Source organism: Sorex araneus, chromosome 1 (assembly GCF_027595985.1).
Source record: "Sorex araneus isolate mSorAra2 chromosome 1, mSorAra2.pri, whole genome shotgun sequence".
Classification (NCBI taxonomy): Eukaryota; Metazoa; Chordata; class Mammalia; order Eulipotyphla; family Soricidae; genus Sorex; species Sorex araneus.
The window spans coordinates 152,731,548-152,847,280 of NC_073302.1; the positions used below are offsets into that span (position 1 = coordinate 152,731,548).

Below are 115,733 nucleotides of genomic sequence, written 5' to 3' on the forward strand. Positions count from 1 at the left end.
CCCGCCCAAAGTCGCTCAGAGGACGGTGACAAAGCAAACTCACCTCGGCGACTCCTGGCTTCCTCGCCGAGGCCGGGCGGGGCGACCCGGGAGTGACCGAGTCGCCAGGCACGCTCGCGGTCATTGCCCAGACGGGACCAGAGTCCCACGCAGCCTGGAGAAATAGCACCGGGGACCAGGCGTGGGAGGGTGCAGCCTCTTACCCCATCAATCGGTCCAAAGTTGTTTTAGCCTTCCCTGACTGCTTGTCAGACACTCCAGGGCTTCCTCTGAGCTGTAGGACCGGGGGCTCCGCGTCCAATCCCACTCACCTGCGAGCTGCAAAAAAGCCAGCAGCCCCTTGAGCGACCCGGCAGTAGCCTGGACGCGGTGTTTGTTCACAGAGGGGTCAGGTGTCCATGCTAACTCCGTGTGTTCCCCAGGGACGGTCATTCCCGCTCTTATGAGCCCCCTCCCTCCTCCCGCTCCCCACGGTGCCTACGTAACGGGGTGCCGCTCCGTTAGTTCCTTCTCTCCTTGCCAGCCCCTTGGCAGAGGCCGGTTGGTGGGAAGCTCGGAGGCCGGGTGGGTTCCGTCGGAACCCGGCTGGACCTGGGGTCCGTTGAATTACAAAACCCCGCACGGGACCCCACAATCTTGGGCCCAGTACCCAGAGCCTGCCTGCAGCAGCAGTAGAGATAATGAACCTATCGTGCCTTACAAAATATATGTTCCCTATGCTGCAAGGGCAAGATTTTTATTTGTGTGTTAATTTAGGCTTTTTGGCAGCACCCTGCTGGGCTTACTCCTGTGGTGCTCTGGGGATCAGAGGCAGTGGGCAAGGATCCCTCCACTTGCTTGTCTTGGGGACCGGGGATTTGAATACTCATTTTGCATTTTCCAATTGGCTGCTTTGGGTCCTCTCTGGGGCAGTGGAACTTCCCCTTCTCTGAAAAAGTCAATAATTCCCCCTGTATGCTGATGAAAATTAAGGCTTCAGAAGCCCAGCTTGGGTGCTATTCTAAAGCAGTTCTGGAGAGAATGCTCTCCAGTCGCAGAGGCCGTCTGAGGAAGGTCTATTTTAATTTTAGGGGGGAAAGGAGGCAAATGCAGTGAAATAGCGTGTAAGTGTGAGGGCAGGGAGGGCTGTCCTGCAGTTCCTGCTGGAATGGCTGAGGACACCGAGGTCCCAGGCCTGGAACTCAGAAGGCCCCTAGACAAACTCAGGCCTGTCCCACACTGGGGGCTTCTGGTTATCTCAAGTTAGGGGTGTTAGAAACTGGCCCCCTAAACTCCAGCCTCCTGCCCCCCTGCCCATCTTTACACAAACACATATGTACAACACCTCCCAACTTTATTAATTGTAGCCTTTTGTTTTGCGGTGCCAGGAATTGAACTCAGGACTTCACAAATGCTTGACCACTGAGCTATATCCCCAACTCACACTTTCTAGTTTTGAATAATATTGTTGTTTGGGTTTTTTTTGTTTGTTTGGTTGGTTGGTTGGTTGGTTTTTGGGCCAAACCCAGCAATGCTCAGGAGTTACTCCTGGCTCTGCACTCAGGAGTCACTCCTAGAAGTGCTTGGGGGAGCCTCTGGGATATCAGAGATGGGACCTGGGTCATCCGTGTGCAAGGCAAATGCTCTACCTGCAGAATAATACTGTCTTAAGGTAGTTTACTTTCATTTACTTGCTCCCCTGTCTCCCAATTCCCAAATCAACCTCATACAATTTTTTTTAACAGTGCTTTCCCCCAAGCACTGTTAGTTATGTCACACTAACACACACACACACCACCCACACACCACCCCAAATAAAGCAAATTGAAACAAGAACAACTTTCACATAGTTTGTAAGTTGTTCTCAATTGTTCTCTGTCACTGCTCCCAGTGACTCAATGTCCTTCTCTTAACACCCAGTGTCCATCACTGCCCCGCCCCCATCTTTAGAAAACCATTGCCCCAAAATTGAACAGTGATCCCCAAATGCGGATGCCATGCAGGCCCCTGCTCTAGCATCTCAGGATTTGTTTCCTGGTGGTGGTGGTGGGGGGGGGGCACTAAAAAAATAACGTGTGACTTGAGCAAGCAGAATGGATTCTTTCATAATACTGGAGGCCAGAAGCCTGAAATCAGGAAACGGGGAAAACCAAACTCCCTCAGAAGACTCAAGGCGAGTTTCCTTCCTTCGGACTCTGGTCAACTGTCGCTATCCTTTCAGGACCCCAGATGTGATTTGAGACACCTTCATCCTCTATGCCTTTACCTGGTTCTATCTACAAAGACTTGAGTTGGGACTGGGGCTGGACCACTGACTCGCCAGGCATTGTGGGAGTGAGGGGAGGATCATCAGGGAGACGAGTAGCTTAGCTGGTCATTTTAAATGTCCTCAGTGAAAAAGGTATCTGGTCAACAGATCATGGAATGACTGGGGGTGGAAATAGTGGGAGGTAAAAGGAATCTCTTTGCCACCTCTCCTCTGCCCACACACGAGAGATAGGAGAGGCCACAGGCATGCGGCCAGAGACCAAGGAAATGAGGGGACAGAGAGCTGCTGGAGTCCGGCTCTACAGAGGCCCAGGGACAGGTTAGAGAGCGGTAGGGACAGGTCCCCAGCAATGGGACAGGCTCAGAGGGTTCCACTGCAGATTTCAGACCAGGATTCAGGCACTCGTCAAAGAATAGCACAGGAACATGACCAGGTCACTGTATACCAGAGGTGAACAGATGGCGTAGGAGAGGATCAGGACATCATAAACAGGACTGACCACCAAGGGACAGGACAAGCAACATTGTACACAGGCAACGGGAAAGGTCTGGGCATTGGAGAGGGCCCTGGACACATTTATTTCAACTGCAGTAAACTGTAACTTAAACATCTGAGTTCTGTACGTAAACCTTCCGCATAATACTCAAGAACCCAAGAGCTCAGGAATAAATCCATCTTTGCAGTAATAGTAAAATCTTCAAAAGTCACTGTTAACGAACATATGCTGCTTGACCTGAGGAAGTAAAAAAAAATGTAAATAGGTCACAAAACAGGAGATTCTTCCAGCCAACCACCAGGGGTCAGTCGACAGTCCTTGGGCTAAATGGTTGCTCTGTTCAAGGAATTCTGCCAAGGTGGCCGGCAGTCCTTGTGAATACTACTAAGAAACTTGCCTCCAAGTAGTGGGAGAGCCAAGAGCCTCCTGGAAGGAAGAGTAGGAAGGGCAGAAATAGAGACTCAGCTCAGCTGGAGACGGAGGCTCAAAGGGGCAGAGTACACACTTGCATCCAGGGCTCTGGGAGCACCATGGGACCTTGTGGAACCCTGAGCACAGCCTCCCAGAACTGTCAGGACCACCCTGCCCATGCCTGGGGAGACCTTCCCCATAGTAAAAAACTTAGGAGATACATAATTTTTTTTTTTTTTTGCTTTTTGGGCCACACCCAGCGATGCACAGGGGTTACTCCTGGCTCTGCACTCAGGAACCATCCCTGGAAGTGCTCAGGGGACCATATGGGATGCTGGGAATTGAACCGAAGTCGGCCGCATGCAAGGCAAGTGCCCTACCCACTGTACTATTGCTCCAGCCCCAGGAGATACATAATTTTTAAAAAGTTAATTTTTTGATTTTGGGGCCAAACCTGGTGATGCTCGGGGCTTACTTTTGGCTCTGCACTCAGGAATCACTCCTGGCAGTTTTAGGGGACCATGTGGGATGCCAGGGATCAAACGTAGGTAAGCTGCATGCAGGGCAAGCACCCTACTGGCTGTACTATTGCTCCAGCTCAATAAATATTTTTATAAAGCACAACTTGCCCACAAAGGATGGCATATTGGGAAGGTTCTTTTTTCTGAGGTTGCACTGCTGAAACGAAGCTTCAAGAATACAAATATAAGCGAGCAAGCAATAGAATTTGTCCTGTTCCTCACAGATGGTGGATTTTTTTGATGGGGGTGGAGTGAGAGTTAGGGCCACATCCTGCGGTGTCCAGGAAATGCTTGTGGCTCTGTGCTCAGTGCGGGCTCCTAGAGGTGCCCTGGGATTAAACTGGGGTCAGGTTCTTGCAAAGCAGCGCCCCCACTCCTGTGTCCCCTCCTCATTCTCACCTCTCTCTTACAATTACATTTTCCCTTGACTCTTGTCCCGCCTTCCGGTCTTAAAAGGTACTCTCATGTGTTGTGTGTTTGATGCTGCCAGGTCCACTGAGGGACGGAGGGGAGACAGACAGTGTGAAGCTTCTCAGACTCCTTTCTCCTGCTCACCCACTTCCCGCTGTTTCCCCCTGACTCACTCTCACACCCAGCTCTCTATAAACCACTCATCCCAGCAAGAGAGTTTGTTGGGAAAGCAAGTTCACCATTTTCTCAGGGTGCTAGCACCTGAATAAACTTGCTTTTCTCCCACCAGTTCTTGAATTTTGGCCTTTGAGAGGCAAGCATCTGAACCACGGTGACACAAATAGCCACCATATCAAGTACAGGAACACAGTGAATTACTTGGGCTGCATTAATGATACGCGGCAATGGCACAGCAATGAACACGTGCATGAGCCAAAAGAGATGTGTTCTCACTTTGCATGAATTTTATTTTATCTTTATGATGACTTTTAAAATTTTTTATTTTATTTTAGGCACCCTGGTTTACAACACTGTTATTGACAGAGTCTCTTGCACAAATCATTCCAGCAACACCTCCTCCAGCGGAGTGTCCACTTCCTTCTAACTTTGGCCAGTGTTCCCCGATCCTATCCTCCCTTCCATTTCCCCCATAGTACACTCTGGGTGTCATCCAAGAATATCATAGTTTACGACTAAGACTTTCAGCTCAAAGGGGGCCAAGTACTTTCCCAGGTTAAATAAAAAAAAATGAATTGTAGAATTGGTCCTGATATTCCTCTTCCAGCAATTTCCCCACCAAATGCCATTTCTCCCAAGGTCAGCCTTCCAGAATGCTTGGCTGTACTGGGCCCAAGACAAGCATTTGAAGAGCTGAGTACCCTGCGAGAAGAGGAAGTCTGGGGCCACGGTTACAGATAGTACAGTGGGTAGGGCATTTGCTTTGCACTTGGCCAACCTGGGCTCAATCCCTGGCTTCTCATATGGCCTTCTAAGCACATGGTTGCCAGGAGTAACCCCTGAGCATTGCCAGGTGTGACCCCCAAACCAAAAAATAATAATAAAGTAGAGAAAGCCTTCCAAAGAAGCTAGGAGAACCCCAATAGAATTGTAATAAACCTTGCCAAGACATCTGAATCGGTTCATTAAATCCTCTGAGGATTTTCAAATATATTAAATCTCCTTGGGCCTTCAGAGACTTAATAAGATTCTGGGGCAATAAAATGTAGCTGACAATCTTAGGGAAATATGGATTGAGCTTGAAAGCACACAGATATGAGAAGCTGGAAGGACACTGAGTACAAATAACGTATAATGACACCCTCAGGTGGCAGCCTGGAAGAGATTATCAGCAAGTCTGTGGCTGAGCTTACCTGTGCCTAAAATGACGCCAAGTCACTCTCAAATGACCCAACTTTGGCAAGCTTTAAAGAATTTCTGATGGAAATCTGTAACTATACGTAGAATGGCATAAACTAATGCTATCTCAAGTAATAACAACTGTCACTGACACTGTCATCCCGTTGCTCATGGATTAGCTCAAGTGGGCACCAGTAACGTCTCCATTGTGAGACTTATTACTGTTTTTGGCATATCGAATACGCCACAGGTAGCTTGCCAGGCTCTGCTGTGCAGGCGAGATACTCTCCGTAGCTTGCCGAGCTCTCCGAGACGGGCGGAGGAATTAAACCTGGGTTGGCCACGTGTAAGGCAAACACCCTACCTGCTGCGCTATTGTTCCAGCCCAACAACAACAATAATAATAATATTCTGTAATAGCAGCTAGATATATGCATAGTAATATTATGTTACTAGCAGTTAGATATAAAAAATAAACCTAAGCATGAACAGCAGATCTAAATTTTCCTTAGATTTTTATTTATTTAACAATCAATAAACTTGCTAATTTCACTGTGGCAGAATCTTCAAAGTTATATTTAAGAATGAAATTCTTTTTGTCTGGGGGTCAGGGGTGCACATCCAGATGTGTTGGGATTGGAAGTTACTTCGGATTTTGTACTCAGGGGCTACTCCCAGCAGTGCTTGAGGGGGACCACGGGGTACCAGGAACTGAACTCAGGCCTCACACATGCCAGGCAAGTGCTGTGCCTCGAAACCATTTTTCTTGCCTGTGGATAAAATACTTTTGAGGCTAGTGTGAGTTACTGAATCTGGCTTGTGCAAAGTGTTGTTAGCCTGGCAGCTATGGGACATACAAAAATATGACGGTCCCTGACCTTGAGGAAAATGCAATATAACTTAGGAGATAAAGAATAAAGATTCTGAGCCTGCAATGGAATTCATAAGCAGTGTCTCATCACTCAACTTCTATTCAGATGTCCTGGGCATCCCATATTGTCCCCTGAGCATCACCGGGAGTAATTCCTGAGTGCAGAGCCAGTAATAACTCCTGAGCTGTGTGTGTGGCCCAAAGAGAAAAAAAAAAGAAGAACAAAGAAAGAAAAACCCAGAAATGTGTTTCCTATACCAAAAAAAAAAAAAAGAAGCCCTTTTTAAACACAATGGCTGCTGCACCTCCAGCTCATCATTCTAGTGATTTCTCCTGCTCCAAATTAGATTTTAAAGAGAATAATCTTTATGATATTTATCACAATCTAAAACTAAGTTGTTTGATTACACTAGACATCCTCTAGACAAAAAACACAAACTTAGTTTTAATCTTCACTGTATTCTAGCACCTAAAACAATACTGGGCATAACTAGGTGCTCATTACAAATTTGTTAGCAAAATGAATAAAGCATACATATAAGAAAATCAACTAAGAAAATTTGGTTAATGTAGTATTTCACATGTTCACCTGGAAGACTTTTCAAGGCACCTGCCAAGAATTTCCCTGGAGAGAATGGACACTGGTAGAGGATGGGGTGCTCGAACATTGTATGAGGGAAACACAAGTATGAAAATGTGTAAATCTGTTACTGTACCCTCATGGTGATTCACTAATTAATTAATTAATTAAAAAATTTCCCCTGGAGATTTTGATTCAGTAAACCTGGAATAGGGCCCAGGAATCCTTATTTTTTTAACAAATACTGCAGCTGATAATTTTTATTTATTTATTGGGGAGAGAGTATTTGGCCCATAGGTAGCAGTGCTCAGGAGCTACTCTGCACTCAGGGTCACTCCTGACAATATTCAGGGTTCATATGTGATGCCAGGGATTGAATCAGGATTGGCTACATGAAGGCAAGCTCCCTAAGCCTGGCGCTAGCTCCGTGATCCAGGTGATTCTTTTTAAAAGCTAATTGGGGGCCTAGAGAGATAATAGAGTGGGTAAGGCATTCATTCCCCTTGGCCACAAGCGACCCAGATTATCCCAGGTACCACATAGGGTCCCCTAAGCCCCGCCAGCAATGATCCTTGAGCACAGAGCCAGGAGTAAACCGGTAGCCCCCAAACCAAACCAAAAACCTGGGCTTCTCAAGTGATGCTTAGTGTGAGGGCTTAAGGATGTGAATGCTGGGGCCTGTGCTGCTGTGGACCACCAGGGTTGCCCTGGCAATGCACAGAAGCCTCTGGGCCTCCCTGCAGTGCTTAGGAGGCCACGTGGTGCTGTGCTTTGAACCTGATTGGATGCAGATAAGGAATTACCCTTAGCCACAGTGCTATTTCCCTGGCCCCATCACAGGGATTCTTTTGATGGGGCAGTTTGGGACCCCCAGGGCATGCTGCAGGGAGTGATGATGGGTGCAGAGAACAGTGCAGGAATAAGGACAGGTTCCAGAGGTCAGTGGCTACTCATGGAATCATCTTGGAGAAAGTTAAAAAGCATTTCTGACACGGACACTCCACACTCTGCATCCATGAAACTAGAATCTCTGGCAATAGGCTTATACTCGGGCCCCTTTTTAAAAGCTCAGTGGGTGATGTTTATGAACAGCCATGGCTGAAAATCCCCTAAGATTTGCAGGACCGTTTTATTAGCACTCCGATCACGTTGTCAGGTTATGCTCTAGTATCTAGCTTCCAGCTTCTTTTGTTTGGCTTTGGTTTTATTAAAATATTAGATTTATTTCACAAGCATATATGCATTTTTGTGGGTTTTTTTGTTTTGTTTTGTGGGGTTTTGGGTGGTGACGGGACAGTCATATCTGTCAGTGCTCAGGGCTTACTCCTGGCTCTGTGCTTGTGGATCACTCCTATTGGGGACAAGATATGCTGGGGATCAAACTGGTGCTGGCCACATGCAAGGCAAGTATCTTAACCTCTGTACTCCTGTACTATCCCTCTGGTGCTGCATAAGTACATTGTTGTTTCCCCACAAGTATATTGTGTTTCTTTTTATATTTTATACCACTACCATTTACCTAATATTTACTATGTTCCACCATAACATTTCTTACATGCTTTAAACCAAGCAAAGAGTGGAGTTCTATCTTTAAAAACTAAACAGGCATTTGGACAACACATTCTTGCCAGTGGAACTTGGACAACACTTATCAGACACAGTCAGAAAAGACTTCTCTTTGCATTATAAAAAGGACAGCCAGATAGCAACTATTAGAGAAATGAAGGAATTATTATTATTATCTCTTGGAGAGCCCGGCAAGCTACCGAGAGTATCCGGCCCGCACAGCAGAGCCTGGCAAGCTCCCCGTGGCATATTCTATATGCCAAAAACAGTAACAACAAGTCTCACAATGGAGATGTTATTGGTGCCCACTTGAGCAAATCAATTAACAACGGGACAACAGTGCTACAGTGCAAATTATTATTATTATCATTATTATTATTGTTTAGGCTGGGCCACCTGGTGATGCTCGGGGGTCACTCCTGGCTCTGTACTTAGGAATTACTCCTGGCAGTGCTCAGGGGACCATATGGGATACCAGGGTCAATCGCATGCAAGGCGATTACCCACTATACTATTGCTCCAGCTCCAAGAAGGCATTAAAAATATATATATTATAGGGGCTGGAGAGATAGCACAGCGGGTAGGGCATTTGCCTTGCACGCGGCCGACCCGGGTTCAAATCCCAGCATCCCATATGGTCCCCTGAGCATGGCCAGGGGTAATCCCTGAGTGCAGAGCCAGGAGTAACCCCTGTGCATTGCCAGGTGTGACCCAAAAAGCAAAAAAAAAAAAATATATATATATATATATGTATATATATATATATATATATTTTAAATTTATTTATTTTTAATTAGAGAATCACCGTGAGGGTACAGCTACAGATTTATACACTTTTGTGCTTATACTTCCCTCATACAAAGTTTGGGAACCCATCCCTTCACCAGTGCCCATTCTCCACCACCCGTAAACCCAGTGTCCCTCCCACCCTCCCCAATCCCATCTCCCCCCCACCCCACCCTGCCACTGTGGCAAGGCATTCCCTTCTGTTTTCTCTCTCTAATTAGCTGTTGTGGTTTGCAATAAAGGTGTTGAGTGGCCGCTGTGCTCAGTCTCTAGCCCTCATTCAGCCCGCAACTCCCTTCCCCCACATGGCCTTCGACTACAATGTAGTTGGTGATCGCTTCTCTGAGTTGACCTTTCCCCGGAACGTGAGGCCAGCCTCGAAGCCATGGAGTCAACCTCCTGGTACTTATTTCTACAGTTCTTGGGTGTTAGTCTCCCACTCTGTTATTCTATATACCATAGATGAGTGCAATCTTTCTATGTCTGTCTCTCTCTTTCTGACTCATTTCACTCAGCATGAAACTTTTCATGCCCATCCACTTAACTACAAAATTCTTGACCTCCTTTTTTCTAACAGCTGCATAATATTCCATTGTATAGATGTACCAAAGTTTCCTCAACCAGTCATCCGTTCTGGGGCATTCGGGTTTTTTCCAGATTCTGGCTATTGTAAACAGTGCTGCGATGAACATACATGTGCAGATGTTGTTTCGATTGTACTTTTTTGCCTCTCTGGGATATATTCCCAGCAGTGGTATTGCTGGGTCAAATGGGAATTCAATATCTAATTTTTTGAGAGTCCTCCAAATTGTTTTCCAGAAGGGCTGAACCAGTCGGCATTCCCACCAGCAGTGAAGAAGGGTCCCTTTCTCCCCACATCCTCTCCAACAGCGGTTGCTTTTGTTCTTTTGGATGTGTGCTAGTCTCTGTGGTGTGAGGTGGTATCTCATGGTTGTTTTGATCTGCATCTCTCTGATGATTAGTGATGTAGAGCACTTTTTCATGTGCCTTTTGGGCAACTTCTGGCTCTGTGCTCATGAGTCACTCTTTGGTCTTCTAGGGCTCTAACTGGGGTGGGCCACATGCAAGCACCTTACCCCTGTACTATCCCTCAGGCCCTGCTATTTTGCATTCAAGACTACTATAGAGCTCGGTTCTATTGGTGTTTGAGGAAGGTTTTGTTTGTTTGCTTTTCTGCGTTTACCTATTGAACTCAGTGCTGATGATTTTGTGTCTTTTTCATTCTATTTTGATTTCTCTAGTCAAGTTTTTATTTTTTTAGTTGCCTTAGCACTGTTGCACTGTCTTCCCGTTGTTCATCAATTTGCTCAAGTGGGCACCAGTAACGTCTCCATTGCGAGATTTCTTGTTACTGTTTTTGGCATATTGAATATGCCATGGGTAGCTTTCAAGGCTCTGCTGTGCGGGCGGGATACTCTTGGTAGCTTGCTGGGCTCTCCGAGAGGGACAGAGGAATCAAACCTGGGTTGGCTACATGCAAGGCAAAAGCCCTACCTGCTATGCTATCACTCAGTTGCCTTAGTCACCAAAATCATCATCATCATCATCATCATCATCATCGTCGTCATCTGTGTAATCACAAGAAGACTGGGGAAACCCCCAGTTTTCTCTTGCCACCTTCGTTTGGTGGCCTCGAGCCGCTCCCCACCCGGGATGGCCGATGCCATGGGCGGATGAAGGAGGAACCAAAGGCCAGGCTGGTTGGTGATCAGTTGCTGTTTATTCCATTCTTCCCACGCGCCTGCTCCAATCTCACTAAACTCCCCATTCTAGTTTCACACTGGCCCTTATTCCTGTCTCCTGCTGTCCCCCATGCTAGTCTCTGCGCTCCCTCTCACAGCCTTGGTCTCTCTCATCTCTCACCAACTCCCAACTCCCGAATTAGGGGAAGCAACCACACCCAGGTCCAATCAGCATATGAAAGCTCTTCTTCTGCTCAAGGGCAAAATACCACTTAAGGGGTGTTTCTCCTCTACTTAGTCTAATAACTTAATTAACATCTTAATTCTACTTCTTTATATTAGGTTTTTTTTTTTTTTTTTTGCTTTTTGGGTCACACCAGGCCATGCACAGGGGTTAATCCTGGCTCCGCACTCAGGAATTACCCCTGGTGGGCTCCCGGGACCATATAGGATACTGGGAATTGAACCCGGGTCAGCCACGTGCAAGGCAAATGCCCTACCTGCTGTACTATCACTCCACTCCAGCCCCAATATATTAGTTATTTTATGGATACAGTAAGAGATACATTGAGCTTGTAGGGTGGCTCTCCTGGGGACATCTTGCTATAGATCCCTGACCGCAGTGCTCAGGCCAGATTAATCTTTCCTAACCCTAGCAGGGTCCTAATCCAGCTGTTACTTTTTGGATCATGACAGAATGTGTCTATGACCATGCTCTTAACTTAAAGTATTATGGCACTTTGGCCTGGCCCATTTTGATGTCAGGGTAGCTCACAGCTTGCCCTGGGTCCATCCTTGTTGGGACCCTGCTTTTGGGATGTTAGGAAGTAAGAGCAACTGAGGTTTAAGTCCATAGAACAGATGCCCAGGAATGAATATTGTTCAGAGTCAATTAACTCCCAAGTTACAAAAGCATAGCATTAATTATCTTCTTGTGTTTATACAAAAAGGACATTACTCTGAATTAACTATGCAAAGAGTTAAGGAGAAGAAAAAAGCAATATTTACAAGTTAACAGAGTCTAGGAGATAAAAGTGACTGAAGCAGAGCACAAAGAAAGAATTTACAAATAAACACAGAGGTATGGAAGCACCAATAAAGCTAAGGTCCCTGTGGCAAGGCAGAAAGAACAAACCAATGTTATCCTACATCATCAATATCATCATCATTACCATCAATATCATCATCATCATCATCTTTATCATCATCGTCATCATTGTGGTCGTCACCTTCAGAGGCAGCATGTTTTGCTTCTCCCTAAAGAAGCTTGCTGCCTCTCCCAGAGGATGCTTTCCAGATAAACTTCAGAGTTTCCTGCTGTCCTCCTCTTCACCCCCCTTTGCAGCTACCAAGTACTGCCTGCTGAATAGTACAAGCCCGGGATCAGACTTCAATGTAAAGCCAAAGGGTTGTTATCAGAGCCCTCCAGTGAAACCACTGTCCCGGCAGACATTTCAGAGTGACCAGCAGGGTTTGTTGGCATTACCTTCATCACTCCTAACGTCTGTGTCACCAGTGTGCAACTCATCACTGACACAGTCCCTCGCTGGCCACTCATCAGGGCAGCTGTCCTCTGCCACTGGAAAGTGATTGTCTTTGCTGAAGACTCTCAAGACTCCTTTCTGTGCTCACTGACCCCTCCGTGGGAGAGGGCCCCACTCAGGTGGAAGAGAGATGCACCAAGACTCAGAATAAACAACCTACTACTGGAGGAGCTCTGTGCAGACAAAGTCACGGCAGGGACTTCTGGTTTCTGTTCTTAGGCCGCACTCAGAGGTGCCCAAAACTACTCCCAGCTCAGTGCTCAGTTATCAGCTCTGGTGGTGCTGGAGACCACAAGGTACCAGGGACTGAATCCCGGCCTACTGCATGCCAAGCATGTACTCCAGCAATTTGGCACTCACATAGCATCCTGCTTCTTAATGTTTGAGGTGTTTTCCCCCTTGTGTTTGGGGGCCGCACAAGGTAGTGCTTAGAGGCTGCTTCCAGCTCAGTGCTTGGGGGTTTCTCCCAGCAGTATTCAGGGGATCTTGCAGACCCAGGTTCCCTTCACGAAAACCAGGCTATGTGCTCGGCCCGTTGGTCTCCCTCTCTGGCCCCTCACTGGAGATTTAGTTTTATTTTGTGAGGTCACGCCTGTCTCTGCTCTGGTCTCACTCCTTGCTCTGCACCCAGGAATCACTCCTGGAGGACTGGGGGGCCACATGAGGTGCAGGGGATGGAACCCATGCCTGTTAGGTGCCAGGCTCCCTGGCAATGAAGAGAGGAAGAGGAACCTGAAACTCAGTCCTCTGGAGAAACACCAGCCCCTCTACGTCACTGTGCACAGTCCTGGGGACGCCTGCTTGGTGCCGATGATCTAACTTGAGCCTCACAAACACTGGAAAAAAGTCAGTGAGGAGGCAGCCGGCAGTTCTGTCTACAGACATGGATTAGGATCCAGGAGAGTCACAAGAGCGGGCAACTCGTAAGCGCAGGCTAGGAACACACACTTGCATTCTCTGCCCGGCTCTGCCAGGGTTGATCGAGAAACCCCGGGGCTTTCCTCCGGGAGAAAGTCCAGCAGCAGAGCTGGAACTGCTCCACAAGAGCCGGGGAAGTGCTTTCTGAGAAAACGACTGGGCGGGGTGACAGGCATGAAGTAGAAGGACATGGGAGATGGTGCTGTCCCTGAGCACTTTGGCCCAGGCACCAGGCTGAACATCAGGCTGATGGAGATGAACCAAAAAGTGTCCACAGAGGGAGGATGTTAATCCCTTCTTGGGAAAACGTACCCAAATTCATCCTTCTGTCCTCTGAGGCACTTGTGTCAGTCCATGAGGCTTCTGAAGGAAAAGTGGGTCTGAAGCAATAGTCAGCTTAGAAGCCCTCTGGGCTAGCCTGTCCACACACAAACTCAGTCGGGAGTCCCAACACTGACCATGTGTATCTTGGTTATCTTATGTTTTTGGCTGACAGTCAACATTCTTAAACCTTCAGTTTCATTATCAGATTTCATTATCAGAAACATCATTTTGGGCTTTAAAAAAAAAGTCATTTCATGAAGCTACTGAGGTGACAATAATAAAGAGAAAGGCTCTGCTAGGAGGAAGCTGAGACCACCGGGCACCCATCAACCAAGACGTCGCCCCTACCTGTGGAGGAACAGGACCCAAGTTCCTCTTTCAGCTCAAGAACCAAAGGTCTGTGAACTTCAAAGTGACTTGTGAGCTGCTGAAAACAGAAACACTTAGCTTCACTATGTAGCTCTTAAAAGCTACCATTTCCATTGTAGTTTCGGATGTTTACATCTGCTGTTCCTACTTTAAAGCAAACTAAACGAGTGGATAAGAACTTTACAAAGAGGTCCAAGAAGTTTTTAAAGGTTGACCACACTGCCTACACTAGGGGTTCCAGACATAAGTTGCTTTGATGAGGCCTTGTGTTTTGTTCCTCTTAAAAAGGCGGCAAAAGGAAGACCCCAAACCCCACATAATTAAAAAAAAACATACTACATTCCGGGGTTCCTATGTTTAAGAAGGCTAGGTCTCTGTTCCTTCTATTCATTGGGTTCAATGAGCATGGGATGAACAAAAATAGAAGGAAATGTGGGGGCTGGAGCGATAAGGCACTTGTCTTGCACACAACGGATCCAGATTTAATCCTTCAATCCCTAGTACCCCATAAAGTCCTCCAAGCTCAGCCAGGAGTGATCCCTAAGTGTAGAGCCAGGAGTAAGCCCTGAGAATTAGTAGGTGTGCCCCCTACTATCAAAACAGGGAAATATGTCAAGCCTGCATGAATCCTGATGAGCACCTTGGCAGACTGTATGACCAACACAACCAGTTGTGTGTGTGGTGTGTGTGACAGAGAAATGGAGGGAGTGTGGTATGTGTGTGTGTGGGACAGAGAGAGAAGAGAGAGAGAGAGAGAGAGAGAGAGAGAGACTTGTTATAACAATAGCAGCAGCAAAGGTGTGAAGGGATGCAGAATCAAGAAAACAATAGGCTAGTTCTTCCCCCCATCTGAGTTTAGGTATCTAGCCCATCCAGGTATGCCAGATGTGAGGAAAATGTATTTGCTGAGGGGTCCTTTGGTTCAATGTGTTTGGTGGCTGAGAGCCAGCTCTCCAGAGGAACAAAGAGACAGGGACTATGGACATTAAATGTCAGTGGACGTTTAATTCAGAACTGAATAGCCTATTATACAGGATCTAGGGCGATCAAGGTACAGAAATGCAGGTAGGTGTGATCGATCATTTATAGAGGTAAAGCATTTCGACAGAGGTAATTCTTTTGGGAGGTTTCATTCAAGGAGATCTTCTGTCTAGAGGCTTCTCTGAGAAATCAGGTGCAGGGGAGACATTCCATCTATATTGCTTTTTTCTTTTGCTGCTAGTACATATTAAACAATTAAGTTTATTTCTTATTAACATTTGCAGTTATTTGGATAAATACAGTAAGAAATATAGATTCCAAAACCTAGTTCTCTGGGCTTGGGGGCTAAGGTTAAAAGCTAGCTGGGCTTTTACCATAATCTCAGACTAAGTCCTTAGGCCAGTTTAGCTTTTCCTACCCCATGGGGTCCTGTCTTTTAGGTCACCACGGCTTGTATCGACCGTAATTTATGGCTTCTATACTGTCCCATATAGAAGCCAGGGTAGCATTGTTGCTTGCCCTGGGTCCATCCAGAGGTCTTTGGGTTGTTAGGAACTATGGCAACTGAACCCTGAGTCAAGTAATGATGAATGCTCAGGAGTAGATACATTTCAGAGTCAATTAACTCCCAAATATTAGGAGTTTGGCATAATGGTCTTCCTGTGTTGAAACAAAGAATATTTTTCTATAGTAAAATATGATAAAGTTGATAGGGGAAAGAGAAAAGCAAGCAATTCACTACCAATACAAAACCCAGAGTCACTAGAAGATTTGACTTTATAAGTAACTAAGCCTGACTTAGTGAATACAGTAGCTAACAAAAAGAGAGGTGAAGCACATAGATAAACTGCTGATATTAGGAATGATTGTAAGGGGGCTGGAGCGATAGCGCAGCAGGTAGGGCGTTTGCCTTGCATGTGGCCAACCCGGGATCGATTCCCAGCATCCCATATGGTCCCCTGAGCACCGCCAGGGGTAATTCCTGAGTGCAGAGCCAGGAGTGGCCCCTGTGCATTGCCAGGTGTGACCCAAAAAAGCCAAAAAAAAAAAAAAAAAAGGAATGATCGTAAGAATACTGTTAAACTTCTCTACAGGCAGGAAAAGTGGAGATTCATTGATGAAGACTTGGCGTTAATATCCAGCAGGTAGCAACTCAGATGATTTGTTCTTAGTAGCTTGAACTCTAAGCTGAAGTGAACAAGCCTCAGGAGCAGACACCATGTGTGTTCATACGGGACCATCCAGCAGGGCTCCTGGATTCCATTACCACTGCTGTCCGTTCCATCTGCCTTGCCCACCTGCCTGGCCATCACCGTCACCAGAGTGAACCAACTTGGCGACTCTGAGAATGTAGGTGGAGGGAGTCAGCAAGGGCACTATCTTCCAGAACGTGGATGCTGCATGAGATATTTAGCATCTGTGCTCAGGCAGATCCTGGCAGAGAGAGGGAACTCTATGGTATTGAACAACACAAGTGCTACCGCCAGGTGATCAGGTTTGAATCCTGCATGACTTTTGGCCAAGTTACTTCATCCTATGCCACAGTTTCCTCATCTATACTGGGGCAATATTTCCTGCCTGAAAAGGGAGTGATGAGATATTACAACAATTCCTGGTATGTATTAAGTGCTCAGTTAATGTCAGCTCTTTCCCTACTCCTCCCTCACAAGCACATAGTTTTTTGGGTTTGGAGCCACACCCAGGGGTGCTCAGGGCTTACTCCTGACTCTGTATTCAGGAAAGGATATGTAGTGCCTAAGGTAGAATCCCGGTCAGCTGCATGCAAGGTGAATCTATCTGCTGTGTCATCTCTCCAGCTCAACATATTTTCTACCTGGCAGTCTGGAAATCTCCAAAGTGGCCTCCTACAGAGGCGAATTTCCTTCTCTCAGCTAAAGCAAAGGAACCCTACTACCCTGGGCAGTGACTGAATTGGAAATAAAGATGGAATATTTCTTTCCAATTAGATACAAGTTCCTTGCAGGAGTGAGATATCAGAATATCAGAGGTTCTGAAAAGTGACTGGAAACAAAGTTTCTTCTAATGACACCATTTTTGGTGAGCACCTAATTTTTTTTCTTTTTAATATTTTATTAATGGATCACCATGAGGTACAGTTACAGACTTACAAACTTTTGTGCTTGTGTTTTAGTCATACAATGATCGAGTACCCATCCCTCCACCAGCAGCACCTAATTTCTGAACCATCTTATTACTGCCATGGGAGTTAGAAGAAAGCTGGAAATGATTTTGAGTTGAATTCTCCAAGCTTGAAACCCCTACTATCCCTGGTCTTTTGGTACGAAATACATTTTCTTACTGGTTTATTTTTGTTTGGGCCTCACCCAGCAGTTCTCAGGGCCTCTTCCTGGCTCAGTGCTTGGGGTTGCTCACCGTTTTGGTGGGGCGGGGGTGGCAGGTGGTATTAGGGACTGAACCTCCTGCATGTAGTCAATCTCCTGAATCATCTCTCTGGTCACCTCCTTATTGTTAAAGAAATTTTTTTGTGGCACACTCAGAGGCGCTCAGGGCTAATTCCTGGCTCTGTGTTTAGGAATCACTCCTGTTGGGGGAAGGGAGACCGTATGTGGTGCCAGCGATCGAACTCAGGGTTGACTGTGTGCAAGGCAAGTACCCTGCTCACTCTACTATCACTCTTACCCCATGTTAAAAGAAATTTTGAGTTGGGTGTGCTACTACAGTGGACACTTAAATAACAAGAAAAAAAAAGGATATTTCTTGAACATGTACTATTTTGAGATATTTAATAGGAAATACGAAGTATAAAACCCTGCACCTGGTTCAGACAAGTCTTCCAGCTAAGCCACAGAAAAGAAAGAACTGTCCAGTAGTCAATAATACCAAGTGCCCGGATGGGAGTGGTCTGATCAGCTGCCTGGGTGTCATCAGCCATCTATGAGGAAAGGGCTCCAAGAAGGAAAACATACGGGCAGAGAGGAGGGAACAGTCTAGAGGAGAGCATGACATGTAAAATGCAGACTGATGCAGGGGAGAGTTGGAGCTTGCATTAGTTTGCTGGGGATGTCACAATGAGTCCCCATGACCTGCATGGTTAGGCCAGAGAAAGGCAGATGCGGGGTTGTCAAAGCAAGAGCAGGGCAGCAAAGTGGATTTCCTGTTGAGGATCTTCCTTGGTTTGCAGGCCTTTGCCTTTCCACTGTGTCCTCACAGGGTCTTCAGCTGGGCATGTGCATCCCTGGGGTCCCTTTCTGGGTCCCAATTTCTTCATCTGAGGTCCAGTCAGACTGGTGAAGGTCCACTCTACAGCTTTGTCTGTGGTGACTGCCCTTTTCACAGTCTTTTTTTTATTTTAAGTTTTTTGGGTCACACCCGGCAATGCTCAGGGGTTACTCCTGGCTCTGCACTCAGGAATTCCTCCTGGCGGTGCTCAGGGGACCATATGGGATGCTGGGAATCGAACCTGGGTTGGCCACGTGCAAGGCAAATGCCCTACCCCCTGTGTTATTGCTCCAGCCCCTTCATAGTCTTTTAAATCATCACACTCAGGTTCTGGGAGATCAAGGCTTTAATATGTGAATTTTGAGGGGACACACTTCAGCACGCAGGAGCTTATAAGGGAGTCCAGGTTAGCAATGATGGACTGATAAGGCTAGAGTGACTAGGATGTGTGAGCAGGAGAACTTGGACATTAGGCCTTGATCTTATTATTACAGCAGTGGGGGAGTAATAGAGATCCTTAGTAAGTTTGGGGCTGAAGAGGTAGTACAGAGGTTAAGGCACTTTCCTTTCCACCCAGAACTGCCAGGAGTGATACTTGAGCAGTCAGAAGTACACTTTGAGCACAGCCAGGTGTGAGCTAAAACAGGAAAAGAGAAAAAAAGAGCATAGTAATTTAGGACGGTGTGTGACGTTGGCATAAGGGAAAAAAACTGGGTGAGAGAAATGGGGAAGGATTGCTGGTGCACATCTTAGATTTGCGCAGGTCAGGGACTTAACTCGGGAAGGGGCAGATTCAAAGAAATGGAAGACTCTCAGCACACTCCCAGCGCTCAGGCCAGCAGAAGCTTGTGCCATGATTAAAGGAAGATGTTGTCTCACAACATCTTTGCGGTCGCGTGATATCTTATAACCTACTTTTCCCTCTGGGAGAAATCGCAAGCTACTGAGAGCTATCCTGCCCACGAGACAGCCTCGAAAGCTTCCCATGGTGTATCTATATGCCAAGGCCAGTAACCAGCTGAATCTCATTCCCCTGACCCTGAAAGAGCCTCCAATGTCGCATCGTTGGGAAGGCCGACAAGAGAGCGGCTTCTAAAATCTCAGGGATAGGACGAATGTAGAGGTTACTGAGACCACTGGAGCCAATCAACGATCAACGGGATTTCGTGATCGTGATCGTTGTCTCACAATAATGTCCCTGCTTTCTAATATCTGGTGACCTGGCAGAGAGGGAGTGGGGTTTCCTTGCTGGGTATGGAAAATCCTGCAATTGTCCAATAAATTTTCTAGGAAGCAGGAAATTATCAAGTAGAAGACTGGGTTATTAGTCTTGGGAGTTCCTTATATGGCACAGGATCAAATGCTTGTTGTTTTCACCTAAAACCCAGAGCAGACCAAAAATTTCTTCCAAGTTGAAATCACCCCGTCCTTCAGGAGGGTGCTGGGTAAGAGAATCAGGGACTCATGGCTGGAGCAGACCCTCTGGTTGTTCAGTTTGAGTAATTCTCAGGGTGCCTTAGGCAATGGGTTGGTTCCATCAGTTATCAATCACTATATGAAATTTTAAATAGACTTGGAGAATGAACTTTAATAATCCAAGCAATGGGTCTGGAAGCTAGAACAGCACTAGGGACGCGCTGTTACACCCAACAAAGATTTGATGCCGGCACCACCTGGTCCTCAGCACCACAGGGTGCAATCCTGGAGGTCCCCCAAATACCACTGGCGTGGCCCAAGTAACCCCTGGCACAGCAGGTCTGAGCCTGCATCCTCAGTCCCTGCCATAGTTCTAGTTAACTGAGAACTTCAAGTGGGCTTCTTGGGCCTCCTGAGTACCATTTAGGTGTCTTCCTCCCAAATAAAAAAAAAAATCAATACATTAAAATTTGATTATAAAATATTTTGTACTATAGACTTACAATATATGCTGTTTGCAAATTAAATAGACTCCCTGATTTTTCAGTTAGCTGTTTTTCAGGACCTCACCAATGCAAAGTGGTGTTTCATCACTGACCTACACCCCAAAGCACTAAAGAGTCTTAAATGACAAAAGAAATACATGTTGTTTTGTAAAAAGTGATATCCATTTTCTTTCTTTTTTTTGTGCGAATGCTCATAAAGTCTGGGGGTTATTCCTGGTAATAGTTGGACAACCAGACAGGACAGTTCACTGCCAGCATCTAAAGATGTGTTACTGCACATGCCCTGCAGTCTTCATATGTACTTCACAGGAGCCACCCCCAGTAGTGCACAGGGGATATAAGGACCAGACTTTCATGAAAACATCTAGAACAAATTATTTTTATTTGTATCCTCATTTCCCTAAGGGAACACTGTAAATTACACAAAGTACAGATATGGCATTATTCATATGTGGAGGTTTGTAACGCTAAACCCCCAAATTTTATTATGAGTGAAACCAATAATAAGTCAGTGGTGAGAAAAGGAACAATTGTGGCTTTACAGTTTTCCATTATGTTGGTAAAAAAGAAGCCAGTGAGTCAATATGGCTTAATCTCTAAAATACACTTATTTAAATGACAAAAAAAATCATTAATACAGCAGCTGAAGTTACACTTTTTTCTTCCAAAATAAAACACACATAACAATAAGTTGGTGCTGGTACATACCCCCAGCGGCTTACACTTGTACGTCACATTGGACCGACTGCACCAGCAGAAATGGCTTCTGCTGCCAAAATTTCATATTAGACTTTAGTTCTGTGCAGTCCTGTGAGGCAGGGAGGCCTCTAATGCAGTGGCTGAGTGGCGAGAAACACAAACTGCGATGCTGGTGGCTACATATTGAGCAGTTGCCAGTAAGACTATGTTCAAGAGGGTCAGCAGACACACAAGAAAAAATATGAATGTTGGTCAACAACGCAGAAAAAAACCCAAATTACTCATTAAGAAAGCAGGACACTAGAATGCTAGTTCATCACATTCCGTATAGAACTTCCAGTGCTCATCCATTATATGGTGTGGGAGAAATTCTTGATCGTTGATTAATAATATTTCATTTATTTGCAGATAATGTGGAATGCTTTGCATGGACTCTCTGGAAACTCCTATTCAAAGAAATAAAACAAAACTGACTTACAATTTTTAAGATGACAATTTATATATTATACAACCATCCTGGCTTTTAATTACATCTAAAAGTATACATACAGGCTTTCTGACTAAGTCATTCCTCATTCACTCCTTTTAATACCTGAGATATTGCTATGAAACAGTATTAGCTGATTTTGAGAGAAAAAAGCCTCAATCCAGTCTAAAACAACAAGGTAAGAAAAGTATGATCAAGGCTTCTTTTTTCTTTTCTTTTCTTTTTTGTCACAGCCTTGTGGTGCTCAGAAGTTACTTTTGCCTCTGTGCCCAGGGACCACTCCTTGCAGGACATGGGGGATCATTTGGGTTGCTGGGGATAAAACCTGGGCCATCCTTACCTGCTATACTTTCATTCCAGTGCCCCGATCTGTGACTCAGTTTACAATGAGTTGAGAATGAAACAGCTGAGGATTACATGATACTGCATGCGAAATATTTAGCTCCTGACGAATACTTAGCAATCAATAAATATTAGCTGCTATCTACTGTCATTATTCATTACTGAAAAGACTATCAAGCTGGAAGATCGATGATTCATTTTCTAGCCACACAAATTTGGTGCAATCTCAAGCAAATCACATGGCTTCCTCAGATCATCTCTTCTGAGCAGTGAAAGAACTTATAATCAGTAGGGACCTTTCAACTCTGCGGTCTTAAAAGTCAATGATCCTAAAACTGGAGTCTCAGCACTTCCTTACTCAGAAACTATTTGAGCTACCTACCATTCAGCAAATTGAATCCTTTTCCACAGAAAATACCAAGATGGCTATGAGCTGGGCCAGGGAGTTTCAAATAGGTATACCTTATAGTCCAAGATCTAGGTGTACAAGTCTAAGCAAATGTAAATTATGTGAAGTATAGGTATGTGTGGTACTTATTAATATCCAGTATCCTTTCTGCTTTCCATTGGTGATCTTCCCTCCCCGCCGCCCCCTGCCCCCCGTCCCCTTGCTTGCCTCCTGAAGGCTATCCCTTTTTCTACTTTGCCTACATGCTTCTACTAAAATATGCCTATTTAGGTTTAACTAGTTGATGACAGGTTTTACTGATTAAATCAACGGATATTCATTCAGCATGTACTATATCCCAAACACAAGACTACAAGATGGCCCCGTGCTGGTCCAGACATACTTTTCACTTTATGACTCCTCAGCTTGATTCTGGAATGAGAACTAACAACTCATTCAGAGAGAAAGAGGGATGCAATAAAATATTTTTAGTTTTTTTGAAAAAGTTCACAGCCTATATGGAAATAACTCAAATGTCCAACGACAGATGAATGGATAATGATGTGGTGTATATATACATATATACATGCATACACTTACATACACATAGACATACACAAATATACACAATAGAGTACTATTCACCACCAGAAAAGATAAAATCATGCAGCTTGCTACAACTTTAATGGAACCGGAGTGTATTATGTTGGCAAAAGTTAGGTCAGAGACAGAAAGATCACTGGTTTATCTAACTTATCTATGTATATTGAGAAACAAAACAAGAAAACAGTATTAAACAATAATAAGTTCTTGGCCCTGGATTATAAAAATGAGATTATTATGCAGGGGTGGCGGAATGAAGACCAGCTAGAAGGAACACAGGGGCAGTAGGGAAGGTGTTGGGCACTCCGGTGGTGAGGAAGTGTGAAAACTGTACATCAAAACCATAAATGTTAACATGACCATAAATGTTACTTTAGCAACAATAACAAAAGTGATGAAAGAATTCTATCCTAATTCTTACCTGTGGACTTGAATTTAAAGACATGCATCTTTGGGACGATGAGAGGAGGTGCTATTGGAGGGGCTGAGAAACAGAATGTAAGAGAAACCAGGTGGCAATGTTTGAATATTGACTTCAAGGACTATTCCTGGTTTTCCTTACCAGAAATTAAAATTCTTTGTTGTGGACCAGAGAGATAGTACAGTGGGTAGGTCACCTGCCTTGCACATAGGTTAGATCTCCGGCATCCCATATGGTCCCCTGAGCACTGCCAGGAGTAATTCCTGAGTGCAGAGCCAGGAGTAAACCCTGAGCATCACCAAGTATGGCCTCCAAAACCAAAATAAATAAATAAATAAGTAAATAAATTTCCTTGTTGCACATGAACTTTTCAATACAGCATTCATGTGTAAACATAGTAACTCTCATTATCATTTTTGTTTTGTAGACTTTCTAAAAGTTGGGGCAAGCACATTCTTCTCTCAGGAAAACCCCAAAAGTAAGGTTTTAAAAATTAAGTTAAATTTGTCTTACTATGATGAGCTCAATTTCACCAGAGCAGGGGCCTATATGCACAACAATCTCTACTGCCCCTTTCTAAAGAATGAGTCTTCCCTCAAAGTCACAGGCCCAAGAAAAGGGATGATCAGCAGAGATCAGAAGCACCCACGCTGTAACGAGACTTCATCATTGCACAGAGATCGGACAAAATTACAGACCTAATGGCAGACAGGACCTCCACCTGGACACTAGCTGCCCATCTTCCCAGCTGGAATGTTAAAAATAAAGTGGCCTGGCTCTGTGCTCAGGGATCTCTCCTAGCGGGGCTTGCAGGGCACAATATGTGGTGCTGGGGATGGAACCTGGGTCACCTGTGTGCAAGGCAATTACCTAATCTATGTACTGCCTCTGATTTGAGGTTTCTTAAAAAGGGAAACATATATATAACACAAAAAACTTACTTAATTTTACTTTGGGGGGGAGGGACATCAGCAGTGCTCATGGGATACTTCTGGCTCTGTGCTGAGGAGGGGTATCACTGGTGTTTCTCAGGGGACCATGCAGCGCACCAGAGATTGAACCCAGATCTGCTGCATGCAAAACATTCACTCTAGCTCATCTAGCTACCTCTGACTCCTAAATTGTAGATTCTGGTATAAGTGCTCTGAGAAATAAATAATGATCTGTAAATACTGAGCTGAGGGACACAGTTTGAAAATTGAGACTCCACTGCAACAGAAGTCTGGGCTTTCCCCTCTGGCTTCAAGGCTTCTACAGCTGAATCTTGTGCCTTGTGCCACACCCTCCAGGATGTCCTGTCTGTAAGATCTATCCCTCCCTCTCTAAGCCTCCCTTCACCTCCTGCCCAGTGAACCAAGATAACAATTTAGAGTGACGTCCGGTAATCTGATTTTGTAGAACAGTATCATCACACATTAGCCCAGTCCTCTTTTTAAAATACTTTAATCCTCTTTCATTGGAGCTGGCAAGAAAGAAAAAGAATCTGTACACTATTTTCTTGGTTTCCTAATTATTGATTGTACTCATATACTCACTGAATTTAATAGGCTACAGAAAAATAAGTAGGTACATGTAAAAAAAAATGAAAAAATGTTTCCCTACTAATCCAATCTACTCTTCAACCCCTACTGCTCCCAACAATCTTTGGAGAAGTGAGGATAAATGGAAACAAATAAAGGGACTATGAGAAGGACACACATATTGCCTCACCAGGTCAATCCTCGGCACTACAAGATCCCCTGAGCAAAACAGGGAGTGTCCCACTGTACAGCTGGGTGTGGCCCTCAAAAGAAAAGAAGTTTTGCCTCTAAGTTTCAAGCCCACAAACCCGGGCGAGTTTTATTTCCACTTTGGCTCTAATGTAGGGAGCTGAGAGATATTGAAGCAACAATATTCACGAATTCCATGAAGTGCTGAAGTAGGATATCCTTTAGAACTGATCTTACTCTGGGTGGACTAGAGATTGTTAGTTTGTTGGGAAGATCAAAGAGGAACTAATCTGTTGTGATCTGGAACATAATGAACTTAGAGGGAAAACTGCAATACTGGGAAAACACAAACACACAGACTGTTCCTGGTTCTTTCACACACACACAGGCTGTACACACACTCCAGGTTCTCACTTTGGAGAGGATTAAAGCAGAAAGGACTGTAGCCCAGCTGACACATATTCCAGTTCTTACTGCTGTGGAGAGGATTAAAGCAGAGCAGGCTCTAGTACAGTTCACTCAGCTTAAGGTCCAGTTCAGTTTACCATGCTGACACCTCCAAGCTCCTGACCCAGAAAGAAGTGAAGAAGACCAGAAGGACTTAAAAAGTAGTTCTATTTTTGAAGAAATTTTTGTGACTAAGGAGGGGAAATATTAGAACCCTGAGATGTAGTAACCTAAGTCCTTCTTTGGTCAAGTAAACTGGATCTTTGCAATGTTAACCAAGGAACTCGACCTGCAGCTTTGTGGCAAAGAAATTCTCCATCAAAAACTGGAGACCAACAATCCACTTCACGGGTCGGGTGGAAAATTGAAAACCTTTTTTCAGTTTTACTTGAGGTAGACTCCCTAGGCAAAATCAGAGATTCATACTCTAATATATACAAGTAAAATTTCTATGAAGTCCAGGGCAACTAGGAAAATGGTTAATTATGTGGGTGGAGGTTTGATTCATTTCTGATAACAACTACAAAGGCAGAGAATCATTGTGCTCATGCATAAGGTAGAGAGAAATACATCTATAAGTAGTAACACAGTAGCACTGTTCATCGATATGCTAGAGCGGGCGCCAGTAATGTCTCCATGGTGAGACTTGTTGTTACTGCTTTAGGCATATCGAATATGCCACAGGTAGCTTGCCAGGCTCTGCCATGGGGCGAGCTACTCTCGGTAGCTTGCCAGGCTCTCCAAGAGGGACAGAGGAATCGAACCCCGAACCCAGGTCGGCCACGTGCAAGGCAAACTGAAATATTGCAATCTGTTCCAGGAAATGTTAATGTCAGTTGATTAAATAAGTCTGAGAAATGCCAGTTAACACACCTAAACAAATTTCTTTTACAATTTCTCTTAAGAGGGGAGAAAGGGGAACAGGAGAAGAGATACTCCTCTTTAAAATTTGTTGATGAAATATGAAACAGATGAAAATTCAGATAAAGGATGTATCAATTAAACCAAAACCCTGTTTCTACTGTTTGTTAAATTCTTCACCACAAATTCCATTATAGCCCATTAGGTTTGTCTGCCTATTAGGACTCCTTATCTTGGATTGTCAGCTTGTGAGAGTCACTTATTGGCTCTGAGATGGTCAAAGGGCTGGAGTGGATGCTTTGCATGCAGGAGTACTAAGTTCAGTCCCTGGCACAACAAAATCTCCTCAACACCAATGAAAATGCACCCCCTCGTCCCCACAAAGGAACAGTCAACTACCAGTAAGTATAGTATTAAAATAGTAGCATTTGGATAATATTCCTACTTTCATTCAATGACAGTACACTTTCTGGGAAACGTACTAAGCATTGGGAATATAATAGGAAGTAAAAGCCCATACAGGTCCCCACCATAAGTGATCCCTGAGTACAGAGCCAGGAGTAAGCCCTAAGCACGCTGGGTGTTGGCTAAATCCCCACACACATACACATACCACAAACAGCCAAAATGTCCTAAGATATGGATAAAGAAGTTGTTGTATATATACACACAATGGAGATACTATGCAGCTATATAAAAATTATAAAACCTTGTAGGTTACCACAGTATGAATTGAACTGAAAGGCATCATGTTAAATGAAACAAGTCAAAGGGAGAAAAACAAACTACTGGACACTCTCACTCATCTGTGGAGTACAGAGAGAAATAACAAAAGAATGACAAACATTTGGATCTTGAATTACAAAACCAATTACCAAGCAGGGCGATGGACAATGGAGGAGTAGTTTTTTATTTTATTTTATTTTATTTTGTGTGTGGAGGGGGTGGTCCCCAAACAAACAAACAGAATGAGGTGCTAATATGTATTACAATGTGAATTATCTTAAAAATTTTATACTAAGTGATGCCAAACACAAAAGTCACACACGATTTCATTTATATGATATATTCACAATAGGCACATCATTATGAAAAGCAGGGTGGCTCCCAGGGACTGAGCAGAATGAAAAATGGGGAGAAACTGATGAACAACTACACGGTTTCTTTGGAGGATGAAATATTTTGGAACTACATCAAAGTGGTATCCATCCAATACTACAGATGTAGCATTGGTCTTCTCCTGCCAATCCACTGACCTGCTTTAGAGCACAGGTGTAGAAAGGTTGGAAAATGCTGGTCTACCTCCCCTTGGGTCATAACTGTTAGTTCAGACTGGTATGCAGGTCAGGTGCCTGTGTGCAGGTGTGAAAAGGTGAACTAAATGCTATGGAATTATTCTCGTTAATGGGTAACTATATACTACGAGACAATGACAAAAGGAAGCCAAAAGCAGAGTGCTCCCTCCGTGAGTTTGGAGGCTCCCCCACTCTCGAGTGTTGCGCTGCACAAACCTGGGAGACAAAGCTGATGCTGCTGAGCCGCAGAGCTGGCTTCTGGAGGTGTGGGCACTTCCTCAGAGACGTACTTTAAAAGCTCCTTTCCCAAGTATGTTACCTGCACACAACGAAGCACAGAATTTAAAAATCATGCACTGGTGGAGGGGAGTTGACACCAGTGATGGGCGCAGTGCTGAAACATTGTAGATTTAAATCTCAACTATGAATAACTTTGTACATCATGGTGCTTTAGTAAAATTTAAAATTAAAAAAATCATACACTTTAAATCAAAGGTAGAATTTACTATGATTAAAAGAACAGATTTTATTTTTTGAGATGTTTTCAGGTTAAAGTAAAATTGCACATTAAGTACAAGAAAAGCACCTATTTTTTAAGCAAATACACCTGTCTCCTAAAAATTTGAATTTCTTCAGAGCAGTACTGATTATTACATATTACAAATTGGCAGATGGTCAAATCTGGCCTGTGACTGGTTTTTTTTTTATTGGAAATAAAGTTTCATTGGAGCACAGTGAAATTCATTTGTTTATTATCACTACTTCCATATATATCAGAACTGAACTGCTGAGCTAGCTTTGCATATCCAGGAAGTGCAAAATATTTGCAATGGTCTTTTATAGAAAACATACTGACACTTTTTATATACCATGAATTGTCCCATCCGTTTATTAAACAACCATCAATCTATTACAACCTACCTTCAAATTTAAAAAGATAAAAAGTTTCATTAAAATAATTAAGCTTTAAACAGTACTTTTCAAGAAGTCAGATAAGTGATCATATCAACACTATTTTAGGCATATGCACCCAATGGGTGTGCAGGTAAACCTTTTGGGGGGTTTATATGTGCTTATAAACTTAGTTATTATTTATCAATCTAAAAGGTTAGAGGTTGGAAATATTTACAATGAGTGGGTGGATACTAGAGTATTGCCAGAAATGTCCTGGGACCAAGTGTCTTTGAGTTTCTATTCTTAGTTCTAGGGCACAGTGGGTAGGGCGTTTGCCTTGCACATGGCTGAATCGGGTTTGATTCCTCCGTCCCTGTCGGAGAGCCTGGCAAGCTACCCGTGGCGTATTCGATATGCCAAAAACAGTAATAACAAGGAGATGTTACTGGTACCCGCTTGAGCAAATCAATGAACAATGGGACAACAGTGCTACAGTGCTACCCTTAGGAAATAGGTTCATTGTGGCTAAAGTCTGAGATTTCAACTTGAACATCCTTCCCTCCAGAATGTTTCCTGTGACCTCCAGGTTCAAGTATCTTCCTCTATGTCATTTCTGATAAAATTAAATGAGTTATGTGTTAATTTTTCTATTTCTACTAAACTATAAGCTCACTGAAATCAAGGTCTGGGTGATTCATTTTTGTACTGTACATTTTACATTGTGCACAGTAATGCTGGGAATATAGAAGTCATGACTCTTGAGTAAGATTCTTAAATTCCCTGTGCTTCAGTGTGTGTTTGTAAAACAGGTACAGCTTATTTAGTTGTTGTATTGAAAGATATAATATATGAAAGGGGTGCTGGAAAGATAGTACAGCTGGTAGGTGCTTGTCTTGCATGCTGGTGAACTGGATTCAATTCCTGGCATTATATATGGTCCCTTGAGCACTACCAAGAGGGCTCCCTGAGCACAGAGCCAGGATTGTTCTGAGCACCACTGGTGTGGACCCAAAATCTATTTATATGAAAAATTTGGCATATTATCTAGAGCATCCTGAGCATTCAATAAAATCTTATTAAACTGAATAAAATTGGAAAAGTCTAGGGGATATGAAAGATAGAGGCACTCTTTGGGCCAATTCTGTGACCAAATAAACCTTAATAATGGAAATAGAAGAGACGTGGCTTTCTGAGTTTGGTGACCTCTCATCATTTTCTGTGAAAGCAGAGGGAATCCTCTGAATGCCAGGTGTCAGTTCTCAGCCAAACAATGATTAGAAACAAAAGATTATGTCCCTGAAGACCGAACTGGGTCGGCTGTGTGCAGGGCAAGTGCTCAATCTCCTATACTATCTTTCCAGCCCCAGCCTCCAGGAACCTAGACAACTATTCCATCCCAAATCCATTCTGTTGAAGGGCAGCTGGAGACGATGCCTCTGCCCGTTGACACAAGTAGGAGATCTAGTGCTTACAGCAAGACAGGTTCTGTAATATCTGTAGCTGGCTTAGCTCTTGCTTTCCCTCAGGGTAGAACTGCAGGGGTGCTTCAACCCAAAGCCATCAATCAGTGCTTTTCCTGACACCATAAAATACAAAGCACTTAATTCTCAGAAACCAGTCTATGCTAATTTCTTAATGATCTATCCTTAAGAAAGAAGTGAGATGTGAAGGGGTGCATGTGCATAGATTTGGGGTAGATGATTTCAGTCAGTATTCTGAAAATGTAGTTCAAGAGCCCAGCCCAATTATTAAGTAAATTTTGGTAAGGTCTCTGAAGAAATTAATTATTAAGTATTAAATATCATAAAAATATTATAATTATTATCATCATAATAAATTATCTGTTAAGCACTAACATACAACAAGAAGTAAAACACAGAACCTGCCTTAGAATATAAAAGAAGTCCAAGACTCCCTGCTAGGGCTCCATTAGATTTGAAAGTATCAATCCACTTTCATAGTCTTCAAAAAAAACCATTTGCTGGTACTGTAAAATGGAAATCTGCTCATGGATAATCAGATGATCCATTTGATTCCATATAAAGTTTTAAGAAATTTTAAGAAACTTTTAGTACCCCAAGAGGAAGAAATAAGAAAGCATAATTGTTTTTCATTTTTCTTTTTTAATCTCAGGGAGGCAGAAAAAAAGTGGGGTGTGGATAACAAAAAGTTAACTGCAACACAAAAAACTCATTTTCTTTTGGCTAAAAAAATAAAAACATTTTTTAAATGCATTTCCAGTCATTTGAAAGACATGACAGAAGAATTCAGAAAGAATGTAATTATTATATAAATGTAAGGGGAACTAGAGACATGCTGAATCTAGGGACATGGGACTGACTGCAAGTGTAGTTCACCTTCATCCTACCCCTGCTCCCAATCTCCAGCCCAGAGTCTCTCCTTCCCTACTTGCCCCAGACCCTGTGAAGAAAAGAAAAAGGGCAGCTGCATCTTGTCTTGAGCACTCATCTCATTGATATTTGCATTTAGAAAGGGATCCTAGTTCCCAATCATCTCATCCTGAATAAAACCTGAACTCAAAGGATACATCTAGGCGGTGACTGCCTGAATAAGGCTGGCATCTGCCCAGAACAAGAAGTTCTACCACTTTCTATTATATTCTGACCCCAACCTTTTCATACCTCTGGCTGGAGAGAGTAATTTTCAAAAGTATATAGGGTGAAGATGGAATGGTAGAGAAAAGCCAATACTAAATCCAAAGGAATGAATTAGTTAACATGGGTGGAAATTCACAGTGGATTCAGACGAGAAATATGTTTACACAAGGCACCTGTCAGTTCTACTTTACACAAGGCACCTGTCAGTACTACTTGTGTCACTGCTCACAAGGGTAGTCTGCTTCTCATGTGCACTCACAAAATGACACAGTAACGAGCACTCACAAAAATGAAAAGCATTGTCATTCTTCTGATTTTTCACACTGCAGACAATCCAGAAAGACATTCCTTTCCTGTGGAAGTGGGAAAGTTTTTGCTACACAGGAATGAGATTGCCTAAAACTACAAAGGTCTGAAAAGATATGCTCTGTATCCTTTTGTAGTTCAAGGCAAACTGCTTCCACTGAAAGGAATGTGACCTCTCTTGGGTCATTGTTACAAACATAAAAAATAGCAAATAGGGAATCAGAAGATTAGGTTCTAAGCCATGTTCTAGAACACACTGGCCTTGATGACAAATAGGTCACTTAGCTGCCAGCAACCTGCTTTCACATCCACAGAGGTGACAGAAACCTTCCGTTCCAGGAGTGGTGCTCCACAGCACATGGAAGCAGCCTATGTGCTGTGGAAGTCCAGGAGTCTCCACTCTGGAGTTGTCTTTACAGACCACAGCACAATGCCTTAGTTTACACATAATGTAACGTTAAGTTTCAGAAAGGTTAAATAACTTGATTGACTAGAGCAATCATTGTGTGTGTGTGTGTGTGTGTGTGTGTGTGTGTGTGTGTGTGTGTGTTTAGTGGGGGATGAATGGGGGGGGCACACAACCAGAGATGCTTAGGTCTTACAACCCTGAGCTCAGGGATAACTTCTGGAAGGGACTGGGGGAAACATATGGGGTGCCAGGGATCAAATTTTCTTAAATCAATCAGTAAATACATGTTGACCAACTGGATCTAAAGCATATCTAGGATAGATTAAAAAATACTGCCCAGGTCGAACAATTTATCCAGCATGGAACTAGGAATGAATCTGATTTCCTGACTCCAACCCAGGGATTACTCTGCCACATCAAGATGACGTCTAACAGCTAGGAGGTTGCAGCAACAGGAATGAGGTATGGTAGGAGGAAGCACTGGGGTTGCCTGCCGTGGCAGGGCTGCTTTCAGCAGCACAGCTGGTTGGGTTAGGATGTGTGAGTCATCTCTGTGTCTAAAGGCGCTGTCACTGTCTGCTGCAGGGAAAGACCTAGTTTCCTGGCATCTCTTGTCTGCCAAGCCCTTCTGATTTCATAGCCTTACTATCACCATTCTTAAGAACTACTCACTAGGGTGGCACCGGCCCCGCCTGCCGCCAAGATGTGATCCTGGGGGCCGCACGTGTGTGTGGACTCTCTGCAGCTGCACAAGCATGACTCCAGACGCCAGCTAAATTTTTCGGCATGGGCAGCTCCTCGCAGAATGTCTCCAGACTGAGAACTAAGCCGCAGCCCCATGCCCGCCCAGGAGGGGAAAGGTATTTCTCTCTCTCACCTCTTCCTTGCCGGGGGTGAAGGGTGTGGTGACCGCCATATTATGACAACCACAGATGGGGTTTACAAGCTTGCAATGATCTAATATCTGGAAGAAATCTCCCTGGACTAAGCTGCTAAAGTACAGAAATCCAAAACCTCATATGACCTCATTTCTCTTCACAACAGGTCTGACTCTAGTGGGGTACTCCTAACAATAATAGTGAGGTTTGTGTTGAAATATTGAATGTAACCAAAGTAAATAGAAAGTAAAGTGAAATTTATTAGTTATAAGGTGGGGGTGGTAGTGCAGGGGGCGGGATGGGTGGTGTACTTTTTTTTTTTTTGGTGGTGGGATATGGGCACTGGTGAAGGAATGGTTGTTTCAGCATTGTATAACTGAGACTTAAGCCTGAAAGCACTGTAATTTTCCACATGGTGATTCAATAAAATAAAATTCTTAAATTAAAAAAAAAAGAACTACTCACTAAAAATCACATTTACTATTGTAGAAAAAATTCCTTTCAGCAAGAAGTGACCATGAATTCAGAAATACCCCTAGGACAAAGGAGGCAAAGGTCTTTATGGCAAGAAAAAATTTAAATTAGTTAGATATTGTAAAGAAATCCACTGGATAGAGATTGTCAGCCTGAATATTTACCAGAAGTACAAGAGTTTGCTATTTAAAAAATGGTTTTGTTTTAAGTAGCACTAGCAGTTTAAGGTATTTAAACTTTTTGTTTTAGGAGAATTTTTAAAAATCCAAGCCTTTTCAGGTAATCTCTATGGGCACCTTGTATTCAAGAATTGCCTTGATTTTACTGTTCATATTTGTCTTCAGGAGCACAGAGGTGCTAAAGAATTTGATTCTATCTGAAAGGCTGATGAAAAAGACCAGAAGCAGTGTGATATGTAATTAAGGCATAATTAAAGGACCAAAGGACCAAAGAATGTCCTCTATTCAAATGCATTAGTTCCTAAGGAGAAAAAGAGTGGGAGCATTGAGACATTGGGTCACACTGTAGTGGAGCACGCTGGGCTCTAAAGAACCTGAGCTACAGCAATCAGTACTGCATTCATGCTGGGAGCACAGATTGTTTCAGCAACAAGGTATCATCTACCGTGAGTCTCAGAAACATTAGAGTAAAAAGAGGTTTCGCAGGCAAAATATTAATCACCAACATGCAAATATTATTTCTAAATTCATGAAAAGATTAGACAAATTGCTAAACTGAAAGCAGATGGTGACTTTAGGAGTAGGAAATGAAAAAAAAATTAGAACAAAAGAGGGAATAAATGGCAGAAAAAAAATGCAAAAATGTGTTGAAGTAAGTGAAGAAACTGAAGTACAGCTCTGGAAGCAACTGTCATAAATACAGAGACCCAGACCAAGAACAGAAAGATGGGGGGAGGCTGGTGTGAGCACACTTGGAACAGAAAAAGGAGAAAGGGGCTATGCCTCCTATTAGCAGGACTCTGGGCTCACTTTGACAGGGAGTGGAAGTTGCTGCAACACAGTAATTGTAGGTGGATATCCGATGAATCACACCTTCCTGGGTAAGGCACTGTAACACTGTTCCTGAAGGGATGTCCTGAACACCCAGAAGTAGTGCATCACTGGACCTCAAAGATGTCTGTCATGAACAGTTTTCAAAGTGGTGATTACACTGAATTTTTAACTCAGAAGACAGAACAGCAGGGTTAAGTTAAGCATGAGAAATCTGAGTGAAAAGAAATACTTCTTCGAGGGGAGCTAGTGATTCATGATCCAGCTATGTTCAAACATAAAGTGCATTCGCCATGTCTATGGGTCTTGGGCCGTTGGTCATTCCTTCCATTTTTGGGAAAGACTAGATTTAATTTAATCTGGTAACTCTTAACACATTCACTAAATTAACAATACACCAGTGAGGAAGCAGGAGGGAGAGAATGTGCCAGCTGTGCCAGCCTGCCCCAGGGAATTCAAAGAGTAGCATCTTAGAAAGTCAGAAGCCTACCACATGAAAGGGACAAATGAAGACAATATTTGGCCAGTTTTCAGACTTTGTTCAAAAAGAGCAAATCTTTTTACAATTAAAAATACACTTCATTTGAATATCAAGTTAAAGATAAACTTAAGACTTAACCTACCTTATTCCAAGCATAATTCCAGGTCACACGTCTGTTCCCTCCTAGAAGATCCTTGAGCCAGGTGACTGGATTTTGATAAATCTGACCAGTTTCTACTTTAATTTTTCCACTCAATAAAACACTAGCTTTGTGAGTAGTCTCCTGACATAATAAAGGAATTAAAAAATTATGATTAAAAGGGAGTGGAAGTTGCTGCGACACAGTAATAGTATAGCTGAAATATATAAATTGTGTTCTAGCCATGATGTGCTCTAGATAACAGATTTACCTCAACAGTCAAAACAACAGAAAAACAGACTTTTGAAACAATGGTTTTACAAGGTGTCAAACATTAGACAACAAAGTCTAATGTGATCCCTAAGTTTTAGTGATCCCTAAGACATGAGAAATCAATGAGACAACCCTCTCAATTTTTCCAGCTCACTGCCTTGGGAGACCCTTGAGGCCATAGCGCAATGGGGAGGAGTCCAAGCAAAGCCCAAAGACTCTAAGTGAAGGAGACAGAGTGGAGAGTATAAGGGGGCACGGAAATTACCATGTGCAGTACAGAGGGCTAAAGGACACCGATAAACAGAAGTCTGTAGGTCTTCATAGGACCCCCTTTAAGTGTTAGCAGAAGTAGAGCAGTGACTTGGCCATGAATATGAGGGAAATCATGCAGGGCCAGGGGAAGAAACGCATGGGAGGATTAATGGTCAGAGCACCAGGCATTCCCAAAGGGTGGAGGAGCACCTGCTCCCAGCAGCAAACCAGAGCCACCTAGAAAGTGATGGGGTATCAGAGGAGACAGAGGAGTATTGTCCAGTAAAGGGAAATGGTTAGCTCTAATTTCAATCCTGCTCCAAACCTGCATAACAAACTTTTGAAGCACGACTGAAAAGGCTCAAACTGCTTGCAAATAACTTAACTGTTCCTAGAATAAAGGTCCAAAATATTATAGGAATACAAATATATTCAGCATACAACACAGTACATTTTACAAAATCTGGAATCCAATACAACAAAATATCAGACCTGGAAATAAGCAAGAAATCACAATCCATCTGGAGAAAATAAATCGATCAACTGAAAATGGTGAGAATGATAAAGATGTTAAGAGTCAGTAACTGATTATTATCATCATGTCCCAAATGTTCAACAGTTATTTGGTGACAGCACAAAGCCCCAATTCAAACTTCTAGGTATGAGAATCCTGTGTGAGATGAAAAATACTCTCAATGGTATTCAAAACTGCAAACAAAAAAATAAAGTCATAGCAATATAGCAATAGAAAGTACACAGACACACACACACACACAAAGACACAGAGAAAAGAAAATTTAATAACACTAACAGATCATTAGTGAATCTTGGAAAAATCTCAAGCAACACTGTATGTTTAACTAGTGTTTAAAAGGAAGAGGAGGGGACACCCAGGGAGCCACTCTAGGAATTAAAACCTGGTTTGCTCCTGGGCACCCCATAATCCTCTGGTCATCAATGGTGCAACCCTGGAGGTCCTTGGGCACCCCTGGGTCCACCCAGGTGGTTCTGGGCATCACAAGACCTGAGCACCTTGGGCCCAACCACTGAACCATTCAGCCAACTAGCAGTGGTTCCTGGATCCGAGCACTGTTTGGGATGCCCAAAACTTTAATTAAAAGAAAAAGGAAGAGAGTGGAGAAAAATATTTTAAATAATGGCTGGAACTTTTCCAAATTTGAGGAAATGCTACACCCAGAGATCCAAGGAGTTCAACAAGTTTTAAGCAAAAGACATTAAAAAAAAAGTATACTTACTGTTACCAAAATTGTTTAAAACCAGACTAGAGCAATAGCACAATGGGTAGGGCATCTGCCTTGCATGCGGCTGACCCAGGTTTGATTCCTCCATCCCTCTCGGAGAGCCCAGCAAGCTACTGAGAGTATCCCGTCCGCATGGCAGAGCCTGGCAAGCTATCTGTGGCATATACAATATGCCAAAAACAGTAACAACAAGTCTCACAATGGAGACCTTACTGGTGCCCGCTTGAGCAACTCAACAACTGGATGACAGTACAATAGTGCTACTGTGCTCTGAAAAACAGCCCAAGGTGTTTAAAAGTATTGTTTAGAGAGGAACACAGTTAAGGACCACAGCACAGACCTGGAGAGATAGCCCAACACAATGGAGTGCATACTTTGCTCATAGGAGGTCCAGGTTCTATCCCTGACACCACGTGGTCCCCAAGTAGAGCCAGTAAAAACCCCTAGGGATAGAGCTGGAAAACAGTCTTAAAACCACTGGGTGTGGCCCCAAAACAAAACAGAACAAGACATCTTTCTTACTGGTAATGAGACAATGAAGAAGACAGTAAAGACAGCACCTTTAAAGTACTCAGTGAAAAAAAGCTTGCAACATAGATTTTGTATAGCAAAATAATCTTTCAAAAATGAAAGTAAAATAAAAATTTTCAGACATGCAAAAGTCAAAGGATTCAGCAGAACTCCAAGACAGGAAACATCAAAGTCATTCCAGAGAAGGAAAATGGTAACAAAAGTGTAATGATGACAAGTAAGGATTTACATAAAAGAAAGTAAAGAAATAGCAATTATATGGGAAAACATTTCCCATATAATTTGAATTATATGGGAATTTGAAGTGAGACTACTTCCTCCCTCACCCCACCTCCAGGAGCTGGGGAATCCACTCAGATTGCTTCAGTCACTGGGAGAGCTCCCAGGCACAGGCACTGGGTGTTTCCTGGGAAAGGGAAGGAAGTCAGTGTTTCTCACACAGCCCTGAGCGCTCTGTGGCTGACCCTGAACTGTGAGTGGGTGGGGAACCCCTTTTCTGCCTGGCCCACACTTGAAAGAAAGAGACTCTCCCTTCGGCCTGGTGCTACTGAGACAAGTAGGACTTCACTCATCCTGCTCCAAAAGCAAGTGGTGCCTTAATACAAGAAAAGTATGGCTGGAAAGCACAAAAACTCCTTCCATAAAATACTCAGCTCTCCTCTCAGGGGTCTTGTTCAGGGAGAACATACCATATGTGCACTTGCAGCTCTATAAGCATGGCTCAAAGATTTTCCCTGGGAAAAGCAGCAAGCCTTAAAACAGACAGCAACTAATCTCACCTCCCCACCCCCCAATAATGACTTCATTTGCAGCAGAGCAGAGAAGTTCAAGCTCAAGGGCTTGAAATGGGGTAAGGCCACTGGGAGAAAACCAGTAGACTCACTGGAGATACAGGCTCCTGAAAACTACAGGTTCTCAGGAGAGAGTCAGGAAAAGACAGCAGGGAAGAGGCTCCCTTGGTCAGAATAAACCTCAAGCAATGGTCTGAAGTCTAGCTTCTTAGACAGAGGCAGTGAAAGGTTTCTGAATATGCAACCATCAAAAATGAATTCAAAATCAACCACATAATGAATCTGAGGTGCTCTGGCAGCACTGGCCACTACTGAATTTCTTGGGCTAAAATAGGGATTGTGAACAGAAAAAAGGTTTAAGAAAGCCTGATCTAAAGAACATTCCCTTCAAAGATGCACATGTTCAAATGGATGATTCTATAGAGCAATTTAAGTTCCAGAAATTCTGAGCACCGCCAGAAGTAATTCCTGAGTGCAGAGCCAGGACTAAGGCCTGGCACAATCAGATGTGGTCTCAAAGCCAAGAAAAACAAAAAAGAGGTAGTCGTCCACTGAAATCCCATTTCACTAATAATGTCAAATGCCTATACTCTGTGAGAGCTAACATTTACTTATTTATAAAATTTATATGCTTTTAGAGGGGGAAAAAAAGAATACCTGTGTCTTGAATTCTAGAATGTTCTTTCCGGGACTAATTCTCCCTAGCAATATAAGATCCTTTATTTGCATGTGCTTCTTTCTTGGAGCCGTGCTGTGGTTGGAAGGCTTTCTGATAGTGCGGGGAGGGCTCGATGCAGAGGAGTGGCAGGCCTGGCTGTCATTTGTGCGTGGCGCAGCAGAAGCTGATTTTTGAAGATACGGTTTCATCTGATGCCCAGCCTCCTCGCCTGAGACAGAAAATGTCTTGATTTTGGGGGATTCTGATGCCCCCTGAGGCAGTTGCTGGGAAATAGTTTTCCTATTCTTAATTTTTGGATCCCCACTAAAAAGAGTCTGATCACAAACTACAGATAACGGATAGGCCTTATCTTGGGTTTCCGAAATATTTAATGTGGTTTCTGAAATACTTAATGTGCCGCTAACTTTGGAAGGACTATTGGGCGCAGACCCTTTGGCTATAGTTTCTCTGGGACCACTGCTGTTTGGAGAATGTTCTGCTTGAGTAATAAAAGAAAGAGGCTGGGAAAGTAACTCGTTGCCGTCTGGCTGTCTACGTTGGAAGGACCCATCTAGGGTATGCTTATCGATGTTTAGTTTAGAATTCAGCTCTTTTCCAGAAATTTCTCCTCTTCTCATTGTCTCTGCATCTGGATATGGGTTGGTAGGCTGGCTATGATTCCCCATTTCCTGAGACAACTGTGTATCTTCTTCCATGCTTCCACATACAAGGCTGTCAGGAGAAAGCGCACGTGGCTGACACTGCACTGACTGTCCCAGACTAGGAAATTCTTGACTATCCTTATAGCCTGAGGCTTCTGAACTGGAAGGCTGCTTCTTCAAAGTAAGACCTGAGGACAATGATTTGACATTCTTATAGTTTTGGATTTTCAGGCTAATTTCTTTCTGTTTTTGGGCCACAACTAAAAGTTTCTTCTGTCTTGTGGCCAAGTTAGCCAGCTGCTCTCTCAGGACTCCATGCTTAAATGATTCTATAGACACCCTATAAAAAGGGAAGAGAAACAGCAGAAAACATTTCTATGCGATCATTTAGCTTTTAAATGTACAGTGTCTCAATTTCACTAGCTCAAATTACACAGGAATCTAAATTTGAAATTTTATTTCCTTTGAGAGGACTTTTAACTTAAAAACTGAATTTGCCTTTTTAAAGGACATGATACAGTGTTTCTAGACTTAGTTACTAAAATACAAAAATCCAAAACTATGCTGCTGCTAGTGCGGCCTCCGGACCTCATATCTCTTCATTCTCAGCAATGGAAAACAAATTACCAAATGCTTTCTTTTCAGCAGATCGACTTTAGGGGGGAGAAACTCCAAATCAATAATAGTGAATTTTTTTTATTGAAATATTGAATGTAATCAAAGTAAACTTAAAATAAAGTGAAATTTACCAGTTACACATGCGGGGTGGGGGGCTGTGGAGGTGGGTGGAAGGGGGGAGGTATATTATGATTCTTGGTGGTGGAATATGTGCACTGGTGAAGGGATGGGTGTTTGAGCATTGTATAACTGAGACTTAAACCTGAAAGCTTTGTAACTTTCCACATGGTGAACTAATAAAAGAAAAAAAAATTTTAATGCAAAATATTTCACATTATTAATAAGATGAGCTGCATCTTAGAATTAGGGATTTTCAAGATTAGAGAAAGTTTTCTGGATTCTTAGTTTAAAATATTTCCACCTGTTTTTTTTCTGTAAATGGAAAGGAAATAATTTATTATCATTTTAATTTCTTAATTTCCTAAAAAAAAAAAAAGGACATGATACAGTGTTATTCATATTCATAGTCCTATCATTAGTCATTGGCTGTGAATTAACCCTAAAAGATAAACAATACTTGGATTATCTATCAGAATTTAAATATTGATTGTCTAGTTGAAAGGTAGTAATTGGTGGTTGATTAAAAGAAAATTCTTTGGAATTTACTTCCCTATGACAGCAGAAATATGTAACAGAAAGTAAAATTTGAGAGTAAGCTACACTCAAATTCACTTAGATATAGTGAAATGGGATTGTTTACTTAATCACACATCTTTAGGTGTTAAAAGGTCATTCACTTTATATAGAGAGGAAAACAAAGTAGTTTTCTGACACTTGTTCACTGCAGAAGTAGGGATAAAAGGTAGAATTTATAACCCAAAACTAGGAAATGTATTATTAAATAAATTCAGAAAAAAATGATTATGAAATATTTGTCAGCTGATTAAGATAGAAACATAAATAAAGAATAGAGGGTATATGGGGCTGTAGATACAGTATAGCGGGTAGGGTGCTTGCCTTGCACACAGCTGACCTGGGTTTGATCCCCAGCATCCCATATGGTCACGCAAGCCTACCAGGAGTGATCCCTGAGAGCCATAGTAAGTCCTGAACTGCTGGTTGTGGCCACTCCCCACAACATAGAGGGCATATATAATTGCCTATGAAAATCAACAAAACTCATGCTCAAACGAGGAGAAGATCTATCTTATCTTTTCTCAAAAAATGGTGAGAAGAGGCATATAACCTATATAACTGCAATTAAACTTATGAACCCAGAGTTTAGAAGTATACACAAATAAAATATAAATTCAACTGTTTAGTTCAACATCGTGAAAGCACAGAGAAACTGTGACTTTTGTTTTGATGATTCCCTCCCCACAGCCCCTTCCCCTGGGGTTGTCTGCACTGCTATTGTGATGTCCAGGGTATCATGGAGGTCATATACCAAGCTGTGGTGCTCACACACCTGGCGCATCACTCACCGGGGTCTACACTCCTTTAGCTGTGTTTCTTGCACACATGATCACCAGGGCTCACCTAGATACGGTTGTGGTGCTCCCTGGGGTTTGCTGTGGTGCACACTGATGTGCTTGCAAGAGGTCCCAACTCCTGGTCATGGTGCGTGCATATCTTTTAAGTTATGGAGCTCACTAGGCATTGCATCTCCTTCTGTGGTGTTTACAGACACTAGGTATGATGTGGCCAGAACCACAAATAGCAGAGCTGCTGGGCTCACAAAGTGCAAGACTGCACTCAGCACATATGGGATCAGGGGCTTGGACTCATGACCATAAGCTTGCAAGGAAAGTGCTCCCAGCCACTGTGCTATTTCTCCAGGACCCCGCAAAAATTCTAATGTCAAAAAATGAGTTTACTAAAGGAGAAATTGAGTTATGTAATTCATGCCATAAAAGGCATTCATAAAATTACTTTTGTGTTTATCTTTGAGCCAAATCTGGCAGTGCTCAGAGCCTACTCCTGGCTCTGCACTGAGAGATCACTCCTGGTAGTGCTCAGGGAATCATATGGGATGTCGAAGACTGAATCCAGGTCGGCTGTACCCAAGGCAAAGGGCTCTGGCCTTTCAGAAAATTTTTGACCACAGACAAGTTTTTAAGATATTTAAATGTCCTTTTCTGAATATGTAAAGTAATAAGATAGAGTAATATCTTTCTGAGAAGTATATATGAAGGTAATGAATTAGATGACCTCATAAAGTTAAATTCTGGTTCTAAGCCACCTTTGTATCCTTAAATTCTAGACTAAAAATGTAGGTAAAATTGGTAACTTGTGAAAAATCCTATCTTTTCACTCACCTGTATTTTTTAGCTAGATCATCCCTTTCTGCCTTCTGTTTGGAAAGCACACTATCCATTACTTCTTTTATTTCTGACATCTTTTCAATGTAGTCCTCTACAAACAATAGTAATAAAATTAAAGTCAGCTGATGTATAGCAAATGTTACATTTGGACGTAGAAAACTTAAACTTACCATGATTTTTAAAGGCCATTATTTCCCTCTTTGCTTCTCCAGTTATCAATGACCCAGATATATAGTGTTGTTGCCCTATGGCAGTACCCTGTGGCTTAAAGGTAAGAACACTATACCAATAAAGAACAGCCTGAGTTCTAAACCAGATACTCCACTAAATTCTGTGAACCTAGATGAGTCTCATGACTTCATGAACATCTTTTTTTTTTTATCTGTGAATGATGATTTCCTGACCTTGATATCAGAACCAGTTCCAGGCACTAGTGAGTCAAACTCCCAGTCACCACCAAGGCGTGCTCAAACTGGGAACCATGGGCAGGGTCAGGCATCTAGGGCCATGAATTCCCTGGATATTGCAGATAGACTTGCTCCAATCTACACCCAGGCATGGCCCAGACCTAAAAAAGCATACTAAGGAGATGGAGAAGCTCACCTACATTGAAGGATCAAAACCACAGCCTGAAGCCGTATACAAAACTCACTTGCCATGAATGTCTGAGTGCCTGGGTTTCATTCCCAACATGTGAGAAAAAAAAACTGAACACCACAACCTGGGAAAAAAACTGCAAAAAAGACATAACCATGCAGTTGGTCAGACAGGAAGACTTCAAACAGTCCTGATGATGCTCAATAGAATGAGATTAATGAGAGAACATCAACAGAGAAAATAAGTCCAAAATCAAAGAACTAGAGAGCACAGTAGCTGAACTTAAAATATAATGGAAGGGATCAACAGTAGTCACAAAAGAAGTCTAAAATCAAAATTAAAAGGTTTTAAAGTCCAATAAGTGAGCTTGAAGGTAAAGTAGTGGAAACCATCAGAAAAGATATCAAAGGTCCCTTTTGGCGCCGCTGCCGATCGAACAGGATGGAAGAGCCCAAAAGAGCGCCCTTGGGCTCCAAGCAGCCCACTGAACTAATTCCAGCATGGGAACGGAGACCCTACGCCGGGCTGCGACAGTGGAAGCCGGGCATCCCCCAATTTTCTTAACCTCTCTCTCTCAACCCCTTCCTCCTGAGCACAGCACAGGTTCCAGGGCTTTCTGAGCGCAAAATGGAGACACCGAGCCAGCTCTCTCTAGGTTTCTCCATCTTATGAGCACCACAAAAGGGTAAAAGTTTGTAGTGATGTTATTTCTGGTTGTACTTTACCTGGACTTTATACAGAAACCCAAAACCGCACGGCCGCTACCGCGGCCGCGCGACCTAATGTCATCTAAGCATCAGCAATATGTAATGGTTCCTTTTTTAACGGGTCAGACTTTGGGGGGAGATCCTAACAAGAATAGTTAAGTCTTTCGCTGAAATATTGAAGGCAATCAAAGTGGTAGCCATCTCTCTAGACTGAACTAAGCTATATCCCCACGCCGGCTGAGAAGAAATATCCTTCTTTCTCGGGAAGAAATGTGGCATGGCGTTAACCATAGTATGATGACCATTAAGCAAACACAGACCTGGTGGCGTGGGAATGGGATATAAGGGGGAAAATTATGTACATGGAACAGCGAGACGCTGGTGGAATCTCGAGCCCGAGCCGATACCAGCGCACTACTTTTGGTTCCAGAAACTGCTTGCAGACATTCTACTAGACTATCAACTAAGCCAGAGCCCCACGCCGGCTGATGACGGGAAATAACCATCTTTTTCGGTTTTTTTTTTTCCCTTTGTCAGGCAGCGTGGCGATTACTAAACAGGCGTGAACTCGGTGGCACGGGACGAGGGGGAAAAAATAGAAAAGTTATGTAACAAACAGCGGGACTTAATATCTCTACATTCTCAGCAATGGAGAACTACCAAATGCTTCCTTGGCAATAGGACTGTCTTTTTCTTTTTGGGGGGAAACCCCAGCAACAATAGTGAGTTATGTGTTGAAACATGGAATGTAATCAAGATAAAGTGTAAACGAAGTGAAACTAATCACTTACAAGGGCGGGGACTGGGGGGGTGGGAGGGGGCGGTAGGTATACTGGGGTGGTCGGTGATGGAATATGGGCACTGGTGAAGGGAAGGGTGTTTGAGTATTGTATTACTGACATAATCCTGAGAACTATGTAACCCTCCACATGGTGATTCAATAAAACTTAAAAAAAAAAAAAGATATCAAAGAAAAAGGAAGTTAACAATGATCAAGAGGAAAAATATTCACATAATAGGAATTCCCTAAAAAAAAAGCTTTTAATTTTATTAAGGATTAATTATGTAATTATGTGTAATGTATATATTTTTAAATAAGACAAATATACCAAAATATGTGGTGAGCAAGTAGTTTTACCATTTTTCTCATTATTTTTGGAAAAAATTTACAATAAAAAATTTTTAAGGTTGGAAAATGTATCTTAAATGAATGATATTATAAATATTACATAAAATATGTAAACTATGTACATATGTTTGGATATATGAATTTTTAAAATTATTTTCTTTAAAACATAACATGTATGGGGCTGGAGAGATAGCACAGCGGGTAGGGCGTTTGCCTTGCACGCGGCCAACCCGGGTTCAAATCCCAGCATCCCATATGGTCCCCTGAGCATGACCAGGGGTAATTCCTGAGTGCAGAGCCAGGAGTAAGCCCTGTGCATTGCCAGGTGTGACCCAAAAAGCAAAAATAAATAAATAAATAAAACATAACATGTATCATGTGTTAGGCTAGGATAAAAAGGACAGTGGGTATATATAGTTCAAAGGGAAATTACTTTTTACAAAGTCTATACAAACAAGCATGTATATAAGTTTGTATCTAAGAAAATATTTGTTAGGATGAATGTAAGCTAACAAATATTTATATATGCTATTACACAAAATATTGGTGAGGTTCTTTTTACTACTTTTTTTGTTTGTTTGTTTTGGGGCCATTCTTGGCAGTGCTTAAGGCTTATTCCTGGCTCTGTGCTCAGGGATGACTTCTGGCCCAGAGATTAAAACCAGGTTAGCTGCAAGGCAAGAGCCTTACCCCTATACCATCTTTCCAGCTCCTTAATTGTTAAACTACTTTAAAAAATTTTAATGGTGGGAATGCCGACCGGTCCACCCTTTTTGGAAAACAATATGGAAGTTTCTCAAACTAGAAACTGAGTTCCCATTTGACCCAGCAATACTACTTCTGGAAATATACCCTGGGGGCACAAAAATAAACAGCAGAAACACCATCTGCACTCCTATGTTCATGTCTATGCAGTTAGACTGAAAGATATGTGCGAGTTCAAGTGTAAATGCATTCAGCAGCCCAGAGCTCCCTCCAGGCCTCCCCAGCAGAGGAACAAAGAGAGGGGGGACTCACAGATAGATGGCAAAAATGGCCTGTTTATTGCAGAGCTATTAGCATACTTTTAGAACATCTGCAGGGGTTTGAAGCATAGGAATGCATGTAGGTGTGAATTATCATTTACAGAGGTAAAACCTTTCCACAGAGGCAATTCTCTTGGGGAAATTAACTCAAGGAGACGTTCTGTCTCCCAAGGACATCTATATTGCTTTTCTTTCTCTTGCTGTTTAATACTTGCAGTTATCTGGATAAACCCAGCAAGAGATATAGATTCCAAAACTTAGTTCTTTGGGCTCTGAGGGCAAGCAAGGCTTTTACTGTAAATCCCAGACTAAGTCGTTAGGCCGGTTCAGTTTGTCCTTCCCCATATGGTCTTTTCTCTTAATAAGTCTTGCATCAGAACTGTGCTTTCATGCTTTCTAGACGGTCCCATTTCAATGTTGGGGTAGCTTTGCCCACGGCAGGACCACCTTTTTGGGGTGTTAGGAACTATGGCAACTGAAGCCTGAGTCAAGTAATTGTGATGGATAGCCAAGAGTAAATATATTTCAGAGTCAATCAACTCCCAAATATTAGGAGCATAGCATTAATGGTCCTTCTGTGTTTATGGAAAGAACACTGCTTTGTAGTAAAATATGAAAAATTTATAAGAGAAATAGGAAAGCAAGTAATTCACTATAACTACAAAGTCCAGAGTCACCAGAATGTTTGGCTTACAAGTAACCAAGCCTGACTTGGGGAATTGTAACAATGAGAGGTAAACACAACAGTAAGCTTAAAGATAAACTTGGTGGTTAGGGGGTGCTCATAAGAACATTGTAAGCTTCTCTGGGGGAAGGAAAAAGGGCAATTCACTTATAAAGCCTAAAACACTTAGGGTTACTATCAAACAAATGAGAACCTGCTGAACTGTGTCATGATGACACAATCCTCTTCTTATTTTTAATATTTTAAAATTTTTATTATTATTATTATTTGCTTTTTGGGTTATACCCGGCGATGCACTGGGGTTACTCCTCACTTTGCACTCAGGTACTATTCCTGGTAGTGCTAAGGGACTATATGGGATACTGGGAATCGAACCCAGGTCAGCTGCGTGCAAGGCAAACGCGCTACCTGCTGTACTATCGCTAGAGCCCCCACAATCCTCTTCTTATTTATTTATTTATATTAGTGAATCACCGTGAGGTACATTTACATACTTAAAATTTTTCGTGTTTCCGTTTCAGTTATACAATGATCAGGTACCCATCCCTGCACCAGTGCCCGTTCTCCACCACCAATGATTCCAGGAGCCCTCCCTCCCACCACCCCCATCCCATCCCCCGATTTATTTTTAAGGGTTATGAGACTGGGTGAAGTTGAAAGACCCCAAAAGTAGCATATTCTCATCTCTAGTCAGTATTTTATGCTTTTGTCATATCTTCAATTTAAGCATATCACCAGGAGTAGTTTATCTCTGATCAAGGGCCTAAACTTCTGTCAAATCAACCTAGGCTACTCCCTGAGCCTAGACGTATCAGCAATAAACTGCTGGTTTGCACCACTAATTTCTAATGATTATTTTTAGCACTTTAAATAAAGGAAAAGGGGCTGGGAGATATAACAAGAGGAGAGTTTAGAGAGCATGGGAGACCCCAATCTGACACCTGCTGCTGGCCCCTGAGCACTGCCAGGTGTGGCCTGTGAGGCCATTGAGCGTCTCAGGGTGACCCTGATGATGCCCAGCACTGCAACTGCATCCTTGGGTCTTTGTATTTAGCTGAGAACCACTAGCAGTGGCTTCCTGAGCATTGCTTGGGATTCTCTCCCCCACCCCCCGCTCCCCCATTCATGCCAAGAAAAGAAAACTTGTTCAACCTTTATGAGCTTTGACATAAACATATATCTTTAGAGGAAAATGAATTAACAATAATCTTGGATGTCTGAAATAATTAAACTGGAGTACAAGTCCATAGGTACCTGCATCTTCAGGGGTTTTTATTTCAAACTCTAATAAATTTTCTTGCTTTTCTTCTATATCTTGCAGAATGGCACTGATTTTCTGATGCTATCAGGTAAAAACAAATTTAAAGTTTATTATAAGAGGTTAGATGCTTCTATGATACCACTACATAGTAAAAGTTCAATTTCCAGCACCAAATATGGTTCCTCGAGTACAGTCAAGATTGATCCCTGATTACATAGCCAAAAGTAGCCTCTGAGCACTGCTGGGTGTCTCCCAACAACCCTCTCACCGCCTACCCCACAAATAAATGTTTACTGATAGACTGACTCATGTTATCTATACTATAACATAGTCTCAATACATACTCATTTTTATTATTAATGTGTAAGTATTCAAAGCCTTAGAAAGTATGTCCTAAAATTTCAGCAGTGCCCAAAAGTATGTGGAAAGTCCATATAACAAAACTATCGTATTATGTTTAAAAGCAACATCACTATTTCTTTTATTAAATGCATCAAAGTGATACTACTATAAAATACCAATAACCAAAACAAATAAAGATATATCTTTGCAGGCTGAATGACAAGAGGTTAGAAAATCAAGTTAAGGACAGAATTTAATCCCTGGCTAAGCAACTGCTTACAGATTAGAAAAAAAGAAACCTTTTTTTTTGGTAGTGACCCTACTTCTGTTCCGTGTTATATAGCTAGTTCCCAGTCTCTGCTACCAGGAGCCACATCCATGCCAGTTCCACATTCCAAGGAGGAGCCAACAAAAACCTTCCCTTTGAGGTCTCCCTCCTTAGTCCTTCACTACAGCCTATGGACAAAAATCTTAACCTAGAATGTCTTTGGAAAGGTTAGTTTTAGACAGTTTATTTTGCCTCTGAGATCTCTTTCACAATTTTTTAAGATGTGGCAAAGTGTTAAGTGCAAGGGCTCTGGAACCTGACTACCTAGAGTTTAATTCTGTGTTGCTATTTGCAGAAATCTGATTTAAAATTAAATTGAAAAAAAAAAACTCTAATGAGGAAGATAATGATAATTTGCTGGAACTTTTCTTTTTATTTCTCTTTTTGGGTGGTCGGTGGTTGCTGAGAATCTGAACCCATTGCTTAACACATTCTAGGAAAAGTGCTCTACTGCAGTTATTATTATACCCGGCTTGGAGGTAATAATAACAATAAAAAGCCACATACAAAGGTTACTATGAGGAATAAATACATTAATCTTAAAACTCTTTTTTTTGTTTTTTTTTTTTGCTTTTTGGGTCACACTCAGCGATTCTCAGGGGTTACTCCTGGCTCTGCACTCAGGAATTACTCCTGGCGGTGCTCAGGGGACCATATGGAATGCTGAGAATTAAACCTGGGTCGGCCTCGTGCAAGGCAAACACCCTACCCGCTGTGCTACTGCTCCAGCCCCTAATCTTAAAACTCTTAAAGAATATTATCACAATACTCAGTGAAGGTCAAATATCATTATTAGTGCTACTTCTGTAATATATGTTTATTTGGCCACAAAGAAGGCTGCCTACAAGCTCTCATTTGTAGCTGTTACAAGGAAGCACCAAAAACTAAAGCTGTCTCATTTCCTATTCATCTAGTCACAGAGTCATCCCCCGCCCTTCTGATTTCAAATTTACAACAGTCAAAAACAATTTATATCTACCAAAGATAAAATTCTAAAGTCCTCATTTTTCTTGAGCTTTTCTTTCTTAAAAAATTGGTTTTCCCATTTTATCCTTTCTCCTTATGTTATCTCTATCTGCACACTATTATAAAAAAATATTTGAAATTCAGTAGTATAATGCATGCCTTGAATTTATGAGATGCTGAGTTCAATCTCTGCCTCCATTCTCACCCTGCAAAAACCCACTAAAAATTGAACAATAAAACTTTTCTAAAATAGGAGCTGGGGGGACAGCACATGAGGTAGGGCGTTTGTTTGTACTCAGTCAACCCGGGTTCAATTCCCAGCATTTCATATGGTCCCCCGAGCACTGCTAGGAGTCATTCCTGAGTGCATGAGCCAGGAGTAACCCCTGTGCATTGCCGGGTGTGACCCAAAAAGAAAAAAAATCTTTTCAAAAATATGTAAAAGATTAACAAATTAAAAGGCTGTGGGATTTTGTAATTATATCCTTTATTACATTTTATCTGAGGCCTGGTATCTAAAAATATAGCTGGAACAAATGATATATACTTAACTAGGGCAGCTATCCATAATTCTCTAATCTTCAAATAAAAATATACTTTGGGGGGCCAGAGCAATAGTACAGCAGGCATGGTGTTTGCCTTGCATGCAGCTGACCTGGTTTTAATCGCTGGCACCCCATATGGTTTCCTCAAGCTCTCCAGGAGTGATCTCTGAGCACAGAGCCAGTAGTAAACCCTTAGCACCACCAGATGTGGCCCCAAATTTTAAAAAATTTAAAAAAATATATTGGGAATGGGGGTGGAGAGATAGCATAGAAGTTAAGGCACCTGCTTTGCAGTTGGCACACCCAGGTATGATCCCTCACACCATATATGGTTCTAAGAGCACTGCCAGGAGTGATGTCTGAGCACAGAGCCCTGAGCACTGCCAGGTATGGCACACCCCTCCCCCACTCAAAAAAAGAGAGGTAAAAAATATATAGACAGATCTATTTTTAATATATAGATACATAGATCTCTCTCTTTTATTTTTTTTGCTTTATGGGTCATATCTAGTGATGCTCATGAGTTATTCCTCGCTCTACATGCAGGAATTACTCCTGGCATTGCTCGGTGGACTATATAGGATGCAGGAGATTGAACCCAATCAGCCGCATGCAAGGCAAATGCCCTACCCTCTGTATTATTCCTCTGGTCCAAGAGAGAATATATTTAAAAGATAGTTTTAGTCAATATGGTGGGTTGAATGAATAAAAAGGGATCCCTGTTTACTCCAAGCACAGGGAAACATGAAGAAAATATAGTAAACTTTGCACACAAATCTATTTACACCACCCCTCGGCACTCAAAGAATGAAAAAACAAATGGAAATTTCGTGGTTTCAGAAATGAAGTTCCAAGTGGCTTATGTTGGATTTAGGAAAAACAGAGCCAGATTTTAATGTTCATGCAAGAACAGCAGATAAGGCCTCAGGCACTCACTAGGAATTAGTTAGAATGGAATCCTTGAACAGGGATGTAACTCTCTACTACCCAAGCACTGAATAAAACAAAGAATAGGGGCTGGAGCAATAGCACAGTGAGTAGGGCGTTTGCCTTACATGCAGCTGACCTGGGTTCAATTCCCAGCATCCCATATGGTACCCTGTGCACCGCCAGGGGTAATTCCTGAGTGCAGAGCCAGGTGTAACCCCTGTGCATCGCCAGGTGTGACAAAAAAAGAAAAATAAATAAATAAATAAATAAATAAATAAATAAAAAGAATGGAGTCCTGCATAAAGAAGTGGGTTTGGATAGGCACTTTGTAAGTATTAGAAAAGGCTATTTGTTACCAACCCAAAGCTTTGGTAAAAAATTATAAACCCATACCAACGCCATTCATGTACATGAATAACTTAATTTGCATCATCTGTGTGCTTCAGGAACCCAAACTGAGAACTTAGCATTGAAACTCAGAAATCTTTAGTGCCCCAGCAGAGGAAATTACTAAATACAAAGTCAAGACAAACCAAAATTCCCAGGGTTGGGTCAAGTGATAGTTCAGTGAGTAGGGCATTTGCCTTGCATGCAACTGACTAGGTTTAATCCCTGACACACATATGGTTCCCCAAATGAACCAGGAGTGATTCCTGAGCACAGAAATAGAAGTAACCCCAATCACTGCTGGGTGTGACCTCCAAACAGAATAACAGGATTCCAGAGTGAACAATCTTTCATAAAATATTATAATATGAAAATTACAAACCCAAGAAGACTACATCATCATAAGAAAGATGAGTTTTAAATTCCTTTAAAAGGGGTTGAAGTGATAGCACAGCAGGTAGGGCGATTGCCTTGCACGTGGTCAATTGGGGTTCGATTCCCAGCATCCCATATGCACCACCAGGAGTAATTCCTGAGTGCAGAGCCGGAGTAACCCCGGTGCATCGTCAGGTGTGACCCAAAAACCAAAAAAATAAATAAATGAATAGATAATATTAGTCATTAAAAAATAAATTCTTTGAAAAATGTTTGGAAAGTTAATACTTAATGTTATCAATTCTGTAAGGCAATAGTATAATTTTTTATTCTATGCCATATTATTTTTATTATTATCACTATTATTCTGGTGCTGGGGATCAAACTCAGGACTTCATATTAGTAAGGTGAAGCAAGCACCTTACTACTGAGCTATATTCCTAAACCACTTTTTAAAAGTTAGGGGGAAAAAATGGTCATCAAAATTAAACACTTGGTATATGGGTTAAATATATTAACCAATTTTTAAACTTGTTTGTCTTAAAATGCTTGAAGTGAAAAGTAATCTGCCAATTGCCAATTGGCTGGTTCTAAGAATGCCTTTTTTTAGGCTGAAGAGTGGAAGGATTTTAACTTCACTCACCACAGGATGAATTTGTCTTGTCCGTCTTTGGCGTGTAAGACAAGGTGGATCAATAGTTTTGTGGTCATCATAAATACGCTGCTTACATCTTTTTGACTGAGCAAAAGGAATTTGTACTTTGAAAAGAAAATTAGAGAGCATAAATAGAATTCACAAAAATTTAGCTTCATTCTATCAACTGTAATGGTGACAGGAAAAGAAGTAATAAAGTCTAAAATTATAAAATGTTGGTTTATTAGCACCTTAGTTATTATTATCAGTTGACTAACACTGACTGAACTTTCATCACATTCCTTGACATCAAACTCTTTCATCTGGGTCGCCATACTCAATCTCTGTATGAACCCAGTGCAAAATTCTTTTTTGCTATGTAACTGTTTACCACACTCTCATCCTTTATATGTGTATACTATCCACTGAAACATCACTTCTTTTATTTTGATGGTATTTGTGGTTTTCTCTTTACATGGTGTACCTCATTAAAACTTTTATAGATCTATTTTATTAATCTTTCCAAAGAATTTGCTCATTTCCACCTACAGTGCCAGCTACAAAACTGGGGCCAGTGGCATGCAAGGCAAGCACCTTAACCCCTTTATTCTCTCTCTGGCCCAGGATGTTTGTTTTATTGTTTATGGGGCAGGCTTCTTCGGGTTGTTAATTAATCATCTTGGGAGCAAAAGAGAAACCTCTTCTACTGCCATCTTGGTGTTGTTCTCTAATTATATTATTTAAATGCAAACTAATATAAAATTTATTATAAATGTGAAAAATTAGCTCATTAAAATTTTGTTGTACATTCTCCAAAAATATTATTTTCACTATCTGATAATCTTTTCACAATATTATCCTGCTTAACAAATTCAACTTCTAGTATTAGAATATTAAAAATCTTTAAAATTGGTATCAATCTGGTTCTTGCATTAATCATTAGAAATCTCAAGTACTGGAATCTTGGTTGTAAAGACTTTAATGAAATATTTTCCTTTTCCAGTCCCAGGAAAAAGTAATCTGTGTAGTTTTAGCTACATACTTATTTCAGTCCCAATGTTAGTAAAATTAAAATTTGCTTAATGAAATATTGAGTTTCATTATAAAACTGCAATTCAACAAGATTATAAACCTTTATAAATTACATAAAGCTTGGAAATGCTAAATCTGAAAATAAACAATGCTTTCCAAAAGCATAATAAACATAAAGTATCCATCCAGTTATAACATTAGATACACCATAAATACAAGGATTTTTCAGAGCAGAAGTACATAACCACAGATAATAGCAAACAATATTGACTTACGTACCAGTATCTATAGTATTATTCTCATCTCTGTTATCAGTCTCAGTAGTACCGTAAGATTTTAGCATTGTCACATTACCTGTTTTATCCAAAGTGGCGTTCTGTTTTTTATCCTTCTGATTAGGGTTTGCTCCATGATGCTGTAGAATCTCAGCTGTCTAAAAGGTATATTTACAGAATAACAATAATAAGCACTATTTTCAAACTCAGGGATCAAACTCAGGACCTCACACATGCAAGGGAAGCAGTATGACTCAGACTCAGTTACATCCCTGGCCCTGAAGTACCTACTTCTGTAGATAGTTCACAATCACAATCACAATATCCCGTTAATCACCGATTTCTCGGGCAGGCTCATGTGGAGAGGGGCCTCCAGCATGGCTGCAGCTATGAGTCTCTTGCCCGCATACCTGGCTGTCTTCCTCGGGGCCCCTTGGAGGGGATGGTCTCCAGCTTCCCTCTCCACGCCGAGTAGAGCTCCCAGTGGCTGAAGACCACCGGAACAGCTGCAGCCATGCTGGAGGCCCCTCTCCACATGTTCGGACAGGCCTCATGCATGAAGATACCAGAAGAGGAACCCAGGTGTGTGTAATCCCATCAACGGCCGACATCCAGAGAGAGACTTAAAAGCAAGCTCTCAGAAGAGAGTGATTCAGAGAGTCTCTTGCTCGCACGCCTGGCTGTCTTACCCAGGGCCCCTCGAAGGGTATGGGCTCCAGCTCCCCTCCCCACTCCGAGCAAAGCTCCCAGTGGCCGAAGACCACTGGAACCTAGCTGCAGTAGATAGTTAAGATAATAAATTTCTACTTCCATTACAAGATACATCTACCAAGAATCAAAAGTTACTCCAAAACAAAAGCTCTCAATGTCTGGCTAAGAAAACCTTTATTAAATCTGATACGACAGCTATAAACTGAACCACTGATCTGACTACCTTGTCTTTACAGGAGAACTAGACATAAAGACATGAAACAACTAGATATGTTCCCTTCATTGAAAAAAAAATGGGTAGACATAGGTGTGGCTGATATGCAAGATTTAGTTTATTTCTTTAACAGTCTTTGGTATGCTTCCAAGTTACTGGACAGGATGGTGAAGAAAATTAGAATCACTTCAGAAGTGACAATTTGTCATTAGACATAGCTGAATAAAGCTATATATGGGCAATTATAGGTACACTGGTAGTTCAAAATACTTTTATGGGGTAGCCTGGGAACCTATTATCCATATAATAATGTCTATGGAAATATCTGAGACCAAAGAGAAAGCTCAATGGATAGTGAGCTGCATGAGAACCAGGATCTGGGTTAGATCCCTGGTACCATATGATCCTCTGAGCATTGCCAGGAATGATCTAAACACAGGTGAGGTCCCAAAACAAAAGAAAGCAAATGCTATGTTTTATGTTACCCAAATAACAGGTATTTCCAAAATGTTAAGAGACAAAGGAAACTTGGAAGTAGTCTATTTTTATATCACATTTCTTATACAGGAAGGAAGAAGCAATTTATGGAAAAGAAACTTTAAGTTGGTTCTTTTTCTTTTTTAATTTTATTGAATCACCATGAGATAGTTACAAGCTAAGAAACTTTAAGGTGGTTCTTTTATTTATTTTTAATTGAATCACCATGAACTACAGTTACAAAATTTCATGTTTGAATTTCAGTCATATAATGATTGAACACCCATTCTACCACCAATGTCCCCAGTATCCCTCCCTCCCCCAATCCCACCCCTCCCCCTGCTGCTATGGCATACGATTTCCATCTTACTCTCTCTCTAGTTATGGGTACTATGATTTGCAATACAGATACTGAGAGGTCATCATAGTTGGTCCTTTATCTATTTTCAGCACACCATCTCCCATCCCGGGCGATCCCTCCTACCATCACTGACTTAGTTATACCTTCTCTATCTCAGCTGCCTTCTCCCCCAGCTCATAAGGCGGGCTTCCAACCCTGCAGCAATTTTCCCGGCCCTTGTCTCTACTGTCCTTGGGTGTTAGGTTTATATTATGATATTCTATATTCTACAAATGAGTGCAGTCATTCTATGTCTGTCACTCTCTGAAGTTGATTCTTAAAAAAAATTTTTTAGAGCCGGAGTGAGTACAGTGAATAAGGCACTTGCCTTGTGTGCAGCCAACTCAGGTTGAATCCCAGGCATCTCATATGGTCCCCTGAGTCCTGCTAGGAGTAATTCCTGAATGCAGAGTCAGGAAATTTTTTTAATTAAAAATTGTTTTATTGAATCACCATGAATTACAAAGTTATTCATGACCAAGGAATTCTTAAAATTTTGTGATACAAGAATAATGGCTGTTTTGCCTGTGTGGTAAAAAGAGGCCTTTCTAGGCTTGAAGAGATAACTCAAGTGGAAGACCATGTGTGAGATCATGAGTCCCTCTGGGTGGAACCCTGGTGGGCACTAAGCACATTAGGGATGGGCACCAAAACCATCAGGCAGGTGCCCTCAAGGTAAAGCATCACTAGGAGTATCCCCCTACCCTTAGCACCACTGGGTGTGGCACTATTTTTAAGGGCTTTATTATAGGCCTACACTTTTAACACCCTCAATATATTTGGATTTTTTTTTTTTTTAGTGTTGGGGGAGACACATGTTGCAAGGTCAGGGCTTAGTTCTAATTCAGAGCTCAGGGATCACTATATCACCCATCTCCTATCACCCTTTGTTTCTTGGCAATCAGTGACCAAACTTAACCACTGTAAATTCTGACTTTATGGGGGGCTCAGGGAACCATATGGGATGCTGGGCATCAAATTTAAATCAGCTGTGTGCAAGACAAGTATCCTGCTCACTATACTATCTCTTTGACCCGTATATTTGAAATTATTAAATATTTTCGCTTGTAAACCACAGAGACCTCAGCTCAGAGGGAAAGTGACAAAGAATAGCTATTATTCTGTAACACCCCATGTAAAAAACTAAGGCACGCCGAGGGGCGCGTGCACTCCAGGGCTCTGCAGCCCGGCAGCTCTGTCTCACCAATCGAGTTTGGTGCTCTGGAACTGCAGTGTGTGGACTGGATCAGGACGACCGGTGGTCAAGGACAGGCGAAGGAAGAATGAGGACCAAGCTGGTTGCTGATTAGTTACTGTTTATTCAATCTTCCATCTTTCTCATCTCCCACATTCCCAACTCCGGCCTTCTCTCTGCATCAACTGCAGCCTCTCTCAATTTTCTCGTCTCTCCTCCTACTTGTCTCTCCCACCTTGCCCTCTAGGCTACACCCAGCCAGGTAGCAATATCAACATAAGAAAGCCCTTCCTGAGGGCAGGGCATTCCAAAGCCCTTCCTGACTCTTAAGGTTTTTTCCCTTTCCTTAGTCCAAACACTTATTAACATCTTAATACTAGTTATTTTTGTATGGACAGAGCAAGAGATACATTGAGGCTTGCAAGGCAGCTCTCCTGGCAACATCTTGCCACAGACTCAGACCACAGCACTCAGGCCAGATTAATCATTCCTCACCCTAGCAGGGTCCAAATCTAGTTATCACTGTTTGGATCATGACAACATTTGTCCATGATCAAGCTCTTAACTCATAGTTAAGCATTAGGCACTTAGGCCAGGCCCATCTCGATGCCAGGGTAGAACACAACTCACCGCTTGCCCTGGGTCTGTCTCGTCTCTCGTCTGGACCTTGCTTTTGGGGGTGCTAGGAAGTAAGGGCAGCTGAGGCTTAGGTTGAGAGAGAACAGATGCCCAGGAGGAAAATATCATGTAGAGTCAAATGACTCCCAGGTTATAAAAGCATAGCATTTGCTAAGTCTTCCTGTGTCCATACAAAAAGGATATTGCTCTGAATAAACTATGCAAAGGACTCAAGGAGAAGAGGAAAACAGTATTTACAGTCAACAGAACACTAAGAAAGAAGCTATAAATAAACAAAGAGGAATGGGAGCACCGTGAAGGGAGTAACCCAATAAACCTAAACTACCTGAGACTATGTTATCCTACAACCCCAGTAAGAGGAAAAAGACCAGGGAAACAGCAATAGGCAACAGGCCTATACCATAAGGTTAAATCTCAAGTTGGGAGAGAGTTCCAGGCTCCCATCTCTAATGGGATGGACTTAGAAATGAAGTATGTGGCAAAAATTAGGTGACTTTAGAAATAGCTTGTTCCCTGGCCTGTTCAAAAATACAAACAAAACACTTGGCCCAGGGGGCCAGGCTAAGGACTAAGACACAGCCTAGCATGTACCCACCCTGAGTTTGAATCCCAACACCATTGGGTGCAACCCTGTAGGGCCCCTAGAACCTCCAGGACGGCCTAAGCAATCCCTAGTAGCAAAGAGCCCAAAGAGCACATTCTAGCCTTGGAATTAAACTGCTAAGGGTCAGTTGAGAATGGCCCCGAGGCCACTGATCATTGCATAGGAGGCCTCTCCCATATACACAAAAAAAATAAATATTCTCCTTACCCCAAAAAACAACTTCACTGAAGTAACCACTACTACAATGTGACTTAGGTACATTCCAGTCTCTCTCTCTCTCTCTCTCTCTCTCTCTCTCTCTCTCTCTCTCTCAATCCCTGCATGTGGCCAACCCGGGTTCAATCCTCGGCATCCCATATGGTCCCCCGAACACTGCCAGGAGTGAGTCCTGAGTGCAGAGCCAAGAGTAACCCCTGAGCATCGCTGGGTGTGACCCAAAAAGAAAAAAAATGGTTCCTTAACAATTTATTCATTTATCATGTTATTGATATTTCTTATAAGTTAATACTATTTGAGTAAACCTGCTATAACATTTGAGTACTTTTTTTTTGGGGGGGGGGCAGGACCAAGAACCAAACCCAGGGCATCACAAATGCAATCTTGCACTCCATCACTGAATCCCGTCCTTGGTTCCTTGAGCACCTTATAATTTCTATCTCTTGGTTGAATCTGATTTTGTTCATGTAATATCTTCCTGATTTTCACTGAGTTCTATGCTCTCTTGTAGATAAATGGGCTGCCTATGACAAATTTAAGTCATTTGTCAAGCAATTCATAATCTATTTCTTTGAGGTATGTTACTGGAAAATTACTGTGCTCCTTTGAAACAATCATGTTTTCTTGATTTTCAAGCTCCTCAAGGTCTTGAGTTGCTTAAAGAAGTAACAGCCTCTTCTAGTCTTTACTAGCCAATTTTAGAAAAGAGCAAACTTGAGCAACTGGAGCAATAGCAAAGTGGCTAAGAATATTTTCACCCAGTCTCTAGGGTATCTTTTGGTTTGGGTGACTGCTTCTTTGCCTTTTCAGTTTGAGATCATTTCATGTAATTATTTCCCTTGCTACTGGAGTTCAATCTCTGAAGACAACACGGAAACCAGTTTCCATGCAGTGTTTTCTGTATTTTCTTCTATGTATTTTGTGGTTTGAGGTCTAACATCCATCCAAATCTGTGATGCATTTTGAGTCAAGTTTTGTTTTGTGTTCCAAAATGTGGTGTATCTGGGGCTGGAGCAATAGCACAGCGTGTAGGGCATTTGCCTTGCACGTGGCTGACCCAGATTCAATTCCCAGCATCCTATATGGTCCCCTGAGCACTGCCAGGAGTTAATTCCTGAGTCCATGAGCCAGGAGTGTGCATCACCGGGTGTGACCCAAAAAAACAAAACAAACAAAAAACAAAAAAAACAAAGGTAAATGTGGCATACCCTTGAGGATGTTCCACATATACTTGCGAAAAATGTTTTCAGCTTTTTGGAGGAGGAGAATTCTATAAACATCTATTAAGTACATCTGGTCCCTCTCGTTTTAAGGTGTTCTTTGTTTTCTAGCTGACCAATCTGTCATTCTTGCTGTTCATGTCTCTATCCAGGCCCATTATTACTTGCTTTGCATATTTTGATGCTCCTGCACTAGGTGTGGATCTGTTAAAGAAAAACTCCTGACAGATTGATTTTCTTAATCCAAGAGACGTAAGTTCAACCCTATCTACTGATATATTTTCCAGTTAAAACTATATTGACTGAGTACAGTGGTCCCTGTCTTTTTAAGACTACCATGTGCGTGCATGATTGTTTTATTACCTTTTTTTCTTTGAATCTATGTTTGTCACTGAGCTCAAGAGGCCTCTTATAAACAGTAGACAAGATTTAGTTTTCTGACTCATCCCACCACTCTTTTTTTTTCTTTCTTGATTAAGAACCAAGTTTTATTGTGGCGGGTGGGATGGGGAGCTTGGGTGCTGGGGTGGGGAACAGGGACTGGAGGGCACAGCTCCAAGACTCTCAGGAGTGCAGTGCCCGCCACTTGTCCAGAGGCCCACGGTTGGGGATGTATTTGACGCCACAGCCATCCGGGATGAGCCGCTTCTCTGCTACCATGTCTTCAAACTCATCCGCGTTGAACTTGGTGAAACCCCACTTTTTGGAGATGTGGATCTTCTGGCGACCAGGAAACTTGAACTTGGCCCGACGGAGAGCCTCAATCACATGCTCCTTGTTCTGCAGTTTGGTGCGGATGGACATGATGACCTGGCCAATGTGGACCCTGGCCACTGTGCCCTGGGGCTTTCCGAAGGCTCCCCGCATACCTGTTTGGAGCCTGTCGGCCCCAGCGCAGGACAGCATCTTGTTGATACGGATGACGTGGAAGGGGTGCAGACGCACTCGGACGTGGAAGCCATCCTTGCCGCAGCTTTTCACCATGTACTTGTTGGCACAAATGCGGGCGGCCTCCAGAGCTTCCGAAGAAAGCTGCTCGTACTCATCCGACACCATGTGGCCACAAAGCGGGAACTCGTCCACCTTGGCCTTCTTCCTGCCTAAGTCGAAGATGCGGATCTTGGCATCTGGGACGCCTCGACAGAAGCGAGACTTCGGATATGGCTTGTTTTTACAGTACCGATAGCACCGGGCGGGTCGACGGCCCATGGCGACACCAGGATCTTCACTGGCGCGCAGAAGGGAAAAGTCCACCACTCTTTTGATTGGTAAATTTATTACGCTATTGAAATTTAATAAAATCACTGATAAAAATAATTTGTAATTTTCTATGTGGGTTCTGGGAGTAGCTGTAATATGTTATTTTGTACTTTCCTCATTTTCTTCCATTATTTAGATATCTGGGTAGTGGAAGATACCCCACTACATCCACTACCCAGCCACCGCCACGCTCCAGGCCTCTCTTTGGACACTTGGGCCGAACCTCAAGCACGAGTGAAGCCCACAAAACCAGGTTCAACGAGACCTGGAAACAAGATCCTCTGTCTGCCTCCTCCAATCTCCGGCATCTGAGGGAGGAAGTCAAACCCAGATGCCCCACCCTACCCAAGCCAGATAAATACCTCACTGGCTGACCCCCACTACATCCACTACCCAGCCACCGCCACGCTCCAGGCCGCTCTCCAGGTCACTTTGTGGCCGCGTGACACACCATAAGACACTTAATATCCATTATTCCCGCACCATATTTGATAGGGTTCAAATATGGTGTGAACCATGGTAGCACCTCTAAGGGCTATTGGAGGCTGCCGTAAAAGCCTCTGTCCTTCTTGGAGAGCCCGGCAAGCTACCGAGAGTATACTGCACGTATGGCAGAGCCTAACAAGCTACCTGTGGCGTATTCGATAAGCCAACAACAGTAACAACAATTGGTCTCATTCACCTGACACCAAAAGAGCCCCCAATCCAGCACCATTAAGAAAGATGAGCAGGAAGAGGCTGAAAAAATCTCAGGGACGAACTAGACTGCCAAAACAAAGAAAGACTAAAATGATTGTCTGTACTTTCAACGCACGTATGCTGGCATCAGAAGCATCCATCGAGGACCTGATGGTGCAAGCGCAGAAGATCAAGGACGACATTATTGGTCTGACCGAAATGAGAAGACATCAATCACATCACGCCATTTTCGTCACTGGAGAAGAATTGTTCCTTAGAACATGTGACAACAGAGGCATCGGTGGCGTCGGTGTCCTTGTCAACAGGAACTTGGCCATGAGCATTGATTCATTCGAATGCCTAACAACCCGAATCAGAGGATTACGCTTGAATAGATGTGGCTCACTGCCTGCAGTTTCTATCTTTGTCGTCTACGCACCAACTTCTAACTACGATGAAGAAGAAATTGAGAGGTTCTACATGGACCTGGAGAAGTTCTATAAAGAAGACCACACCTTCTACAAGATCATTGTTGGTGATTTTAATGCCAAGATAGGTCCGAGAAGGTCGCCGAAAGAACTCCACATTGGGACACATGGCCTAGAATGGAACGATCAGGGTGAAGAGACTTCCTGAATGCATCATGTCGACCAAGATCATCCATGGTAACTCAAAGGTCCAGAAGGCCAAATCTAAACGCTGGACATGGGAGTCTCCCGGTGGACAGTTCCACAATGAAATTGACCACATCATATTCAATCGAAGGTTTTGCCTGACCAGCGTCGCTATTGTTCCAAAATTCAAAATGGGATCGGACCACTGTCTCCTTCATGCAAAATTCTGCTTCACAGAGCAGGGAGAAAGGTCTGCAAAATTTATGTCTAAGAAGGCAACACCCAGAATGACCACCAACTGGGAGCTCTTTGGCAATATTGCAGCAACGTGGGAAGATGCCGTCCTTGACAACATCGACGAGGAATATGATCGACTGGTTCAGTACCTCCATGACTGTGCAAAGAATGCCGAGAGTGAGAAAGCCACAGACACCTGTCTTCGGAAACTCTCGAGCTCATTCGTCAATGTGGTTTGGCGCGAGCCTCAGGCAACCACAAGCTAATGTCCGAGCTCACAAAGCTGTGCAGAGACGTGATAAAGGAAGAAGGAAGCCCTCAAAGAGAGAAGAGCAGCAGTGTTGGCTGGTGCAGCAGAAGCCGGGAAAAAGTATTCGCAACGCTCGCCTATCCTTCGCCAACGACAAGACCAAGATGACTGCCCTCCGACGTCCTGATGGATCTATCACATCTTCCAGAAAGGCAATGGAGAGGATTATTCACAACTTCTACTCGGATCTCTTTGACAGCTTTTGTCTACCTGCCCACATACCAAATTCCGCAGGATGGATATGTCGTTCCCAGTGTTCTCCCTTCCGAAATCCAACACACCGTTTCATTGGTAAAGACATGTACAGCACCTGGTCGGGACAAGGTCAGACCCGAACACCTGAAGAATCTGCCCCCAGTACTCATCAATACACTGGCTCGGCTCTTTACATGCTACCTGTCTGAATGCAAGGTTCCGTCTCAGTGGAAAACCAGTAGGACCGTTCTGTTGTACAAGAAGGAAGACATCCATGACATCGACAACTATCGCCCAATCTGCCTGCTGTCTGTCATCTACAAGTTGTTCTCTTGTGTCATCCTGAATAGGCAGAACACTAGACAAAGGACAACCATGTGAGCAAGCTGGGTTCCAAAGGGGATTCAGCACGATAGACCATATCCACACAGTAACCAAACTCAGTGAATTTTCGAGAGAGTTCAAGATGCCGCTCTGTCTAACGTTCATTGACTTAAAGAAGGCCTTCGATTCTATTGAGACTGAAGCAGTCATCGAAGCCCTAGCCAAATAGGGCGTTTAAACTCAGTATGTCAAAATCCTCTGCGAGCTGTATTGTGGATTCATCACCAGGATCTCACCATTCTACAAGGAAGTGATCATTGATGTAAAGAGAGGAGTGCAGCAGGGTGATACCATTTCACCGAAACACTTCAGTGCCACCTTCGAGAACATCATATGACAACTGGAATGGGAAGGAATGGGAGTGAAGATAGACAATCGGCAATTACGCCACCTCCGCTTTGCTGATGACATCGTTCTCATAACGCCAAACATTAGCCAAGCGGCACAAATGCTGGTCAACTTTGACCTCGAGTGTGAAAAGGTCGGATTGCAGCTGAATCTCATCAAGATGTTGCTCATGAAAAACGAACTAGTCCCTGAAGCTCCATTTGCTCTCAAAGGAACGAATATCTCCGAATGCAGCAGCTATGTGTACCTGGGTCGAGAAATCAACATGAGGAACGACTTGGTGCCAGAACTGCGCAGGAGGAAGAGAGAAGCCTGCAATGCCTTCAAGAGCGTCGAAGAAGTGGTTAAGAGGATGAAGAACCTCCGACTCTGGGCACATCTTTTCGATTCCACTGTTCTTCCTGCACTAACATATGCCTCAGAGACCTGGGCCCTACACAAACAGGATGAGAACGCTATTTGGGTATCCCAAAGAGGAATCAAAAGAGCTATGCTAGGAGTATCACATCTCACTCAAGTGAGAGAAGGAATCGGAGTTCTGACCTCCGTCAATGATCAAGAATCAGGGACGCTATCTTGTTTGCCAAGGCATCAAAAATCAGATGGGCCGGACATGTAGTTCGATTCAGAGATGACCGCTGGAGTAGAGCTGTTACCGACTGGATCACACGGGACGTCAGAAGACTGTGTGGCAGCCCACCAACTAGATGGTCAGATTTCTTAGTCAAATCCCTGAATGAACGATTTGAGGCTCTTTCTGTTCCTGGAGCAAGCAGGTATCATTGGGCTGCACTAGCTCGTGACAGGGACAAATGGAGACGTTACTGGCGCCCGCCCAAACAAATCGAAGATCAACAGGATGACAAGTGATACAAGTGAAGTGATTTAGGTATCTGTTGTCTATGTGGCAATCAGATTCCATTTGCTGCTTTTGTTAATTTCTTCTAAGTACGTGTTTTGTGATTACTAAGAGGTTTAACATGTCCTAAGTGGTTTTTGTTGATCTGCTTTGAGAACACATCCATAGTGTTCAGGGCTTACTTCTGGCTCTGTGCTCAAGGATCACTCCTGTCAGTGCTTGCGGGGAGTGGGGGCAGGGAATCATATACAACCAAGGTTAGCCGTGTAAAATCTGAGCGCCTTGCCCACCGTGTACTCTCTCCAGTTCTAAGTTTAAGACAAGTTTAAATTGAAACCAAGTAGATTTTGAGTTCATTCTAAGAGTATATGTGGTTAATTTTAGACTCTTTATATTTAATTTTAACAGATTCCTTTTTATCTGAGTAATAATTTTCTCCATTCCTTGAAGTTACCTAACTGCTATGAGGAAAGCTAATCTTCAAGATATGACATTTCTCATTCATTGAAGACCACTCATAAAATTTAATCCGTCAAATATTTCTTCCTGCTCATTAACATGGTGTCTTTCGTACCAATCAAGAATCAACATCTTTCTTTTGATTACTGATCAATCTACCACTGGTCACTGATGTTATAAATAAAAATAGATTCTGAATTTGTATAATGTTTCAAAAGGCAAACGTGTATGATTTCTGATGTCACACATTAAAATAGTTTTGGAGAAATGTTTGAAGTACCTATGAATCCACTGATGAATTAGAAACTTACAGAAAAACTGTTAATTTAACAAAGAAAAATCATACAGATTTGGGTATGAGTTAATAAACAACCCAGGAAAAACCTTTGATACCTTACAAAAATTTTGGGAAAAGGTCCTTTTTGAGGTAACTGTACAACAGTCATCTGTAAGACAAAGGGTGTCTGTGTGCCATCATGCAATACTAGCAAGAAAATGTATTTTTTTATTCTAGAAATTTTAGCAAGAAAACATAGAAAGAAAATGTATTTTTTTATTCTAGAAATTTTATTTATGTGTTTGAACTAAAATTTAAATTCAATACTGTTTTTAAAAGGTGGGGGGAGTTAACATAAAAGCCTGACACTGCTATCTAGATGAGCAGTTTGACAATTTCCTTTCACTGGGACCTATGAATGTAGTTGGTAAGTAATAGTCTACATTGATATAAGTTTTTCCTAATTATTAGGGGTGCTTAAACTTTGTACAAAAACATTATCATTTATGCTCTGGGAGTCTGGAATTTCTATATGTACTAGGTAAAGCGTATAGACATGATCCACTTCCAATACAAATACTTAACACTAAGCTTCTGAAGTACTTTCTAGGACAGAAACATCCCAGTTATGTGTTGATATTTTTAAGTTTTGTTATATTTTTCTGGCTTGGGAAAAAGAAGTTCTGTGTAAACTCTCATGAGAAAGAAAGTATAAGAAAGCCTTCACACAGAAACATCAAGCTCTGTCTTTTTCCCTGACGATCCAGCTGTGTATCCCTATAATATTGACATGATAAATCTTAGCCATGAGGACAATATGTTTATTCCTATAATCACTGTCATCCCGTTGCTCATCGATTTGCTCAAGCGGGCACCAGTAATGTCTCCATTGTGAGACTTGTTGTTACTGCTTTTGGATAATACTGACATGATAAATCTTAGCCATGAGGACAATAATATGTTAAGCTGTATTAAATCCTTTTAACAAATTCCCAAAACTAGAAGTGGTATTGGTGATCACCCTTAGCATCTTTTTTTAAAAAAAAAATTGCATTTTTTTTTCAAGATACAGTCCCCAAACTAAATTTTTCCACTATGACCATGGTGGACTAGAGTGATAGCACATCGGGTAGGGCTTTTGCCTTGCTCGAGGCCGACCCAGGTTCTACTCCTCTGTCCCTCTCGGAGTGCCCAGCAAGTTACGAGAGTATCCCGCCCACACAGAGTCTGGTAAGCTACCCGTGGAGTATTCGATATGCCAAAAACAGTAACAACAAGTCTCACAATGGAGACATTTTTTTACTGGTGCCCGCTCAAGCAAATCGATGAACAACAGGACTACAGTGCTACAATGCATGACCCTGGCAAGCCTAACAACTAAGAGTACATGCCAAGTCAGGATAATAACTATCAATTACAATAAAGGGAAGGGGAAAACATCTTTAAAAGAGAGATACTGAAATACCTGATTGGCTGAGAGTCTCCAAGAGTGCTCCCTGGTTTCCTGAGCACCACTTGCAAGCTTTCCACCCCACAACATCAAAATAAAAAAAAAAAGTGAGACTAATAGATATTATCCAGATATCAAGGGTTTTAAAAATATGAACACTGATCACTGGTTTTATTTTATTGCTGCTAGCTTCACTATATTTCAAAGCCAGTAATCATTCTTGAAGTCTATACTGTTAACAAGCAGAAGTTTCTTCTAAGGTTTGAGTTTTGAATTTCTCCCAAGTAACTCATCTAAATAAAAAGATGAGTTTTAAAATATGAAGAAATTTTAAGATCTATATTTTAAGTTTGGTATTACTGAAATAATCTTAGTGATTCTTCTGTGATGTTTTTACTACATGACTGTTAAAAAAAAAGTCAAAAAGACAACAAATACCCAGAAAAGATCATTTGTGATTCTCTGAAACCTCAAATCTACCATAAGATTTTGAAAGGAAAAAGATGTAGGGCCCAGGGAAGACTCAGTAGCTTAAAGTTCCTGCCTTGTAGGTGTGAGATCATGAGTTTAATGCCAAGAGCCATCACCTTTCCAAGGCACAGTCCCATCAGCTCTGCTGTCTGGTGGCCCTGTATCCCCAGGTGTGTGTAATCTCACAACCTGGTATGTGTGAACACTGAACTAAGTATGTGCTAATGCTGTGGCCAGAACTTCCAGCAAGCATGTGTGAGAACTCTTGGCAATCTCTGGAGAGTACCAGAGCCAGAATGACTAAATCTGTCGGAAATCCAGCAAACTCTGTGGCCAACCATGTAAGCACCACAACAGTGGGAGCACAGCAACCCAACATGTGTGAGCCCCAGTCACCACCACAACAGTGGTTACAAAGTGGGAGGTTCTTTTAAAGTCTAAATGTCATTTGTATCATTCATTATAGATTCTTTTATGTACAAAAATGAGTTTCCTCATTAATTGTTAAAAAGACCATTTTGGACTATGTTAGATTTATAGCCTTTGTTTACTCAAATCCTTTCATTTTAATCTTACATTCATAATTGTATGATTAAAAAGAGAAAGAAAGTATTAATCATTAGCAAATAAACAGTTTCTAATCTAGGCACAATATCACCTTCATTTGCAATATTAAGGTTTTAAAATCATTAAGTTTTAATAATCACTTTAGTTCTCATTTTAAAATATCTTCATATTCTTTATTTTTCAAAGGAAAAAAACTAGTAATGTAAACTATGTACAATACCTTTAAATGATTATTTGCAACAGCATCATGTAAAGGCAGTATTCCATCTATGTTTTCACAATTAACATCTGCACCAGCTATCAACAACTCTCCAATTACATCTTTGGCTCCTTCACTTGCTGCCTCATGAAATGGTGTCCAATCTAAAAAGCAGGAAAAAGAAACAATAGAGCAAGCTGCAGCTTACAAATTAACATTCATGTGATATATTAAGTTTATGTGCATGAGTGGAATTAGTATCAAATTGGTTCAAGTATATACTGTAAGAATTGAAGTAAGAAATAATACTAAAATCTAAATGTGTATAATTTTTATTTTTGAAAACAAATTGAACTCATCAGAATTATTCATTGGTATAAGCTTCAAATTCAAGGACTATGGGGCCAGAACAATAGTACAATGGGCACAGCACTTCCCTTACATGTATCTAACCAGATTCAATCCCTGAGAGCCCACATGGTTAGCCAAGCCCCACAAGGAATGATTCCTGGGTGCAGAACCAACCAAGAGTATGTCCTGAGCACTGCTGGGCATGACGACAATAATAATAATAATAATAATAATAATAATAATAATAATAATAATAATAAACCAGAGTCAACGGACTAGATACTAGTCACCAATTTCTTTCAACTCAGATATTTAAAGAGTAAGATCAGGTGACTTTTTCTTATTAGTATCTTGCACTGTGACATCTCTTTAAATGACATTTGATAGAGTCAGTCTTTGAAGTCTTCCCTGTGACATTCCTTACACAAGATTCTTTTGTACTTGAGTCAAATGTTAGCTCAATATTACTAACATGTCTTTGTGTGTTTGGCGTTGGGACACACTCAGTGCTACTTTAGGGCCCATGAGTACTGGGTGCTGATCCTGGATCTTCCACAAGCAAAGCATACACTCAGTCTGATGAACTATCTTTCTGGACCCAGCAATGGAGTTTTAAAATAAAAATAAGGGAAGCGGGGTGGGGTGGGGGGAAGAAACATTATAGAAAGAGGAAGAAGAGACAGGTAAATATGAAATGTTTTTAAGTTCTTTCTAAAGTTAGGCAATGACATTAAGACCTCTAATTTAATGGCCTAAATAAATTCTTATTTTCCATTCTTTACACTGCCTTTAAATGTTCCCAAATGAGTATTAGAAACCTTGAAAAGGAAGAGGGTTCTTTAGTAAATGATGAGAGCCAAAATAAACCTTACTTCCTTCTTTCTACTGACTGAAGTTTTGATTTCTGAGGAGGCATTCCTTTAAAGTACTCACTTGCAAAATATTGTCTCTGTCTAAGAAACACATTGATAGCTAAATGTCAGCATTCCCACTCAGGTAGAACTTTCTTTACAAAACTTGGTTGGATCACTAATTAAACATCTTAGCTTTGTGTTTTTCTTTTTTAATGCCAAAAATTTTAGCTTTTGTTTTTAAATTGCCAATAATAAACATGAAAGAAGGAAGGAAAGTAGGAAGGAAGGAAAGGGAGGAAGGTAGGAGAGGGAAGGAGACAGGGAGACAGGGAGGGAGGGAGAAAGAAAGGGAGGGAGGGAGGGAAGAAAGGAAGGAAGGAAGGAAGGAAGGAAGGAAGGAAGGAAGGAAGGAAGGAGGAAGGAAGGAAGGAAGGAAGGAAGGAAGGAAGGAAGGAAGGAAGGAAGGAATACTGTAGGGCTTAAATACTATACCACTACACTAACTATACCACTAAAACTATTGTCAAGTGATAGAAGTTTTTCCAGTCCTGAGCAAATAAAAAATGGTTCACTTTAAGTATTCTCCTATAATCCTATTGTTTTCTTATAACTGTCTATAGTTCTTATGTTAAAAATTCTGTTGTAGATAGCTATTTTCATAATAAAGGATTAAATTACAAGCATTTTTTAAAAAGCAAAATAAATCTTACTGTTCACTGAAAAATTAGTTTTCAAAAGACAGTTCAATGTTAGCAATTACATATTAGCCAGGACAAGAATCAAGGGTGAATGAAATGTGTAATTGAGAGTTTCAAATTATAAAGGCAATTAAAGTTGAAAAAATCCAAACCTGCATTATCTTTTAAATTCACATCTGCTTCAGATTCTATTAGCGATTTCACCAGAGACACATTTCCTCTTCTGGCAGCCGAATGAAGCTGGCTTTCCCCTGTAACATTCCTCTTACTGACCCCAGCTGTTTTCATTTCTGTAAATTTGCCAAGCAAAACTAAAGCTTTTCTGCCAAATGCTGATTATTAGGATATATACAACTTCCTCAAAAATATTCTACTTAGAATGCACTACACAAAACAAGTATCAATTAACCACAGACTACTGTCCATGAAGATTATTATACACCACCTAAGTACATCACTTCAAATTGATTCTAGAAATTCAGTAAGTTTATATATGCTCAGTTGAAACAAACTTGCTTCAAGTCTAAGTTAATTTCACTTTCAGTAGTCCTTAGCAATGAGTACCTTTCTTTTGAACTATAACTGATATGTCACATTATATACATTTCGAGTAAAAACCAAATCAATATTCATTTATATTATTAAGTGAAAGTGATCACAATAATTCTAGTGAAAATCCATCACACACAAAGTCTCAAAAGGGAAGATGAACAGATTCATATTTATCTTCCACTGACGTATAAAAACAATGCTTTGTAGAAACATATGCTCAAAAATTCTTCATTGGACTAAAGATGTCTATATGTCCTACTACATATATAAAGAATTAAACATTTTCAATAATAAAATATTTACTGTCAGATCTATAGATTTACAATTTGAATCAAAAACCTCTACTAAATAATCGTTACTATGGATGAGTACCTCTCACACTGCTCCTGATGTGTTGTAGCAAAGAAGATACGCATATAATAAACATCTGTAGGGGAAAACCTGAAACTATTCAACATTACTGTCATGAATTACTTCAGCAGTCAGATGACACTTTAAAATAACAAAATTGGGTAGAAACTACAAAGGAAGCAAACTAAGCTCACAAAAAACTTTACAAAATCTACTAAGCATTAAAGTATTAATGAGTAATTAATCTACATTTAACAAATAGTAATATGATATAATGTGGCTAAGAAATATTCTACTCCTTTGTATATGTTTCTTTCCTTTAAGGAAGCTTTTCCTTCTCTTCATCCCTGATCCGAAATTTCATAATGAGATATCTTGTTAATTCTTCATAATGAGATGTCTTGGTAATTAAAATAAAAGTCTCTGTCTTTGTTTCTTGTGTTATTTTTGAAATTATTTCTTCTATTTTCATTATTTTCTCTGGACATCCCAGATTGATAGTCTAATGTTCTTCTCTCTATTGTTTTTTCCTTTTTTTCTTTTGATAAGAGACTCATAAAATTCTTTTTTTTTGGTTTTTGGGTCACACCCGACAATGCACAGGGGTTACTCCTGGCTCATGCACTCAGGAATTACTCCTGGCGGTGCTCGGGGGACCATATGGGATGCTGGGATTCCAACCCAGGTCGGCCGCGTGCAAGGCAAACGCCCTACCCGCTGTGAGACTCATAAAATTCTAAGAATTGTGCTCTAGATAAAAAGGGACAAAAATACACCATGCCTCTGCTTCAAGTGGTTTATAGTTCCTAAGTGGAATGACAGTCATTTAAAAAATGTATGAAAATGTCATTAAGTGCTACTAGGGAAACGTGTACTTCCTGTGACAACTGTTAACAACTTACCACAAACTGAATGGCTAAACAAAATAGAAATCTATCATCTCAAATAATATTCTGGTCATTTCTGGTGACCAAAGTCCAAAACCAATGTGTTAGATAGGTTGCACTATCTGGAAGTTACAAAGAAGAAACCTTCTTTTGACTTTTTTCTTTGCGGGTCATACCTGGCTGTGCTCAGATCTTACTCCTGGTTCTCTGGAGACTGAACTGGGATCAGCTGCAGGCCAGGCAAATGCCCTATCCAAGCTGGACTCTCTCTCCAGCCCAGCCTCTTGCAACTTCTGGTGTCTATCAACATTCTTTGATTTACATGGTGCTTGGCCACACTCTTGCATCCATCATCACATTATCTTCTTGGTCTCAAACTCTTGTTTTTCTAAGTCATTAGATTTGGGGCCCATATGGGCAGTCCGGGAAAATCTCTTATGGCCCATAATTGCAACAATACTTATTCTAAATAATGTAATATGCACTCTCTTACAAATTCCCAGGATTTGGACATGGACCTATGCTCAGGGAGCCACTTATCATACTAGAGGAGGTTTATACAGAACAGCTTTCATTTATTTGAGAGGGAGCAAAGGAAAATTCTGGTATCTTTCCTTCCTCTTACTAGGCAGTAGATAAACCAACTTCTCCAACTTCTCAATGCTTGATAAATAGCCTGATGGAATTTAGTATTCACTAAAAATAAACAGATCCAAGGCGCTGTTTGTTCATATTGACAAACACATACTGTTCATTTACCTAACACAAAGAAATTAGTGCAATGCTTCTTTCATTTCCCTTAAAGGGCTTAGGGGTAGGCAATCTGACACAGTTCACACCCTGATGCCCCCAATAGTCATTCTTGCCATCTTTGCTCTTCATCTTATGTTCTTCTAATATAGAAAATTGGAAGTCACAAACATAACAGCAATATATCTGAGGTCTGATAGATTCCTAAGGGTGCTTCACAGTAAAACCAACTTAGCTGAAGCAATCTTATGATTTAGTGAATGATCAAAATAAAGAGTATAAATGGAATACTATGCAGCTGTTAGAAAAGATGAAGTCATGAACTTTGCATATAAGTGGATCAACATGGAAAGTATCATGCTAAGTGAAATGAGTTAGAGAGAGACAGACATAGAAAGACTGCACTCATCTGTGGAATATAAAACAACAGAATGAGAAACTAAAACCCAAGAATAGTAGAAATAAGTACTAGGAGGTTTGCTCCATGGCTTGGAAGCTGGCCTCACATGCTGGGGGTAAGGGCAGCTCAAATAGAAAAGGGAACACCAAGTAAAGTGTGGTTGGAGGACCGCTTAGGATGGGAGATGCGTGCTGAAAGTAGACGATAGATTGAACACAATGGCCACCCATTGTGTTTGGGCCACACAACACCCAAAAGGAGAGAGAACAAAAAGGAATACCCTGCCACAGAGGCAGGGTGGGGTGGGGGTTTGGGATGGGGGGGAGGGTCACTGGGATCATTGGTGGTGGAGAATGGGCACTGGTGGAGGGATGAGTACTTGAGCATTGTATGACTGAAACACAAGCATGAAAATATGTAAATCTGTAACTGTACCCTCACAGTGATTCACTAATAAAAAAATAATAAATTAAAAAAAGATACTGAGCATCCTTTCATATACTTAAATAATTAAAACATATTCTTTTGTGAAGTGTGTAAACAAATCTTTCATGTATTTTTTGTATGACTATATTATTATACAGTGGTAATAGCATGTTATTTATTCTGGAAGCAAGTCTTCGTAAGTATGTATTGCAGATAGCTTTTCCTTGTCTGTGACCTGCCTTTTCATGTTCCGACGTGTCTTTCAAGACCAAAAGTTATTTTTAAAAATAAATACCTGATTAAAAATAATAAAAGAGTATATCTGAAAATTAAACATTTCCCTGAAACAAAGGCCTGTTTAATCATGAAAATGTTCACTTGTACAAATAAAAGAATACAAACCTTGCCTGCAAGTATCTTTCAAAAGATTTTGGTTTAGGCTGAAATTCTTAATTTTTTTGTGTTCTTGAACACAAGTGGGCACATGAATTTCTGAATCTCTTATTTCTTCCATCTCACAATTCCGTGAGGTGGAAGAAGTGATTTCGTCTTCAATTGTATTAGTTAATTCTTCATCTGAAAAATGATCATTTTACATTATCAATGTAGTTCTCTTCTAGTTACATTAATAGAAATGCATCTAATTATGCAGTGTTCTAAGTTTCTGTTTCTACTTTGATTGTCTTAGGGAAATTAAAGCTTTTATAAATTTATCTTTAAATTAAAAAGTCATTTTGTTCAAATGTTATATGTAATTCCGATGGGATATAGTGAACTGCTAAAATCAATGGAGTTAACATTTTTTCCTGCTGTGATGATGCTAACTATCCTGTCGCACAGCACTTTTTAATAAAGTGGCATATTAAAAAAGAAACACGGGTTGGGAATATAGCACAGAGCCTCATTCGATCCCCACACTCCAATGCTCCCAGAGTGCTGCATAGCGCCCACCGCCCACCAACCAGTGGTCCCTGGCACCACAAGGCTGGAGTAGTAGCATATCCTTAGGTCATAGAACTTAGGGTCCAGTTGGATGAGTAGTACCAAGAGCTGCCCCTTTTGAGGAGGCTACCTCCCACCAAAAGAAACTGAAAAATTGATAGAAATATTATTTAACTATCTTCTGCCCATGTAAGTTTAACAAACAACTTTCATATTCATGGTTTGAATGTTAATCATTATTAACCAATTCACAGTATCCTTAAATCACTGCTGTCAGGTTTTATTTATTTATTTTTTGGCTTTTTGCGTCACACCCGGCAGATGCACAGGGGTTAATCCTGGCTCATGCACTCAGGAATTACTCCTGGTGGTGCTGGGTGGACCATATGGGATGCTGGGAATCGAACCTGGGTTGACCATGTGCAAGGCAAACACCCTGACCTACCCGCTGTGTTATTGCTCCAGCCCCTGTTGTCAGTTTTAGGTTAAGTGGAATTCAGTGATATTAAACTGAATGGAAATTTCTACAATATAAGTAAATCTAGGGCCAGTACAGCGGGTAGGGCATTTTCCTTGATGAAGCCAAGCCAGATTCAGTGGTGCTTATGGTCCCCTGAGCAATGACAGGAATGATTCCTGACTGCAGAGTCTGGAGTAACCCTTGAGCATCACTGGGTATACCCACCCTCAAAAAAACATAAATCTATAGGAAATGGGTTCAAATGCAGCAATACCACCAATACCTGGTTTGTGAGATGCTTTCCTTGTTTCTCTATGAATAAATTGGGAGATGCTGGTTGAATCATCACTTATATTATCAGTGGAATGAAAATTTATATTACATATGACTTCAGTGTCTGGTAGGTCTTCTCTTCTTTGTTCAACTTCCATTGTTCCTATTACTTGACCTGTGGACAAAGGCCTGTTGGAAGAACCTGGATCTGGGCTTTTGTTGGTGTAATTCCTTTTGATCTCTTCTTGCTGATCTACCTTTTCCACATTATGTGTATCTGTTTGATTTGTTAAAGGAGTTGGCATCATGAGATTACAATCCTGCCGTTTTTCAAATACCTCCACCTGACTAGTCAACTCTGAAATTTCATGTGTTGAAAGTGTTCTCATATGAGCCAAGGAAGTATGCTCAAAATTGTTTTGTGAGTGATCCAAAGAAGTTCCATATATGTGTTGGTCAACATGTTGTCCAGAAACTACTGTATTGTCTGAGTCAGAAAAATGAACAGCTTCCTGTTGTGGGAGTATGGTTAGAACATCTGCTTTGAACTCATTTTCCTGTGAAAAATGATCTTCCGAAAGTAAATGTGGTTGCAAATCCATCTCATCTCTATATGTCATATTCTCTTTGTAATCACAGTGGGTTTTGTGATCGATAGAACTCATTACCATTTTAGATGTCACAGTCTCCTCAGAAGCACAGTGATCAATTTCATCATTACGCTTTTTCTCTATAAAGAATAGGAAAGACTTTTCCCATTTATTTATGCTCTCATCTTTTTGTCCCAAGTTGCTGTTTTCATAAGACTTACAAGAACTAATTTGTTGTTTCTCTTTGTGAGTGTGAGATAGCTCTTCTGTAATAACAAATGATGACTCAATTTTTTTATGTGAAGAAATTCCTGAGAAAGAAATAGTTTCAGCTTGCTCAACAGATTTTAATTCCAAAATTTTTATTTCTTGACTAGTTGATGGATCTAGGTCCTGGGTATATTTCTCTTTGCTAACTGAAAAAATCTCAATATTGTTACCTAATGCATTTTTCATGCTTGACACAGTTGAGCTGTCTGGCTTACATGACTCTTCAGGAAAATCATCAAGGGTTTGGGGACTATGCTGTTGATCAATAACCAATCTCTTTATTCTGCCAGAAGAAGAAACAGCTGCAGTCTTTCTTGGACTAACTGCTTGAATTGTATCATCCATCCGAGTCCGTTTATGTCGAGTGTTTCTTATTCCTTTATCTTTAGATATATCTGAGCTCGAATCTTTGACATAAGGAAGATTATCTTTCCTGAGACCTCTAGACTTAGTTTGGTTTAAAATTAATTCCTTATGCTTTGATTTACCAAGTCTTATGTTTGCAGAACGTTTTTGGTGATGCTCATATACATCTTCTTTATTTATACGTAAGTATTCTTTACTTTCTCTACCTAAATTAATATGTTCTGGCTTCTTTCTGTTGGAATTTTCTTCAAAAGTAAACCCAGTGCATTTTCTGGAACTGTATTTGGGTTTCTATAGGAACAACACTTATAGTTAGCCTTAATTTTTAATTGCAGTGCAGTATTACTGCATTTCTGAAATATTAACACTCATAGATCATGTTGCTTTAATTTTAAAGACTAAAGAAATTTCTAAAATAAAAAATTTTACTTCTAATAGTAGAACTAGAACTAAAATTATTTTTGTTCTAATTTTGAAAGTAAGTCAGTTTATTTGTTGATGAATTATGCTACTCTTAAGTTTTATAATTTGATCTAATCTAGGAATTACTGGGATATATACTATATACACAAAATACAAAAAATATATATATTTTTTTAACTTGAGGAAAGATTTATAGAAAGTAAATACAATAGGTTCAACCTGCATGTCAACCTTTTTATTGTATATTCTAATTTCTCTTTTGCCATGTTTTCACTATTGATCTCATAAAGCATAATATAAATTTACTTGATGTTTATACTTTAAAAATGACTAGATAATAGCTTTACTGTAAAGAAAGAATACTTCATAAGCACTCCCTTCTCCCGGAAGTTACTCAGATACAGCTAAAATTAAGAGTTTTTTCCTCTAGTTGCTTTCATATACAATTAGAAGGCAGAAAAAAAATGACCTAAAAATAAGAAGACATGAAGGTTCTCAAATTGGTTTACTTGGAAAGATTTTATAGGTGGCTGAGATTAAAACAGAGACCTGGGGCTGGAATGATAGCACAGCGGGTAGGGCATTTGCCTTGCACGCGGCCGACCTGGGTTTGATTCCCAGCATCCCATATGGTCCCCTGAGCACCGCCAGGAGTGATTCCTGAGTGCATGAGCCTGGAGTAACCCCTGTGCATCGCCGGGTGTGACCCAAAAAGCAAAAAAAAAAAAAAAAAAAGCAGAGACCTGATTCATTTCATTCAACACAATTCAAGCACAAAGAATACCGCTGGGTACAGTGTGAAGGGACTGAAAGACCTGTGACTCCTCTGTGCTTAGGCCATAGTACACCTGATATAGCTGGTTAAACTTCATGGTGCCAATAGGAGGAGGAATACACTGGCTACCAATACCCTAGGTTAACCACATATGCTATATTTACTCAATTGCTTCAGTCCAGAACCCTCTGACTCTTATGTAATTATTCCAAAGTGTCTTAACAGCAAAGGTGGAGTCACTGTTTATGATATTTTAGTCTTTTTGCCCCATCTGCTGATCGACAAAATAACCAGTGAGTACACTCTACAAAAATGTTCATTATAAAAAGAGACCATACCTTGTGCTGGTGTGTATCTTCTACATCGACTAGGTCGACGCTGTTCTTCTGAGCTGTGAAGATGAGAAAAAATGAGTGAGCCCTATGTCAGATTCAAGACATAAAACCTACAAGTTCTTTGTCATGAGGAAACTGTAAAATTAATATTCTCTATTAAAACTGTCACATGCTACACAATCTATATTTCCATATTTATTAGAAACAAAATACTATCTTAAGCTGAATTATTTCTGTAGGAAAAAGACCCAACAAAGTAATGCTAAGAAGGGCACTGAACTCAGTGTTTGTTTTTTTTTTAAATTTCCAGCAGGTAAAACCAGATAAGCAACTGCATGCAAACTGCTTTCATAAGGCAAAAAATCCTTTCAACCAATTGAATTATCATAATTTCCTACTGTGTCTGCTTAATAAGATTCTAGTTTGAATACTTCTCTTTCTGAAAAGAGAAGGGATCGGAGTGACAGTACAGCAGGTAGGGTGCTTTCCTTGCATGTGGCTGAGCAGGTTCGATTCCTGGCACCCCACAGAATTCCCTGAGTCCTACCAGGAGTGATCCAGGAGCACAGAAGTCAGGAGTAAGCCCTGAGCACCAGTATGGCTCCCAATTTTTTTTTAAGTGAAACATACACACTGAAAAGGCCATTTGGAAAATGCATAAGTCACTGTCATCCTGTTGCTCATCGATTTGTTCAAGCGGGCACCAGTAACGTCTCTCATTGAGAGACTTATTGTTACTGTTTTTGGCATATCCAATATGCACGGGTAGCTTGCCAGGCTCTGCCACGCGGGCTCGATACTCTCGGTAGGTTGCCGGGCTCTCCGAGAGGGGCAGAGGAATCAAACTCGGGTCGGCCGCGTGAAAGGCAAACGCCCAACCGTTGTGCTATCGCTCCAGCCCCAGGAGAATGCATAGGAAAGGATATATATGGGGAATGGGGGATATAGATTTATAATAGAGGAAAAAAGTATTTTCATGTTTTTAACGCCTCCTTAAAATACTTAAGGTGAATCTGTGGTTTATCAAGGCACACTGAGTCACAAAAAGTAAAAACTTATAGAAATAGTTTCTTGCACCTAGGAGATAGTAAACATTTGATAGAGAAAGGAATATGTGGGAGTATATCTTAAACCAAGAAATAGAGTATAGATTCCCTAAATATATGAGTCAAATAAATAAAAATGTTTAACAAGAATATAACTGAAAAAAAAAAGCTTATTTCTTGGGAATAATTTTTGTGATAGCAATCGGATTACAGAGTTCACGAAGTGTGGCACGGACTCCTTCACTTCAATCAGTGACAGGAGGTACAGAGATTGTCCCTCACTCAAGCAAAGGGGCTAAGAGTACAGATTCTGGAGCTTCTCACTGAGTCCTGGGCTTGATTTACCTATTTGCCAGGTGGGTGAGGTGACCCTAAGTACATTTCCTAATGCCTTTTCCTAAACTTCCAAAAATGAAGGTGTTAACAGTTTCTTCAGTTAGACTTTAGAAAAGATCATAATGAAATAATCCATGTCAGGAGTTTAGAGAAGTTCCTGGTTCATTAGAAAGTTAGCCATTAGTATTTCTGTTATTATTACAAGAAAAAGAAAGGACACTAGGTCTCCTCTGAACTTTGATGCTTAAATAAAAAATCAGAAAAAAATGACAAACACCACCCTATTAAGCATATTTATAAAAGAATCTGGAAGTGGGAAAGAGAAGTGGGGAAGAATTTGGAAGCAACAAAAGGCTTTTGTTTTGTCTTAGTCTTAAAACTCTACATGCTTTAGAATAACTAAGTTTGGGGAAAAGAACAAGACAAATTCTGGAGTGATGGATTTTGGTGATGTACTGTATCTTTTTTCTTATTATTTCTCTGAGCTCCTGTCCTGTGGCAGAAACTATGTAGATGTATTTTGTATACATCAACTCCAACCCTCATAATAAAATTTCACAGATGTATAGAGAAGTCGCTATTATAATCCAAATTAAACAGATGGAAAAATAAAAGGCAATATAGTAATTACAGATCTCTTCCTAAACTAGATATATTTTCCTCTGGAAAAGGCAGCAAACGTATTTTGCAAGAGGAAGATTTAAAACTCTCTAAACAGAGTTTTAAAAAAAAAATGAAAAAAAGAATACTGTGGAGGGTCAGAGGGATAGTACAAGGAGTAGGGAGTTTGCCTTGCACACAGTTGACCTGGGTTTGATCCCTGGAATCCCACATGGTCCCCCAGCACCACCAGGAATAATTCCTGAGTGCGGAGCCAGGAGTAGTAACCTCTGAGCATTGCTGGGTGTGACCCAAAAGTCAAAAAAGCTACAAAAAAAAAACAAAAACCCAAAACTGTGTTGAAAGGATAGGTGTCCTTTAAGTAAATGATTTTACACTGATGGTACGTAGACTGATCATGACAAAATTTTGAAAGTTCAAACTTTAATGTTTAAATTATCTGGTGAAACACTGTAATGCAGCACAGTTTTTAACTGCTCTCACAAAGAGTGGGACCTAAATTCTAAAAAAGAAAAGTTTCAGGTTCCTTTCCATGGATGAAATTCCCTTGGGTAAGTACAGGTCAGAAATGGGCACCTGTGAATAAGATTCCAAGAAAGGGCTAGAATGCTAGACAAGGAATTCCCAGAGTGCAAACTAATGCAAACTGTAAGGAAAAACAGGGATGATCATCAAGGCAGAAGTCTAAAAATATTCACTTCAGTCTCCAAGGGTTATTTGCAATTTTTGGTGCAACTTGAAATGCAAACATAAGTGCTTTTGTTTATTTTGTTCTGGGGTCACGCCTAGTCATTCTCAGGAGTTATTCCTGGCTCTGTGCTCAGGAGTGACCCGTGTCTGCGCTTAGGGGACCATGTTTGGTGTCTTGTAGTTTTGGGACCATCCCTGGTAGGCTCAGAGCTTACTCCTGGCTCTGTACTCAGGGTTCACTCCTAGCAGGGTGCGGGAACTATCTGGGGTGCCAGGGATCTATCGCAAACCTACCCACAGTACTATCATTCTGGTCCCTAAGTTTACAATGCACGACCTGGAGGTAAGTCTACTTGTATTTGATAATATCTTCTTTCTGGCTGATTTCTTCCATTTATGCACTTGCAAACAAGTCAATATGTTTTCAAAACTTAAAAAGAAAAAATATTTTTATTTCTGCAATTCTAAATGCAATTTCTGTAACTCTCTCCAGTATGATAAACAGATATAACAGGGTGGTTGAATCTCACCTGATCTAAGAGGTTTTTGATGTTTAGAAACATATCTCTCAAGGAGACGCTTCACACGAGAATCCTTGGCTTCATCCAGGGCACACTTTCCACTATCACTTCTAAGTAATGGATCAGCTCCATTCAAGAGAAGTAATTCTGCCACCTAGAGGAAGATTGTGTGTGAGAGCCTAGATGAAAAGATACTGTATGTGCCTGAAAGCATACAACTCCAAAGTGTGGTATCAAATATTTTCCTCAACAATACAACAACACAGTTTGAATTTGCATACTACTCTGCCCAATAATTGTTAAAAATCTGTTGGAATCAGGATATAGTACAGCACTTAGGGCACATGCCTAGCACCTCTGTACTTGACCTGAGTTCAAATCCCCACACCACATGGTCCTCTGAGAACACCAGGTACAGTTCTGGAGCCCCGAACACCTCTAGATGTGGCTCCGGAGGTCCCCAGCATCACAGGTACCCCAGCATCAGTAGGTCCCGAGCAGCATGACATCCTCGGGCTCTTGAATTGAACCACTGCTTGGGAGGTTCCTCACAACCCCTGCCCACACCTCCCCCAAAATCTCACTATATACTGTCACTTCTCTTACAAAGGATGAGGAACATGAGAAAGAAGAAAGGAAGAGTAAAAGAAAGAGGAAGGAAAGAGAAAGAAAAGGAGGGAGGGATTAAATGTTTATGGTTCAGAAATTAGTCAGAAGGAGATGAACAGAAAGAATGATTAGACTAATTTGTGGGATACAAAAAAAAAAAAAACAGTATGAGAGTCTCTTGCCCTTGCTCGGGGCTGTCTTCCCCAGGCACCTCGGAGGGGATGGGCTCCAGCTTCCCTCCCCGCCCCAGCCGAGCTCCCAAGGCCAAAGACCTCTGGAGCCTAGCCACAGCCATGCTCAAGGCCCCTCTCCACACGTTCAGACGAGCCTCAAGCATGAAGGTACCGGCAGAGGAACCCAGGTGTGGGGGACCCAGGGCTGAGACCTCCAAACCTGCTTGGATCGGGACTGGGCCTCTTCTGCCCAGATTTCCCATTTTCCAGTAGCTAGGCGGTCATACCCAGGGACTGCCCCCGGCGCCGTGCAATCCCACCAACGGCCAACTCCAGACTTAAAACCAAGCTCCCAAAGCTTATAGCCTCTTCTCCCTCTGGGCGAACCTGGCAAGCTACTAAGAGTTTCTTGCCTCACAGACTCCCCGTGTATTCATATGCCAAAACCAGTAACAATGCTGGGTCTCATTCCCCTGACCCTGAAAGAGCCTCCGATGTGGCATCCTTGGGAAGGACAAGTAAGGAGAGGCTTCTAAAATCTCAGGGCTAGGACGAATGAAGACGTTACTAAGGCTGCTCAAGAAATTCAATGATCAATGGGATGATGATGATGATGATGATGATGATGAGACTAATACCTAAGAAGAGTGGAAACAAGGGCCAGGAGGAATGGTCCATGGTTGGAAACTTGATACAAGTGATGTGTATGTGGTGTGTGTGTGGGGGGGGGCATGGGCGGAGTTAAGATAGAAAAGGGACCACTACGTCAAGGGTAGCTGGAAATGATCACTCTGGACAAGAACTGAGTGCTGACAAGTCAAGGGAAAACCTGGTAACCTTTCAGTACCTGTAAGGATATAATGCCCAAAAGTAGGGAGAGGAGGAGAGAGGGTGAAGGAGAAGATGAGAGAGGGGAAATGAGGGGAGAGTGTAGGGGGGGACTGGGAGAGCGGAGAGGGAGAGAGAGGTAGGGAGGGGTAGGAGAAGAAAAGTGTCTACCTTAGGCTGTAAAGAGGGAGGCAGGAGGGAAACTGTAAATATTGGTGGTGGAAAATATACACGTGTGAAGGGATGAATGACGGAACATTGTTTGACCGAATCCCTAAATTATGAACAATTTTGTAACTCTGTGTCTTACGGTGATTAAATTTTATATGTATATATATATCATCATCATCATCATCATCATCCCACTGATCATCGATTTTCTCGAGCGGTCTCAGTAACGTCTCTATCTGTACTAGCCCTGAGATTTTAGAAGCCTCTCTTTACTCATCCTTTCCAATGGTGCCACATTGGAGGCTCTTTCAGGGTCAGGGGAATGAGACCCCATCATTGTTACTGGTTCTGGCATATGAATACACTACGAGGAGCTTGCCAGGTTCTGCCGTGCAAGCGGGATTCTCTGGGTAGCTTGCTGGGCTCTCCGAGAGCGACAGAGGAATCGAGCCGGGTCAGCCGTGTGCAAGGCAAACGCCCTACTATCGCTCCAGTCCATATATATATTTTATAAGGAAAATAAATGTTTATGGGTTCAACTGTTGGTAAAACAGAGCTAATTGACAGACCAGGACTTAGAATTGGATTCTATAGTGGTAAGAGTTCTAGTCATCTTAACAGGTTCCAAAAGATAGTCATGTCGTCAGATAGTTGATACTCAGAACATCAAGGAAAAACAGGTCAATACTTAATCTGTTACTACACCTCAAGTAACCACTGTGAAGTTTTTCTTGATTTCCACAGCTGAACGAGAAGAATGATCCATTTTTTCTTTGGTATATTATATTATCATTTCATATATATGTGTACATACATATATACATATACATATATACACACATATACATGTATACATATATATTCTACACTTTTAAGTTTTCTGAGTCTATATTTTTAAAATAATTATCTTAATAAGAATTTAAAGAAAATTATGTAAATATAGATGGCTCAAAGGAAGATAAATCTCCCTGATTTAGTTTTGAGCGCTGCTGGGTGTGGCCCACAGGGCTACATTTTGTGATGACTGGGAGCCATGTAGTACCAGGGATATTACTCAGGGCCTCACACACCATTTTGTACCGGGAATATTAATCAGGGTCTCAAACACCATATGGTACTGGGGATATTTCTCAGGGCCTCAGATATCACGTGGTGTTGGGACATTACTCAGGGTCTCAAAGACCATGTAGTACTGATGAAATTACTCAGGGACTCAGACATGCAAAAAATGTGCTGTAACTAGAATGAGCCATCTCCCTGACCTAGAGGCATTTCTTCTGGAAGTATGCGATATAAATCTTCCCAAGACAGCTGATTAGTCCCCTTTCCTACTCTAACAGTTTAGAACTCAGAAGCAACTTCCAAAACCTGAAAGAAAAGACAAAGTATTTTCATAAAGTGCCTTAGTTCTATAATAGAGCCTGAAACATAAAATTATCTTGGAACATTCAGAGCAGCTGTGGTTTCTGAGAAGCCTTGTATGCTGGAATTTGTCATTTGAATTGCCATTATTTCAGATCATATTAACCAGAACGTATGAAATTGTAGTAACCATATGGAAACATAATCACTGATACATCTGTGCTAAAATGTATGGGCTGAGAGTTAAACCTAGGAGGTTCTCATGTCTTTAAAGCAGACTCCATAAAGTTATCAGTCTCCTGTCACGACTAGATGACACTGCTTAACACTGTCAGAAGAAAATAATTATCCTGAAAGCTACAAAACACCATTAAAAAAAGGGTTTTAAAGATGTACAATTGAAAAAGTATAGTGACTAAAACATGTTTTGTAGTTAAAAAGGGCTGTATAGGCTATAAAATCAATACCCAAAAATCCATGGCCTTCCTATATGCAAACAATGAGACAGAGGAAAAGGACATGAAAAAATCCCGTTCACAATCGTGCCCCAGAAAATCAAATACCTTGGAATCAGCTTAACTAAAGAAGTGAAGGACCTCTACAAAGAAAACTATAAAACGCTACTCCATGAAATAAAAGAGGACATGAGGAAATGGAAACATATCCCCTGCTCATGGATAGGGAGAATAACATTGTCAAAATGGCAATACTCCCAAAAGCATTATACAAATTTAACGCGATCCCTATAGGGATAGCCATGGCATTCTTCAAAGAAATGGATCAAGCAATCCTGAAATTTATATGGAATAATAAACGCCCACGGATAGCTAAAACAATTCTTGGGGAAAAGATGATGGGAGGCATCACCCTCCCCAACCTTAAACTCTACTACAAAGCGGTAACAATTAAAACAGCATGGTACTGGAACAAAGGCAGAGCTGTAGACCAATGGAACAGGGTGGAGTATCCCCACACACAACCTCAAATGTGTGATCATCTAATCTTTGATAAAGGAGCAAGAGATGTGAAGTGGAGCAAGGAAAGCCTCTTTAACAAATGGTGCTGGAACAACTGGACAACCACATGCAAAAAAATGGGCTTAGAACTTGACCTGACACCATGCACAAAAGTCAGATCAAATGGATTAAAGACCTCAACATCAGACCACAAACCATAAGGTACATTGAAGACAAGGTCGGCAAAACCCTCCACGATATTGAAGATAAAGGTATCTTCAAAGATGACACGGAACTAAGCAATCTAGTAAAAACAGAGATCAACAAATGAGACTACATTAAACTAAAAAGCTTCTGCCCCGCAAAAGATACAGTGACTAGAATACAAAGACTATCTACAGAATGGGAAAGGATATTTACAAAATACCCATCAGATAAGGGGTTGATATCAATGGTATATAAAGCACTGGTTGAACTCTACAAAAAGAAAACATCCAACCCCATCAAAAAATGGGGCGAAGAAATGAACAGAAACTTTACCAAGGAAGAGATACAAATGGCCAAAAGGCACATGAGAAAGTGCTCTACATCACTAATCATCAGAGAGATGCAGATCAAAACAACCACAAGATACCACCTCACACCACAGAGACTAGCACACATCCAAAAGAACAAAAGCAACTGCTGTTGGAGAGGATGTGGGGAGAAAGGGACCCTTCTACACTGCTGGTGGAAATGCCGACTAGTTCATCCCTTTTGGAAAACAATATGGACGATTCTCAAAAAACTAGAGGTTTAGCTCCCATTTGACCCAGCAATACCACTGCTGGGAATATATCCCAGAAAAGCCAAAAAGTATAGTCGAAATGACATCTGCACTTATATGTTCATCGCAGCACTGTTTACAATAGCCAGAATCTGGAAAAAACCCGAGTGCCCTAGAACAGATGACTGGTTGAAGAAACTCTGGTACATCTATACAATGGAATACTATGCAGCTGTTAGAAAAAATGAGGTCATGACGTTTGCATATAAGTGGAGCAGCATGGAAAGTATTATGCTAAGTGAAATGAGTCAGAAAGAGAGAGACAGACATATAAAGATTGCACTCATCTGTGGAATATAGAATAATAGACTATAAGACTAACACCAAGAATAGTAGAAATAAGTACCAGGAGGTTGTCTCCATGGCTTGGAGGCTGGTCTCTCATTTTGGGCAACTCAGAGAAGGAAACACCAAGTAAAATGTGGTCGGAGGTGTGGGAGAAGGGTGATGCGGGCCGAACATAGACTAGAGACTGAACACAATGGCCACTCAACACCTTTATTGCAAACCACAACACCTAATCAGAGAGAGAGAACAAAAGGGAATACCCTGCCATAGTGGCAGTGTAGGGTGGGGGGAGATGGGACTGGGGAGGGTGGGAGGGATGTTGGGTTTACTGGTGGTGGAGAATGGGCACTGGTGAAGGGATGGGTTATCGAACTTTGTATGGGGGAAACATGAGCACAAAAATGTATAAATCTGTAACTGTACCCTCACGTTGATTCACAAATTAAAAATAAACTATTAAAAAATAAATAGTGTAAACATGAAAAAAATTTTAAAAGGGCTGTATAAAATAGCATTTACTACATTAAGAATAACAATACAACTTCTAAATATTAATAAACAAAAATATTCTTTTGTTTTGGGGCCATATACAGCTGTTCTCAGGGCTTACTCCTGGCTCTGTGCTCAGGGTGGTGAGCTCAGGGGACCAAATGGGGTGCCGGAGAACAAACCTAGGTCAACTGTGTGCAAGGCAAGTGCCGTATCTTCTGTACCATCTCTCCAGTTCCATAAACTAAAACAATTCTTGTGTTTTTCTGCTGCTTAGTTCCAGAAATGTACTTATAATTCTTTACAAAGGAAAAAAAAGTCACAGTACCTTATAATGCCCATTCACTACTGCGTCATGTAGAGGAGTGATCTGGTACATTCCTTTGATATTTACATCTGCTCCACCTTTTATTAATTCGCTTGCAGTCTGATAAAATCCTCCTACACAAGCTTCATGAAGTGCTGTCCAACCTATTATAGAAAAAGAAAACGGGGTGCCAGTGATCAAACCCAGGTTGTCATGTACAGGGCCCCTGCAATTATTTTTTTATAGTACAGTGTAGCAAATATCATTATATTAATTTCAGGCAAACAACAATTTGATATTTAATATTTATTACAAAATAATCACTAGAAGTCTAATTCACATACCTTATCACACAATTTTTTCTCATTTTTTGACTTTTTGGGTCACACTCAGTGATACTCAGGGTTTACTTCTGGCTCTGCACTCAAAAATCACTTCTGGTGGTACTCAGGGGACCATATGGGGTGCTGGGGATCGAATCTGGGTTGGCCACAAATAAGGTAAATGCCCTACCTGCTGTACTATCGCTCTGGCCCCATCATCACACATAATTTTTAAACAAATTTTTCTCAGATCAGGGATATACTGCAGTGACAAAGCACATACCTAGCATGTGTGCAAAGCCCTGAATTTGACCCCTGGCACTGGGGTCAAACTTCCCCATGATGAGCATCACCATGTGTAACCCCGGCAGATGGTGAAAATTATCCAGAGCCTGAGTTAACGACTTAGGATTATTAGTGCAAAGGTTGCTTAATATAGTTCTCACATATTAATTTATTAATGTGAAGTGCTTATAAAACACAAATTACTACCAAGTCCTTAATAGTTGTACAGAATTGTGTTCATTTAAATTATCTGATTATTTTTAAAATTATCTGAAAAACTTGAGACTTGTCTGAAGCCCACATTGCCATCCTTTCACAGCAGTTTCTCATTTGAAACTACAAAACTCAGGTAACTGAAAAAACTTACCAGCATAACTCTGCTGATTAACATTTCCACCCTGTTTTAAATAATGAAGAACAAGATTTGTGTCATCATGCAGAGCAGCCTTATACAGTAAGTTCTCTCCAAATACATTTCTCCGGTTAATAGCAGACAGGGGTATATTATCCAACTGCATTTTCTCTGAAATGAGAGAATCAATGAGAAAAATAAGCAAACTCTTCTTTTAGTATCAGAAGGAACTTAGGTATCATGGTGAATCCAGAGAACATTCTGGAATAGATGTATATCATGAAAGCATATTGTTATCCGTTAACTCAACTATGAGTTTTATTATTCGAGTATAATCTGAAGATTAAAAGGCAAAAGAGAAATGTCTTTAAAGTATTTGTATTGAATTTTTTTGTGTGTGTGAAGCAAGATGACTTTTATTGAAATTTAGAAAAAAAGAAAGAACATGTTCAAGAGAGAACATGGGCTTCTCCAGTGTGGAAAAGCAAGCAAAGAGACATAGAGACAAATAAGATATGATTCAAGGAAGTGCACAGGCTTAAAGAGCAAGCCTACTCAAAATATGGCTCACCATATTTTTTTGCAAGTTTTTTGCTTTTCCTGATCTGTTCTCTACTCTTGAGTCTGGATGAATGTGCGTTCTTTCCTTTAGCTTCGATTACTAAAGCAGGATTCTGCATTCTTGAAAAATAAAGGTTTTTAAAATTACTATCATCGGGGTCAGAGAGAGTACAGTGGGCAGGGCACTTGCCTTGCACACAGCCATCCTGGATTCTATCCCTGATACCCCATATGGTCCCTCGGTCCCCAACAGGAATGATCTCTGCATGCAGAGCCAGTAGTAAAGCCCTGAACATCACTGGTTTGACCAGAACACAAAAAAAAAAAGGAAATAAAATCAGCATCCAGTTGGAATACAAAAAATATTTTACTTATCAGGGCTTAAAATTTTTTAATGAGTTTTGATTAAAATACACAGTAAGGACTAAGAAGAAAGTTTAAAGTCTTAGAGCTTGTGCCCCAAATTCAATCCCCACCACATGGCTCTCTAAAAACTAACAGGTTGGGCCTAAGTACTAACCATCAGATCAGGTATTGCCCACAAGTTCTCAAGCACTGCTGAGGAGATCCCACCCCCAAACTGTCACTGTTACTGTCATCCCATTGCTCATCGATTTGTTTGAGCGGGCACCAGTAACGTCTCTCATTGTGAAACTTATTGTTACTGTTTTTGGCATATAGAATACTCCATGGGTAGCTTGCCAGGCTCTGCTGTGAAGGTGAGATACTCTCAGTAGCTTGCAAGGCTCACCGAGAGGGGCGGAGGAATCGGACACGGGTTGGCCACGTGAAAGGCGAACGCCCTACCGCTGTGCTATTGCTCCAGCCCCCCCCAAACTGTAAAATGCATAAAAGAACATTATAAATGAAAGTTCTTTAATTAGGGTTGATTGTACATTGACTATAATGTGTCTAGCACTGAATACTTTTTTTTTTTATCACCATGAGATACAATTACAAAGCTGTTCATGACTGGGTTTCAGTCATACAGTGCTCCAACACCCATCCCTCCCATTGTATATTTCCCACCACCAACCTTCCCAGTTTCCCCCCAGCCTGACTTTATGGCAGGCACTCTCCTCCTCCTCCTCTTCCTCCCCTTCCTCCTTCCCCCCTTCCTCCTCCTCCTCCTTCTTCCTCCCTCCCTCTCTCTCTCTCTCCCTTTCTCCCCACCTTCTTTCTCTTTGTTTCTCTTCCTTCCTCCCTCTCCCTCTCTCTCTTCCTCCCCTTTTCAAGCATCATGCTTGTTTCTTTACCTACTTTCAGCACGGAGTTCTTATCCAGAACAATCATTTCCAAATAACATTGCCATACCCCAGCACTGAATTATCTATAGGTATGTAGCATTTCTGAAAAGAAAGATGTAAATTGACAGCATACCTAGAATTCTCATTTGAGGAGTCACGACTTGTTTGATCCTCACGGTCAACCATTTCTGGTAGAATCTTTTCTGACATTGTACACCTCTCATCTCTGTGCTGTTCTTGTCTACCTATTTTCAGTCTGGATGACCTCCTTAATACAATAGGAGTGTCCTGATCAGAGTTAACATCCAATGGATTGGAATTTCCCTCATTATTTAGTGGATCACAAAAGGTGACATTTTGGTGCACCAAAGTTTGTAATTCAAATGGATTTTGGTCTTCTGTAGGCTGAAAACATAGTAAAAAGTAAATATGCCACAATAATATAAGCACTAAAAAATTAAAAATATTAAAGCAAGACAAATTAAGTGTTTCCCTGTCTTTTGATTACACCAAACTACTTCATGTGGTAGAGGTACAAAAACACAGATATCACAGACATGTGTAAACATAATAAAAATTTATTAATAAATAATGCAAGTCTGAAAGCCTAAGAACATTAGTAAAATGATTACCAATATTCTGATCAATGGTCTCTTCTGCCCTGTATCTCATTATTTGGCAATAACAATGCTGATTTTTTAATGGATTGCATTGACTTACAAGACTTAGGATAAATCATGAATGTACTAAAAGCCCCCTTTGATAATTCAGTATGAATTTAACTTTCAATGATGATGTATATATTATATAGAGCATATAAACCTTTACTGAATTTAATTTTCTATCAAGCTTGCAAAGCTTCTCAAAGTAACAAATTCCCTGTCTTAATTATAACTAAGTAAAAGAGTACTGAATTTGATTTGTTCTAAACAAATATTTCTACTTTTAAGTTTCCTTTTTCCTGAAGACTGCTAAATTTGTGTTCACTTTATCAATACCAATCATAATTTCCTATACTATGGTCATATTATCTCATTTAGATTAAAATTCTGGAATGTTCAATTCAGTGTTCAACCCTTCTCCCTGTGCTGAGCTTCTCTTTTTCTGGATTATTTTTAATCCTATATCTGTTGGGGATATTTTAACCAGAATTACGTGAAATATTCTAGGTGAGTAAATTGCAACAAGAGTTCAATACATTATTAAATCTTCCCAGAGATGTTCATAAGGAGTGTTTTTTTTTTTCAGTAACTAAAGGGAAAAAATAAAAGAAAATATCCAAATGCCATGTGACCATGTGTAATTTATAACACTGGTTATAAATTACATGTATGTGTACATACATGTGTGTGCATAAACACACTATATATTTACGTAAATAGAGGGATGCCACTCAGCAATGCTACTGTTATGAGGGAAAAAAATTACTATAAGGAAAAAACATTCACATCAAAAAAGGGTTTGGGCACAGAACTCTCTCTCTAATATGTGGGACATAAAGAATGGTGGAATAACAAAATGCCCCAAAACAATGGCAACAAAGAACATGAGAACTAGTATTCAGTAGGAAACACACCACTTTGGTGGGCAGGGGGAGTGTTGAGGGATAGAACAGGGAGGGGACAACGTCCACAGTAAAGTGTGTGTGTGTGTGTGTGTGTGTGTGTGTGTGTGTGTGAAACCCCATTAGCAACAGTACTAAAAACCACAGTGCAAAAATGTATTTTTTTTAAAAAAGGGGCGGGAAGCAAATGTGGAGTGGGGAGTTGGTGGAGGGAAGTGGACCATTGGTGAAGGAATCGGTGTTGAAACCTAATCATAAACTTACTTTGAGGGGCTGGAGCGATAGCACAGTGGGTAGGGCCTTTGCCTTGTATATGGCCGACCTGGGTTCGATTCCCAGCATCCCATAGGTCCCCCCCAGCACCACCAGGAGTAATTCCTGAGTGCAGGAGCCAGGAGTAACCAGGTGTGACCCAAAAAGAAAAAAAAACAACCTATTCGCTTTGGGGGAGGGGGGAAAAAACTTGCTTTGAGATTTCACAGTGACTAAATTTTAAAAACAACAATTTAAAATTAATTAAAAATGTTTTTCTTTATGAAAAAATATATAATATACAATTTAACAAAAAAAAAGCCAAAAAACAAAAAGGCAAGTGGTCTCTGCAAGGGACTCCAATTATAATAATGTAAGAAGAACTCTAGATTCTAGGACACAGAAGGCAAAGTTCCACTTAAAAGGAATAATTTGTTACCTCTCCTGGAAGACCAACTATATATATTCTATGTCCAACTAAACATTTTTATGAAGATTATCATCTCTTACTGCACCCAAGAGACAGTAATTTTCTGAGATACTGAGTAAACTCTTGTAAAAAACAAACAAAAACAAAACAGAAAGCCTTTCCTTAACAGACGTAAGCAACCTAATGACAGCTCCTCTTTGGTTTTCTGGGTAGAAAATTACATGACTTTTTGTTTTATCTTGGGGCCACACCAAAAAAGTTCAGGGATTACTTCTGACTTTGCACTCAGGGATCACTCCTTGTGGTGCTCAGGGGACCATATGGGATACCTGGAATCGAACCTGGGTTGGTCAGGTGAAAGGCAGTCACCTTATCCCTGTACTATCTTTCAGATCCCCTTAACTTAACCTTATAAACTCATTAAAAACTCTACCCCATATTGTTATACTACCCCATATTGTCAAACTCTACCCATATTGTCATACTAAAGAGATGACAATATGTTTTAAATTCAAGAAGTATCTTCTGGGTGTAGGTTGATTGTTTTAGAAGCAGGCTTGAATTTGAAACGAAAGTATATGAACAATCAAGACATTAAAAATTCTATAAGAAAGGTCAGAGAGATAGTGCATGGGCTAAGGCACTTGTGTTGCCTGAGCTGACTCTGGTTCGATCCCCAGCATGACATACACTCCCCCAAGCACCACCAGGAGTGATCACTCAGCAAAGATCCAAGAGGAAGCCCTGAGCAATACTGGGAATGGGCCAAATTCATAAAGATTTCTGCATGCATAACGCCCTGAACACAGTTCCCAGAACCATCAGACGGCCCTGGAAGCCCCACAGCCAAATAGCAAACCAACAGGCTCACCCACCCTGCAGGGTAACATCACAGAGCGTGATCCCTGATCTCCCCCCGCACAATTCAGGAGGCCCTAGTTTTGAAAATCACTGTATCCTAAGGATAGTGGTTCTTTAGTGGTAGGTGAGGTGCAATAACACAGTACGCCTAAAGCGTAAATACTGACCAAAAGCATAAATACTGACCAAAGGAAAAAAAAATCAGACTCACACTTACTTGCACAGATAGATGCTCATCCTGCAGCTCAGCTAACTTGGAATCTTGCTCAAACAGTGGCGTATGACCACAAGTATCAAAGCTCTCCTCTGCTATGTGTGTAGAATCTTCATTAGTCTGAGACAAAGTACGTTCAATCCCTAAACGTTTACTTTCAGCACTGACACTGTTGCCCTCCTCTACTCTATGGCAAATGGGGTCCACCTGGGATTCTGATTTTGGATTTAAAGATGATGATAATAACTCAGTTGGCAATGCATTATCATTTGTGTGTTCTAGTAAATCTCTGTGACATGTCAAAGGAATTGATATAGAATTTGCAGATTTACTCAACGGGTTTATTAACTCTGTAGGCTCAAAATCACTCATTATTTCTAATAGTCTATCCTCTTCGGTAATTTCTAGGGCAGACACAAAAGTTTCAAGGGAGTTTTCTTCACTCTTTTCTTCAGAAGTCATTTCCAACGTGACTTCCATTCCAGGCTCAGAAAATATATGTGATCCGATTAACATCTTCTCAGGCTCTATTAACAACTTATCTTTGACAAGAGCCGTATCAGATACTGTGAGAAAAGTACCTGAAAGGAGGCTAATTTCAGCAGAGTCTCTGTCTTCACTCAGTTCCTGTGTATTCCACATAGAAATTCTATTATTATACATATTTTAAAGAGGTCTCTTAAATAAAAAAGTCATAATTTTTATTTCATATAAACTAGATTATCAAACCATGGTTTTATCATGTAAGTTATAACCAGTTTTATCAGTTTTCATCCTTTACTGTAAATAAAAATGCCTTTCTACTTTTCTAGACCTAATCACTAATAATTCTGAACACCTGGTTCAACATATAACAGGAGCGCATGAACAGAACAATAATAACATGTAAATTATTTATTCTATATTACTTATGCTAATAAAAGAGCCATTGGATTATATGAAAACTTCCCTGAAGATAATGCTTACAATATTCTCTCTTGCAAAAAAAAATTCTATTGATTTTTACCAAAAAATTAATCAGGAATAAAATCGGCAATTTCACCTTTCTATTCCTGAATTCTGTATAAATATATAAATGTGAAGCATCCTATATGGTCCCCCGAGCACTGCCAGGAGTAATTCCTGAGAGCATGAGCCACGAGTAACTCCTGTGCATTGCCGGGTGTGACCCAAAAAGAAAAAAAAAAAAAAAAAGAAAGAAATGATTTGGTTATATTACTGTTTAGAAGAGCCTAAATAGAAACAATACTTCAGTGAATAAAAATTTAAAAAACGTAAGTAAGCATAGTATATCTGTTAAGCCAACTGACCTTTTCTGGGTATGTTGAAATTTCAGGATAATCATCAGCCCCAGATTCTAGAAAACAATAAATGTTTTCATTTGTGTATATAAGACACTAAGTACATTTCCTCTCGGAATTTATGATAAAGCTAGAATGCCTCAGGAATTTATGTGACATATCAAGCATTTTATAGACTGGAGTCATAGCACAGCGAGAAGGGCATTTGCCCTGCACGCGGCCGACCCGCGTTCGATTCCTCTGCCCCTCTCGAAGAGCCCAGCAAGCTACCGAAAGTATCCAGCCCGCACAACAGAGCCTGGCAAGCTCCCCATGGCGTATTCGATACAGCAAAAACAGTAGCAACAAGTCTCACAATGGAGACATTATTGGTGCCCGCTTGAGCAAATCAATGAACAATGGGAGGACAGTGCTACAGTGCTATCAAGCATTTTATAAATATTTATAAATGTATATTACAGTATTGTTACATTGGTAAGAAAATTATAAAAGTTAATATTATATTTCTTATAATAATGCTCTATATGAATCCAGGTAACATTATGATTATTTTGAATTAATTTAGCTAATGAGCAATTTATTGGCTTATTGTAAGTATTTTTTATTACATACAGAAAAATCATATTTTCCCAATACCATTACCTCGTGCTGTAGAGAGTTAGAGATGAAGAGAGAAAACCCTATAAAAGGATCAAGAGGAATTTAAAATTGTCCTGAATTTGACCCCACCTTTACCACCTACTCCTCACTCTGGCTGATTGCCATTCATACAAAGTGAAGTTGCAAAAGGAGCAGAAAAAAATATTTCTTTTATTTCACTCCTCCTTTCTTCCTAAGGTGCAGGAACTCTGATATATAAGAAAATGCAGAATTTACAGGTATTTCAAGTATGTCTGATAGGGTTATTCTTCTGATCCGACAATAATCTAGAGCTAGAAGATAAGCAACCAATTATGTACTATACTTCAAAATGAGTCCTGACAAGTAAGACAGATTTTAAGTGTAAATATTCTTGCTATGTGTGGAGTATAAACACAGTAAGGGAATAAGCAAAAGACATCAACAACAGACCCTGACAATTTGACTATACAATTGTGTTTAAGTGAGGAGGTGTAGGGAATTTGAAGGGACCTAGGGACAGCAGTGGAGAAATGCTGGCTCCCTGGTGGGGAATGTTGTATAAAACACTATATTTCTAATTAATACTACAGTAAATCACATCCTAGTACGTTCATCTGCTTCAAGGATCCCTGATTTAGTTAGCACTTGTATACATATAGGGCCCATAAACCTAATACTGTATACTTATGTCTTGAAATAGAAAAATTTAAATTGCAGACCAAAATCTATAGACATTGGTAGTGCAAGCCAGAGTTCATAGCAGGCATCAAGTAGTGTTGCTGTTGTTGTATACCAAAAGAACATAATTTAAGTTCAAAATTTAACTTTTTCAATTTTGGGCTAGAGAGACAGTACAAGGGTAAAGGCACTTGTCTTGCATACAGACATCCCCGGTTTGATTCCTGCACACATCTGGTCCCCTGAGCATTGCCAGGAGTGATTTCTAAGAACAGAATAAAGACAAAGCCCTGAGCACCAACATTGTGGAGCCCAAACCCCCCCAAATTGAAATAAAACTTTGATTTCAAAGTTTGATTTCAAGTATCAAATGTTGTGCTCTTTTCTTGCAGTATGTTTCATGATCACGAAGAATATGATTACACTAATATATAAAATACATAGTCAATCTCAATTCATCATTAGAAGATACCTTAAATAGAAAGACAGTCAACGTCTAATATGGCTGACCCCAAGACACATGGTTTATATGATTATCAATTATAACAGACATGGCCTATACATTATGGATTATTATGATTACAGAAAATACTTTAGATTTGAGTCAACAAATTATGAGTCAAAAGAGCAGACATTTGAAATAGCAAGTATCGATACCACCTAAATACCTTCTCTTCTTGGCAATTTTACAAAGTATGTTCCAAGGTCCATAGTGATTTCCTGTATCAAATGTATAGTTGCAAAGTATAGACAGCCAGGCTAGTTGTAAATAAATCCCTTTGTTTTAGGCAAAGACAAATTTATATGACATTTATATAATTCTATGCAAACAAACATACCTTTCATGCTTTGGTGGCTCAGCAAAAGTTCAGCCTGGGAATATGACTCAGTCAACCTTGAACAGTTTTGTCTAGTCCTAAAAAGAAACTTAAGTCAATTAATAAAGATAAACATTAAACGGAAAGAAAAAACCCTACTGCTCATTCAAATTCAATGTAAATTTTTTTCTTATTTAAAAGGAATTTCAGGCAGAATTTCCTGCCCCTGTGCCAAGCTGTCTTCACCGGGACACCCTTGGAGAGGGGTGGGCTGAGTTTCCCTCCCTGCCCCAAGCAGAGCCCCGGCAGCCAAAAATCTCCACAGCCATGCGCAAGGCCACTCTCCACATGCTCAGACGAGCCTTAAGCATGAAGGAACCAACAGAGGAACCCAGGTATGCGGGACCCGTGGTTGAGATCTTCAAGCCTGCTTGGATTAGGACTGGGCCTCCTCCACCCAGATCCCCAGTTTTCCAGTAGCTTGGCAATCACACTGACAAACTGCCTCTTGCACCATGTAATCTCATCAACTGCCAAGATCCAGAGACTATAAAACAAAGCTCCCAGAAGAGAGCAGTGCAGAATCTCGAATGGCAGAGCCTGGCAAGCTACCCGTGGCATTTTTGATATGCCGAAAATGGTAACAATAATGGGTCTCATCCCCCTGACCCTGAACACAACAGGGACGGACGGAGATGTTACTTGCACCCACTCGAGCAAATCAATGAGCTCTGAACAACAGTGATACAGTGAAAGGAATTTCCAAGTAGAATATCTTTTGTTACATCATTACCATCAGTGTTTGCCAAATATGGAGGGGAGAGATCAAGAGAAATATTAGTCCTGAAATAAATATTTTTGCCTATCTACTTTCTCAAAATCATATAAAATTTATCATTACAGTTTTAGATATAAATGAAACTCACTCATGAGAAAATTCTCAGACATTATTATTTTTTACAGCAGGCAAGGAAAAGATAAGTTTAAAGAGAAGCTGAAAGCAAATAAGGGTCATATCTTATTTACAATTTTGATTATCTGCCATGAGCTAATTAAAACTTGATTGAAGAAAACCAATCATTAACTGTTTTTTCAACCTAATTTACTACACAAATGTAATCAAGACAGCTTCCTTTTTGCAAATTAAAAAAAAATCCCTTTTTCATTTGTCTTAAAAGCAGTTGTTCATGCACCAGGCATAGCTACTTGAAGCCTAAGCAAAAAAAAAATAAACTGAACATTCTTTCTTATCTAAAAATAGAACTGATCAATATAACTTATCTTGAAAATTGAAATGAAACTCCTCATATGGAACAATTTCTATGAGGCAAATGAAAAGCATTTTCCCCCTAAAATATGATTCTTTGAGAAGATTTAAAATAAAATCAGTTTAACAATTTTTCCCATAATCTACAAAATAAAATTTAAGTGTTCTGAAAACAGAACAATGCTCACCTATATTATTAAAATATAATTATTTACATAAAACAATACTATACTATACATGTACAATGATAGTAGGGGAATGATCAAATAAATTGTTATGTAATGAAATATAATGGGGCCATAAAAATCAATGTTTTAATGATATTAATGTGAGAAAATAATTATGATAAACTGACTAAAACTTAAAATTCAGATAAAGTTATTGACACACTATAAATAAAAAAATTACAATGAAAGTCTAAAGCAAGTTTCAAATATTAAGTGATTCTCTGAGTAACATTTGAGTCTTCTAGTAAAATCTAGAAAACTTATTTTTAGCTTTGTTAACTGCGTTTTGTTTAATATCAAAGAAATCACCGCTGCAACTATTAGAACATTTCCTCTTCTAAGATTATTAATTTTTTATATTTAATTCTTTAATACATCTTGAATATCTTTTTTGCATGTAGAATAAGTGGTCTATTTCATTTACAGGTCAAATTCATTCATTCTAAGAAAATTTGTGGAACATATTATTTTCCTATCTTATGTTTTAGCACCTTTTGTCTTTATTCTATTCTAGCACATTATAGCACCTCATGTACATAAACATATTTTGTCTATTACATCGCTATATGTCTAACTTTATGCCAATATCACAGTAGTTTATAACCTAGTTATAAACTGACAATTGAATTCCTGTTTAATCATTTTTTTTTTTTTTGGCCTTTTAGGTCACACCCAGCGATGCACAGGGGTTATTTGTGGCTAATGCACTCAGGAATTACTCCTGGCGATGCTTGAGGGACCATATGGGATGCTGGGAATCGAACCTGGTCGGCATATGCAAGGCAAAAGTCCGACCCGCTGTGCTATTGCTCCAGCCCCATCATTATTTTTCTTAAGATCATTTTAACTTTTAGGTATCTTTTGTCTTCCATATGAAATTTGGGATTCTTTTTCTTCCTATAAAATATGCCATTAAAATTTTACAGAGATTGCAGTTTATCAGTTGACTACTTTGGGTAATGTATATTTTCACAATATTGAAACTTTCAATCCATTAAAATGAAATAAAATATCTCCCAATTTATGTATGTTAATTTTTTCATTAATATTTGGTAATTTTTATTATGTAAATCCACACTTAATTCCTGTTATCATTTGATATTATTACAAATAGATATGTTTTCTAAGTTTTTAGCTGGTTAATATATAGTAGTGAATTTTTTAATTTTTTAATTTTTATATAACAACTGGGCTGGAGCGATAGCACAACGCGTAGGGCATTTGCCTTGCACTTGGCCAACCCAGGTTTGATTCCTCCACCCCTCTCAGAGAGCCCAGCAAGCTACCAAGACTATCTCGCCCGCACGGCAAAGCCTGGCAAGCTACCCATGGCATATTCGATATGCCAAAGACAGTAACAAGTTTCACAATGGAGACATTACTGGTGCCCACTCAAGCAAATCGATGAATGAGATGACAGTGACAGTGATATAACAACCAAATTAATTTAATACTCACAATGCACTGTACTCTTTAGTGTTTTCAACTTGAGATAACATCTCCTGTGAATAAAAATTGATTGGTCTCTTTTTCTCTAAAAAAAAATTAGTTTTATTACTTACTGTAATGGGCTGGAGCAATAGCACAGCGAGTAGGGCATTTGCCTTACACACGGCCAAACCGGGTTCAATTCCTCCACCCCTCTCGGAGAGCCTGGCAAGCTACCTAGAGTATCTCGCCTGCACAGCAGAGCCTGGCAAGCTCCCCGTGGCATATTTGATATGCCAAAAACAGTAACAAGTCTCAAAATGGAGACGTTACTGGTGCCCGCTCGAGCAAATAGATGAGCAATGGGATGACAGTGACTTACTGTAATAGAACTTGATTTTGTTCCATTTCATCTTGAGGTTTCTAGGAAGAAAAATGGAAAATTTTCCAACTGATAAATATCAATTCATTAAATTTAACATTTAATCTAATTTTTAAGTTAGTTTCTTTGATTCTTTTTACTATTATGATAAAATATGTATAACACAAAATAACATTTTAAGAATACAGTTCTATGGTATTATGTATATTCATACTGAAGAATAACATCACTATCATTTTAGAATTACTTCAGTTTCTCCAACTGAAATGCCATATTCATTAAAAACACTTCCCAATTCACTCCTCTTTCACTCTTCCTCTTTCTGCCTCTCTGATTTTTGGCTAGTGTTTTCCATTTCGTAACTGGCTTATTTCAATTTGTATAATGTCTTTAAGGTTTACCCATTTGTAGCATACATTAGTATGCCTAACTTTTTAAAAGCTGAGTAATATTGGGGCTGGAGCGATAGCACAGCGGGTAGGAAGTTTGCCTTGCACGAGGACCACCCGGGTTCGATTCCCAGCATCCCAAATGGTCCCCTGAGCACCGCCAGGGATAATTTCTGAGTGCAGAGCCAGGAGTAACCCCTGTGCATCACCGGGTGTGACCCAAAAAGTAAAAAAAAAAAAAGCTGAGTAATATTATACTGCCTGTACATATCATATTATATTTATAGCCAGTTATGTATGTATTGGTAAGATATCCATGTTGACTCCTTCCAGTTCCTGGCCATCATAAATAACAATAATAGTTATTGTTAATAGTTACTAATAATATAACAGTTACTAATATAATAGTTATTATTACTATTAATAATATTGCTATTATTAATGTGGGTATATAAAAATGTTTGAGTCTCTGCTTTTGGTTTTTGGGGTTTTTTTTTGGGTACATAACCAGATACTGAACTTCTGTATTATTTGGTAATTATATGATTAATTTTTTTAAGAATCACCTTATAATTTTCTACAGTGCTTGTACTGTTCTACATTACAACTAGAACTGAACAAGAATTTGTTTCTCCACATCTTCACCAACACTTGGTATTTTGCTCTTAACAGCCATCTTAACAAATATTAAATGTTATTTCATTTGGGTTTTTGATTTGCACTTTCTTAATTATTAGTGATATTCTGTATCTTTTCATGTGCTTATTTGGCTATACCTTCTTTGGTGAAACTTCTTTCCTTTGGCATTTTTAAATCAGGTTGTTTGTTCTTACTTAAAAAAACTATATAAAAACAACTGGCTTTCACAAAGTATAGCTAAGAAAGAGGGAAATAGATAAGAAATAAAAGCTTCAGCAAAATATTCAAGGAAAAGACTTATCATTAGTAATTTACCAATCTAAGGTATATCATTTCTAATTTTTAATTTGTATTTAATCAACTGTATACCTGTAAAATTTTATCCTCATTATGGAGAGGCAACTTATTTGCACTGAGTTGTTTTTGTGGATCCTCTCTGAGTTTGAATGCAAGCTGAATCTCAGGAGAAGTTGTGCCTAGAGTGAAATACAATGATAAATCATATATAACCACCTTACCACTCTGCTTTGAAAATGACCCACAGAATTTCCTGCACACTGCAAAACATCATTAAAAACAACCTTGCTAGGGGTTGGGAGAGATAATACAGGAATATTTAGGACATGACTTGGGTATGGCCAATCCCAATCTGATCCCTGGTACCACATAGTCTGCCAAGTACTACCAAGTGCAGCCTTGGAGGCTCCTCTTGGGTGGTCTGGGTAACCCCTGGCATCACAGGACCTAAACAGCACCACAGCCTTAGGCCTTTTCTTAGAACTGTTTGCCCAGATGACCACAAATCACCAAGAAGGCTCTGAAATCCTGAGCACAGATTAGGAGGTGGCAAAAAATTTTTTAAATATTAAATTCTACTTGTTAAAAATGTGTGAGCCCAATAGCCAAAAGTTCAACTCCTACTGAGCACATTTGGAGTACCACAGCAACCACTTTCAAACATTAAAACTGCAGTGCATGTTAAGTTCCGCAACTGAATGAGTGCAATCCCTGGCAAGCGTGTATGCAAACACCACAACTGATGTCAGACATTCCCGGTCAGTCAAGTATGCAAGCACCACACTCCTGGACATGGCAGAAACAATGAAATTAAGGAAAGGGGGTAAGATCACCTAGGTAAACAATCACTTCCTACTTACCACCTTCACAGTCTAGGCTTTTAAGTTGCTGGCTAAAGAAGGAGAAGGAGATACTACACTAAAGAAAATAAAATTGGCATTCCTGTGTTCTAAGATGAATTAGTGAGACCATGCACAGAAAACTACACATAAATTCTACTAGGAATACCTTTACTTCTTATTGTTTTCGCTTGCTTCCTGGTTTTGAGGTCACAGCCAGCGGTGTTCAGCGGTTTCCAGCACTGTGCTCAGGAGATTGCTCCTGGTGGAGCTGGGGACACCCTGCAGTGCCGGAGATCAAACCCAAGCCTCCTGCATACATGCACTCAGCCCACTGAGGTCTCTTCAGCCTGGACTTTTTAAAAATTTCATTCTAGGCCATTTTACAAACACCCATGGTATCAATATATAATACAAGAAAAGTCAGCTTCTCTTTTTAAGTTGGTACATTGAACCCATTATTTTATTTTTTTAAATTTTCATAAAGTTGTTGACAATAATGAATTACATTCAATTATTTCGACACCAGTCTCACCACCATCACACCTTCCCACCACCATTATTTTGAATTTCCACCACCACTCAAACCTGCCAGACAGGCAGATGCTAGATAATTTATTTGTATTGCCTGCTATGAGTAACATAGGATGCCCCACAGCTGCGAGAGTAGCAGCGCGCTCCTAGAAATCTGAAATTTTAGATAATTAGAGACTGGCGAAATCTCTGCAGTGAGCTTCTCGGTTCCCAGATTCTTTTGTGCGTCTCTGGATCATGACCGTTAATGAGCTTAAATAGTCACTATAGGCAGCTCATGGGCGTGACATCCAGGATTCCATAGGAGCAGGGAGATGGGAAGGAGCAGCCCATGCCCTATCCCATGAGGCCTAAAGTTTGCTGTTACTAATCCCAAGTACCTGGGCTTTTCATTGGAACCCGTTATTTTAACTTCCTAGCTCCTAAAAATAAAATCCAAACAAATTACAATTTTTTTAAATCTGGTCTTTAAACTTCAGCATTGGGAAGAAAGGGAATATCCACTACAGACCAGAAAATGGTTAAAGATTAAAGAAAAACCCAAAAATAAATAAATAAATAAAACTTAAAAATAAGCATAAAGGGAAACCAAACACTGTTGAACAACTTTTTAGTCAGCAGAGAAAAAGAGGAACATGGGACTGGAGCAATAGCACAGTGGGTAGGGCATTTGCCTTGCACACAGCCGACCCAAGTTCGATTCCAGCATCCCATATGGTCCCCTGAGCACCGCCAGGAGTAATTGCTGAGGGCAGAGCCAGGAGTAACCCCTATGCATTGTCAGGTGTGACCCAAAAAGAAAAAAAAAAGGAACTTCCATCAGAATCCTAGAAACCTACCCCAGCTCAGAGCAAATCCTACCAAACACAGAAGACAATAAACCTGCAGTATGTGTAGCGAATGTCACATACCTCACTAAGCTTGCCACTTACATCAATAATACTTAGGAAGAATATAGCCAACTATTCTGTATAGCAGGACAATTCCCACACCAGATATTAAAATGTACTAAAAGCTAAAGTTAATAAGATAATATAATGATGAAAATGTAGTCAAATACTAATGGCATGAAAAACTGTGTGAAAAGATACGTATCTTGGGATTTAATATATGACAATAACGGTATTTTATACAGTGAAAACAATATGAGTCATTCAATAATACCGAGATCACTGGCTAACTAAATAGCTCTACCTTCTCATACGCAAAAAATATTTTAAAGATTGATATGTTAAAGTTACATAAGCATAAAATGGGAAAACAAAATATTTTATGTCTTAAGATAGGCAAAATATATCTAAACTAAAGAGAAGACCCTCTAAACACGAGCAAATTTTCCTATATTAAACTTAAAATTTCTATGGTAGCCAGAGTGATAGAACATTGGGTAGGACACTTGCCTAGCATGGGCTGACCCATCATTGATCCCTGGCATCCCATATGGTCCCTTAAGTACCACCAGGAATAATTTGAGTGCAGAGCCAGGAGTAAAACCTGAGCATTTCTAGGTGTAGCCCCAAAAGCAAAACAAACAAAAAACCTTAAGATTTCTGATTATGATACTACAAAATGTATCATACATATTATTTTTAAATACAACGTGAAAGAACAACAAAAAAACCAACCACAGTTTACAGAAAGGTCTCAGCCATTCAAGAGCTTGTCTGGCCTGAGAGACATACTTTATTCACATATTTTGTTTGGGGGCCACACCCAGTGGTCCACAGGAATTACTCCCAGCTTTGTGCTCTGGGGTTGAATTCTGGTGTTTTATGCAAATGGCTGAGAGACAGGAAAAGTTCTTACTTCTTTCCATCAGGAAATAGCTTGACCGTGAAGCCCAGAGGCAGTCTCTGAGGAAGAGCGAAGGCAGGAAGACTAGATAGGCATGGTCACAGAGCAGAGGGGCAGGGTCAAGTTCTTTGGGGCTGTTCCCTTCCCAATCCCACATAGAATACAGCAAGGATGCATTGATTGAGTGTCCTCACCAGGGACCAAAAAAAAAAAAAAATGAGAATTCCATCACTAAGGCCACAGCGCCACCTGCAGAAAATCAAAATAAGTCACCAGCAGAAAATCAAAAGTCAACTCAAATGCAGAAATAGGAAAATTCTACTAGCAACTGTAACAATAAGATGGACATCACCAAAAAAAAAAAAAAAAGACAAGTCTCTACAAGTCAAGTGCATAAACAAAACTAATCAATATATATCCAAGTAGGAAATTTCAAATATGAAAACAATGGACACAGCTCAAGGGATACACTTACAGCAATACAGGATACACCACACCTCTAAAGCACTAGATAGCCCACCTAGAAAAAAATTAACAAAAAAATGAATGGCATTAAGTAATCAAAGAGATGGAATTAGGAGATACAGATACTTGGATTCCAAAAGATATGAATACACATTATATTCCAATGCACATTCTGAAGAACTGATCATGTGTTGATACTTTAAAGAAGTCTTACTAAGTGTGTGAAGACTGAAGCATCTTTTCAAATCACAATGATTTGCAGAAATCAACAACCAAAAGAAAACAGAAAAATATCAAACATGTAGAGACAAAGCATATATTTCTGAATAACTTTGGGTCACCTAAGAACTCACAGGAGAAATAAAACCTTGAGAAGACCAAAAACAAAGAAATGAACCATTAGACACTATGAAATTCAGCAAAAGTCTGCATTGAGGGAAATTCCTTGCTATGCAGGCCCATATTAATAAATAATAGTATCAGTAAACTATGTAACTTTATATCTGCAGAGAGTAGAAAAGGAGAAACAAAGTCAGCAGAAGGAAGGATAAAATGCTATAGTAATTAATGGTATGTTACTGTAGGTTTAAAAAGGAACACATATTAAAAACAGGAATAGAGTAAAGTGTCCAGAAACTATATATACAAGGATATCTCATTGATTTGCTCGAGTGGGTTCCAGTAACGTCTCCATTTGTCCTAGCCCTGAGATTTAAGCAGCCTCTCTTTACTCGTCCTTCCCAATGGTGCCATGCACCCGTGATAAAATAAATAAAAAGAAAGAAACCTGGGCCGGAGCGATAGCACATTGGGTAGGGCATTTGTCTTGCATGCAACTGACCTGGGTTTGATCTCAAATGGTCCCCCGAGCACCGCCAGGAGTAATTCCTGAGTGCAAGCCAGGAGTAACCCCCGAGCATCGTCGGGTGTGAACCAAAAAGCTAAAAAAAAAAAAAGGAGAAAGAAAGAGACCCTCCACACAACAAATGATGGGGTGAGGGTGAAACAAGAAAGCTACGTGCAAAAAAAAAAAAATTGCTTGATCAGTATTTAACAGCATACTCAACATTTTACTCAAAATGGATTAAATTTTTTTTTTGCTTTTTTTTGGGGGGGGGTCACACCTGATATGCACAGGGCTTACTTCTAGCTCTGCACTCAGGAATTACCCCTGGCGGTGCTTAGGGGACCATATGGGATACTGGGAATCGAACCCGGGTCGGCCGCGTGCAAGGCAAACGCCCTACCCGCTGTGCTATCACTCCAGCCCCATGGATTAAATATTCAAGTTTGACCCCAAATCATAAAATACATAGATGAAATCATAGGTGTTACACTCCAGGATCTCAATATCAGAGATGTATCTGGATACCCAACCCCAATGGCAAGGGGGGAAAAGCAAAAATAAGATGGTAGATTAAAAATATTTTACTCAGCAAAGACATTATCACAAGAACCAAGACAATATAGTAATTGGGAGATAGTATTTGCACATCATACATTTGACAAGAGCTGATATTCAAATATATATATAAAGACCTCAGAATTCAACAACAAAAAAGTTAGCAACCCAATAGAAATAACAGACAGAAGTCTAGAACAGTCACTTTTCTAAAGAAGACATACAGATGGCAAACAGACTCACTGAAAAATATCTATATCACCTGTTATTAAGAAACCATAACTCAAAACTATGAAGAAATCAGTTCCACCAGTGAGAATGACCTACATAAAAACAAACCAACAAAATCCAAAATCTCGGGAAGCAGGGCCCAAGAGGAACAGAGCAAGTAGTTTACAGCACTGTTTTAAGCCTTTTTTCAACCTTTTCCCACCAAGCCTTGGCCCCTTTGACCTTCATTACTTCTTGTGGTGCCAACTCCCTGTCCTACTGAGAGAGTCCTTAGTCTCTTGTCATGTTCTCTCATTTACACAATGAAAGGAATGGTGACAGTTACACATATAAAAGGATGAAGCTAAGCCCCCCAAATTCCAAAATAATGACACCAATAAAAATTCTATTTTTATTTAATAAAAAATAAATTAAAAAAATTAAAGACACAGATAATTAGGAAATAGGGTATTACCTGCAAAATATATGTATAAACAACTGTTTTACTACTTTAATAATAAACTACTCCTATAAGTCAATAATGAACTGAGATTAGCACACAATGTAATTCACAAAAGGCATTCTAAAAAAATCAACATTAAAATATGTGTAGCCTTGTTACTATTCAAAAACACAAATTAGGGGCTGGAGTGATAGCACAGCAGGTAGGCATTTGCCTTGTACTCGGCTGACCTGGGATCGATTCCCAGCATCCCACATGGTCCCTTGAGCACCGCCAGGAGTAACATTTCTATAATGTATTCTATAAATATTTCCAGATATCCTCCAAAATATAAAGTAGCTTACATAAAGAAATTCTTAAAATAAATAACCTGTCTCTTTCTCTCTCTCTCTCTCTCTCTCTGGTATTTTTGTTTTGGCTTGGGGGTGGAGGAGTGGCACACTCAGTGGTGCTCTGGGCTTACGTGTGGCTGTGTTCAGGGATCACTCCTGGTGGTGCTCAGGGGACTGTATATAGTGCTGAGGATTGAAACTGAGTTACCACATGCAAGCCAAGGCGCTACACACAGATATTTTTACCCTAATTTTAATCTGAAAAAATCAGATTGGCTGTTAATAAAGAACGATTTGTTTTCACAAGCACGCAGATCCTAATTGGAGAACTGAGAGATGGAAGGGTTCGAGAACAGTACAGATACCACATCCATATCTCTCTAGTCCTTTCTAGAAATTGTAAACATCTTCCAGAAATTAAAATCAGGCCTGAGAGATAATGCAAAGGCTTAGTGCAAAAGTTTCAGGTTCCAACTCTGGCACTGCATTGTCCTTAGAGCATCAAAAGAGTAAACCCCCCAAGCACAAAACCAGGAGTATCTCCCACACAAGGTCTGGTATGATCCCCCCAAAAATAAATAAAACATAAAAAGTATAAGTTACAATTGCTCTTACGATCCTTATAGTAACAGACCATAACATTAACAAATCTGAGAATTTATTACAGATTTCTACTATAAACAAACTATAAATTAAATAACAGTAAAAAGGAGAAAAGCAGAAATTAATAAAATAATAATCAGGAAATTAAAGGGACAACTTAGTGAAAAGAATAATTTCTCACCTTTCCATGTTGTACTTATTCCAGGATGGAACTTGTACACAGATCTAAGAGATGTGTCTTGATCAAAGAGCAACCTTTCAAATACCAAAATATACAGATTGTTATGTTTTCTAAACAAAAACATTATAATCCCTTATCATACCCAAATTTATTAAAATTCTTAGTTATATCACTATTAATATTAATTTTAAAAATCATTTCAGACTAGAGCAATAGTACAGCAGGTAGGGCACTTGCCTCACACATAGCCAACCCGGGTTTGACTCCTGGCACTACATATGGTCCCCTGATCCTGCCAGAAGTGATCCTGAGCACTGAGCCAGGAGTAAACCCTAAGTACAGATGGTATGGTCCTAAAAGAGAACAAATTAAAAAAATGATTATAGAAAGGTACCTTTCACTTAAAAACTTAGTGAAAATGAAAAAATCCAAAACCAATAAAAAAGGGGAGGCCTGGAGCATGCTTGCCTTGCATGTGGCCAACCTTGATTCAATCCCAGGCACCCCATATGGTTCCCCAGAGCACCATTAGGAGTGATCCCTGAGCACAGAGCTAGAAGCACAGAGCCAGAGGTAAGCCCTGAGAACCACTGGGTTTGAGAAAGAAAAAAAAAGAAGAAAAGAAGGGAGGGAGGGAGGGAGGGAGGGGGGGAGGGAGGGAGGGAGGAAAGAGAAAGAAGGAGGGAAAGAAAAAAAAGAGGGAAAGAAAAGAGAAAGATAGAAAGAGAGAAAAAGAAAATTAAAGACATTTGTATGGCCAAATTAATTTTTACAAATGTTCTGTTATTTTGGCCATTTAGAAATTAGGCAAAATATAAAGTGTTTGATCAGAGAGGAAATATGCAGATAATGTAAAGGAACAGTAGTGGTTGGCCTTTCCCTTCACATTTTTTCTAAAACCACAGAAAATAAGATTAGAACTTTAGGGTTAAATGTATTTCCATATTTTATAGTATACAATGACAGTTCTTTAATTAGGGGTTTCAATATTTTAGAAAAAGACATGATTCTCAAACTGAGGGGGCTTCAAATATAGCAAGGGATAAAAACCTACAAAATGGCAGGGGAGCATTATGGGCTGACTACATAAACTTAGTAGACTCTATTTTGTTCAGAAAAATCTTAACACAGAATTCAAAAATGAGAAAAGGAGATGAACGGATTTTTCTCCAGAGGTTATATAAATGGCCAGTAAGCATTAGGGTCTGGAGATGAAGAACAGGGAGAAGGCATTTTGCTTTGAACACAACCAACCTGGTTTTGATTTCCAGCAACCCATATGGTCCCCCCAGCCTGCCAGGAATGATCCCTGAGCGCAGGGATTTGTACATCATATGTTTAATAATATGTTGGTATCCAAACCCTGTTACAAAGAACTCACACAACTTCACAATGATCTTATCATTTTCTTTTCTCTTTTTATTTTCTACTACTTTTTGGCACACTCTCAGAACTGTATTGCTACCAAATGTGACACCTAAAATCCAAAAGAAAGTCCATGTCTCTAGCTACAAGAGTTGTTCTCTGAGAAATATGGAGGGAAAGTCTTTTACTTCCTTCTCTCTCAACTATTTTGTCCTAAAGGTACCTCTATGTCATAGGTGAGTGCCCTAGAGCAAAAAGACTCAAACACTCTGAGAGAAACCCTTCTGATCATAAGAACTGGTAGGTAGCAATAGGGATGGGGGGAGGGTGTGTAAGGGTCCTGGAGGAAAAAGAGTTAAGAGAAAGGGAACCACTTCACCTGCTGTCTAATTCTATACAAATCTGAGTCTCATCCCTGAGTTTCCCACTTACAGAGCTCAAGGAAGTTTAACATATGCTTATAGATCTGATCAGTAATATTAACCACTGCCTACGTTCTAAATTTACCTGAGTAGTATGAAAGTCAGACACAGACAGTACAGTAAGGGCTCCGAACATTGGGATTAAAGTTATCACAACCCGACCGCCGAGATGTGATCCCGGGGGCCGCACGCGTGTGCGGCCTCTCCACAGCTGCACAAGCGTGAATCCAGACCCAGCAAAACCTCTTTCGGCATGGGCAACTCCTCGCAGAATGTCTCCAGCCTGAGAACTAAGCCTCGGCCCCGTGCCCGCCCAGGAGGGGAAAGGTATTTCTCTCTCTCTCGCCTCTTTCTCTCCGGGGATGAAGGGCGCGGTGTCCGCCATATTAAGACGACCACAGATTGGGTTTTCAAGCCTGCAATTATCTAATATCTGGAAGAAATCTCCCTGGACTTCTTGTTAAAGTACAGAAATTCAAAACCGCGCAGCCGCTACCGCGTGACCTTATTTGTCTTCACAGTAGGTCTGAATCTAGTGGGGTACTCCTAACAACAATAGTGAGGTTGGTGTTGAAATACTGAATGTAACCAAAGTAAACAGAATGTAAAATGAAACTTATCAGTTACAAGGTAGGGGGTGGGGGGGGCGGGATGGGAGGTGTACTGTGTGGGGTTTTTTTTGGTGGTGGTATATGGGCACTGGTGAAGGGATGGTTGTTTCAGCATTGTATAACTGAGACCTAAGCCTGAAAGCATTGTAATCTTCCACACGGTGATTTAATAAAATAAAATTTTATTTAAAAAAAATAAATAAAAAGAATAAATAAAGTTATCACAACCCACTGAAGGAAAAGAAAAGAATGGGTAGTCATACCCATGACAATGGTCAAAGAGACACCTCATTGGTGGTATAGCTCTTACATCAGTCAGGGGCAAAACAGATGGTCCTTTGTTCACCCTACTTTGGGGGCCTAAGCTACTTCATGCTTGGGGCACATTAAAGGAAATAAAGAAGAATCACTTTTTTCTTTTTCTAAACTGGTTAAAATAAAAATTGTGTCACTATTAAAAAGAAATGAAAAGAAATGTGCAGCCAGAGATCTATTTAGATTGGCTGTCAAAACAAACAAAAATCAAAAACCATCTGGATTTTAATAGGATTAAAAAATCTAAAACATTATTTATGAAATATACAATATATAGCCCACAATTTCTCAACATGATAAAAATAACTGTTGAGAGAAAAAAAACTGACAGATGCCAACTACCTTACATGACCCAAGTGTTGTAATTGTAAGACAAAGTTTTAAAACGGTTATTGCAGTCACTTGCGTGAGAAAGATTAACAAATAGTTTAATCAAGTGGATTTAAAGACTGCCTTTCACAGCAGGGAAATAAAGGTAATTAGATGGAAATTTTAGAAAATAGTAATCTCTCAAATTTAAAACTCCCCAGATAGGATCAATAAAAAACAAAAATGGCAATGCAAAAAAAAATGAAGAAAAAAGAAATTTTAAAATATGAAGAGATAAGATTTAAAAAAGTGAAAAATTAAGTTAGGGCCTCATGGAATAAAAGACAGAATATGTACATCATCACTCCAGCCCATAGTGCTCTGCAGAGAGTACCCCGCTCTGACACTATCAACTGTAACTTGGAAGCCTGTGAGACATGCAGAATCTCAGATCCCGCACCACAACTCCAGAAATTAAACACATTTTATAGAGATTTTGGAATGATTTGTAAGTGCTTTAAAATTTGAAAGGGACTATACCATGACATGACCAAGTAAATCAATTATTTGATTCATTTGACTAATTCCTAACTCATCTCCAAGCCTTTATTCAAAGTCAACCTCCTAATACCCAAAATACATAAAGAACTCACTCTTACCAACCAAAAATGCCGGCAGCCCAATCCAAAAAAGGATAGAAGACCTGAACAGATACAGATGGTCATTGATAGACACAGAAAAAAAATTATCACCATTTATTGTCTGGGAAATGCACATCAAAATCACAAATATATCACAAATATATGCAGGGTGAGAATAGCCTATAAACATATTGCAAACAAAGACTGGCACTGATGTGGAGAAACAGAAATTGATGTACTGTAGGTGTGTGTGTAAATTGCTAAAGGCTCTTTGGAAAACAGAATAGAGGGTCCTTAAAAAAAAAATGTGACCAAAACAACCCCAGTGCCTGAGAACAGAAGACTGGATAAAGAAACAATGGTACATCTACACAATGGAATACTAGACAGCTGTTAGGAAAAATGAAGTCATGAAATCTGCCTATAAGTAGATCAGAATGGAAAGTATCATGCAGAGTGAAATGAGTCAGAAGGAGAGGGACAGATATAGAATGACTGCATTCATTTGTGGGGTATAAAAAAATAGTATGACACTAATCATCCAAGGCCAGGGAAAACAGGGGCTAGGACTGGCCAATGGTTGGAAATTACAAGTGTGCTGGGGCGGGGTGGGGGGGTGAGAATAGTTTAGAAGAGGGTCCAGTATGACAACAATAGTTGGAAATGATCACTCTAGACAAGAACAGAGTGTTGAAAGTAAAGGGATGTCTATGATAACCTTTCAGTAACTGTATTGCAAACAGCAATGTTCAAAAGGAAAGAGAGAGAGAGAGACAGAGACAGAGACAGAGAAAGACACACAGAGAGAGAGGTATGCCTGCCATGTTAGGGTGAAGAGGTGGGGGTCTGGGAGGGAAATGGGATATTGGTGCTGGGAAATATACACTGATGGAGGGATAGATGTTGGAGCGTTGTATGACTGAAACCCAATCATGAACAGCGTTGTAATACTCTCTCATGGTGATTCAATACAAAATATTTTTTTTAAATATAGCAAGTTGCAGCTCAGTGGTTGATTACTTGCCTTGCTTGTATAAGGTCCTGAGTTCTATTTCGGCAACAGTAACAACAACAAAAAGGAAATGTCCTATGACCCAGATTACCACTTTAAGGTATTTATCCAAAGGATAGAAATGCAAATAAATACCAATTCATAAAAACATTTAAACATCTATTTCCAAGTAATATTTCTATAACAGCCAAAACATTGGCTCAATCTAAATTCCTTCCATAGCTACTATATAAAGAGGAGTGAAATACATTCAATGGAATATTACTCTGCTGTTAAAAAGACATGACCTTATACCTTCAGGACAAAATAGGTGAACTGGAGAAGATGAAGCTAAACTGAATAAAAAAGTAAAAGAGAATACTAGGTGGTTTCACTCATAAGAGGAAAATGAAAATAAAGCAAATGAATTGACAATAACTAATAAAATTGACACCTAGGTTCAATGAAACTTACTCCAGAGAAGGGATGAAGAGGCTGGGCGAAGGTAGAGTGATGTTTTGACAGCAGTGACATCAGTGAAGCTTTGGTGATGGGTGCTATGAATATTACAGACAGAGATGTGACACTACACTGTTAGAATGCTATATAGTAGCACTGTAGTCCCATTGTTCATGGATTTGCTCAAGCGGACACCAGTAAGGTCTCCATTGTGAGACTTATTGTTACTGTTTTTGGCATATCAAATATGCCACAGGGAGCTCGCCAGGCTCTGCCGTGCGGGCGGGATACTCTCGGTAGCTTGCCAGGTTCTCCGAGAGGGACGGAGGAATCGAACCTGGGTGCTACATAGTATTGTTAACAAATGATAAAATCAACTAAAAGTTAATTCTACAAAAATATTAACGTCAGCTCTAGCAAACTCTAAAGACTACCAAGGCTGGGGTCCCCTGGATTCCCAGTTCTAGGCATACTTCCACCCCCTAGACAGTCCACACTTTATTAAAAGCATCTGTGACTTTTCTACTTGTTCATAAACAGTGTCCTTACTTTATCTCTTTTGCCTGAATCTAGTAAGATAGAGGTAACTAGAGAAGTTCAAGATTTGTTGGGGGGGGAACATATTTATTTCTTGGGTTTTAAAGATATACTAAGGCAGTGCTTGACTTACTCCTGGCTCTGAACTCAGGGATCACTCTTGGCCACGCTAGGGACCCATATGGGCTGCCAGGGATTAGGCTCAGGTCAGCTGTGTGCAGGAGATGCTCGTTGGGTTTTGATTTTCTTTGTTTTTGTTTGGTTGTCACACCCCGTGGTGCTCAGGGCTTAATCCTGACTCTGCACTCGGAGATCACTCCTGGCAGACAGACTTGGGGGAGCACATGGGATACCAGAGATTGAACCTAGGTCCCCTATGTGCGAGGCAAGTGACCCTGCTCTGTACTATCACTCTGACCCCACAAGAGAGGCTTCTTAATCCCTTACTATATCTCCAGCCCCTATCTGTTGCTCTTTGGGTCTACGTTCAGCAGCACCAAGGGGCTACTCCCACCCCATCCTTAGGTTCAGGGTGCCAAAACTGAGCCTCCTCACTTGCATAGGATCTATCCTCTTATCTCTCTGGTCCACCAGAAGATCTCTTTTTTGGGGGGAGATGGGGGTGGGAACACACCTGGCTCGGAAATTACTCCTGGCTCTGCACTCTGGAATCATTCCTGACAGTGCTCAGGGGGACCATATGGAATGTAGGAGATAGAACCCGGGTCTGCGGCGGCAAGACAAAGGTCAAACATCTTACCCACTGTACTAGCTCCCACCTGCAGGCCAAGAAATTTTAAAAAACTGAATAATCCTCTTTTTCAATTTTATTTTTATGACGGTAGTCTATTTAGGGCCAGAGAAATACAGCTCCGTGAGCTTGACGTGTGTTTTGTATGCAGGAGGCCCAGTCTGAGTCACCTGGAACAGAGAGTCAAGTGGCCCCTAAGCCCCAGAGGGTGTGGCCCCTCCCCCATTTTATTTTAAAAAAAATCATCCTAACTCCACTTTGGTTGTAACCAGTCTTCCCATCACATATGCCCCCACCCCCACCCTAAGCAAAACTCCCGCTACCACCTCCTAGACTGACTCTGACTTGCTTGAAACAAAGGGGGGGGGGAGGGAGAACCACCTTTGAGACTTTGTCTGTGCAGATTTACACTAAGTCCCCAGACTACCAGATATGGGGTTTTCGCGGGGTTTTTGTTGTTGGGTTTTTTTGTTTGTTTGGGGGCCACACTTGGCTGCTATGGCATCACTCCTGGCGGTCTTGGGGGACTCTATGGGATGCTGGGGATGGAACGTGGATCGGTTGCGTGCGACGCAAATGCCCTACCGCCTAACTATCTCTTAGGCTCCAAAATAATGTGCTCTGCATGTGTGTGTGTGTGTGTGTGTGTGTGTGTGTGTGTGTGTGTGTGTGTGTGTGACAGAAGAGGCCTCCTACCTATGTTCAAGGAGTCATGAAGTTTTTGGAGATGGAACCATGGTTGGGTACAGGTGCCTTAACCCCTGAGTCTCTCCAGTTCAGTGTTTCACTGCTGATCTCGTGTGTGTGTGTGTGTGTGTGTGTGTGTGTGTGTGTGTGTGTGTGTGTGTGTGCGTGTGTGTGTTTTGCTGCTGTGGTTTTGGGACCATCACGACCAGAGGCTCGGGGTTCGGGGAACCCGAGCGGCGCGGGGGCTGTAGGCCCCCAGTCAGGGAGCGGGCATGCGGCTGGGGCGAGGGCGCACGGGGCGGGACACGTGGCCGGGCGGGACGCGTGGCCTCCCTTCCGCACGGGCCACTTTCAACCCCGCAGCCAGGACGCCAGGACCACGGGGACCTGCTCGGCACGGCGGCGCCCCGGCCGCGCGCTGTTTACCTTCGCCAGGGCAGCTCCTCGTCCTCCGGGTCGCTCTCCGTCACCGACCCTTCGATCACCGTCTCGTCGCTGTCCCAGTCGGTGGCCTGGTCGCCGCCCTCCATCTTGGCCGCCGCCCCGTCGGGCCTTCTCGGCCTTCCCGAAGGAAGACACTCGTCAGCCCCGGCTTCTCGGGGCCGGGCGCGGAGAAAACCCCGCTGTTGACCACCGGGGACGGCGGGGGGGTCAAAACAGCTGGACTCCCCGCCACAGCTGGGCTCAGGCGGCCTCCGCAAGGGCTCCCCGTAGTCCTCGTCGTGGTCGCGGCTGCCTCGAGACTCGCCTCACGCTGCCAGCAGGGGGGGACCCCGGGCGCACGTGCGCCACGTGGAGCTGGCCCCGCCCCGGAAGTGACTTGGGAGTAGTTCCGCCCCCCCAAGTGGCACCAGGGGCGTGTGACACTCGCCCTGCTGCATGCCGGGTGGGGAGGGGGAAGTGGCCACCAGGAACCCTAATGTGGCTTGGGCTGCACCACTGTTGGCCACTGAGTGACACTGGCAGGAGAGAACCTGGAGCCACTTGCAAGGCCCTTTGGGCTTGTGCGACCCTCGCCTCGTACTGTCCCGCGAAACCCAGTCGTGGGGGCGCCTCCGTCCTAGCACTGTGAAGCCAGGTGTGACTGTAGGACTCCCCGCCCAGGGCAGCGTTTGGCAGCCGCACGGGAGTGCTGCCTCCTCCAGAAAGGAGGTGATCAGGCTCTCCTCGCTGCAGATAGGCAAATGAGATTCCTTGATCCCCAGATTTCAGATGGTGAGCGATTCCGCTTGATGTCTTTTCTATTTTTATTTTTCTCTCGTCTTCTCTCTGGTGACCCTAAAACACAGTTTGTGTAGGAAAGGCAGGATCAAGTGCTTCAGTTTCTGACTGATGTTGGACCTCCCAAGTGGAGCTCAGGGCTCTCAGGCCACCTGCCAGCGTCTAAGGATGTGGCGTTGCCTGTGCTCTGTAGGGAAGGGGACCACCAGGGTTGTCTCGGGGGACCACAGGGCCACACCAGTGTTATTTGGGGCATCATAAAGCGCAGGAAACAGAACTGAATCCATCATAAGGCCT

At 41.0% G+C, this 115,733-nt stretch overlaps 2 protein-coding genes across 2 annotated transcripts; both read right to left on the reverse strand.

The window, feature by feature from the left end:
- Positions 1–21,207: 21,207 nt before the first annotated feature.
- Positions 21,208–114,745, reverse strand: ANKRD31 (ankyrin repeat domain 31). Its single transcript, XM_055126517.1, has 25 exons — positions 114,642–114,745; positions 107,128–107,201; positions 100,377–100,483; positions 98,980–99,020; positions 95,697–95,773; positions 94,171–94,238; positions 92,329–92,884; positions 89,070–89,334; positions 87,700–87,809; positions 87,144–87,299; positions 86,190–86,332; positions 80,169–80,313; positions 76,949–77,001; positions 74,197–75,703; positions 72,914–73,087; positions 69,298–69,435; positions 67,264–67,406; positions 53,263–53,416; positions 51,961–52,076; positions 47,438–47,525; positions 42,035–42,131; positions 38,436–39,438; positions 34,673–34,813; positions 27,677–27,779; positions 21,208–21,353 (listed from the first exon to the last, which is right to left on the reverse strand). The coding sequence occupies exons 1-25, from the start codon at positions 114,743–114,745 to the stop codon at positions 21,208–21,210; spliced, it is 5,709 nt and encodes a 1,902-aa protein (XP_054982492.1).
- On the reverse strand, positions 59,406–60,175 carry LOC129405141 (60S ribosomal protein L10-like). Its single transcript, XM_055140855.1, has one exon. It carries the CDS (start codon positions 60,141–60,143, stop codon positions 59,499–59,501), a length of 645 nt encoding a protein of 214 aa, XP_054996830.1. The 5' UTR covers positions 60,144–60,175; the 3' UTR covers positions 59,406–59,498.
- Positions 114,746–115,733: the final 988 nt, after the last annotated feature.

What these genes read in the sequence shown, in the direction of transcription:
- LOC129405141 (XM_055140855.1), bottom strand. Translation starts at nt 60,143, where the DNA reads ATGGGCCGTCGACCCGCCCGGTGCTATCGGTACTGTAAAAACAAGCCA.
- ANKRD31 (XM_055126517.1), bottom strand. Translation starts at nt 114,745, where the DNA reads ATGGAGGGCGGCGACCAGGCCACCGACTGGGACAGCGACGAGACGGTG. An exon ending in GAGGAGCTGCCCTGGCGAAG is followed by an intron (nt 107,202 to 114,641) that starts GTAAACAGCGCG and finishes GGTATTTGAAAG; the next exon opens with GTTGCTCTTTGATCAAGACA. An exon ending in GAGCCACCAAAGCATGAAAG is followed by an intron (nt 94,239 to 95,696) that starts GTATGTTTGTTT and finishes ATCCTTTTATAG; the next exon opens with GGTTTTCTCTCTTCATCTCT.